At 40.7% G+C, this 134,790-nt stretch overlaps 5 protein-coding genes and 1 pseudogene across 9 annotated transcripts; 3 read left to right on the plus strand and 3 right to left on the minus strand.

Annotated features, from left to right (window-relative positions):
- Positions 1-3,835: 3,835 nt before the first annotated feature.
- Positions 3,836-6,204, minus strand: LOC148907237 (E3 ubiquitin-protein ligase TRIM45-like). Its single transcript, XM_089037079.1, has one exon. The coding sequence runs from the start codon at positions 6,164-6,166 to the stop codon at positions 4,025-4,027; it is 2,142 nt and encodes a 713-aa protein (XP_088893205.1). The 5' UTR covers positions 6,167-6,204; the 3' UTR covers positions 3,836-4,024.
- Positions 6,205-52,336: 46,132 nt separating this feature from the next.
- LOC116294527 (uncharacterized) lies at positions 52,337-56,605 on the plus strand. Its single transcript, XM_089037083.1, has 6 exons — positions 52,337-52,398; positions 52,854-52,940; positions 53,870-54,002; positions 54,855-54,991; positions 55,342-55,519; positions 56,138-56,605. Exons 3-6 carry the CDS (start codon positions 53,966-53,968, stop codon positions 56,395-56,397), a joined length of 612 nt encoding a protein of 203 aa, XP_088893209.1. The 5' UTR covers positions 52,337-52,398; positions 52,854-52,940; positions 53,870-53,965; the 3' UTR covers positions 56,398-56,605.
- LOC148907238 (uncharacterized) lies at positions 56,498-58,561 on the minus strand. Its single transcript, XM_089037084.1, has 3 exons — positions 58,224-58,561; positions 57,196-57,737; positions 56,498-56,863 (listed from the first exon to the last, which is right to left on the minus strand). Exons 1-3 carry the CDS (start codon positions 58,403-58,405, stop codon positions 56,838-56,840), a joined length of 750 nt encoding a protein of 249 aa, XP_088893210.1. The 5' UTR covers positions 58,406-58,561; the 3' UTR covers positions 56,498-56,837.
- Positions 58,562-58,700: 139 nt separating this feature from the next.
- LOC116297091 (uncharacterized) lies at positions 58,701-63,679 on the minus strand (annotated as a pseudogene).
- Positions 63,679-86,076, plus strand: LOC116299658 (uncharacterized). 2 transcript variants are annotated; one of them, XM_089037070.1, is made up of 30 exons: positions 63,679-64,948; positions 65,677-65,746; positions 66,040-66,054; positions 68,358-68,662; positions 69,069-69,216; positions 69,776-70,030; positions 70,417-70,599; positions 71,421-71,734; positions 72,026-72,176; positions 72,653-72,982; positions 73,701-74,009; positions 74,838-75,143; positions 75,874-75,997; positions 76,243-76,358; positions 76,575-76,744; positions 77,026-77,113; positions 77,348-77,424; positions 77,874-77,913; positions 78,036-78,133; positions 78,463-78,579; positions 79,237-79,388; positions 79,629-79,764; positions 80,318-80,467; positions 81,111-81,210; positions 81,621-81,697; positions 81,800-81,934; positions 82,184-82,306; positions 82,678-82,835; positions 83,474-83,609; positions 84,057-86,076. In XM_089037070.1, the coding sequence occupies exons 1-30, from the start codon at positions 64,934-64,936 to the stop codon at positions 84,132-84,134; spliced, it is 4,476 nt and encodes a 1,491-aa protein (XP_088893196.1). In that variant the 5' UTR covers positions 63,679-64,933; the 3' UTR covers positions 84,135-86,076. The 2 variants fall into 2 exon arrangements, with proteins under 2 accessions (XP_088893196.1, XP_088893197.1); XM_089037071.1 differs by lacking the exons at positions 81,800-81,934; positions 82,184-82,306; positions 82,678-82,835; positions 83,474-83,609; positions 84,057-86,076 and having other exon boundaries at positions 81,111-81,190.
- A 384-nt stretch (positions 86,077-86,460) lies between these two features.
- On the plus strand, positions 86,461-121,591 carry LOC116299655 (uncharacterized). Of its 4 annotated transcripts, XM_089037067.1 has the most exons (38): positions 86,461-86,598; positions 87,067-87,136; positions 89,729-90,033; positions 90,581-90,728; positions 91,013-91,264; positions 92,274-92,456; positions 93,182-93,486; positions 93,780-93,930; positions 94,139-94,468; positions 94,953-95,261; positions 95,928-96,233; positions 96,623-96,927; positions 99,018-99,165; positions 99,440-99,694; positions 100,492-100,674; positions 103,084-103,397; positions 103,691-103,841; positions 104,049-104,378; positions 104,854-105,162; positions 105,815-106,120; positions 110,539-110,662; positions 111,079-111,191; positions 111,292-111,461; positions 112,187-112,274; positions 112,502-112,578; positions 112,983-113,022; positions 113,128-113,225; positions 113,706-113,822; positions 114,272-114,423; positions 115,267-115,402; positions 115,870-116,019; positions 116,126-116,225; positions 116,815-116,891; positions 116,999-117,160; positions 117,698-117,820; positions 118,739-118,896; positions 119,514-119,649; positions 120,087-121,591. In XM_089037067.1, the coding sequence occupies exons 2-38, from the start codon at positions 87,067-87,069 to the stop codon at positions 120,162-120,164; spliced, it is 6,759 nt and encodes a 2,252-aa protein (XP_088893193.1). In that variant the 5' UTR covers positions 86,461-86,598; the 3' UTR covers positions 120,165-121,591. The 4 variants fall into 4 exon arrangements, 3 of the variants coding, with proteins under 3 accessions (XP_088893193.1, XP_088893195.1, XP_088893194.1); XM_089037069.1 differs by lacking the exon at positions 86,461-86,598 and having other exon boundaries at positions 86,666-87,136; positions 111,079-111,146; XM_089037068.1 differs by lacking the exon at positions 86,461-86,598 and having other exon boundaries at positions 86,667-87,136; positions 116,999-117,133.
- The last annotated feature ends 13,199 nt before the right edge of the window (positions 121,592-134,790 follow it).

Consider the following 134,790-nt stretch of genomic DNA (forward strand, 5'->3'; position numbering starts at 1 on the left):
ATATTGGATCGGAGGTATCTTCCAACATGGCTGCCACGTCTCATTTCCTACCGGAAGTGTTTTACAACCCAAGGACTTAACCAACTCAAACCATGCTTAGTGGATATTTTTACAATATATTTTAAGAAATTATAGATCTTTGTATACGGTCGCTAAGATGTAGATCTAGGAAGACGTTAAAGAGTGACTGGTGGTCAGTTTTTATGGCGTCGTATCTATCCTGACTCTCTTAGATCTATCTTGACCCTTATTGGCTGTGGTTTTGTCCTTTGTATGGTCGCCTCCACGGCTTGATGGATTCTGCGCATAGCGAGTCACTGTGGAGACGCCATCAACGAACTTGGTCTTGAAGAGAACGTTGGCATTGTTGAACATGCCGTCTTTGAGTGAGACTACGATGAACTGGGAATGTTTGAAGTGGGATTTCACCATTTGACCGATGTTCTGAGTGTGTGAGAGATCGAGGGCTGCGTCTACCTCGTCTAGGATGTACAGTGGTGCGGGTTTGAAAAGTAGAAGGGAGAGAATGAGAAAGAGCGACCAGTGATCTGAAAGAAAATGGAAATGAAAGAATGAAATGCGGGAAGGTTTCTTCTATTCAATAGACATTCGGCTTGCACATAATTATTTTTTTCAGACACGTGACTTTCCTTAAAGTATCACTTCTTTTTTGACGGTTGTGCACGAGAAGACACATGAATATGGTTACGACTGAAACAAAGAAACTTATTCTGAAGGGAATGGCATGTCGTCGGAAATTGGTAAACATTAAACCGAAGCTTTAAGAGTCTATTACCTACAGCTTTTCCCATGCTCTGTGCAGTAATACCGCACGCTAAAGGTGATGAAAGCCCGAAAGAAAAAACCATTTATAATGATACGGCGACCATCTTGAATTATGGGATGCCAGGGGGCAAGCACGTAGAACATTTATAAAATATAGAGTGGCGTGGTTATGTTTTCAAATAATTTGAAGTCTTGGTGTTTCGCATATTGTTCCAACTACCAGCAAATTCACTTGGTTCTTAGATGTACTTCTCATTGAAAAGCTTAAGGTTTTTCCAATATTTACCCCCTACAGCATCCCATGTCTTAACTAAAACGATGGGATTCAAGATGGTCGCCGTATCGGTATAAAGGTCTATTGCAAAGAGAAAAACGCCAGAACGCACGGCTAGGTGCAAGGGAATGATGACACCACCGGGCACCGCCCATAAAGGGCACTTGGATTTTTTTGAAAGTACAAACGATTGAAGTATTTGAGGATAATATGATACAATTATCATCATGAAAACCAGATTAAAGAACAAATTTAGCCTGGGAGCCACTTGCAGTTGAGAAATTGTGGTTTAAAAGCGAACAATAGGGTTGAGTAAATGTTGTCATTTTCTCACAATTTAGATGCTGAATAAAACTGATAATTTTTACCCGTAACGTTTTACTGTTAAGATAATAAACCAATCGTAGCAATGTGACCAAATGATACACAGAGGTTATCACATGTTAAGAGCTCGATATGGTTTTGAACTCGTATACTAACACTTACAAACTTCTTGTTCAATAAAGGGTTGAATCAGCTATTTATATCAGGGCATGGAATCCCACTGTTCGATCTGGGATAATGTCTAGCACCGAGCATTCTCACATTTGCATAAAGCTGTGCCTTCGGATTATTTATAGCGAATGAATCAAGGAAAGATCGATGCAAGTTGCTTCAGATAAAACAAAAAAATTGACTCCTAAACTAGAGAATAATAATACTATAAATAGATATAAAAAAAGGTTCGTTAAACTTTCTTTTGAACGAACTAACAGAAATTCAGTAAATATGGTATTAGGAAATGGATGGGCTACAAGCAGGCTGCACACATGTATTCTCTAACTTTTTCCAAGGACTTTTCAAGAAGCTTTACAATATTTTCAAGGACAGCAAAAACCCCTTTTGTCTAAGTTTTAACGGGAAGCGGACCACTGAGCAGAAACACTCAGGAAAATACTAAATATTCTATTCACGTCGAAATCTCGTACCCAGAGCCTTTATGCATGCGCAGTAAGAAATAAAGGGTCTGGGTACCAGATTGTCCACGTCGCTGGAGCACATGTATTGAGCATGCATTACTCCCGGTCTGCGGTTTTACGTAAAACTTATTCTCAGTCTCCCGTCCATTGATATACAATTAATAGTAATATTATCAAATTTATCATTTAGTAACATTATCAAATGTATTATAAATGAATGAAAAAATAGAGAACGCGCATGCGTGCTGTGTGCAGTTAGAAAGTACGCGGGTGTTGGCAAAACACGAGAGAAATTTTAGGATGGAGACACTTCTCGACACTTCTCGAGTGTTCTGCCAATCCCCAAGTGCTTTATATCTCCATACAACACAGCAAGTTTATAATTTCTTTTATAAAATTCGAATTACAATAACCGTTATTTGAGATAGGAGTGATGCAAATGAGAAGTGTTAGGAGAAGCACGACGCGTAGCGGAGTGCTTCTGGACACTTCTCGAGTGCTTTGCCAATCCCCAAGTGCTTTATGACTGCACACAGCACAGCAAGCAAGTTTTTTATTTCTTTTATAAAATACAAAAAACAATAATAAATAGAAATGACGCAACGGAAAGTGCGCGCGCGTGCAATGTGCTCTCATAAAGCACGAGCTCCCAACCAATCAGAACGCGAGATTTAGAGCAGTTATTTTATAATGTGTTATAACTATGTAAGTCTTTACTAAACTTATATAGCTATTCGTAAAAAGGCTGTCTATACACCTATCGATAAAAATTCGAAGCTCTAATCTTCTATACGATAAAGCTGCCATTTCTTGTTTTTAAAATCTTTCCAAAACAACATTAGCGGATAGAAATGGAAGATCTGAAATAAATACGAGCCGCTTTATCGTGAAAGGTTATATATAATCTTTTTTCTCCTATCCTCCAAGTTCTCAGTTAGAGCAGGGTATTAGAAGTTACTTTTACACTTATTTCAATAAAGTTAGTCACCAAAAACCTAGAAAGCTGAGATCACTGAGCATCATGGGAAACTTTTCATATCAAGGAAGCATATATATATACAAAGCTTTTTTTAATACAAACTGCAGCTCGATGATGCTCAGAAGAGGTGAGACTGTAACCGGTAAAAGTCCATGAACAGTTATTAAGCGGTTGAACGTGTAAAATGAATCTACCCATAATCCCTGTGGGCCTCAGCTTTATAGCTTTTCAAGTGACTAACTTTATTGAGATAAGTATATGAAGAGTAAAAACCCGCGCATAAGAACCTGGGTTTTAAGAACCTGTTAGGCTAAAATTTTCATTTTAAATCCCCTCCACATAAGAACCTATTACAGCTAAAATTTCAAGTTAGGTTCTTATCAGTGGAGTTACTGTAAAAGTGTATATGACATTGGTAGAGAAACTGAATCAAGATCATCATCTGATTATATTTAAACTAGCTGTAACTATAACTTTATATGACATTTTTTTTTTGCTTTCAAGCCAAAATACTGTGTTGATGTCTATTGTGTTAGCCATTCAAATAATGTACTACTAAGAGTACAGAGTACAAATATGAATATAAATTACTTATATTGTATTATGAGATTGTATTTATAAAATATTTCAATGAAATTCATATGGAAATACGAAAACCTATTTTAAGAACCTTGTTAGCCTAAATTTGATTTAAGTACCATTTCTATAACAACGTTTTTACTGTATTCGATTAAGAAACTAAACTGAAGAAAAGGCAAAACAAAAAACAAAAACAAAAACAAAAACAAAACAAAACAAAACAAAACAAAAAAAAAAAAGAAAACGAAAAGGACAAAACAGCAATAACAGAAAAGTGAAGCAGTGAAAGGAGACAAAAGAAACTAAACGGAAACAAAAGTAAAAAAGAATAAAAACAGATATTTAAAAATGTATAAACTGTGAATGGTAATATTTTAGCACATGTCAAACCCTGGGATATCATTCAATATGTCATATCGATCAAATATTGAAAATTATTAGCCAATTCTACTTTATATACCAGACACCAGAACCATACGTACTAACTAATAACTGACCATCCTTTAAAACAATTATATATGTAGGGTTCTTGATTACGTCACAAGTCCTTCCTATAAAACGACCATCTAATGTGAATTTTTGTACGCGGTTATTACCAAAATCACACACCAGTAAATGATGGTCATTATCAATAGCCAGGCCCCATGGTCCATTCAGCTGAGCATCAGCAATACCTTTAGCACCAATCGTCGATTTTCTAGTCGGTACGTTACCTTTCTTCACAAATACATGAATAACGCGATTATTAGTATCACTGACGTAAAACAGTCCATCATGCGTTATTACATCATATGAATCAAACTTGTCCTGTGTTGTCAAACCAAACTGATATTGATAGTCACCGTCTCTTGTGAAGACTTGAACACGACGATTATCACCATCACACACAATGATGTTACCATCGTCATCAACGTGTACCCCCCATGGATGACAAAACAGTCCATTACCGTTACCTTGGTTACCAAAGGTTTTTACCAATGTTCCTGTTGTAGTGTTCACTATACATATTCTATGATTACCCCAGTCTGCTATGACTAAATCTGTATCATTCAGAAATGCTAAACCTTCAGGACCATCCAAGTATCCCTGTGCTCTACCTCGAGTAACATACGTCAGTAAGAGATCTCCATCAGTGGTGAATACATGGACACAGTGAGAAGAAACATTTGAAACAGCGATCCTGCTATTGTCTCTGTTTACTGCCATACCTCCCACATAGCTAGAATATATATTTACACCTTTCACATTAAACTGTCCTGTTGTTCTCATCTGTTGTGCCTTGACATTCACCACTAGTGGACTGTTAGATACATGATTCTCATTCACTTGAACCTCTGCTGTCAACTGACCAGCTACTTTAGCCATGAATTCAACTTCTACTTTACCATCAGTTCTCACATATTTCTTTTCTATTTTCACATTTTCTTCAGGCTTGATTTGAACGTCTATAACATCCCTTGGATCATGATTGACTTCTCCTGCCAAGGTTTTAGTCGTCACTATCAGCTTTTCTTTCTTTAAAGCTTCCGTCCCAGATTTCACCTGAATAGTGCTCTTCGTGTGGTCTGTTTCTAAAGTGTGTATTTCTCCCAGCCCTGAATTCACTTGTCGCATCAGCTCTTTATTAGCAATGTATTTTATTCTAGAGTATGGTGGAATATGGTTGAAGATGAATTTCTGAGAGCATTGTGTCTCTTGAATGTTCATCATTTCACTTGCCAGTCCTCTTTCCATCACATTCTTGATGTATTCCTTGACGGCTGGAATATGATGAATTATATTCAAGTTTGTTGTGGCTGTGTCCAACTCCTCATCAATTTGTCTCAACAATTCTCGTTCATTGTCTTGTAGTATTTGGATGATCTTCTTGGTTTTGTCTTTGACTTCTTTTTTTGCTTTTTCTCCTTGTTGTTTGATTGTGTTAGCAATCTTTTCTTGTTGTTGCTTTTCCTTGTCATCTAATCTCAACTGCTCTAGCACTTGCAGATGCTTTGACAATTCATCTTTCTTGATCAAAGCAAACTTGTCTAATGACATTGTATTATGATCCCTGTGATCTATCAAGCATGTCCTGCAAATTATTGCTTCACAATCTTCACAGAAGAACTCTAGCCTGTAATGAGGGTGACTTGTACACGGATTTTCTCTTGTTATTAGGAACTGAATATCTTCTTTCTTCAAATCAGCCAAACGAATGACCTTGTGCGGATCTTTAATGAAGAACGAATGGCTCTTCTCGCATTCTTGACACAGTGAATGATCACAATCAAAACAATACCAAGAAGCTGACGAATGACTCTCAGAAGCAGAACAAGCCTTTTCTCCTTCTACCAACGTCAGACCCTTCAAGATTCTTGAATGTATTAGACTTGGCTGTAGATCATCGACGCTGCTTAGTTCTGGTAGAGAGGTATGTGATTTGCATCGAGGACACTTGAAGATGTTGATTTGGTGGACTTGCTCGGCGTGTCGTTTGACGCAAGGCTTACAAAATGTGTGGAAACAAGACAAGATCTTTGGTTCAGTGAAAGTATCATTACACAGGGAACATCGGAGTTCCTTTTTAAGATCTTCAACAAACGATTCCATGTATTCGGGAGTTGAGGCGAGGTGAGGGAGTTGTCTGAATAATGTTGTTTGTCAGTCTTTGGTCAGGCGATTCTTGGAAATGAGTGTGACCTAATTACTTCTTTGAAATGTTGTGACGCCATGAATGCACAATTTAGGGGGAGCATTTTTTATCGGTTTCTTTTGAGTTATTTTACGATTCTTGGAAATCGTGCGTGACCTGGTGATTTTTCGTGATACGACTCTTCGATTTTTAATGCAAGTTACACGAGTTATAACTTCTCGCGCAACGTTCGTTCGAAAATCAACATGTAACTGTGCAGAATTTTTAGCCCTCTTTTCTCTACCCTCTCCCGTCCTCCCATTTCCCCTCCCCTAGGGCCGAGCTAACGCAGTGTCGCCAAACAAAGCAATTTCAATTTTGGAATTTACTTATTATCATCTGAAATCGGAAGTTTCAACTCTTAAGTCTGAAGTTTAAGCTTCAACTCCGAAGTCTGACGATCAGGCATCAACTCTGAAGTCTGAAATTATAAATCAGTGAATGTCAGTGAAGTCATTAGAACCTGGATGTAACTATCAAGCCGGATGATTGATATTCGATCAGAATTTGAAACTCGAAAAGAAAAAAGCTTGAGTTTTGCAAAATGCAAACATAAGGCTGGGCAGCGCTGGCTGAAGTCCAAAGTCTGAAATATCCCAAGTCTGAAGTATGAAGTCTGAAATGTCCCTCCAGGTTTTCCGTAGTATTGTATGCTGAAAGTGACTGACGGTCGCAAAGAAGTAGATGTAGGAAAACGTTAAAGACTGAGTGGTGGTCAGTGGCTGTGGCGTCGTATCTATCCTTACTCTCTTTGATCTATCTTGACCCTTCTTGGCTGTGGTTTCGCCCGTTGTATGGTCACCTCCACGGCTTGATGGATTCTGCGCATAGCGAGTTACTGTGGAGACGCCATCAACGAACTTGGTCTTGAAGAGAACGTTGGCATTGTTGAACATGCCGTCTTTGAGGGAGACTACGATGAACTGGGAATGTTTGAAGTGGGATTTCACCATTTGACCAATGTTTTGGGTGTGTGAGAGATCGAGGGCTGCGTCTACCTCGTCTAGGATGTACAGTGGTGCGGGTTTGAAAAGTAGAAGGGAGAGAATCAGAGAAAGAGCGACCAGCAATCTGAAAGAAAATGGAAATGAAAGAATGGAAAGCGGGAAGGTTTTTCCTATTCAATAGACATTCGGCTTTTTTACGGTTGTGCACGAGAAGACACATAAATATGGTTACGAATGAAACAAAGAAACTTATTCTGAAGGGAATGGCATGTCGGCAGAAATTGGAAAACATTAAACCGAAGCTTTAAGAGTCTATTACCTACAGCTTTTGCCATGCTCTGTGCAGTAATACCGCACGCTAAAGGTGATGAAAGCCCGAAAGAAAAAACCATTTACAATGATACGGCGGCCATCTTGAATTATGGGATGCCGAGGGGGCAAGCACGTAGATTATTTATAAAGTATAGAGTGGGAGGGTTATGTTTTCAAATAATTTGATGTCTTGTTCAATTGGTTCTTAGATGTGCTTCTCATTAAAAAGCGTAAAGTCTTATAAAAAGACACCCTGACAGCTTAATTTAAACAATAAAATTCAAGATGGCCGCCCTATCAGAAAAAAGGTATACTACAGAGAGAAAAACTCCAGAACGCCCGGCTTCGTGCTAGGGAATGAAGTCAGCACCGCGCATTGCATTACTTGGATGCAACCGCCCCAATTTTAGAAATTCCAAATGAATGAAGTATTTGAGGATAATATGACACAATTATGATCATGAAAACTAGATTAAAGAGATATTTTAGCATGGGAGTCACTTGCAGATGAGAAATTTTGAACAATAGAGTTGAGTAAATGACGTCATTTTCTCACAATTTAGATGTTGAATAAAACTGATAATTTTTATCCGTAACGTTTTACTGTTAAGATAATAAACCAATCGTAGCAATGTGACCAAATGATACACAGAGGTTATCACATGTTAAGAGCTCGATATGGCTTTGAACTCGTATACTAACACTTACAAACTTCTTGTTCAATAAAGGGTTGAATCAGCTATTTATATCAGGGCATGAAATCTCACTGTTCGATGTGGGATGATGTGTAACACTGAGCATGCTCACTTTAGCACATAGCTTTACTTTCGGATTATGTATATCGAAAGAATAAAGGAAAGATCGATGCAGATGGCATCAGATAAAACGGAAAATAGACTCCTTAACTAGAGAAGAATACTTTTTACAATAACTGACAAATTCCTCGCGCGCTGATTGGTTAATTTTTATCATCATAATAAGAGGACAGACAGATAAAGCTGACGTCAACGAGCGCGCGCTCTTTCCGTTAGTTGTTTTGATCAGTAAAAATGAGAAGTTTTTATCGTTTTTGTTATTGTAAAAAACAAATTGACATCAGATTTTTATGTGTCCGTCCTCTTATTGACAATAAATGTCGCCATCACATTGTCAAAGTAGTATGCGGAGTATCCACACTACTTTGACAATGTGATGACACAATTTATTGTCAATAAGAGGACAGACACATAAAAATCTGATGTCAATATGTTAAATAAATAAACATAAGAAAAGGTATGTTTAAATTTCTTAAGAACGAACTAAGAGAAATTCAGTGAATATGGTATTAGGAAATGATAATGATGGGATACAAGCAGGCTGCACACAGGTATTTTCTAACTTTTAGGACATTTGAAGGAGCTTTACAATGTTTTCAAGGACAGCAAAAACCCCTTTTGTCCAAGTTTCATCGGGAAACGGACCACTGAGCAGAAACACTCAGGAAAATACTAAATATTCTATTCACGTCGCAATCTCGTACCCAGAGCCTTTATGCATGCGCAGTAAGAGATAAAGGCTCTGGGTACCAGATTGTCCACGTCGCTGGAGCACATGTATTGAGCATGCATTACTCCCGGTCTGCGGTTTCACGTAAAACTCATTCTCAGTCTCCATTGATATACTAATAATAGTAATATTACCAAATTTATTATTTAGTAACATTATCAAATGTATTATAAATGAATGAAGAAATAGAGAACGCGCATGCGTGCTGTGTGTAGTTATAAAGAACGCGGGGGTTGGCAGAACACGAGAGAAGTGTTAGGAGAAGCACGACGCGTAGCGGACTACTTAACGACACTTCTCGAGTGTTCTGCCAATACCCAAGTCCTTTATAACTCCACACAGCACAGCAAGTTTATTATTTCTTTCATAAAATACAAATAACAATAACCGTTATTATAGATAGGAGTGACGCAAATGAAAGTACGTGTACGTGCTGTGTGCTCTCATAAAGCATGAGCTCCCAACCAATCACAACACAAAATTTAGAGCAGTTATTTTCAAGTATGTTATAAGTCTTTACTAAACTTCATTAGCTATTCGTAAACTGGCTATCTATACACCTATCGATAAAAATTCGAAGCTCGACTCTTCTCTACGATAAAGCCGCTATTTCTTGTTTTTAACATCTTTCCAAAACAACATTAGGGAATAGAAATGGAAGATCTGATTATATATAATCTTTTGCATCCTTTCATTCTACACTTTTTTGTTATTTATTTATTTAGTTTCCTTTTCTTTTTTCTTTTCGTATTCGATATTGACGATTCTTAAAAGTCACGTGCATGCGGGCTTAGCCTCTCTCCTAAAATAGAAAACAAAAGTGGAAATTACCCTAACAAAAACAAATATTACCTGGATTCGAGGTTAAGCCCGCATCACGAGACTTTTAAGAATCGTCAATATGGATACAGTAAAAACCCGCGTATAAGAACCTGGGTTTTAAGAACCTGTTAGGCTAAAATGTTCATTTTAAGCCCCTTCCACATAAGAACCTATTACAGCTATTATAGTACACTCAACAAAATTACTCGACTCTGATTGGTCGAAAGGAGTACAATTATAGCGTTAATTGTACTACGTAGGAGAACCGAATTAAGTCGCTATGGCAACACGGCCAAAACAATTTCAAAACAATTATTTTCTATCATTTTGTACTTAAAAAACTTATAAACAAAATTTTAAAGCCGTAAGAACTAATCTTTTTTTATGCATTTCAGTTGCGCGATGGACTGAAAATCGGCCGCCAAATAGACAAAGATGAACGGCCTCGCTTCGCATTTTTTACTGAAATTTTGTTGAGTGAACTATTAACAAAAAATCGCACGATCTTCTCGTACAATTTGGAATCAATAGACACTCGTAATGTTTTGAAAGTTGCTTAATTGCACTCGCCTAAAGGCTCGTGCAATTACAAGAACTTTCAAAACATTACTCGTGTCTATTGATTTCCAAATTGTACTCAAGATTGTGCGATTTCCTATACAAATTTCAAGTTAGGTTCTTATCAGTGGAGTTACTGTAAAAGTGTATATGATAATGGTAGAGAAACTGAATTAAGATCATCATCTGATTATATTTAAACTAACTGTAACTATAACTTTACATGACAATTTGTTTTTTGATTTCAAGCCAAAATACTGTGTTGATGTCTATTGTGTTAGCCATTCAAATAATGTACTACTAAGAGTACAGAGTACAAATATGAATATAAATTATTTATATTGTATTATGAGATTATATTTATAAAATATTTCAATGAAATTCATATGGAAATACGAAAACCTATTTTAAGAACCTTGTTAGCCTAAATTTGATTTAAGTACCATTTCTATAAGAACGTTTTTACTGTATTCGATTAAGAAGCTAAACTGAAGAAAAGGCAAAAAAAAACAAAAAAAAAAAAAAAAAAAAAAAAACACACAAAAAAAAAACAACAACAAAAAAAACAAACAAAAAAAAACAAAGAAAACGAAAAGGACAAAACAGCAATAACAGAAAAGTGAAGCAGTGAAAGGAGACAAAAGAAACTAAACGGAAACAAAAGTAAAAAAAAATAAAAACAGATATTTAAAAATGTATAAACTGTGAATGGTAATATTTTAGCACATGTCAAACTCAGGGATATCACTCAATATGTCATATCGATCGAATATTGAAAATTATTAGCCAATTCTACTTTACACACCAGACACCAGAGCCATCCATACTAACTAATAATTGACCATCCTTTAAAACAGTTATATATGTAGGGTTCTTGATTACATCACAAGTCCTTCCTACAAAACGACCATCCAATGTGAATTTTTGTACGCAGTTATTACCATAATCACACACCAGTAGATGATGGTCATTATCAATAGCCAGACCACATGGTCCATTTAGCTGACCATCAGCATTGCCTTTAACACCAATCGTCGATATTCTAGTCGGTACGTTACCTTTCTTCACAAATACATGAATAACGTGATTATTATAATCACTGACGTAAAACAGTCCATCATGTGTTATCACATCATATGGATCAAACTTGTCCTGTGTTGTCAAACCAAACTGATATTGATAGTCACCGTCTCTTGTGAAGACTTGAACACGACGATTATCACCATCACACACAATGATGTTACCATCGTCATCAACGTGTACCCCCCATGGATGACAAAACAGTCCATTACCGTTACCTTGGTTACCAAAGGTTTTTACCAATGTTCCTGTTGTAGTGTTCACTATACATATTCTATGATTACCCCAGTCTGCTATGACTAAATCTGTATCATTCAGAAATGCTAAACCTTCAGGACCATCCAAGTATCCCTGTGCTCTACCTCGAGTAACATACGTCAGTAAGAGATCTCCATCAGTGGTGAATACATGGACACAGTGAGAAGAAACATTTGAAACAGCGATCCTGCTATTGTCTCTGTTTACTGCCATACCTCCCACATAGCTAGAATATATATTTACACCTTTCACATTAAACTGTCCTGTTGTTCTCATCTGTTGTGCCTTGACATTCACCACTAGTGGACTGTTAGATACATGATTCTCATTCACTTGAACCTCTGCTGTCAACTGACCAGCTACTTTAGCCATGAATTCAACTTCTACTTTACCATCAGTTCTCACATATTTCTTTTCTATTTTCACATTTTCTTCAGGCTTGATTCGAATGTCAATAACATCGCTTGGATCATGGTTGACTTTTCCTGCCAAGGTTTTAGTCGTCACTACCAGCTTTTCTTTTTTTAAAGCCTCCGTCCCAGATTTCACCTTAATAGTGCTCATCCTGTGGTCTGTTTCTAAAGTGCGTATTTTTCCTAGCCCTGAATTCACTTGTTTCGTCAGCCTTTGATTATGAATAAATTCAATTCTCCAGATTGAAATGTGGTTGAAGATGAAGTTCTGAGAGCTTTGTGTCTCTTGAATGTTCATCATTTCACTTGCCAGTCCTCTTTCCATCACATTCTTGATGTATTCCTTGACGGCTGGAATATGATGAATTATATTCAAGTTTGTTGTGGCTGTCTCCAATTTCTCATCGATTTGTCTCAGCAATTCTCGTTCGTTGTCTTGTAGTATTTGAATGATTTTCTTGGTTTTGTCTTTGACTTCTTTTTTTGCTTTTTCTCCTTGTTGTTTGATTGTGTTAGCAATCTTTTCTTGTTGTTGCTTTTCCTTGTCATCTAATCTCAACAGCTCTAATACCTGCAGATGCTTTGACAATACAGCTTTCTTGATAGAAGCAAACTTATCTAATGACATTGTCTTATGATCCTTGTGATCTATCAAGCATGTCCTGCAAATCATTGCATCACAATCTTCACAGAAGAACCCTAGCCTGTGATGAGGGTGACTTGAACAAGGATTTTCTCTTGTTATTACGAACTGAATATCTTCTTTCTTCAAATCAACCAGACGAACGACCTTGTGATCTTTAATGAAGAACGAATGGCTCTTCTCGCATTCTTGACACAGTGAATGATCACAATCAAAACAATACCAAGAAGCTGAGGAATGACTCTCAGAAGCAGAACAAGCCTTTTGTCCTTCTACCAACGCCAGACCCTTCAAGATTCTAGAATGTATTAGACTTGGCTGTAGATCTTCGACGCTGCTTAGTTCTGGTAGAGAAGTCTGTGATTTGCATCGAGGACACTTGAAGATGTTGATTTGGTGGACTTGCTCGGCGTGTCGTTTGACGCAAGGCTTACAAAATGTGTGGAAACAAGACAAGATCTTTGGTTCAGTGAAAGTATCATCACACAGGGAACATCGGAGTTCCTTTTTAAGATCTTCAACAAACGATTCCATGTCTTCGGGAGTTGAGACGAGATGAGGGAGTTGTCTGAATAATGTTGTTTGTCAGTCTTTGGTCAGGCGATTCTTGGAAATGAGTGTGACCTAATTACTTCCTTGAAATGTTGTGACGCCATGAATGCATAATTTAGGAGGAGCATTTTTTATCGGTTTCTTTTGAGTTATTGTGCGATTCTTAGAAATGAGCGTGACCTTGAGCTGACGTTACACGGGACTATTCGCAACGGTGATTATTCGCGAGACGACTCGTCGATTCTTAATACAAGTTACACGAGTTATAACTTCTCGCTCAACGTTCGTTCGAAAATCAACATGCAACTGTGCAGGATTTTTAGCGATTTTAAAAAGTAACAACATCATCCTCAGTCCTCGTGGGGGGGGGGGGGGGGGAGGAGGAAAAGGGAGAGCCCTCTTTTCTTTACCCTCTCCCCTCCTCCCATTTCCCCTCCCCTAGGGCAGAGTGTCGCCAAACAAAGCAATTTCAATTTTGGAATTTACTTATTATCATCTGAAATCTGAAGTTTCAACTCTGAAGTCTGAAGTTTAAGCTTCAACTCTGAAGTCTGACGATCAGGCATCAACTCTGAAGTCTGAAATTATAAATCAGTGAATGTCAGTGAAGTCATTAGAACCTGGATGTAACTATCAAGCCGGATGATTGATATTCGACCACAATTTGAAACTCGAAAAGAAAAAAGCTTGAGTTTTGCAAAATGCAAACATAAGGCTGGGCAGCGCTGGCTGAAGTATGAAGTCTGAAATGTCCCTCCAGGTTTTCCGTAGTATTGTATGCTGAAAGTGACTGACGGTCGCAAAGAAGTAGATCTAGAAAAACGTTAAAGACTGAGTGGTGGTCAGTGGCTGTGGCGTCTTATCTATCCTGACTCTCTTTGATCTATCTTGACCCTACTTGGCTGTGGTTTTGCCCGTTGTATGGTCACCTCCACGGCTTGATGGATTCTGCACGTAGCGAGTCATTCTGGAGACGCCATCGACGAACTTGGTCTTGAAGAGAACATTGGCATTGTTGAACATACCGTCTTTGAGTGAGACTACGATGAACTGGGAATGTTTGAAGTGGGATTTTACCATTTGACCGATGTTCTGGGTGTGTGAGAGATCGAGGGCTGCGTCTACCTCGTCTAGGATGTACAGTGGTGCGGGTTTGAAAAGTAGAAGGGAGAGAATGAGAGAAAGAGCGACCAGTGATCTGAAAGAAAATGGAAATGAATGAGTGAATACTGGGAAGGTTTTTCCGATCCAATAGAATCATTCATATTTGGCTTAATGTTTTCCCATTTCAGACCACATCTCATTCCCTAGATTATCATTTCTTCGTTGAAAGGTTGTATATGCGAAGACACATGAATATGGATACGACTCAAACAAAGAAACTTATTTTGAAGAGAATGGCACGTGGTCCGAAATGGGAAAGCACATTAAACCGAAGCTTTAAAGATCTATTACCACAGATTTTGCCATGCTCTGTTCAGTAATACCGCACGCAAAAGGTGATGAAAGAGTAGACCTTTTTACTGATACGGCGGCCATCTTGGATTATGGAATATCGAGGTGGCAAACACGTAGAACATTTATAAAGCATAGAGGCAGGGTTACGTTTTCAAATAATTTGAAGTCTTGGTGTTTCGCATATTTTTCCAACTACCAGTAAATTCAATTGCTTTTTAGATGTGCTTCTCATTGAAAAGCGTAAAGTCATGGAAAAGACATCCTGTCAGCTGTGCAGTCTATACATTTCCTAATAGTTGTCCCCTTTTGACATCCCATGTCTTAAATAAAACAGTAGAATTCATTATTGCCGCCGTATCGGTAAAAAGGTATAATGTAAATAGACAAACGCCAGGACGCCCGGCAATATGCGCGGGAATAATATCAGCACCGTACACTACCTTTAAGGGGTTGAGAATATACGCGAACCAATCGTAGCAATGTAACCATATGATACATAAATATTATCACATGTTAAGCCAGAGCACGACATCGTTTTGAACTCGTGGATACCCGCGAAGCATAGAAACGAGATATCGTAAGGCGTCTGAATATGTAAATGTGCCACTTACTCGCTCAATTACTCTCTAGCTCAAGGCGTTGGTTAATTTAACGTTTATTAATCGTCTTAAGGTGACTGCCTACTTTTGAACGTTCGATTTGAGCCCACGAGGTGCGCGCGCTCAAAAACCGCTGAAAAATCTACAAGATTTTATTGAAGAACCATACGCGTTTTGAACGTCAACAGTGCAAGACCATCAAATTTTGCACAGCACTCTATTTTTTAATAGGTCATACGAAAAAAGTCTTAAAAATCTAGGTTATATCAACATTTTAGAAAAAGTTTATATTTCTAACACATGAAAAGATAGATTTTTGTAGGGATTTTTGTTCGACTTTATGAGATTTTTTAAGAGCACCGCAACTACAAAATATGACAAATCAATGTATCTCTTCTTCTTTTTGTCGAAAATATCCATGTATTATTGTAGAATGATTGACTAGACTTCTTTCGCGCAATCATAAAGTTTGCAAATAACTATTATCTTGTGAATCTTAATTTTTTTCTAATCACCTCCGGTGGCGCACGTTTTGCTCCAAAAGCTCGCGCGTAGGCTTCCATTAAATGCTGATTATCTCGAAAACAAGCCCGGGACACCCAATTTTTCTTTCCAGATTTGGAATCAGCATTACATTTCAATTCGGAAAATCGAAGTTTTAAAAAAAGTTTCGATTGTTTTCCAAACAGAGTAGGCAGTCACCTTAAGTCATGGGCTTACGAATGTTACGCGAAACTTACTTTCGGACTTCATACAAACACTTACAAACTTCTTTTCCAATAAAGGGTGGAATTAGCTAATTATATCGGGACATGGAATCTCACTGTTCGATATGGGATGATGTCTATCACTGAGCATGCTCACATTTGCACCAGATAAAACCAAAAAAAAAACAACAAAAAAACCAAAAACAAAACAAAACAAAACAAAAAACAACAACAACAACAACAACAAAAAAAAAAAAAAAAGAATAGACTCGTAAACTAGAGAAGAATACTATAAATCTATAAATGAACATATGAAGCATAACTAAGAGTAATTCAGTAAATGCGGTATTAGGAAATGATGATGATGAGCTACAAGACGTTTAGTTTAGGGTTCCCGAAAATTGTAGGTTTCTTTTTGCTTCAACCAAATAATTCACTACTCTCAAACTGTAGCCTTTTTCATGAGTTTATTGAAAAATTGTTAATAATCGACAAGCAAGTTTCTTTCCATTACTAAAGGATCGGCCATTATTTATTGGCTGGAGGGTTGGAGGATATTAACGATAGCCTCCCTGACTCCCTTTCCCTCAGACGAAAAAGAATGACCGGTCCCCAAACCTCTAGATTTTAAAAATCCTTAAATTTGTCTATTGTATCCTAGTGATATAATCCAATGAATAATTCAACGACCTCACAATATTTTGGCTTTAGACTTGGAAGCCTACCTGATATAAAAAATAAAATAAAAATTTAACCTTATTTAACATGGAGGGTACACTTAGCTAACTGCTAGTTTACAGTGTAGTCCACAAATTAATAAACTGAAATGAAGAAATAATCAAAGGAACATAAAGTACGTTAAGAATCCCAACTGGCAAGGAGGCAAACCAGTTGGCTATTTACAAGCATGGTCGAGAAACTGAATTTGAACTAATCAGAAATCAGGACAAATACAGTCTCAGCTAGTCGCCACGGCCGCGGGATAACGCGCTTGCTTTATAGTATAACACAAACAAAGTATACATTTTCTGCTAAACATAGTTTATGAACAAATCTTCAAAATACGATTTTTTAAATTGTTGTTCACGTTATTGTCCTCGAAGCGAAATTTGACCATGCCTCAGTAAAAACGTTAACGGACACGTACATTTTAAGCTATGTTTGCGAAAAATGTCTTAACATACTCAGGAGATAATAAGCTCATAAAGGGTGTCCCAGATTTTTGATATCTGTTTTATATCTCTCGCTATTTTTTACCAAAGTTCGGCGATTGCTTTTGGAGTGTTGTTTAGAGTAAAAAGCGTCATAACTTTGGAAAGAAATTAGATTTCCAAAATCGGAGACAGTCTTTTTTAGATCATGAGTTTCTTTTTAAACTCTCCAAATTTTAGAAAAATCGAATGAAATCGAAGGGACTTTTAGCTTTTCGAAGATGAGGTTTTAGCGGCAAAAAAAGTTCGAGAAAAATACATATCTTTGTTTGGAGCCGGAAGCTGCAGGGAGCCACGATGGTGTTGGTTAAAACACCTTCAGCCTTCCATTTTGTCATCACTTGTCATATATTATCTGTTGTTCTGGACGATCAAAATGTAGAATCTTTTTACAAGGACAAAGGAGCATTTGGACTCCACGTTATTGCAAGCGACGGGACATTTCTGGTCTTGATAAAGTCACGATTTCGATTTGTCTCAAAATTTTGGTTTTTCAAATCAAAAATTGCAAGAAGTTTCACTAACATATGAAAGACAAAAGTTTAAAGTTACGAAATTTCAAAAAAAAAAATTTTTCGAGCAAATTGTCATTTTTCGTATCCTAATACCTTAAAGAGGATGCATTCCTTATATATACATCAAACTTATGCCAATCATCAGATACAAAATTATTTGTTGTTCAGAGACCCAAATTCAGTTCTATTTTTACCTTTCTTACAAATATTGTCATAGAACTATAAAAGTCTTTACTAAACATTAATACCTATCGATAAAAAAAGCACGACGCTTTATTCTTCTCTACGATAAAGCTGACATTCCCCATTTAATCTTTCCGAAACATCAGTAGCGTTAGAAATGGAAGGAGATCTGAAATAATACGTGCCGCTTTATTGTGAAAGAATATATATGATCTTTTGACTCCTTTCACTGCTTCACTTTTTTGTTCTTTTTTCTTTTCTTTCCCTTTTTTAGTTTCGTATTCGATATATGAATAATCGATTAAAAGACTAAAACAGAAAACAATAAAAAGGAACAAAAAAGTGAAGCTGTGAAATGAGTCAAAAGAAACCAAAAGGAAACAAAAGTAAAGAAGAATAAAAACAGATATCAAATGTATAAACCGCGAATGGTCATATTTTAGCACATGTCAAACCCTGGGATATCATTCAATATGTCATATCGAAACAAATGTTACTGTAAAATATTAGCCAATTCTACTTTACACACCAGACACCAGAACCATACGTACTAACTAATAACTGACCCTCCTTTAAAACAGTTATATATGTAGGGTTGTCCATTACATCAGGAGTCCCTCCTACGAAACGACCATCCAAAGTTAATTTTTGCACGCGGTTATTATTATACAAACACACCAGTAGATGATGGTCATTGCTAATAGCCAGGCCCCATGGTCCTTTTAGCTCACCATCAGCACTGCCTTTACCACCAATCGTCGATAGTCTAGTCGCTACATTACCTTTCTTCTCAAATACATGAATAACATGATTACTATAATCACTGACGTAAAACAGTCCATCATATGTTATCACATCACTTGGTTCGAACATGTCCTTGGCTGTCAGACCAAACTGATATTGATAGTCACCGTCTCTTGTGAAGACTTGAACGCGATGATTATCACTATCACAAACCATGATGTTACCATCGTTATCAACGTGTACTCCACATGGATGTACAAACTCCCCATCACCGTTATGGGCTTGATTACCAAAGGTTTTTACCAATGTCCCTGTTGTGGTGTTCACTATACACATTCTATGATTATCACAGTCTGCTATGACTAAATCTGTATCATTCAGAAATGCTAAACCTTGAGGATTAGACAACTGTCTCTGTGCAATACCTTGACTACCATACGTTAGCAAGAGATCTCCATCAGTGGTGAATACATAAACACAGTCAGAAGAACCATTTGAAACAGCGATCCTGCTATTGTCTTTGTTTACCACTATACCTCCCAAAAAACTAGATCCTATATTTATACCTTTCATGTTAAACTGTCCTGTTGTTCTCATCTCTTGTGGCTTGACATTCACCACTAGTGGACTGTTAGATACATGATTCCCATTCACTTGAACCTCTGCTGTCAACTGACCAGCTACTTTAGTCATGAATTCAACTTCTACTTTACCATCAGTTCTCACATATTTCTTTTCTATTTTCACATTTTCTTCAGTCTTGATTTGCACGTCTATAACATCCCTTGGATCATGATTGAGTTCTCCTGTAGAGCTTTTAATTGTTACTATCAGCTTTTCTTTCGTTAAAGCTTCTGTCTCAGATTTCACCTGAATAGTGCTCTTAGTATGGTCTGTTTTCAAACAAGTTTGTATTTCTCCCAGCCCTGAATTCACCTGTCGCATCAGCTCTTCATTAGCAACATATTTAATTCTAGAGTATGGTGGAATATGATTGAAGATATACTTCTGAGAGCATCGTGTCTCTTGAATGTTCATCATTTCACTTGGCAGTCCTCTTTCCATCACATTCTTGATGTATTCCTTGACGGCTGGAATATGATGAATTATATTCAAGTTTGTTGTGGCTGTCTCCAACTTCTCGTCGATTTGTCGCAGCAATTCTCGTTCGTTGTCTTGTACTATTTGGATGATCTTTTTGGTTTTGTCTTTGACTTCTTCTTTTGCCTTTTCTCCTTGTTGTTTGATTGTGTTAGCAATCTTTTCTTGTTGTTGCTTTTCCTTGTCATCTAATCTCAACTGCTCTAGTACCTGCAGATGCTTTGACAATACAGCTTTCTTGATAGAAGCAAACTTATCTAATGACATCGTCTTATGATCTATCAAGCATGTCCTGCAAATCATTGCATCACAATCTTCACAGAAGAACCCTAGCCTGTGATGAGGGTGACTTGAACAAGGATTTTCTCTTGTTATTACGAACTGAATATCTTCTTTCTTCAAATCAGCCAAACGAACGACTTTGTGATCTTTAATGAAGAACGAATGGCTCTTCTCGCATTCTTGACACAGTGAATGATCACAATCAAAACAATACCAAGAAGCTGACGAATGACTCTCAGAAGCAGAACAAACCTTTTCTCCTTCTACCAACGCCAGACCCTTCAATATTGTGGAATGTATTAGACTTGGCTGTAGATCTTCGACGCTGCTTAGTTCTGGTAGAGAAGTTTGTGATTTGCATCGAGGACACTTGAAGATGTTGATTTGGTTCACTCGCTCGGCGTGTCGTTTGATGCAAGGCTTACAAAATGTGTGGAAACAAGACAAGATCTTTGGTTCAGTGAAAGTATCATCACACAGGGAACATCGGAGTTCCTTCTTAAGATCTTCAACAAACGATTCCATGTCTTCGGGAGTTGCGACGCGTTGAGGGAGTTGTCTGAATAATGTTGTTTGTCAGTCTATTGTTACGCGATTCTTGGAAATGAGCGTGACTAAATTACTTCCTTGAAATGTTGTCACGCCATGAATGCATAATTTAGGAGGAGCATTTTTTATCGGTTTCTTTTGAGTTATTGTGCGATTCTTAGAAATGAGCGTGACCTTAAGCTGACGTTACACGGGACGATTCGCAGCGGTGATTTTTCACGATACGACTCGTCGATTTTTAATGTGTTACATGAGTCAACTTTTCGCGCAACGTACGTTCGAAAATCAACATGTTACTTTGTAGGATTTTTAGCGATTTTAAAAGTAACAACATCGTCCTCAGTCCTCGCGTAGTCTCCTTCAAAGCCGCCATCTTATTTGTTGACATCGCCTCGCTTGTATTAGAGTATTGAACTGCAATTTGGGTATGTGTTGTGCGAATAATCGTTGATGAAGCTGTTACATGAATCAACTTGCAAAAAAATCGCCATTCTGCGTCGTGAGTTTTTGAAGCTGAATTAAAATCTTGCAACGTGTTGCCGAATCCTTTGTGGGCATATAATATCCCGTGTACAGACTAATCTATTGCCTTGTGACAGTTGTCAATCAATGTCACTACTAAATTATCAAAGTGATTGGTTATATTAGGGGTGTGGCTGCGTATCACTTGTCGAAAATTAATGCTGTCTATGCATGCTCTTTCACCGTTAGTTGCTGACATTCAAGGCTCAACGCGGGATTAGGAATTAATCGGGTGGTATTAACAAGAAAGTTCAAGATGCCGTGAAAGATGTTTCTTTTATTAACGAGTTCGCCAAAAGCAGTTTGATTATTGACGAGTTTCCATATCACATCGCGAACGATCGCCCTAAAAATGTGTAATAAAATAATAGGGAGTTTTAGATAGGGGTTTTTTTACGAATGCCTCAAACTGCAAACCTCTAGAGACCACGTGACCAGACCTCAAGCTCGGGACACCCACATTTAATTTCTTTTCCCCCGGAAAAAATCCTGAAAATGGGTTAAATTCAACCACACAGAACGAAAGAAGTGCTAGTTCTCAATAATCAGGTAAAATTTCGAGGCTTTATTTCACTTTTCAATGATTTTATTGAATCTTTCGAAGAATCTTATACTTTTCCTTATAACATGACACCCCAGAAACCAAGCTTGAGTTACCTGTGATCTCAGTATCCCAAACGTCAATAAATCTAGGAAATATAGCAATCTTTGTAGAGACATAACGAGCTCAGAGTTTTATATTTATCGAATTTCGATACTGTTTATGTTTCGTGTGCAAATGGTGAATGACAATGCAATTCACCATCGTTGTCTTTATTCATTAAACGATCGTTTTTTGTGCCCTTTGATTTGGAATTTTTTTTAAATCGTGTCAGAAGATAAAGAAAGGAAAGCAAAGGGGCAAAAAGTAAGCAAGAAAGGAAAAGAGACGAAAGGAAGGGAGACGAAGGGAAAAGAGAAAGAGGAAAACTTTGATCTTATGAAAATGTTTATTCTAAAAGTACCACAAGACAAAAGAAAATACTGAAACACCAACATAAAATGATATATATACAAGATGTACTGTATCTTTAGATTTTGTAAGGTAAGGAATTGTTTATAAAGAAATCCTAGCTCGTTCGGATACAAGAGCAGCAGTAAGGGGGACTCGCGGCAGGGGTACCGGGAGAGACGGGAAAACCCCGCCCCACCCCACAAAGGGCCGCGTCGGGAATTACCCGGGCCTCGCGAAATGTCCCTTACTGCTGCTCTGTTGGGGTACTGCAAACGAAGGTTAAGATATTCCTTACATATAGATGGATACCATCAAAAGCATTAGAAATAAAACCGTGCGCAAGCTCAGGACTCAGGTGCTGGACCGCTTAGACGCCGACTTTGCCTTCACGACATTTATGGAGGGAGATACAGACGAGACTATGACAGGAGAAAGAGCAGGAAGAATAATCGACTTAATGCCCGAAGGCAACTACCGTTTGGAGTTGACGTTCATAAAATACTTAGACGACGAGTGGATAATAGAAAAGGGTCGGAATCCCATCAGAGCGTCTGGTAGGAGGGACCTGTTCGTTTTGAACAAGGACACGCGGCCGGGAGCATTGGAGGGAATAGACATGTTGTTCTACGAAGTCGCTTACCCGGTCACTGTGGTCATTTACGGGGCGTATGAGATCAAGAAGCCTGACGTTAAGAAGCTCAAACCGATGCGACATCCTGGGAACTGTGTAGGGAAGCTGGTCCGAGAGTTCTTTGAAGACTCCGCCCGTGGTGGTAAGCTCACGTTGAAAAGACGAGAAGCCATCCGCAAGTGGGAAGATGCGACCCGTAAGGCCGGTGCCACCATCGAAAACATCAAAAAGCTGGAAACCGCGTTAGAACGCCGTATACACGTGAAAGATATCACCAACGGTTTTATCTACCCCGGGACGCACAAGTATGGCGGCAGAGGTGCTCCCATCGTGATTTACCAACACAACGCACACGCGTGGCGAGAGCTGAGGTTCCCCAAAAAGAAGGAGACGCGCGTTTACAAGACGTCGCCGTTGGCAGAATTAGTCCACGAGAATTCTGTGTGGCTGATGGACGCTGAGGGGCGTCAAATTATGACGCAAGATGGGACTCTGTACCGGCCGGAAATGGAACAGCTGCGCATACAGAGTGCCTGCGAGAGCTTAGGTGAGGACTTCTCAGACGAGGTCCTTAGCTCCCGTAGTTTGGACTTCTTAGCGGCCAAGAAGAGAAATGGGTGGAAACCTACCCCCGCCGAGTTTGGGGACATAGCCAAAGCCTGCGTGGAGCATGGTCACGGTGGTCTTTGGAACATGGAGTACGACGAAGGCGAATACGTGTCGCTGGACATGAAACACTGTTACCCGGCGAGTTTCAAAGGGCTAGGAGACTGTAAAGAGTATTACGACCGTTACGGGCATCCTGACTCCCAGTTCTTCCGCGTGTCGTTGGATGGTCACTACGACGCCCCAGCAACGGGGTTTGTCAGACTGACCAGCTGGAACCTAGCGCCGGGCCTACACCCCATAATTTACGCGTGGTACGGGAAGCACCTGCAGGAGAAAGAATGGATTCCTGTGCCGCTGTTGAAGTTCTTCGAAGAGCGTCAGCTGCTCGAATACACAGCCCACGAAGCCATACTGTGTCACAGCGCCTTTACGCAATGGCTTCCCGAGCACAACCCCACCGCAAGGATTGTCATAGGCAAGTTCACGCAGGGCGCAAAAGAAGGCGAGAAGCACATGCAGCGGCGCCTAATTACGGACGCCGGCGAACTAAGCTTCCTTATCAAGCGCGCGCATGACGAAGGAACGATGGTGTCTGTCGAGAAATGGGACTACATGGCCGACGACAAACTGCACCAATGGAACGCTTTATGCTACTACCAAGACCACAGACCACAGTATTACCATTTGCGGGCCAGCATGTTAGCCTATGCGCATATTAACCTGCTTGCGATGCTGCTGCGGTTCGACAAAGAGGACATACCACGCGTGGCCACGGATTCCCTGTACGTGAAGCCCGCAGTGTTGGAAAAGATGCAGGAGTTTTACACCGAAGACGAACTCGCGGAGAGTGGTCAATGGCGCGTCAAAGACGAAGAGATAAGAGCCTGGCGCGAACGCGTGGAATACCACGGCAAACACACCAAAGGTGCCACCACGCCCACGAAGGAGCCATTGCCGTCTGTTGCGGATCCTATTTCCTACCAACGCTTCTCTTACCTTTACGGGACGGGCGGCAGCGGTAAGACCACCAGGGTTTTGGAACTGTTTCCCAAAATAAAGGTGTTAACTCCTACGCACCGTCTGGAAAGGGAATTAGCGGAGATGGGCCACGACGCGCAAACTTACCACAGCTTCTTCCGCTGGAATGGCATAAAGTGGGTACCGGAGGCAGTACGCGACATACCTCCCGTGATACTTTGGGACGAGATCTGCACGGTGCCTTTGGAGATCCTGCGGGAGTTCGTAGGCTTCCTCCGCGGGAAATGCCAAGTGATATTTGCGGGGGATCCGTGCCAACCGCCGCCCATTGCAGGCGAAATGCCCCACGAATGGTTAAAAGGCATGGTGGACCACTGCGAAGAAATCAACACCGACTACCGCAGCAAAGACCAAGTACGTAAGTTAAAGGCGGCATTACGGGGCCTTAGCGACGCGGAACAAAACAAAGTGCTGCGTAAGCATGTCCGCGCGAAGAAATACGAGAACTTCCTTTACGCGTGGCACCCCAAGGATTTGGTGCTCAGCAGTAAGCGCGCAGCACAGGCCCGCATTCAGAAAGATTTGTTCCGAATACACCAGGAGCGCTTTCCTAGCCATTTGGTGCCCGTTTGTTACAAGCCCCACGATACCCGCATGCAGCGCCGCGACGTCTGTGTGCCTGGCACCGATATCCAACTGCAAAACGCAGTGACGCATGATAAGGCCTGGGTGCCCATGGAAAAGGTGGAAAGGATCACCTCCCACCCCGATTGGCGCTTGGGGTATTGCATGACCGTCCATAGTGCGCAGGGGTTGACCATTAAGGAGACCTTATGGATCGTAGACCAGCGGCTGTGTTGGAGCAATTTGATATACACCGCTGTAAGTCGCGTGGAGTATGCTGGGCAGCTGAAAAGAGCATGGGGGCCACAGCTGCGCTACGATGCGACGCCGGAGGACGTTGCTAAGGAGAACATTGCCAAGAAACTCCTTCGCTACAAAAGACACGACGAAGAAAAAAATATGACGTTCGACCTATGCGTGGACGACGTCTATAAGAAAGGGGCACGCTGTGCCAAATGTAACATACCTCTACTATGGAGGTTTGACCCGAATGATGATCAGCAGTTCTCCGTGGATCGTATAAATAATAAGCGCGGGCATTGCAGAGGCAACGTAAGACTGACATGCCCAGAGTGTAATCGGGCGCGTGGAGCAGCACTACTCTGAGTCTTTGGGGACTATGAGCAGTTCTTCCTTGACAAATCCACGACTTGGGCCATTTAGGTAATACAACACGGGTTGCCCTTCCTTGGTGACGGACTTCGAAATCTCATACGTTTTCAGGGACCAGTTAGGATCCGTGGCTCTCTTACTGCCACCTTCGAGTTCCCCCGGCTGATAGAGGTATCTGACCACTATGTTGCGGGGGAGCTTTTTTTCCTTCAGTCCGACCGCCCTCGAACTTCTGACGTAGGACTTGTGTTCCACGTGTTTCTTTTTTATGACATCCTTGGGTTTCATTCCCGTAGCCCTGGCCGCCTCGTTGTTTAAAGCCGCGACGACCTGGGGGAGCCTCTGAGTCCATTCCCTGTTGCGTTTGGAGGGATCTTTCAGCTCTTTCCAATACTGGTATCCAAAGAGACGTTCGGCCAGGGTCTTATTGAATCTTTCGACAATGCTCTGACCCCTGTGATACTCTGCCTCGGCTCTCCTAATCTTAGTGTCGTGGTCTTTCAGGGTCTTAGTAACCACGCCCATGAACTCTGTCCCCGCATCCACTTGCAGCAGCTTAGGCCATTTCAAGACGCGCTTATAAATCCTACCTAGGGCTTCTGCGACTTCCCCAGAATCCTTGCTGGTTATGGGTTCGGCGTCCTTATATCTGCTTGCGATATCGACTACGGTCAAAGCGTACCTATAGGTCTTTTTTCTCACCTTGTCGTGCGGCAAGAAAAGCAAATCTGCCTGATGAACTTCATTGGGGACATTTACGGTAAAGCTGGGCCTGGGAATGTACTTAGGCACGGGAAGATAAACCTGCCAGAGGGTTTGTTTTTTCAACCAGTTCTTAGCCGTTTCTTCTGATACCCTGGCCGCGGTCGCGAGTTTCTTGATAGCTGACGCTCCTCTCCAATAGCCTTCCGGTCCATAGTAAATCCTTTTAAGTTTGTCCTCTACGCGGCCCATTATATGAATTCCAAAACGAGATTGATCTTACGTCCGTTAAAATCCACCGTCTTTCCGTCCACCTTAATGGTGATGTTTATGCTTTCTACCAAATTAGACAAATCATAGCTTAAAGAAATGGGAGTGTATTCTACTGGGTCAAATGGATTACCTTTGGGCAGAAACTTGAACATAAGAGAAGACTTTTCTCCATTGTTGTAACTATGAACCAAATCGCAATAGACTTCGTAAGAGGATGCGACTTTCCATTTTACATCATATGTATTACCGCTATTTATCGTGGTATTAGTAAGGCCCAGGAGTTCTACCAATGAACTGTCCTTTAAATTAGCGCTTCCACTATTTTTCTTGAATTTCATTTCATGGGGTAATCCTGTGGTAAGAGTATATCCATGCTTTGCTAGCTCCTTAGCCAGTGTTATGGGGGTGTAATGGGAATCTGGTAACTTTGGTTTGTTGGCATTCACAACGACAAAGCCGCCAATCAAATTATACCAAGAATTGTACAAAGAGCAACTAACCAGCCGAACCCTTTCCGCGCGGATGGGTGGATTCAAGTAAGTGGTAAAGTCATTCTTGTCGCTTTCCAAAAAGACGATCATATATTTCAGGAAACACAGTTTCCTTCGTTAGAGCAGATACGCCAAAGCCACGCCTCCCGCCAGCCCTGCGACTCCTACGAAGACCAATTCATTGTCTTTTTGTTTCTTAGAAGGCTGATAGTAATCCTTAAACTGGGGCTTTCTCAATCCCGTTAATGCCGCGGGGTGTGCTTGCGCATAGAGCTTAAAGGCGTAGTCTGTGTTTTCAAAGTTCTTATCCGCCTGCATTTTGTCTTGGTAATTCTTGTCCAACCAATCCCTGTAAGCTTGTCTTTTTTCATTGCAAGCTGCCACGTCTCGCTGATATTTCTCCAGCGCTAAGTCGTGTCTCTTCCTTTCGGCGGCCAAATCTCCGCTTTTGTCGCCTCTGACTAATCTATCCAAATATTGACCACCATAATTAGCTCCAGTGAATGCTAAAGCTGCAATAACTCCACCTGCGATTAAACTAGCCATTTATATTAGACGCAAGCAAAGCTTACGTCGTAGGCAGGTACTTTTCCTTTCGTAGGTAATCCTTTAGCATGATAGCCCCGCCCACGGCAGCGGTCATCTTAGCAAAATTAGCGAAGCTCTTGCTTGGGTCTTCAGTAAAGTCTTCTTTGAGCACTTTCTTACCTACCCAACCAATACCCGCAACGATGGAAGTAATGATAGCTGCTTCTTCAACAGTTTTCAACAACGCGGTCGACATTATATTACAAAGCGAGAAGGAAAATCTACTCCATTTCAGGGATCTTACTTTTTTTAACAGCCGGTTCCACAGGTGCGTGATATGTTGGCGGTTTTACTTTTGGCTTCGTAGCCCGCCATTGTAAGTAAAGGCTGCCTGCTGCTATAGCAACTCCTAACGCACCAATGACGTACCCAGGATTAATAAAGGATTCCTCTTCTTTTTCCTCCACCTTTTCTTCTTTCTTTGCTTTGTTCTTCCTGTTCATCTCCGCGAGCTTCTTTCCGGCAGCGACTCTGCCTGGAGATTTAGCCTTGGTAATCTTGGTATCTTCTACGGGTGGTTGTTCTTCGGTGCCACTCATCTTATATTAAGGGACTTGAAGGATTTGACAAGTAACTTGGTTGCGACTTGAGAACGACTTAATAATGACCTGACTAAGTACTTACGAATGACCTGACTAAGTACTTACGAATGACTTAACTAAGTACTTAGGGATGACTTAACTAAGTACTTGAGGCGACTTGATCAGGTACCTCAGCAAGTGCCGCCTGGAAGACCTTTTCAACGTCCCTGTCCTTCTTGAAGTCCTTCCAAGAGGCACCAAAGGTGCCCGCAAGTTCCTTCAAGTCGACGTGCTGAGCTACGTGAAGTGCCGCAGAGGCGACTGCCATTAACTTACCACACTTCAACGACAACCAGCCGCAGGTTATCTTAAGTTCTTGGGTGATGACATAGTCCTCGCTTATATCCTTCCGCAGTTGCTCCACGTCGTCTATGGGCAGCGCAAGTCCGAGGAGCTTGGTGGCAAGTCGGATAGCGGAGTCTGCTACGGCGTCCGTGGTCTTACTTGCGAGGGCAGCCTCGTACCTCTTATGGAATTTCTTGACTTCCTCTTCCGACAACTTATTGACCTGCTCATGGGTAAGTTCCTTGCCTATCATTTCTTTACACTTCCCAGAAGACACAAGGATGTTAAGTTGTTCCTTGAGGTTACTTTCGTTTAACTGTGTAGGGACTTCATCTAAGAGTTGCTCAATGTCCATATACATTAACGTCATAAGGAAACCTCAAAGAGAAGATCATCTTGGAATGTTGGTGCGTTTTTAAATGCCGCATGTATTCATGCAACTGTTCCTTGCTTATCTCACCACCGTAGTCGCTTAAGATGGTTTCCAGGTCTGACTTGCTCGGAGTATAAAATACGACAAGTGAACCTATGTTTTCCCTAAGCAGCAGTAAGGGGGACTCGCGATCACCATTCGGAATACGCCGGGGATTACCTGCCCCCACGTAACGGCGGCCCCCTCGGGAATTATTCGAGCCAACTCTACGGACTTTTAGGCAAATATCCGATTTGTCCACCTTACCCGTACCAAACCCGTAGGCAGTAAGGGGGACTCGCGATCACCATTCGGAATTGCCCGGGAATTACCCGTGTTTACGCACTAGCGTTCCCCGCGGGAATTACCCGTGTTCTGTTATATGTTGCGCGAAGATTTCCTTACTGCTGCTATGTTTGTGTCGCAAACGGAGGATAAAATATTCCTTAGATATAGATGGACACCATCAAAAGCATTAGTAACAAGACTGTGCGCCGACTGCGAACTCAGGTGCTGGACCGCTTAGACGCCGACTTTGCCTTCACAACGTTTATGGAGGGAGATACAGATGAGACGATGAGCGAGGAAAGAGCAGAAAGGATAATTGACTTAATGCCCGAAGGTAATTACCGCCTGGAGTTGACGTTTATAAAGTATTTAGACGGCGAGTGGATAATAGAAAAGGGCAGGAATCCAATACGGGCGTCTGGCAGGAAGGACCTGTTCGTTTTAAACAAGGACACGCGTCCTGGGGCGCTGGTGGGCATCGGCATGTTGTTCTACGAAGTTGCTTACCCGGTCACCGTGGTTATTTACGGTGCGTATGAAATTAAGGACCCGGACGTTAAGAAGCTCAAACCAATGCGGCATCCGGGTAACTGCGTGGGTAAGTTAGTTAGAGAGTTCTTCGAGGATTCCTCTAGGGGAGGTAAGCTTACGTTGAAGAGAAGAGAAGCCATCAGGAAATGGGAGCATGCTACTCGTAGGGCAGGAGCCACCATTGAAAACATCAAGAAGTTAGAGGTTGCTTTAGAAAGGCGCATACACGTGAAAGACATCACCGACGGCTTCATTTACTCCGGGACGCACAAGTATGGGGGCCGGGGTGCGCCTATCGTAATTTACCAGCATAACGCACATGCGTGGAGGGAGTTAAGGTTCCCAAAGAAGAAGGAGACGCGCGTTTACAAGGAGTCGCCGCTTGCAGAACTAATGCACGAGAATTCTATTTGGTTAATGGATGCGGAGGGAAGTCAATTTATGACCCAAGATGGTACTTTGTATCGTCCTGAAGTGGAACAGCTGCGCATTCAAAGCGCCTGTGAGACTTTAGGAGAAGACTTCTCCGACGAAGTGCTTAGCAGTCGCAGTTTGGACTTCTTAGCCGCAAAGAAAAGAAACGGTTGGAAATCCACGCCGGAGGAGTTCAAAGACATAGCTAAAGCTTGCGTAGAACACGGCCACGGCGGTCTGTGGAACATGGAATACGATGAAGACGAATACGTGTCGCTGGATATGAAACACTGTTACCCCGCAAGCTTCAAAGGCCTGGGGGATTGTAAGGAATATTATGATAGATACGGGCATCCAGACTCGCAATTCTTTCGTGTTGCGTTGGATGGTCACTACGACGCCCCAGCAACGGGGTTTGTACGGTTGACCACCTGGAAATTAGCAGCGGGTCTGCACCCCATAATCTATGCGTGGTATGGGAAGCACCTGCAGGAGAAAGAATGGATACCGGTGCCCCTATTGAAGTTCTTTGAAGAGCGTAAACTTTTAAAATACACAGCGCATGAAGCCATACTTTGTCACAGCGCCTTTACGCAGTGGTTACCGGAGCATAACCCCACAGCGCGCGTGGTCATAGGTAAATTCACGCAGGGCGCAAAAGAAGGTGAAAAACATATGCAGCGGCGCCTGATAACGGACGAAGGCGAGCTAAGCTTCCTCATCAAGCGCGCGCATGACAAAGGAACGATGGTGTCTGTAGAGAAATGGGACTACCTTGTCGACGATAAACTACATGAATGGAATGCGCTGTGTTATTACCAGGACCATCGGCCGCAGTATTACCATCTGCGTGCCAGCATGCTCGCATATGCGCACATTAACCTATTAGCGATGCTGTTAAGATTTGACAAAGAAGATATCCCCCGCGTAGCCACGGATTCCTTATACGTGAAACCGCACGTATTGGAAAAGATGAAGGAATTCTACACTGCCGATGAACTTGCAGAAAGTGGCCAATGGCGCGTCAAAGATGAAGAAATAAAAGCTTGGAGGGCACGTGTAGAATATCACGGCGAGCACACCCAGGGCACCGTAACGCCTACCAAAGAGCCTCTACCTTCAGTTGCCGACCCAATCTCTTACCAACGCTTCTCTTACCTTTACGGTACGGGAGGCAGCGGTAAGACGACGCGCGTACTGCAGTTATTCCCAAAAGTAAAGGTGCTAACGCCAACGCACCGTTTGGAAAGAGAACTCTGCGAAATGGGCCACGACGCTCAAACGTACCACAGCTTCTTTCGTTGGAATGGCCAAAAGTGGGTACCGGAAGCTATCCACGACATACCACCGGTAATACTTTGGGATGAGATTTGCACCGTACCTTTGGAAATCCTGCAGGAGTTCGTAGAATTCCTCCGTGGAAAGTGTCAAGTGATATTCGCCGGAGATCCCTGCCAGCCTCCTCCAATAGCCGGAGAGATGCCCCACGAATGGCTAAAGGATTTCGTAGACCATGCGGAGGAAATTAACACCGACTACCGCAGTAAGGATCAAGTAAGAAACCTGAAAGCGGAATTAAGGGGCCTTAGTGATGCCGAGCAATGCAAGACACTGCGCAAACGTGTACGAGCGAAGAAATACGAGGACTTCCTTTACACATGGCATCCAAAGGATCTGGTGCTGAGCAGCAAACGCGCAGCACAGTCTCGCATACAAAAGGATTTGCTAAATATACACCGAGAGCGCTTCCCTACGCATCCCGTACCTGTTTGTTATAAACCCCACGACACCCGCATGCAAAAAAGAGACGTCTGGGTACCTGGTACCGACATCCAACTGCAGAACGCAGTAACGCACGATAAAGCCTGGGTGCCCATAGAAAAGGTGGAAAAAATAACCTCCCATCCAGACTGGCGCTTGGGCTATTGCATGACAGTCCATAGTGCGCAGGGGCTTACCATAAAAGAAACGCTGTGGATCATAGACCAGCGGCTGTGTTGGAGCAACCTCATCTACACCGCCGTAAGCCGCGTAGAATATGCCAAGCAGTTGAAAAGAGCCTGGGGGCCGCAACTGCGTTACGACCGCACCCCAGAAGACATAGCAAAGGAGAACATTGCCAAGAAACTCCTTCGCTACAAAAGACACGACGAAGAAAAAAATATGACGTTCGACCTATGCGTGGACGACGTCTATAAGAAAGGGGCACGCTGTGCCAAATGTAACATACCTCTACTATGGAGGTTTGACCCGAATGATGATCAGCAGTTCTCCGTGGATCGTATAAATAATAAGCGCGGGCATTGCAGAGGCAACGTAAGACTGACATGCCCAGAGTGTAATCGGGCGCGTGGAGCAGCACTACTCTGAGTCTTTGGGGACTATGAGCAGTTCTTCCTTGACAAATCCACGACTTGGGCCATTTAGGTAATACAACACGGGTTGCCCTTCCTTGGTGACGGACTTCGAAATCTCATACGTTTCCAAAGACCAGTTAGGATCCGTTGCTCTCTTACTGCCACCTTCGAGTTCCCCCGGCTGATAGAGGTATCTGACCACTATGTCGCGGGGTAGCTTTTTTTCCTTCAGTCCGACCGCCCTCGAACTTCTGACGTAGGACTTGTGTTCCACGTGTTTCTTCTTCATAGCATCCTTGGGTTTTATTCCCGTAGCCCTGGCCGCCTCGTTGTTCAAAGCCGCGACGACCTGGGGGAGCCGCTGTGTCCATTCCCTGTTGCGTTTGGAGGGATCTTCCAGCTCTTTCCAATACTGATACCCAAAGAGGCGCTCGGCCAAGGTCTTATTGAATCTTTCGACGATGCTCTGACCCCTGTGATACTCTGTTTCGGCTCTCCTAATCTTAGTGTCGTGGTCTTTCAGGGTCTTAGTAACCACGCCCATGAACTCTGTCCCCGCATCCACTTGCAGCAGCTTGGGCCATTTCAAGACGCGCTTATAAATCCTACCTAGGGCTTCTGCGACTTCCCCAGAATCCTTGCTGGTTATGGGTTCGGCGTCCTTATATCTGCTTGCGATATCGACTACGGTCAAAGCGTACCTATAGGTCTTTCTTCTCACCTTGTCGTGCGGTAAGAAAAGCAAGTCCGCCTGATGAACTTCATTGGGGGTATTTACGGTAAAGCTGGGCCTGGGAATGTACTTGGGCACGGGAAGATAGACCTGCCAGAGGGTTTGTTTTCTTAGCCAGTTCTTAGCCGTTTCTTCTGATACCCTGGCCGCGGTCGCGAGTTTCTTGATAGCTGACGCCCCTTTCCAATAACCTTCGGGCCCATAGTAAATCCTTTTAAGTTTGTCCTCTACGCGGCCCATTATATAAATTTGATTCAAGCGAAGGATAGGACAAGATTGATCTTGCGTCCGTTGAAATCCACCGTCTCTCCGTCCACCTTAATGGTGATGTTTATGCTTTCTACCAAATTAGACAAGTCATAGCTCAAAGAAATGGGAGTGTATTCTACTGGGTCAAATGGATTACCTTTGGGCAGAAACTTGGACATAAGAGAAGACTTTTGTCCATTGTTGTAACTATGAACCAAGTCGCAATAGACTTCGTAAGAGGATGCGACTTTCCATTTCACAGGTATGGCTGTGTTGGTAATTTCCTTGCCTGAGACACCTAGTAAAGATCCTAATGCATCAGCTTTTCCTAGGGTTACCGAGAAATTGTTAGGAAGATTATGTTTGAAGGTCATTTCGTGCGGCAGCCCTGTGGTGAGAGTATAACCGCGCTTGGCGAGCTCCTTAGCAAGGGTGATTGGCGTGTAATGTCCATCGGGTAGCATTACGCTTTGATAATTGTTAGATCCCTTATGCACGGTGACCATACCATTGACTAAATTATACCAAGAATTGTACAAAGAGCAACTAACCAGCCTAACCTTATGGGCTTTGATGGGGGGGTTCAGATAAGTGGTAAAGTTATTCTTGTCGCTTTCCAAAAAGACGATCATTATATTCTAGGCGCCAAAGCGCCAAGCTTAGACTAAATACGTCAAAGCTACGCCTCCCGCCAGCCCTGCGACTCCTACAAAGACCAATTCATTGTCTTTTTGTTTCTTAGAAGGCTGATAGTAATTCTTGAACTGAGGCTTTCTTAACCCCGTTAATGCCGCGGGGTGCGCCTGCGCATAGAGCTTAAAGGCGTAGTCTGTGTTTTCGAAGTTCTTGTCAGCCTGCATTTTGTCTTGGTAATTCTTATCCAACCAATCCCTGTAAGCTTGTCTTTTTTCATTCCAAGCTGCAACGTCTCGCTGATATTTCTCCAGCGCTAAGTCGTGTCTCTTCCTTTCGGCGGCCAAATCTCCGCTGCGATCACCCCTAACTAATCTATCCAAATATTGACCACCATAATTAGCTCCAGTGAATGCTAAGGCTGCAATAACTCCACCTGCGACCACGCTAGCCATATATATTAGAAAATCACACCGTAGGTAGGTACTTTTCCTTCCGTAGGTAATCCTTTACCATGATAGCCCCGCCAACGGCAGCGGTCATCTTAGCAAAATTAGCGAAGCTCTTGCTTGGGTCTTCAGTAAAGTCTTCTTTGAGCACTTTCTTACCTACCCAACCAATACCCGCAACGATGGAAGTAATGATAGCTGCTTCTTCAACAGTTTTCAATAACGCGGTTGACATTATATTACAAAGCGAGAAGGAAAATCTAGGTCGCCACGGCACGTGGTGATAAATTTACTCCATTTCAGGGATCTTACTTTTTCTAACAGCCGGTTCCACAGGTGCGCGATACGTTGGTGGTTCTACCTTTTTCGTTGCCCGCCATTGTAAGTAGAGGCTGCCTGCTGCTATAGCGACTCCTAACGCGCCAATGACGTATCCCGGATTAATAAAGGATTCCTCTTCTTTTTCCTCCACCTTTTCTTCTTTTTTGGCTTTGTTCTTCCTGTTCATCTCCGCGAGCTTCTTTCCGGCAGCGACTCTGCCCGGAGATTTAGCCTTGGTAATCTTGGTATCTTCTACGGGAGCCTTTTCTGGTTGTTCTTCGGTGCCACTCATCTTATATTAAGGGACTTGAAGGACTTGACAAGTAACTTGATGACGACTTGACAATGACTTGGCAATGACTTGACAACGACTTGACTAAGTACTTGAGGTGACTTGACAACGACTTGACTAAGTACTTGAGGCGACTTGATCAGGTACCTCAGCAAGTGCTGCCTGGAAGACCTTTTCGACTTCTCTGTCCTTCTTGAAGTCCTTCCAAGATGTTCCGAAGGAACCTAGTACCTCCTTCAAGTCGACGTGCTGAGCTACGTGCAAAGCCGCAGAGGCGACTGCCATTAACTTACCGCACTTCAAAGACAACCACCCGCAGGTTATCTTAAGTTCTTGGGATATGACATAGTCATCTCTTATGTCCTTCTGGAGTTGCTCCACGTCGTCTATGGGCAGTGCAAGTCCGAGGAGCTTGGTGGCCAGCTTAATGGCTGAGTCTGCTACGGCGTCCGTGGTCTTACTTGCAAGGGCAGCCTCATACCTCTTATGGAACTTCTTAACCTCCTCTTCTGACAACTTATTAACTTGCTCATGGGTAAGCTCCTTACCTATCATTTCTTTGCACTTCCCCGAAGACACAAGGATGTTAAGTTGTTCCTTAAGGTTACTTTCATCTAGCTGTGTGGGGACTTCATCTAAGAGCTGCTCAATGTCCATATATGTTAATGGAATACGGAAACCTCAAAGAGAAGATCATTTTGGAATGTTGGTGCGTTTTTAAGTGGCGCATGTATTCGTGTAACTGTTCCTTGGATATCTCACCGCCGTAGTCGCTTAAGATGGTTTCCAGGTCAGACTTACTTGGAGTATAAAATACTACGAGAGAGCCTATGTTTTCCCTAAAAGGCTTAGAGACGCTGGTAAGCTGCTGGGAAAGCAACCAAACGCTGATATTGTCATGCCTACCGCTGAAGGCGAGTTTAACGAGCTCGGAAGTGCGTCTTTTTACGTCGTCCCCACAGGCAATGTCATCCAATATGAGGAGCGTCTGCGTATCTTTAGGGAATTGTTTGTGCCAGAACTTCAAATGGCTGGATAACTCGTTAGGGTCTAAGATATCTACGAAGAAGTCGTCATCGTTCACTCCTATACCCGTCCAGGTGCGGTTGTTCACGTAGGTGGGGCAAAGCAGCACGATGTAGTCGAAGCGGTATCTAAAGGGTCCTAATAGCTGCTCCACGACGAATTGGGTCTTTCCGCAGCCGGTGGGTCCTACTATCAGAGCATTGCAGGGAATATGGTTCGGATCCATTATATATACGATGGACCCAGTGGACGCAGTAAGAAGGATTGCCGGCGACGCAAAAGATAAAAGAGACACCATAGAAATGCAAAGGGAGGAAATCGATCGGCTGCGGGAGCGCGTGCAGGAATTGTATGATGAAATGTGCGGTCTGAAGCGCGCGGAGAGGTTTGGTGCGCTGATAACTATGACAACGTGGGCAAAAGAAAGCGTACAGGACTTTATTAAGTATCCCTTATAAGGGTTAATAAATTCTTATTATATAATGAAGTGTAAGGATTGCGACAGGGAGTTCAGTAGCAAACAGGCTTTGCAATATCACCAAAAAAAGAAGGTATGTTTTAAAGAGGTGGATAACGTCACCACCTGTGGCACTTGCAGCCGGCAGTTTAGCAGTAAACAGGCGCTGCGATATCACGTGGAAGGAAGGGTGTGTTTGAAGTCTAAGGAAAGACGCTGTGCTGATTGCAATCGGCTCTTTAGCACGCCCCAAATGTTGCAATACCACCAAGAAAATAGGGTGTGTTTAAAGGATGTATGTGCGCGCTGCGATGAAGATCTCACGGACGCATGGCATCAACATAGATGTCGTGGTAATTATGATTTGGACGTCGTATGCGAGGAGCATGGTGATATCGCAGCGAGATGTTGCCCAGCGGAAACCATAAGGAAGTTAACTCTTCGTAAGAAAGAAATAGACCAACGCTTTACGGAGTTCGACCGCGCCGAAGGTACGCGCTGGGAGAACGCAGAGTATTGGAGTGCGCCCTGTGACGCGTGTGGCGGCTTAAGGAAAGGAGATGATCATATCTGGCAGTGCTTGTGCCCGCAGCATCGTCCCCGCGGTTTTAAGGAGTACTTGGATCGTTTTGATGATTGGCATGCTCAAAACATGGAGGTAAGGAAAGCCCGTAAGTAAAGTAGGGTTTGCGCAAAGAGTCTCAAAACACGCTCTTATATTTATTAATATTCTTTGATTGTTTATTAAGAATAAAAGAAGAAACATTAATAAATATAAGGACCCCTTTTGGAGAAGGTATGCAGAACTCAATAAGAAAAGAAGAAACATTAATAAAAATAAGGGCCCCTTTTAAAGGTATATGCTAGCCTACGCAGCCGCCTTCTTAGGAGGATTCCTAATCACCCTTTCAATATATGGACTGTATTACTTGCGAACTACCTGCCGACTGCATTACGCCACCGATACCCAAACCGCGTAAAAAATACACCTGCCTTCATTGCGACAGGGTATTCTCCGAAGGATCCTTTGTGGGGCATTGGTGCTCCGCGGATCCTAAAGCGCAGCGGACTTTAGCAGACGCGCTTAACTACAAAGAGGAGATGGAGTGACTCTTCTTTCAATGTCAAACTTCCATCGGCCATTTACCTTACCATAGCTGCGTAAGTGGGTGAATTCCTCGCCCTGAATTACGTACCGCACGCAATCCGGCGCCCAAAGGGAATATTCCTTGCCTTCTAAGTCTTTGAGGACTAACCGTAAACGGTCGATGTCTTCGAAGACGACGTAATTTTTTATTTCGTATGCTTTACCGTGGACAAGATCACGCCAGTGAGTCAAGCTGAGCTTCATTATACCTATGGAATATCTTTAGGTGCGTTTTCAAAGTGGCGTAGGACTTAAACCGCTTTACACAGCCCTTACAGGGAATACGAATGCCATCCGCGTAATCCATCAGGGCACGGCAGATGATGTCGTAATCGTTGCTAACCATCGTTAGGTAACCATTTACGTCAAGCTGTGAGATTTTCTTAGATTGCTTCGCGGATAAGACGCCGTTTCCTTTTGGGGTTTTCAACTCAATACACAACCCGCGGTATTTCTTATGCGCATTTAGGATTAAAAGGTCGGGTTGACCGGCTTGGTAGCCTTTTCGCCAGCAGGTTATTCGCTTGCTGTCTGAATCTTGAAGTTCGCCAAGACCCGGCGCTATGATGAAATCGGGGTAAAACCTACGTGTGTAGTCGACGACCTTCGCGTGTAGGTCGGCTTCATTTTCAATCTTGAATACTAACTTGTTTGGGCCGCCAAACCGCCTTTCTATTGCATATTTACCCGTTTTCCTTAGCGCGGGTAGGACTTCCTCAAAGACCCAATCACGAAACTCCACAGCTTTGGGTAGTTTGGAGCTAAATATCAGTTCGTACAAACCAGGTTCGGATATAAACACGGCATTTGGTTGCGTAGTAAAGGAGCGGTGATTCGCAGCCCCTTGTAGATCAACCCATTTTTTCTGGTATTTCTCAGATACGTGTGCTCTAATTGCATCTCTAGGGCGCTCATAGCCCAACGCCAAAGCCACCTCCTTTGCTTTGAAGTACAAAGTTTCGCCTTGCACTATGCATTGCAGTTTGGTGTCGTTGTTTTCAAATACGCGAAGCATTGTATATTTAAGAAATATTTTAACATTAATATGCAACGCTCTTTAGCTGATTCATTTCCACGCTCAGTTGCGCGTCAGACACGACGAAGACGTAGCAGTTTATTTTGTCGCCGTCACTCGCACCGGCGTTCTTGGTGCGCTTGATCTCCAATGTTATGCCATCCTGCGTATTTACTAGACGTAAACCCTGACCATGTAGGTCTTCGTCGTTAATGGTGCGCATGTCAATCCACAGCGCATACTTATCCTTAAAGAATTCCTCGGGGCTAATTTGGTCGCCAAACTTGCGCATTGCCTCCCTGTACACGTCTGCGGGCTTTATTCCCTGGGAGTAAACCTTGTTTGGAACGCCGTTGATATTCACGCCGACGTTAGTAATGTTGGGGTTGTGAAAGGCTTCGGAGTTGCGCTTGCCGGCTTCGTAGGGTTTGGCAAACACCAGCATTAGCCCCGTAAGACTTCTTCGGGGGAGGTTAATGCTTTGGTTAATAACCTCATCCGTCTTATCCAGGAAGCTGAACGTCTTATACATCACTACGTGGTCGTAAAGGAATGCCTTTCCGGAGCTGTATTCCATGCCAGCGCTACGGGCCAGCTCTTCGCTGTACACCGTTTCGTACTGTAATTCTAGATTAGTAATAGAGTATGGGGTTGTTGTGGTAAGTGCAGTGCTTAGCCCACCAATGATGTTATTAGCATCTGCTAAAGTTACTTCAAACTGTAGCTCGGATAACTGTCTTGGGTAATAGACACCGTGATTCGTAATCACTTCAAAGTCTAATGGTATGACATACTTGCTACCATAGGCGGTCTTTATTCGCTTTGCGTCTGCCACTGCGGTTTCTCCGCTGCCGTCAGTAGGTTGCGTTTTCGTAGGTGTGCGAACCTTACGTAGAATGACACTACCAATTCCTTGTTCTATCCTTTGCGCGCGGTCAAAGGCTGTCAACCATAAGTCTTTGTACGTGGTATACAGATCGTACCTATTTAAGTCCAGCAAGGATTCCCCGGCGAACTTTACGCGCATCTTAGAAACAATGTTGCGACCCACGTTGTTAACGATAATCCTTTCATCTGTGGGGTCAGACTGCACCGCTAGGTCGAACCTTAAAGCCAAGGTGCCAGGAACTAAGACTAGGTTATCCGTTAGGCGGGGCACGCCTACGTACAGGGTTTCTCCAGGCTTTGCGCTGCTGGGGGTAAAGGTGACCCGGTGAAAGGTGCGTTCTGCTTTCAGTCCGCCAACCTGCTTAGGTAATACGTTGGGATTTAACTTTGAGCTTATCATATATAATGGAAGTAGAAGGAACAGACCCCGACTTCGATCCCACCACTGAGGAAGGTCAGGCTGACATTAACGACGGTGATGAAGAACCGCTGCTTCCCACCCAACAAGTCGACGATTCCCTAAGGGATAGGATTGCAAAGGCCCTAAGACATCCCAAAGCACGCGAGTACACGTTTCCGCGTGAGCACATAGAGCTTCAAAACATGGGCGAGCCGGAAGCAGCCGCGCGGGAAACCGTAGAGTGGGCAACGCAAGAGCTAACGCAGCGCTATTCCCACTTTGACGTTGACGACGTAAGGCTCACAGAACGCGAAAACAAAGTCCTCATAAGCGTTCAAGACCTGAGATTTCCTGACAAAGACCGCTGGACGAAACCACAACCCCTCTTTGATGAGAATGGTGACGTTAGGGGTGACGTCTCAAGATTAAAAGGCTTCCAGCGTGCCACTAGGAGCATGTTAGAAAGGTTGCAAACCCTGAATGAAAAGGTTGCGCTAGAAAAACGCGCTGAGGAGCTGCAAAAAACGTTAAAAGAAAGGGAGGTAGAATACGCAAAGCAAACTCAACTACTCGTCGATACCGAAAAAACGTTCGGTAACGAAAGAATGGTAGAAATGAGAAACCAGGTGGATCAGGCCCTGCGCGAAAGGGATAAAGCACAAAGGGACTTGGAGGAGGCTAAAGGCTCAGGCGCCTCAGCGGAAGCGCTGCGGGAAACGTTGGAAGAAAGGGAGGAGGAATACATGAAGCAAAACCAGCGGCTTGCCGACGCGCATAGGAGGGAGGTCGAATTTAAAAATCAAGAAATAAGGGAGCTGGTAGACCAAAGAACCCGAATTCGACGTGAAAGGAATCAAACTCAAAGGGCTCTTAACCTCGCCCTGCAGGAGTTGGATCTAATTAAAGACGATACCGATAACCTACAAACCACCATAGCTGGCTCTTTGGTGGAAAGGCGGCGGTTAATGGCTGAAATCAATACTAAGGAGGAACAAATCCGGCAAAGAGATCAGGCCATCGAAGACCTGGAGGGCCAAATAGAGCGGCAGCAAGAAGTAATTGCGGACCAAGCTCGCCCCGAGGAAGAAAGGGAAGCAGCTCAAAGGGAAGTAGATACGCTCGAAATACGCCTTGCGGAATTGCGGGCTCAAAAGGAAAACCTGGAAAAAGAGCTGGGGCTTACCACCAAGGAAAAGATAAAAAGAGCCCTTTTGAAGTATGGTATTCCGCTGGCATTCGCGGTCGCTATTTCGAGCGTAGTAGGAGTTATCCTTAGCACGCTTAAGGCTACGGGTGCAGGCGTAAAGAAATTAGGCAGTGGACTAACGGACTTAGGAAAAAAAATGGCAGCCGGTCTTCCTGGGCTGCTGGGTAGCGTCCTTAGCCTGGTACTTAGGACCGGCGGAGAACTGTTGAAGTTCGTGGGGAATAACATTTGGATCTTGGTCGTCGCTATTGGAGTGGTACTCCTGAAGAAGATGAGGGGTTGATCTTATCCTTGTGTATTACTGGTGGCTTATCGTCGTCAGGCGCACGAGGCGTCCTCGACTGGGGATAAGTAAAGATAGTATTCGCGCCGCCTTGATAATGCGGAACTAGCGGCAGCACACTCATGGTGCTAATGGGCTTATGATTCCAAGTAGCATCCGTTGGAGGATTTTTTGCCGGGGCGGCATTTATCCGAAGGTAGGCAACGTCGTTGGGAAGAACCTGAAGCTTCGCATATTGACAATTGGCTATCATGTGAAAAGTTACCGGCGTTAAGTCTTCTACAGTCGGCGGTGGGGGTTCCGACGAGAAATGAGCTGGGTTCCTATTATTATCTTTTTTTCTGTAGGGTAGTAATGGGCGGTCATTCTCATCAACGATCCTAAACCCGACATTACACGAATACCCCGTCGAAATGCTAATGGTACACATGATCAATCCCAGGCCCCCAACCTTCACCCACAGCCCGGTGTCATGCCAATGCTGTTCTAAGTAGTCCTTCTCCTCCAAAAAATGTAGAAACCAATCTTCCTTCGCGTGTGGGTTCATATATCTAAAGGCTCACCACCGTAAGAGTGCTAATGGTCTTGTGATTATAAACCGTATCTCTCTGATTTTCTATGCTATTTATGCAAACGCTCCCGGTGTCATCTACGCGCATTTGCAGCTTTACCTTCCCATGGCAATCGGCGACCATGTGGAAAGTCCAAACCGATAGATTTTCGGCGCTGCCGGGGTTGGGCTCTACGGAGAAATGCGCAGGCTCCCTGTTGTTCGTCTTCGCGCGCATAGGCTGCAGTACGCCATTCTCATCCAGGAACCTAAAGCCGACGTTGGCATGGCTGCTCGTGCCAATGCAAATACTACAAAGGATTAACTTCTTTCCTGAGTAGTTCAAATTCACGGACATGCCCGTGACATCAACCCAAGATGCCTGGGTGTATTTTTTCTCGCCTGTGTAAGTCGTATAGACACAATCTACTCCAGCTACGTAGGGGTTGTTCATCGCCATATATAATAGCTCAGACCAACACCCGCGGCGGCTAAGCCGGCTTTTAGTAAGTTATGGTCATATTCCTCAGGTATCGCAGGCAGGACCTTCTTTTTGGGCTTCTTCTTTACGTTCTTTGGTGCGGGCTTTTCTACGTGCTCCTTCTTAGGCTTCTCCACGAAATGGGGGATGCTTCTAAGAGTGTCAGAGTTCACGTCATTCACCCCAAACTTCATATCCTTGGTTGCTCGCTGAAGTTTGTTGTTATAACCCACGACGGAATTGGCGTTAATAACCAAATTACTTGGCATTAACCAACAACCAGGTGACAAAGCGTAATCCAGTCGCACTTTAGACTGCTGCACTGCAAGTTGATATCTCTGCACCGACTTAGAAATCTCATTCTCGATAACAGCGCTTTCGAAGAGGACAAGGAATACTTGTTGCGTTTCCTGTGACGCACCGGAAGCATCTACGATGGGGCTGAGAGTGCTAACCTGGGCCCCTAGAATGCAGTAAACAAAGGCTTCGATGCTTCGATTAATCCTTGCTAGGTTTTTCAGTCCAATGCCCTTTGCGGTAAAGAAAGGCGCCCAAGGATACTTTTCTTTGCTTTCTATGTAGTAAATTAAATTACCCTTCGTTCCGCTGCCTCCTAAGTCCGAGAATTCGTAAGAGCTAGGATACCCCATGCCCGGCGTTTCTATGCTGGCACCAACATACGAAGCATAGGTGTAAGTCTCTCCTAAACCATGGGCGGTACCCTCTTTGTTACGAAAATCGGGGTTGGTAAGCTTAAACTCATTCCTTAATCGCTCCCATGCGACTTTGTCATATTTGTTATCCTTCGGGTTAAAGATAGTGTCACTAGGAAGCGGCGCTCCTAACTCAAACAATATCCTACGAATAGTAAAAGCAACATGAAATCGCAGGAAAGGAATATGGAACATATCCGAGGCTATACCACATCCTTTAGTAGCAGCCCAGACAGCAAAGTTTAACTGCTGTGGCCAATACCGCATGTTGGGACCTGATAACCATTCTCTGGATTCTTTCCCTGAGGTATGTTTCATGGCAGTTTCTCTAAAGATGTCTCTGACCTTTGTCTTGAAAGTCGTAGGACCCACGGGGATTTCTAAGGAGGTAACCATCTTAGCAAAGTCATTCGCTCCACCTTTGTTGTCGTAAAATGGGTAATTCTGGGTTGCCGGCAATAGATTCTCTGGAAAATTAGGTTGCCTTTCTTTATGCTCGGGTTTTGGTTGTAAAATCTTAGGATGCTTTGGCTCCAAGTCCGCATTGCTGTACATCCTAGAGCCGTTATAGTAAATACAATCGGGCCTTCTTTCGAACTTACTAGGGTCTGCATGCGGAAACGTCTTCCTAAATGCTCTCCAATTCCAGTAATCCCGGTTGTCGTGATGTGGCTGCTCCTGTATATCATTCCCAAAAGCGTCGTACATTAGTATATATAATGGATGTTATACCATCAGCACCTAAGTTGTACCCAGATGTTCCCTATACTACACCTAACGAACTAAACGCCGAAAACTTTCGTCTGAATAAAGCGAACTTAATCTTGGCTTACTTGGAAGGGCAGACAAAACACTACGAAAAAGTCCGAAAAAAGTACGTCAGAGCACGGAGTACGCTACATAAGATTGCGATAACTTCAGGATCCATATCTGTTGTGTTAACGGGCTCTGGCGTTGCTACTTCGCTTACTGGGCCGGGAATAATTGTTGGAGTTCCTTTGGCCGGCGTTGGGGCAGCTTGTGGTATTATTTCGGCTGTTGCTACGGGTATTATGAAACAGTTGTCAAGCAAAATATCCAAGCATGACACGACAATAGCTCTGTCAAGGGTTAAAGTAAATACAATTACCGATCTTGTCTCAAAGGCTTTGCGTGACAGAAAGATAGACGACGTAGAATTCTCGCTTATCTTAGCTGAAGAGGAAAAGTACGAGAAATTAAAGTCGGACATAAGGAATAAAAAAACAGTCGTGAAAGATCTTTCCGAGGAATCTCGCAAAAAGATCTACCAAGAAGCAAAAGAAGAGCTTCAAAGAAAACTCGCTCAGTAAACATCTGCTTTGAAATCAGCGAGACAGGATTTTGTTTACATATTGAACGACAGTCTGGAAATTACGCGTAATATTTATGCTAATTTCTCATCTTATGCCATAAGATTCACTATCTTCTCGGAATCCATCCTAACAGTGGGTGGTTGGGGTCTATTTTGTAAAATATTTCGTAAATTACGTCAGGGTAATAAGGAATATCCTTATCCAGCCGACAAAACATCCACTCGGCTTTTGTCATATCAGAAACCTCAGGAATAGAGTCGCCGGTAATTTCAGACAAAAGATAGGGAATAGCTTTGTAATATTTCCCTAGTCTTAATTTTTTCAATGTCTTCCGCAGACTTTGTGGGGTTGGCTCTTCTAAATGGTCTATGATTTTCTTCCTTACTTCGTTGTCTAAATATACCGGCCGTAAACCCTGGATATGACTCATCCAGTCCCTAAAGTATTTTATTCTCTTATAAGGTGTTTTCTTACGACCTCCATTGGCGTAATATTGCTCTCTGGTAGCATTTGGTACGGCATTACGAATATTCTTACCACACTCGTAACACTGTGCTGACGTGTCGTCTTCTATTTGCATTTTCTTACCACAACACCAGAAACCCCGAGGCTTGGGTATGTTAACTTTGGATCTTAGGCAAATTATACAGAAGTCATTGGTGAACTTTTTACATTCATGCATATATAAGACAAATATCTTAACATTCGCGCAACATATAACGGGACACGGGTAATTCCCGCGGGGGAGCTAGTGCATAAACACGGGTAATTCCCGGGCAATTCCGAATGGTGATCGCGAGTCCCCCTTACTGCCTACGGGTTTGGTACGGGTAAGGTGGACAAATCGGATATTTGCCTAAAAGTCCGTAGAGTTGGCTCGAATAATTCCCGAGGGGGCCGCCGTTACGTGGGGGCAGGTAATCCCCGGCGTATTCCGAATGGTGATCGCGAGTCCCCCTTACTGCTGCTCCCTAAAAGGCTTAGAGACGCTGGTAAGCTGCTGCGAGAGCAACCAAACGCTGATATTGTCATGCCTACCGCTGAAGGCGAGCTTAACGAGCTCGGAGGTGCGTCTTTTTGCGTCGTCCCCACAGGCAATGTCATCCAGTATGAGGAGTGTCTGTGTATCTTTAGGGAATTGCTTGTGCCAGAACTTCAAATGACCGGATAACTCATTAGGGTCTAAGATGTCCACAAAGAAGTCGTCATCGTTCACTCCTATACCCGTCCAGGTGCGGTTATTCACGTAGGTGGGGCAAAGCAGCACGATATAGTCGAAGCGGTATCTAAAGGGTCCTAATAGCTGCTCCACGACGAACTGGGTCTTTCCGCAGCCGGTGGGTCCTACTATCAAAGCGTTACAAGGCATGTGATCTGGGTTCATATATAGATGGAACCAGTGGAAGCAATGCAAAGAATTGTCGCCGACGCAAAGGATAAAAGAGACACCATAGAAATGCAAAGGGAGGAGATAGGCCGGTTGAAAGAGCGCGTGCAGGAGTTGTACGATGAAATGTGCGGTCTGAAGCGTGCAGAACGGTTTGGTGCGCTGATAACGATAGCGACGTGGGCTAAGGAGTCCGTTAAGGACTTCATGCGATATCCCCTGTAGGATGTTAGGACATATGCTAGCCTACGCAGCTGCCTTTCTGGGAGGATTTCTAATTACCCTTTCAATATATGGACTGTATTACATGCGAGCCACCTGCCGACTGCATTACCCCTTGCAAGCCACGTAAAAAATACACCTGCCCTCATTGCGACAGGGTATTCTCCGAAGGATCCTTTGTCGGGCATTGGTGCTTAGCAGATACTAAAGCACAGCGAACCTTAGCTGACGCCCGCAAAGATGATCTATCTTAATTTCGTAAGTTGGTTTCAAAGATGTTCTTAATTTTCTTTAGGTATTATTGTTGATGACTAACATAAACAAGGAAACATAATTAAAATTAAGATCTGGTTTAAAACTCTTTTGCAAGGTCATTAATTACTTAGGACCACTTATTAGGTATTTATATCCCTTGTTATAATGAACTGTAGCGAATGCAATCGATCCTTTAGTAGCCGACAGAGGCTTCAATACCATGCCGAAAGGAACGTCTGCCAGCGTCCTAAAGCTACCACTATTTGCGACATTTGTAGCCGGGTCTTTAGCAGCCCACAGGCGTTGAAGTACCACGTCGATAATGCCGTTTGCAAGCGCATTCGAGACGACAACACTCTTTGTGGCAACTGTGGTAAGCACTTGAGCAGTACCCAGTCTTTGGACTACCATGTCCGCCACCGTGTTTGTCTTAAGGGAATCTGCCCGCGCTGTGACAACGACGACGATTGGCACTTACATCGTTGCCGCCCTTATTACTTGGTTGGGATTGCCTGTGAGGAACACGGCGACGTAGCATCGCGCTGTTGTCCTGAGGAAACTGCAAGGCGCCTAACGAAACAAAAAAAGAGGGTGGATGAGCTCTTCATGAATTTCGACCAATACGAAGGTGTTAATTGGGAGCGCCAGGAACACTGGGAGACCGTCTGCGACGACTGCGGCTGCCAACGAAGCGGTCAACACATTTGGGAGTGTCTATACCCCAAAGCGGAGCCCGTAGGCACATTCGAAGACTATATGATGTCGTTTCGTCGCTATGTCAAACAAAACAAAAGGGATAAGCAGAAATCACGTTAATATATGTATGCAGTAGCAGCTTTCGTAGGTGGCGCCTTAATTGCCGTGTCAGTCTTTGATATCACCGAAAAAATGAGGTCCGCCGAAGCAGACCAATACTTATCTAATCACACAGAGGATTAGCATCCACCCTACGTTCAACGTCGAACTTCCATCGACCGTTAACCTTACCAAAGCTGCGTATGTGTGTAAATTCCTCGCCTTGGATTACGTACCGCACGCAGTCGGGCGCCCATAAGGAGCACTCCCTACCTTCGTATTCGAGGACCAACCTTAAACGGCTGATGTCTTCGAAGACGACATAATTTTTTATTTTGTATGTGATGCCTTGGGCCAATTCACGCCAGTGTGTCTGTTCAATGATCATTATATCTATGAAATATTCTTTGGTGGGTCTGCAGCGTCTCCTGCGTCTTAAAAGCCTTAACACACCAAGGACAAGGCACACGAATGCCTTCCGCGTAATAGTCGATTTCCCTGCATATAAGGTCGTAATCGTTGCACACCATAGTTAGGTAACCATTTGCCTCGTATTGAGCAATTAACGCCTCTTGTTTGGGGGATAACACACCGTTACCCTTAGGCGTCTTCAACTCCAGACATAACCCATTGTATTTTTTATGTGCATTAAGAACTAAGATGTCAGGCTGACCTGCCTGGTAACCTTTCTGCCAACATACTATCCTTTTGGAGGTCGAGTCCTGTAATTCTCCAAGACCTGGTGCGAGCAGTAGGATAGGGTGGAACCGACGTATGTAGTCTACGACCTTCTTATGCAGGTCAAACTCATTCTCGATCTTAAAGACTAACTTGTTAGGACCATCGAACCGCCTTTCTATTTCATACTTGCCTGTCTTTCTCAATGTGGGAAGGACGTCTTCAAAGACCCAATCTTGGAACTTTGCGGCCTTTGGCATCTTCGAACTGCATATCAGCTGATACAACCCAGGTTCGGAAACGAACACGGAATGTGGATGCATAGTAGAAGGGTAACGAATCGTTCCCCTTAACTCGCTTAGCCTTTTCTGGTGCTTCTCAGACACGTGGTCACTAATAGCCTTTTTAGTGTTTTCATATTCCAACGCCAGCGCCACTTCCTTTGCTTTGAAGTACAGTTTATCGCCTTGCACTATGCATTGCAGTTTGGTTTCGTTGTTTTCAAATACGCGAAGCATATTATACGTAAGGGATATTTTTTTATCAATAGGCAACGCTCTTTAGCTGATTCATTTCTACGCTCAGTTGCGCGTCAGACACGACGAAGACGTAGCAGTTTATTTTATCGCCGTCGTCCGCGGAGGTATTCTTGGTGCGTTTAATCTCCAATGTTATGCCATCCTGCGTATTTACTAGACGTAAACCCTGACCATGTAGGTCTTCGTCGTTAATGGTGCGCATGTCAATCCACAGCGCATACTTATCCTTAAAGAATTCCTCGGGGCTAATTTGGTCGCCAAACTTGCGCATTGCCTCCCTGTATACGTCTGCGGGCTTTATTCCCTGGGAGTAAACCTTGTTTGGGACTCCGTTGATATTCACGCCGACGTTAGTAATGTTGGGGTTGTGAAAGGCTTCGGAGTTGCGCTTGCCGGCTTCGTAGGGTTTGGCAAACACCAGCATTAGCCCCGTAAGACTTCTTCGGGGGAGGTTAATGCTTTGATTGATAACCTCGTCCGTCTTATCCAAGAAGCTGAACGTCTTATACATCACTACGTGGTCGTAAAGGAATGCCTTTCCGGAGCTGTATTCCATGCCAGCGCTACGTGCCAGATCTTCGCTGTACACGGTCTCATACTGCAGCTCTAAGTTGGTAATAGAATAAGGATCGACAGCCCCGCTAATTGCGCTGTCCATTCCTCCAATAACGTTTGTAGTGTCTGCCAAGGTTACTTCAAACTGTAACTCGGATAACTGTCTGGGGTAGTACACACCATGACTCGTAATTACTTCGAAGTCCAAAGGGATAACGTACTTGCTACCATAGGCGGTCTTTACCCTTGTTGCATCTGCTACTGCGGTTGCTCCACTGGAGTCCGTAGGCGCCGGGTTGGTATCGCTGCGAAGCTTACGAAGGATAACGCTTCCAATTCCCTGCTCTATCTTTTGTGCACGGTCAAAGGCTGTTAGCCACAGATCCTTATACGTGGTGTACAAATCGTACCTATTCAAATCCAAGAGGGATTCCCCTGCGAACTTGATTCTCATCTTAGAAACAAGGTTCCTGCCCACGTTATTGACGGTATAGCGCTTGTCCTTGGTGCTTGGTTGTATTGCTAGGTCAAACCTCAAAGCCAGGGTGCCGGGTACTAAGACTAGGTTATCCGTTAGGCGGGGCACGCCTACGTACAACGTCTCCCCTGGTTTTGCGCTGCTGGGAGTAAAGGTGACCCGGTGAAAGGTGCGTTCTGCTTTCAGTCCGCCAACCTGCTTAGGTAATACGTTGGGGTTTAACTTTGAGCTTATCATATATAATGGAAGTAGAAGGAACGGATTTCGACCCCACCACCGAAGAAGGCCAAGTCGACATCAACGATGAAGAATACGAGTCTTTGCTTCCCGATGACAACGTAGACTCCCGAGGTCTCTTTGATAAGCTAAGACGCAAATATGGCAGTAGGGCCCGCGATGCTCTGCGCTCTCTAAGAGATAAATTCAAGTCTAAGAATCCCCACAAACCCGTCCCGGAGTATCTGCAAATGGAAGACTTGGACGCAAGAACTGGAATGTTAAGAGAAGTCATCAACAACGTAAAGCAGCGATATCCTAACGCAAATCTGGCTCTCTTAGAGTTCGGAGTAGGAGATAAAGGCCAAATCCAAGTTCGATACGCAGGTAGAGAAAAATGGTACAACTTTTATCAAAGAAAGGAGTCTACCTTACTTAACAATGGCCTTTCGAAAGAAATAACGGCAGCGTTGGGAAATCCTAACATAACGCTGTTGTCTACCTTGAGTAAAAAGGAAACTGCGAGGCTCCATGAAGAATACCTTAAAAGCATGAAAATGCCAAGCGTTAAATCAAGCCTTGAATCTATAAACGTATTACTTAATAAGCAACAAGAAAAACTCCAACGATTAGAAACCACTGAAGAGGAAAAGAGCGAAGAACTCAAAAAACTTCCGCCAAATAGTGACGCGACTGGAGGCTTGGTGAGTTACTTGCAAAAGGTAAGAGCCGAAAAGGAAACACTTCAAAAGGAAATACAGGAAAATAAGGTAACCATCAACGACCTTAGGCGACAACTCGACGAAGCAACCAAGAAGGGGGGTGGTGTCGATAGTCAATTCGAAGCCGTCCAGGAGGAAAACCAAGCATTGCAGGGGCGCATAGAAGAATTGGAAGACGAATTCATGAAACAAGGCAGGCTAACTACTGAAAGTCATGCCGTCGAAATTGCAGACTTTAAAGCTAGGCTCTCTAAGCTGCTAGAAGAAAAAAGCGCCGCAAGAAATCAGCTAAAGATTGCTTTGAATGAATCGGCGGGGAAAGACGCAGAACTACAGCGCTTGGGAAAAGAATTAATGGAGTCCGTTGACAGAGAAAGGCAAGTAATGGCGGACAAGGCAGTGGCGGAGGAACGAATACGACAACTTCAACAGGCCGTCGAAGACTTGGAGGGGCAAATAGAGCGGCAACAAGAAGTAGTTGAGGGCCAAACTCGTCCCGAAGAAGAAAGGGAAGCAGCTCAAAGGGAATTAGAGGCTCTTCAGGAAAGACTGGCAGAGTTGCAGGCGCAAAAAGAAAACCTGGAAAGGGAGTTGGGGCTTACCACCAAGGAAAAGATAAAAAGAGCCCTTTTGAAGTATGGTATTCCCCTTGCATTCGCGGCCGCTATTTCAAGCGTAGTAGGCGTGATCTTGTCCGCGCTTAAGGCCACAGGCGCGGGTGTAAAGAAATTAGGTAATGGGCTGACGGACTTGGGAAAAAAGATGGCAGCCGGTCTTCCTGGGCAGCTGGGTTCGGTTGTTTCCTTGGCACTTAGGGCCGGCGGAGAACTGCTAAAGTTCGTGGGGAATAACATTTGGATCTTGGTTGTCGCTATTGGAGTGGTACTCCTGAAGAAGATGAAGGCTTAATCTTATCCTCGTGTATTACTGGTGGCTTATCGTCGTCAGGCATCCGAGGCGTCCTCGACTGGGGATAAGCAAAGATAGTATTCGCACCGCCTTGATAATGCGGGACTAGCGGCAGCACACTCATGGTGCTAATGGGCTTATGATTCCAAGTAGCATCCGCCGGCTTTCCAACGTTTGAAAAGACAGCATTTATCCCAACCATACCCGGTTGGTTGGCGAGCATGGCATCGCTTGGGCGAACTTGAAGTTTCGCATGTTGGCAATTAGCTATCATATGAAAAGTTACAGGCGTTAGGTTCTCCGCTATGGCGCGTTTTTCGTGCCAAAATTCAAAGATTCAGTTCAATCATTCAATCCTTCAGTTCAATCATTCAATCCTTTAGTTCAATCGTTCAATCCTTCAGTTCAAACATGCAATCCTTCGGTTCAATCATTCAATCCTTCAGTTCAATCATTCAATCCTTCAGTTCAAACATTCAATCCTTCAGTTCAAACAATACGCTTTCAGTATTCCATGTTTTATCATTTACTTTCGAGATTGTTCGGCACAAATATCGTTGTCTTTTACTACGTCATGCTCCACTTCCGTCGTTTTTCAATTACATCGATATTCACTTCCGTCGTTCTTCACTTTATCGTAATTCGCTTTCGTTATTCGGCACTTTGGACGTTCTTTGGAGACTGGGCCGAGCACTAACAAATCATGCCGGGAGAGACGCTGGGAAACTGCCCCCTAATCCAAACTTGGGTTGCCTGTTGGTTGCCTGTAATTAGAGGTGACAACTCTCGTCGAGACGCACGTGCTTTGCTTCCAGGTTTGGACTACTCGTAGAATTCTTTACAAAGTAAGTTCTGTTAATCTTTTTTTAGCATAATGGCAAGAGAAATTATCCTATGAAATACCTTGTTTTCGTTTTATTGTAGTTTAACTTTAATTTCAATAATTATTCAACTTGATATCAAGTAACCTCCCATACATGCCAGACTTGGTTTGAAATCAGGCATTGTCTATCGGTTTTGTTAGGAACACACATTGTTTTTGTTGTATTGGCAACTTAATAAAACATATAATTAGAAGGACTTGTGCACAATCGATCCCTGAAAAGAGTTTGATGAGATAATAAGAAAATTAGACCAGATTTTTTAATAAATGTAGCCCATAAAGAGCAACGCGCGACGCGACTCGTTGACTCCATCGCGGAAATCACCTTTACGGAAATGATTTTGTAAATTTTTGTAACCTCCAAACCTTTTATTATTTTAAATATTTATGAAACACTTTCTACCTATTCTTGTGTAGTAAATATGGTGGAAAACGCATCTGAACGATGCAAGGAACTCTTGCAGGAAGTTACAAGGTTGTGTTCTGTGATCGAGTCCAGATCTCGTAAGTATATGATTAGAGTTTTTTGTCACATGAAATATGTATTACCTAGAGGTTGCGTGCATGCTTTCTACGCATGAAATTTACACGCGCGCGCTCATCTTGATGACGTCATTTGAATGTTTTGACGGGCAAAACATTAAGAAGGCACGCTTTTCGCTTCTTCAAACTCTTATAGCTCTTAAACAAAGGCCGTGACACCCCTTTTTTATTTGGGATTTTTAAAGTGCTCTATGATATTCAACTTTACAGAAAAAAAAATCAAAAATCTGACGAGGGATTCTTATTGAAATCACTTATTTTGTTAATATTTGGACATTGTATGACATTCTATTTGAAATGCCCCATAATATTAAACTTTTAACTTAAAAAGGATAACAATGGGATGATATGACCTTTTCAGGATTACACAATATTTCAATGCTGGCTGCAACATTATGATTGTTATCACCATAACATTTTATATTCCTAATAATTGTTTACTAGAATGTTTTCAAACCAGAGACAATTATAATAGCTGTATTTTATGCATCTGCTATTCTAATTTATATACATCAGGTATCAAAATGCATTGTCATTACATTGACACTAGATGAAACTATTCTGGTTATCAATTGTGCTAAATTTTTTTGTTAAATAACTTGACCCGCAATGATGAATTCTTTATCACATTCATGGTCCTGACTTGTCACCAGTCGTCCATCATGCTCTCTGATATGACTGGTGAAAAGTCAGCTTATAATCATTAAACCCTTGCTTATCACCAGTGCCATTTTAACTAATTTTTATGCAAGACAGGGATATCATCTAAGGTCCTGGTTAGATTGATCATTGCTAAATTGATTACTAAGCATGCCTGCTTACAGTTTGACAATAAATATTATTTTTAACGGTATTTATTAAAAAAATGTATTTTTATACCCCATGCATAGGAGGCACAAGACTTTGGGGGCCCAAGGAAAGAATTTTTTCGCTTATGCTTGGCAAAAATAAAAGAAACTTATTTTGATAATGGACTAAGAGAGCTAATGAGAGACAAGTATACCACAGTTGGAGTTATACTTGGTAGGTACCAACCATATTTATCCGTTCCAAAGAAATTGGGACTTGCTAAATGCAACAAAAAAAAGGCTGCATACTGATCCAACCCCCCCCCCCCCCCCCCCTCAACACACACACACACATTGTTTTGCCCAATGAAGTTCATCCACCCTTATTTTCTACTAAAGTTCGCTTAAGCATTAAATAAATACACTGTTTCGTGACAATCCCATTAAAAGAATTGATAACTGGAAGACAAAGATATATTAAGAAATTCACAAATACAAATCATTGTATCAAATTGTAGCTCTGAATAAAATCTTTGTTAAAGACTCTATACCAAGGCGACTGAAATAAATAAAACATTGTGAATGACTACAAACCTTAGACGCGAACAAGTTATTTAGTTTGTGACATCAAAAGTGCAAATTACTCACCCGTCATGTTAAGCCAGCAAGCAACTGGTAAGATTTTTGAAACAAATCTTTGTTCTCAATATTTTTTATTTTTACACATAATTTTTGTTTGTTCATGTAATATTAACTGACACAGTATTAAATCAAGGCAGGCGAACTTCATTGTGCCACACAATGCCTGGGCAAAATAATCTTAACCATGAATTCATAGGATTACAAATACTGTATAACCACTGTTGATATTATTGTCAGTTGAGAATTTTCACTTTTAGATCTATAAAATCTTATGCCATGAAAGACGCATAGGAAGAGAAGTAAACAAAATTAAAATGTCCACAAAGTATTGCTAAAGTTTGGGCAGAGAAAAATTCTCAATTTTCATAGTAACGTCATGTTATCATTATTCCTTATGATTATTCTTTAGAGTGTTGGCTATGATACTTTCTTTAATTTTTTGAAGGTCTTAGCATAATTCAAAATGGGCCTTTGCCAAGGTTCCTAAGCCTCGAGATCCTTGAAGAAGTTTTTGGGAATGAAAACCTGGGTCCTTGCCTACAAGAACTGCAAGATGGCCTAAAGAAGACTGGTATCCACCAGGTAACTTTAGGGATATTTGCACTTTTCAATTTCATTCAACATTTCTAGTCTATTGATGTCATGTATATGTCACCAAGTCATGTAATCATTTAAACAAAAATATTAAGAAGTCATTATTCTACCCCTGGTTTTTATAAATTTGATGTGATATTACATGAAGAATTTTTTGCATCTCTTACTGAAGGAAAAAAAGAAGTACTAAAAATACTTTCTTGGATCCCCTTGTTACACATATAGTTGTAATAAATCAAGTTATTGAAAAATTAGCCATTTGTCCATGTGCTTAAAGAAATTCTGGCCAGGAAAGCCTTTCTATTCATTCTATGACATTCTTTGTTGTTGTTTTTTAGGTTGGGAGTCAATTACCACTTTTCTTACATATTCTTAAACCAGGGCCCCCAAGCATTTTAACTGTAAGGAAATTGATTAGCCTACTGGAACCCCTATTCAGTGAGTCAGGGTCAAATAGAAGGGCACAGGAAAATGCTGTTTATGGTCAGTTTGTCAAGTATTTGAGAGAAGCTGCAAGTAAGTGACTGCTATGAAATAAAAATTCTGTTCATATGTAGTCGTAGAGCTATGTAACCTTCCTGTTATGCTATTTGGTATCTAAATAGATTAATAAGCTTGGTATTTCAAACTGGTTCACATTTAAAAACCAAAAATAATGATATTTGTTCTTAATTTTCTCTTTAATGTATACAAACGTTTCCTTTAGTACTGAATAACTCGGACATTGTATTTTAAGTATGAAGTCAGTCAGCCTCAACCCTGATGACATTTTTGTCCTTCACTTCCAAAATCCTTTTTGGTAGCTTCATTTATATATAGATATTTTCAAGGCATTTCAAGATGTGAATGTGAAAAAACGTTGAAGAGGATTGAGGTAGTTGAAGTATGGAATGTCATTAGGGTAAGGGGGTCTATGAATAAGATAGAATTTTTTTTCAGAGCTTACATTAATTTTTACAATTATGCTGAATTTATAAGGCTTTAAAGAATGATTGGTTAAAAGCCAGTTTAATTTCATGTCTATTGTTAAACAGTATGCATTACATTATTAGATAGATAGATAGATGCTTTATTTAGACATGGTAGATTCTTTTATAATTTTTTTAGATGTTTTCCCTTTTTTCATTTTTTTAGGTGTAAGAAGAAATGGTGTGACCCTGGCACATATCCTTAGGTTTACAACTGGAGCTGACGAGGAGCCAGTCTTGGGTTTCATAATTAAACCAAGCATATCATTTTTTGAGGCTGTGACATCGTTCCTTCCAACAGCAAATACATGCATATCATGTCTAAAGCTCCCCCGACCATCTCTTGCCCTGCCTTTGCCACCGACAACAAAGTTATTTGATTTGTATGATCTCGCTTTTTCTAATGCTTATTTCGGGAATGTTTAAATGCTTGTTTTGGAAATGATTGGAAAACTGCAATGATTTTTAATTGCCATTATGATCAAATTTTATAGTCATGGCAGTCTTTAAATTATGACATGGGCAATTCAAAATATAATGATTTACAAAAGCTGAAGATGATTAGTTAATTTGCTTTGGTGGCCCTGATTGATGTAGTTACACTTTCAGAGAACAATAAAATTAATATTCAGAAGTTGAATTAATAATTAATTAATAATTGTAATTGTTAGCTCACTTGACTCAAGTGGGCAATGGTCTTTAGGAAAATGTCAATCCCATAGTTGCTACTGTGACATAAAGGGTTAATTGTAGCTTCCAATGCATGAACATTTTCAGTACTTAACTGAAATGTTGATTCAGGCACTGTCACGGTTTCCTGGTTGTCAATATTGTCCTCTTCTTCTACTGACAAAGGACCATCATATTCAATGCCATAATCTTGAAAGTTTTCCTGAAATATTAATCATGAAATGTTAATGTTAAATTTGTGACCTACATGCACCTTCTTAATTACTAATGTTGTAAGGGCGAATCCAGCCAACAAATATAGGGGGGCTTGACAAAATTTTGCTAGACACCAGTTAGGGGAGGAGGGGCTAGGATTCGAAATCATATAAGATTATTTTAGGCGCCCATGAAATGTGGGTGCAAAGGGAGTAAACGAGGCTGGAAAAGGGGGGGCTACAGCCCCACTTTGCCCCTCCCTCGATCCGCCCTTGTGTTGGACACTGCAGCATCCAAAATAAAATACTACTAGGGAAAATTATGAAAGTTGTTTCTTACCCCATACATTTCCTTGGAAACCTCTAAATCTGACTGAGCATTGTTCTGCATCCCCATGACCCATAACTGCATTGGTGTTTTGTTCTGGGCAGAGGATAAACTGGGTGCACCATCCATCAACAAATTCAGATAGTTCTTTATTAATTCGTGGCACAAACACATAATGTAATGCAAACATGTCTAATTCATTTGTGATATCCAATACACCACAATCTTCAAGATGGTAGAAGAGTTGATAGAAGACGGAGGTTTTCTGAAAGAAGAGATCTCTCCAAAGTCTTTCTATTCTTTGATTGTGTACACTTTTACCCACAATCGTACTTCCCCGTCCAGGGCCACGGTTTGGGTGTGACAACATGTACATTGGCACATCATAATTTTCTCCACCCTTATCTGAATGTACACGTGATGGCAAACCATATTTTGCGACAGCTTGAAGAAAACAGGCTAATACAGTTGATGCTCTGTTATTTGTGGCACAGCTAAGGAAGACTGGGATGCGTGAAAATCCATCAATGCCACCATGAATCACTATCCTCCATCTGTTGGAAACAAACAATTGAAGACTGATACTCAACTTACAAATCATAACACTACTGAAATGTTAAGCCTTCCAATATTCACTTATAGACTGACAGTTTTAATTGTTTTGTCATATAACAACTGGTTGGACTATGTGGGGTCTGGCAATTAAACCAATAGACCCTTTCAGTTGCATTACAATGTTTTATCGTTTCAGATCACATGTCATTCCCAAGAGTATCATTTCTTTGTTTAGCAGTTGCAATCCCTTTTTACATGTGAAGATACATGAATATCCATGGACACAACTTAAACAAAGAACCATATTCTCTAGGGAATGACATGAGGTCTGAAACGATAAAACATTGTAATGCAACTGAAAGGGTCTATTCTTAGGTATTTTTGATATAAAAATGACTCTTGTGGACTCTAAGCAGTCTTTCTATTTCCCTCGGTTACTGTCTATCTTGTGTTTTCTAATGAGTTGAATGTTCCCACTTTCTTACCTGATAAGCTTGTGGTTACCATCAATGTGCCATAATGCATTTGGGCCACTGACAGTATAGACTCTTCTTTTGATAATCTTTCTCCACCTTTCCACAGTTCCTTCTGGATCAAGGAAACGCATTATACTTCGTAGTCGTTGCTGCTGTATCATGATTCCTTTCGCCCTTAAGCAACCTTGCATTATCCTGTATCCACTTCTTGGCCATGTAACTCTTATATCTCTGATAATGGTACAAAGGTCATCATCAGATATATCACTAAACGGCCTAGAAGACGCATTCGGCGTCTGATTGTTCGCACAGACACAGAAAACATAGTTGCAATGTCTGTGCAATTGAACCTCTTCTCAAGTAGGTATTCCGTTTTCCCTATTCCCTACTGTATCCCTGGACCATCAAACACTCAAACAACTTTATTTTGATACATTGGAAGCTGACTGCTGGCATGCAATTAGAAAGCTGGACAGTCGGCACACATTGTTCCGATATATTGCCCCGCCAACAAAGGCATACTGCAGGCTCCGTTTATTAAATCATTTTGTTGTTGTGTACAAGACCCGTTTGAGGGATTATCTTTGGTAGAAGCTCGCCTACTGCCCGCCAGGCAAAACCCCCTTTTTAGGAGGAAACCTGGTCCCTCCCGAATGCAGTGTTAGGCGAAAAAAGACCTTGAGGGAGAAAGGTCCTAAGATGTTTACAACGATTCTTAAAAGTAATAAAAGCAAGACAAAATTAGTGTGCCGTGCTTAACCTTGCAGTCAGGCTAGAATGAAACCCTTCGCCTGCGAAAGCCCGCCTTTTGCCGTTCGTTGCGTCATTATCTCCATGGCAACCACTCTCCATATTAGGCGAACCGTGAAAACAATATTTTGCTTCTATTCTTCGAACCGAAGCAAACAGCAAGTTTTCCCTATTCCCTACTGTATCCCTGAACCATCAAACACTCAAACAACTTTATTCTGATACATTGGAAGCTGACTGCTGGCATGCAATTAGAAACTGACCAAAGAACGGGACAAAATGAAAATGAATAGGGGTAGTTATAAGCCTAAAGACTTTGAAACAAGTAAACGATTCTCAATAGAATCCTCCACATACCCATCCTTAGCGGACTCTGACTTCCATCGACCGTGTCGCTTCCAACAACGGTCTGAAACTCGGGCGTTAGCGGCTGACGTAGCTCCACCTGCCCTGAACGAATGTAACGAAAGATTTGCATCATTTCCAGCAAACTGTTTAACCAAACCGATAATGGATTCCTTAGCTCTAGTGTAACTTAACGGCTTGCTTTTATGAACAAGCATAAAACCCCTGCTAGTCTTAACTATAGGTTTAAACACATAATCTGGGTTTGAACCGAGCCCCGTGATGCCTGCCAATTGAATATATTTTTCCAAATTGTAAACTGGACAAGTGGGATTGCCTGTCCTACTAATGACTACTTCCTGACCCTTTCTATACTGATCTGTTTTACTCTGTGTGACCTGGATGGTCACGTGTGAATCACAAATTGTGACATCTCTAACTCTGAGGGAGGCTAGTTCACTAAACCTAAAGAAACCGGCGTATAGCAGTAGAGCCATAGCGATATCTCTACGAACAGTTAAGGTGTTATCTAGCTGATACTTAGAACAGCACAAACGAAGTGCGTCACAAAAAATCGGCGTTTTCTTAACTGTGGGTTTGGCGTGCTGCCTTTTAGACCCCTCGATCACATTCTTAACAAAGGGATTAACTACAGGGTTAGGTACCCCAGCCAAATCGTGTACCCACTTCAAAGCACAGTAACTGGTTTCAATAACTGATGCGGAGGCGAAATTATCTGACAAAAATCCGAAAAACAGGGCAACATCTACGGCCGAAGCTGGGAAAACTGTAAAACTTTTCCTTTTTGCAAATACTACCCAGCGATTTAACGAATAAACGTAATTACGAACAGTCCCGTCTGCTTTAGCGCAAATAGCAGACTTCTTAAGAATGTCATGCAATCGGACCAAACTTGGGTCGTCTCTTACTCGATCTTGTAGTTCCTTCCACTCCCCAAAATTAAAGATGTTCATACCTGTGGAATAAAATAAAGAAATAAAAACTTCTTTAAACCTAAACTGAACCTTAGTCAGATTCGCTTGCGCCTTTTTGAGGATGATAACGATCCTGACTTACAACAACCTGTGGGTTATAAACGCGCCTAGCCTAGTGTAGCCCATCATGTTATTTCATATTATTGTAAGTGTATGTAAAAAAGCCACCTGTGAGTTGACAGCATGCACTTTATAATGTACAAAACTGTTGTACAAACTTCTGAGTTAAACAGGATGCATTTTAGACAAGGAAACCACCTGTGGGCTAAAAATACTACTGTAGTAAGCCACCTGCGGGCTAAAAATACTCCTGAAATAAGCCACCTGTGGGCTAGAACTACTCCTGTAGTAAGCCATGACGGCGTCATTAGCCTGCGCAAATAAGTGCTAACCAGTCAGAACGCAGTTGTCGCATATACCATTAAAAGACATGCAAAAGCCTCTGTCATTCGTTCTCGTTATCGGGCGACTGTAATCTATAAATACAGCTATGAGCCTGCAGCTCAGTTTCGTACCCTTAAACAATGTGTTGAAACAACGCCCGGGAACAGTTGCTGGAACATGATAGTCCGGGATTCCCACCCAGTCTGTGATATGCTTTGACAAATGAGTGCCATCTGGGCATAGGCATGGCCAAAAAACCGCTCCCTTCCAAAGGGGGACAATCATAGCTCCCTTAGCTTTGCAGATGTAAAAATGTCTCCAGGCTCTGATGATCTGGCTTGGAGGTGATACAACCCAGTTGTTCTCTGAGCCCCAATTTTGCGCGAATGCGTCTACGTTCTCGCACCCAGGATTCCAAAACCTGGAATTAAATCTGGTACATTTGGTATTATACCAAGATGCAAATCGATCAATGGTGAACGGGCCCCACATGTTATTGAGCCACTTATATATAGGCATGCTTATGCCCCAGTCATCCACGTCATTAAGCTTACTTACATAATCAGCCAATTGATTCTGTTGCCTTGGAACCCAAACTGGATTTACTGATATACTATTGACCGAACAAGCATCTGCGATTTGCTCAGCAACTGCCTGTAACTCTGGGTTCATGCTTCCCCTATGGATAAGGCTTACGACATTTTTATTGTCGGTGTACCATTGAATATTGTGCCCCTGTAACGTGTTTGCAAGGGACTGTATCATGTTGTCAATTGCTTTGGCTTCACGCCAAGTTGAGCTTTTGTTTCTCTCAGCTCCATCCCAAAGCCCGTGGCAAACTAATTTATTTCCTGCTGATATAGCGAACCCCCCATAACCACGCCCAGAAGCGTCGGAATAAATCACGGAATCGAATTTCCGAGGTTCTTCAAACAATTCTGTACCATTAAGTTGGCTTACGTTATTGGTCCAAAAGGACAATTCCTCCAAAACGCGCGAAGTTAGGTGGACGACGGAATTCCAGGACCACCTGGTCTCTAAAGCATAATACATATGTCGAGTGTGCAGGTAAACCTTTGGCCCAATGGCTTTTGACATGGAAATAATCTGACCCACAACCCCCGCTAGCTGCTTGGCTTGTATTGTGTTGGGACCTGTAAGGATGCGCGCTACTGAATCTTTGAGCTTATTTACCCTTTTTTCTGTGACATACAGGCGATTTTCTGACATGTTAAAAACGTGTCCCAACCAGGTTTGCACTAACTTAGGTTCCCAGTCGCACTTAGTGTCACTGAGGATAAACCTAGTCGAGATAGATGCTCGCGAACGGATGCAGCATCAGATGTTGCAGACTCCAAAGAGCGATGGCCTCCTATTCCATCGTCTAAAAACATACAGACGGCCTTACCCGAACCCCTCCATGAACTCACGACTGGTTTGAGCATTTTTGTAAACAAATACGGAGCCGTCGATAAACCGAATGGTAATACATTGAAAATAAAATACTGTAACTTACCCTTATAGAACCATCGAAAACCTAAATAGGATCGATGAGGTTCAAAAATTTCAACGTGATGGTAAGCGCTCTTGATATCGAAAGTATAGAGAAAGAACCCCCTTTGAAAAAGCTGTTTAGCTGTTTCTACGTCTTCGCACCGAAACTTATATTTATAGAGGTGTGGGTTAACATGCCTTAAATCTAGAACTAATCGCTTCTTTCCATCATCGCGAATGGAAACGGACAAGGCATTTACAACTTTTGGTTGGTAGTCCACCCTATCGATGCTACCACAAGTTAGTAAATCTGTTATAGCTTCTGTGACAAAAACCTGATTGTCTAAAGCCGACTTATTATTCCTTAGCACTGTAGGCTCAGGGAGAGTTATTAAAGGTAGTTTGTAACCCGATTTAACAATCTCTAACACCGGTTGAGTGACTTCTAACGCCTCCCATTCAGCGACATGTCGTTTGAGATTTCCTCTCACCTGCTCATGAGTTTGATCAAACTCTAGGAAATCTGCCATTGCTTGCTCATCGTTCTCTATAACAATATCGTCACTAAATTCGCTCTCCCAGCCTGTGCGAAAACACTCTTGCCCATCTTTTATTCCCTCCGAATCAACTAACAAGGAAAATCAGGCATACTTAACTTTTTGTTTCCTGCTTGAGGAGTAGACCCTTCGGTTACTATCAGTGGGCATTCACCTCGCCAATGCCCCGGTTTACCACAACTGAAACACAACCCGCTTCTCTTTGCATTATAAGCTCCAGGGTAGTATGAATATCCTCGACCTGGACCCAGGATGGGTAAAGCTGCCTGAGAAACAAAACTGTTGGCTGTTGGGTTGGTAACTGTAGCTGTAGGGGCGGTTCTAGGAGACTCTTCTGAACCAAGCATTGCGGTTCCTGCCTGCTTTGGTTGCGCGGGGCTTCGACTACTTTTCTTTGAGCTTCTTTTTCAGCTTTTTTGATCTTTTTTGCATCATCGTCATCCTCGGCGAGTTCATTCTCTACGTATTCGCCTACGGTCTTCCACCCGTATTCTGACTTGTCAGCTAAAAGGATTAGCTTCTGTCGTTGGTCGATTAAAGCAATACCTTCTTCCAGCTTTGTAAGGCAAGCCTCGTGTTTTCTTGCTTGAACAGCCTCTCGGGCCTCGACGACAGTCTGCTTTACTTGTTCGTTATGCTTGAATTGGTGCTCGTGACCTTTCTTCTTGAATAAACGAGGCTCAGTGAACTTTATTCGTTTGATTTCATTCATCTGGGCTTCGTGTGTGGTGCCCGAAATAGTCTCTAACTCTCTCTTCAAATGGTTCATCTTAGTGTCCATCACTTCGACAAGCTTAGTCATCAATGTGTTCTGTTGTCTCTCTATCTCTTCTTGTAGTTTTGTATCCATACTTGCAGTCAAATAATGCTTGGAAAAATAAAGACCTCGATGATAGAATGAAAGCTTGTGTCAAGAAAAAGAGAAAAGCGAAAAACAACGTCAAATAAAGGCAAGACAAAATTAGTGTGCCGTGCTTAACCTTGCAGTCAGGCTAGAATGAAACCCTTCGCCTGCGAAAGCCCGCCTTTTGCCGTTCGTTGCGTCATTATCTCCATGGCAACCACTCTCCATATTAGGCGAACCGTGAAAACAATATTTTGCTTCTATTCTTCGAACCGAAGCAAACAGCAAAAGTTATTTGTTAGGAAGAATGTCAGTTTAGAGTCAATCAGTATCAGGTCAACTATGGCGCTTACAGAACATTACAAACTAGAAGCTATATCATGGAGCTCGGCATGGAGGGGAGGTAAGTATTGTGTGTCGTGTAATGGATTGTTTTCTATGGCCAATGTGCATCATGGAATAGTCATAGACTATATATTGTGTCATATAATGTATTATATTATAAACTAATTACGACGACAATACCCTGAAATATTGACGGCTACTTTTATTCTTAAGTCTGTTTGGGGATAATCATTACTGTACTCACGATCAGTTGTGTCCATGTCATTATTATTATCCGCATTAGTATCGTCATTATGCATGTTTCGACCTTTGAATAATATATGCATAATGACGTTGGTCTACGACGAAAATGGTGCAAGGCGTACTGCGCATGCTCCAACACAAGTCCAAAAGCTATTTTTTATTTCTTTTACTTTTATTCTGAAGTTTACAATAGATATGAACCCTCGAGCTGGAACCCTCGAGAATTCCGGTTTGTAACGCGTACGAGAATATTGAAGAAAAATAGCGTCAGCCTTTTGTCGACATGTCTTTCCGTCTCAGAGATATGCAATATGCAAATTAGTTAAAAAGATCTTTAAAATTATCGTGTAGCAGTGGAGATTGTATTAGTATTTAGAACCATCTCTGTAACTTCTAATCGAACAAAACAAGCTTCTCTTTCGCGACAGAAAATAAGAATTCATCCAAGAGGCATGCTATTCGAAGGAGAACAGAAATTTCGGTTGACACGGATTCATTGAGTTTGAAGAAGCTAAAAGAGAATAATAGTGTCATTTCCTTTCGATTTTCGATTTAAATGGCGTTGGAAGTTGAATGCTTCAGTGCACCTGAATATCGTTACACTTAATCGACGGAGGGTCTTAGGACGTCGACGTGTCGAAGCGTTGTTGAACTAAGTTTAAGTCAAGAAGAATAAGAATAAGAAGAAGAAGAAGAAGAAGAAGAAGAAGAAGAAGAAGAAGAAGAATAAGAACGGATAATTTGAAGGAGAAGGAGGAGAAAATGTGGAATAAAAAGGTAACCTTATTAAAATGCAATTACAAATTGAGCAACTAATTCAATTCAATTGAATTTCAGTTTATTTACACTGTTTTTTTCAATTTTATATCATAGAATTACAAAAATATATATATTTTGAATAATATTTAGAATTTTTACTATAATTAACATGTAATAGGTGTAAGTGTACGACAGCCAAAGGAGATAAGCTTTCTAGTTGGCTGTCGTAATATTGCATCTAGGGTCAAAAAAAAAAAAAAAAAAAAAAAAAAAAAAGGAAGAAAAAGAAGAAGTAAAAAGAATAAAAAATTACAAGGCTATAATATTATAATAATATCAACTAAGCTATATAATATCGTCAACATGCTAAGGAAGCTGCTTCCTTCTTGACTTCATGGCCGGTAGGCCCATTAATTTCTTACTGAGTGAAAGGAGGAGGGCCCAAACCATTGAAAACAAATTTCTTTTTTGCGAATCCCCCAGCACACCCCTTTCCCCCCTCCCTCCCCCTCCCCCCTCCCCCTCCCCTCCCCCTCCCCCCTCCCCCCCTCCCCCCTCCACCAATAACAACGTATGGGAGCTGTAACTTCATTTTTGCGCCTGATACGTAACCAAGACCAAGACTACCTTGCGAGTGTCAAGTTCGAAATTGCATACAGGAAATCAGTTTACAAAAGCACGAATCCACTTTACTTAAAGCATTGACAAAATCCACTTGACTTAAATACTTTAATCTCGTCTTTCAGATGGCAGTAGTTCAAGGTTTACCCACATTATTCTACTTTATTTTTGTTACTACAAGTGTCTGGGCTGCAGGTAAGATTACGTTTATTCTAATTTCACATGTTGTTACATCCTACCCAGATACTAAGATCTGGATACGGACTTATCATGAATAAATGTAAATATAATGGAGAATGAGTGAATATCGTATAATTAGGTTTAAAATCAATTTAAGGACAAGTGGTAAAAATATATGGTCCCTACTCGAACAAAGTTTATATTCAGCATACTTTCAAAAATATTGAACGAGTCTAGTAGCTGGCTTTGATTTCCAACTAAAAGAGTTCAAGGTTTACCCACATTACACATTATTTCTGTTACTACAGGTGTCTGGGCTGCAGGTAAGATTAAGTTTATTCTAATTTGCCATGACCTTACATCCTATGGTTTTGACAACTTTATTCATTGATAGGCAAAAATTAATTATATCAATAACAATATAATAACGATACGACAACATCAAAAGTACTTAATTATTTGAGCGAAACTTTGACTGATTATTTTCCATAGTAGAAGCAACAACAGATTCTAATAAACAAACAAAACATACTTTTAATATATTCCTTGAAGTTACGATAGCAAAAAGACACAATCATTTTTGTTCCTGAAGGGCATATCGATCCATCTTCGACATGAATAAAACCTTGACTTACCCAAACTCAATCTCCTTTAACCCTCTGCGCTTATATTTAGATTTAAAAACTGTTCATTTTAATTTTCTTAATCTACATTTTTACACAAGAAAGTGTTCACAAACGTTAAGCTGAAGCTCTTAAGACCTGCGTAAAACTTGAAAACAATCTTAAAAATTAGGTCGAGCAAGCATCAGGCTTGGTTTAATTGTGACTACTTTTTCCAGCAAAATAAAAAAAGATTTTATTGCGATTTTTAAGAATCTAAAGCTAAAAATTTAAATGAGATGGTTTACTTTACTACTTTCAAGATCTAGGACATCTTTTTGTTCACCGAGGTTTCGATATGCGAAAATAAAATAAAGAAACTCTATTGAAGAAGAAGCTGATGACAAGCATTTGAATTGAAGAACAATGGTATCTTTCGATTTTACCTATTCGTCACGAAATTCATTCATCTCAGATTTCGAAATAAGGACACATCTTATAGTTTAAAAAGTTATAGATTTTGCTACCTTAAAAAAAGTACAGTTTTGTCTTGAGCAAAGAAGTTTATGTATTGAGACTTGCTCCTTTTCTGGCACTATCTTCGAAGGAGGTAGCATTTTTGGACTAAAAAGCAGAATGTTCTAGCATTTAGAAGGACGTGTTTCTGCGTTCTCAGCTCGCAAAGAAAAACAAAGGTCCTCAAGTTCTATTTGTGTGACTTCATTTCGTTTTGAACACCACTCTCAAATCCCCCGTTGAGCTTATTTTCAACCCTACTTATACTTGCATAAAGATAAGGCAACCCTTGCGATAAACACAAAATTAGTATAGGTAATAGCACGATCTCGAGAAAGGCTCGTCCAATTTTGAAAACTTTCAAAAAATCACTGTACAATTTTGATGTTCGTTTGATATATCTTTTTAATGACAACCTTTCACATTTACAATCTTCATGCATACTCTCTCGCTCTCGCACGTGTTTTTACCCATGATGCCTTGCGGCCTTACATAAGAATACTAAAATCACTTATACCTAAATTCCGAATTGTACGAGAAGATTGTGCGCTGTTTTTGTTTATGTCACGGGACAACAATCAAACAAATATCATTCCTCTTTAAAATATTTTAATTATCAATCAATTCATCATTAACCTGGCAACACGCATGTCCTAAAGATGATATACAAGCCCGTGTGGTCAAAAAAAGAAAGTTACAACACGTGAGTCATGTGCCTTTCACGAGTGGCACGTACAACCAAGTTTTGACCTTGAACTTCCTTAAGTCTAATGTATCCTTTCTGACTTGCCCTGAACTTGTTGTGACCCGGTTACGACTCTTTGCCCTCTGAAGTTTATCAAATCAATCAGGCATTTAATCCGTGCCCTAATTCCGTTTAAACCGCTGTAGCAATTGACCTTACTATGACCAAACGCTTCCTTGTAGGTCGTAGTTTATTCCTATATCAAACTAATTATTGATTCATTCATTCATCATTAAGATATTCTAGTTTTTTCAAAATCTAGATTAAGAGGGAACGCCTCCTGAAATGTTTTAGTCAATAAACGAACAATTATAACAACCTGTCAATCAATTTGATTTTTGAACAAATTCATATAAAAAGGGATGCATAAGAAATATTGAGAGATTTAGATTATGAGATTGGTGAACGAAGCCAAAATAAAAGATAGAACTTCGTGGTCGTACTCTATTGAGCCAGAGCCCCCGTAATATTTATAATACGCTCAACGATATGGAGCACCTTAATTAGGACTCTGCAGAGTACAATTTGGGATTTAATTGTACTCCTATTGTCCAATCAAAATGGAGTGATTTTGTTGAGTGTATTCATAAGTATTAAGATACAGTGAACAGAATCAAGGGGGGTGACTGTTACCTAAAAAGGCATCACACAGCGTCACAACTCCAAAGAGGGGTGTCTACCCACCTAATATATACCCCCTGGATCTACTCTTGAAATAGTGGACTCCAAAAACGCATAAAAATCGATATGGGATACTTTTCAGATGATTGTCGAGACCTTGCTCTTGGCATGCAGAACAGTGTCATAGCAGCTGACAAGATAACAGCATCTTCAGGGACAGCAGGTGACCAGGCCAGACTAAACTACACTAATGGACCATTGTGGTGTGCTATGGGAAATGATGATAACCCTTATCTACAGATTGACTTAGGGACCCCCCACATCATTTGTGCTGTGTCAACACAGGGTGACCATTTGGCGAAACAATGGGTCAAGACTTTTCAGCTTAATTGTTCTGATGATGGGAAGACTTATCATCCATACAAGGAGAATGGCAACACACAACAGGTCAGAGGGCGCAATAAAATCTTTTGAATTTTTGTCAAATTCCTTGATAGCTTTTGAGGAACCTTTCTTACGCGGCAGCCATGATGACTGGAACAACAGCTTTACCGCGCGTGACCTCGAATTCAAGCGTTTCGGGGCGAGGTAATTCCGTGGGGTTAAACAAATTGTATTCTCCGTCATGGCAATATATATGGCGCCGTTTGTTGAAGCCTGCGACTCAGGCTTGCTTCTCGCTTTTTCTTGTCATTTGACTTCTGCCCATCCAAATCCCAACGGTCTGAATTAGTTTTGAATTCTTGATCGTCGGAAGGCAAAACTCTTGACGTCTGAAAGGTAAAGAGGTTCCAAAGACTGAAATTTGAAAATCGTCTCAAAGTATTTCAATTTATTGTTGACACATTTCTAGACATTATATGGTAACGTGGATGGAGTTGGAATCGTCAAGCAGATTCTTTATCGAGGAATCATTGCCAGAAATCTACGTATCCTACCCATAATGCACCACGGAGCTGTTTGTATGAGAGCTGAGATATATGGAATACGAATACAGTCAGGTAAGATAAAAACACCTTATAGTTATCTTGAGAGATGGAACCGCCCTCTTTTCCTTGAGTGAATGCTTACTTATTTCAAACCATGTGTTATTTTCTTGAGAATAAACTAATTGTTTGTTTGAGTTGTACGTATTCATATTCATGTTTCTTCTCATACGCAACCCCGCCTTTAACATAAACCGTTATAGAAATAAGGCCTTTTTCAACAACAGGTGACGTGACCCTACCGAAGCTTTTCCATCCAACACATTTTTTTATACAAATTTTTATTAATTAATATTCGATTTTGTATTTAATACTATTTCTCCTTTGTTACATGTTATAAGCTGAAATTTCGCGTTCTTTTTAATATCAAAGTGCTCTTTTCATTTTGACACGACGTCACTTCTTAAGGGTAGGGTCAAGTGACCTGCTGTTGCAAAAGGCCTATTATATTCTAGGGAATGGGTGGTGGTCGGAAATGGGAAAACTTTACGTCCTGAAGCTAAGGAGGTATGTTGTGACTGCAATATTGGGATTCATAATGATTAATATATTATCTACTATCTGTATTTCTCAGCCTCTAAAGTAAACTACGCCTACAATAAAGCAGCAACGCAGTCCAGTTTAGGACATGTGTATGGAAATGCGAGACATGCAGTTGATGGGAATCGTAATCCAGTATATGTTTCTGGTAAAAGCTGCACCCACACCTATTATGAGAACGGAGCCTGGTGGATGGTTGATCTTGGTCATAGTGTACCTGTATATGAGGTGTTCATTGTTAATAGGAAAGCTTGCCACGAGAGACTGCACGACTTTCTAATTCTTATTGGTAAATAATTCCATTAAATATTAAATTTGAAAAATAAGGATTCACAAGAGAGCTACTAACTGATGTAAGCATTTTCTTTTTGAAACACAACCTGCATTTTTGTTGAATAGCGTCGTGATGTTGTCAGCCAAGGTGGCATTCACGCATAGAGCTGATCGATGAGGGTAGCTATTCACAAATTCATAGTTTTTTTCGTAAAAATTGGTACTCTATTCAAATAAGACGTCGAGTTCGGGAAGCGAACGCGGTTCGCCTTGGTTAAAGGCGAGCGCTATCACCGCTACGCCACTCGTGCTTCTCTAGGACAATAGAGAAGGACGAGGACAGTAGCTGTGTTAATGTCATTATATAAAATAATTAATAACACGAATATCTTTTATTTCTAGGTGGGAGTTCAAACAATGGTGGTAAATCAAATCCTGTTTGTAACAATGTGAAGGGCCCACTGCCGTCTGGGATTGGAACGTCTATCTACTGCCATCAAAGCATGATGGGACGGTTCTTGACTATCACGTTTGACAATCATGCGGGATACCTCACATTATGTGAAGTTGAAGTTTACACTGAAGGTAATGAACTACACAATAGATTTGTCACAGGGAAGTTCCAGAGGAGTCTCAAGAAACGATTTCTGAGATGCGCGAGCGCTTTTATAAATATATTGCAGGCGCATACAAACGAGGCATTTCCGAGCAGTGTTCATAGGAAATCATAGAGTTATAGGCAATTTCTACGATTCATTGGTTTTGCCTGAAGTGAGCTATTTCGTTTTAAACAATTATAATCCTGCTTCTGAAGTTAAATAAGCCTTAAGGTGCTGACACACTGTGCAACATTGCACGCAACATTGCAAGCAACAAATTTGAATCGGAGTAACACACATTGCAACAAAATATCGCAACATCGCTTGTGTCAGCCTGCTATGTTAAGATATTTGGTCAGCAGTTATAGATTTGGTGCTAGCTGATTGGCTGGAAATTTCGAAATATTGCAGGTAATGTTGTAGCCATGTTCACATGATGAAATTTGTTGCGCGCAATGTTGCAAGAGAAGAGAGCGACTCAACTTCAGATTCGTTGCATGCAACGTTGCGTGGAACAAGTTTGGGGTTGACACACGCTGCAACAGTCTTTTTGCGTGCAATTTTGCATGCAATGTTGCACCGTGTGTCAGCACCTTTAAAGTATTCCTTCATTAACATAATCTCAAAGTTTTTTGTATGTGTTTTCTATAGTGCGCGTAAGATGTTGCCCGAAAATGCCTCGTTTTCGAATCAGAGGACGAGATACTTTTTTTGACATCATAATAATCACTATTTTTCTTCAATTAATAGAAACTATAAAATATTTATAGTAAACGCAGTTTTAAAAGTACATACAATTCTTTTTAGTTTATATGGAATTAGCCATTGGTATATCCAATAGCAGCGCCGTGCCAGACAACAGAATGTCAGCGAGTTCTATTTATAGTAACGCGAGAACTGCGGCCAAAGCCAGGCTCCTTGGTAACAGCTCATGGAGACCAAGTGACGATGATACCAACCCATGGTTACAAATAGACCTTGCAGAGATTTACTACGTGTGTGCTGTGGCTACACAAGGTGATCCAAGCGGTGACGACATTACAGTAAAATACAGAGTTAAAGGATCTATAGATAATCTACGATGGGTGCCTGTAGAAAGCAAAACTTTGGAAAAGGAAATGGTAAATCATTTGAGCCAAAAAAATATCAATAATATACAATTACTGATGGATCAACTTAAAACACTATTAACAAAACAGTCTACAATTGTATTGCCCGTCTTTGCGATCGGAAACCATTACATGTCCAGATATATTGCTAAACATGGAGTTTGTGAGGTTTGAATCATCAGCGGATATACAGCACTTTATCTTAAAAATTATGGCATTTTAAAACATTGGACTGGGAAGGAGGGGGAGGATAGAAATACAACCCTTTGGTTCTCCTGTAACTTTATTTCTCGATGTGTTCAGGTTTTTACTGGTAACGAAAATAATTCAACAAGCATCGTCAAGCATTCCTTGCCAAGTCCTCTAGCAGCTAGATTTGTACGGTTCTATCCTTTAGAAAAGATTGAAGCATACGCCCTTAGAGTGGAAATATATGGTGTTACCAAAGAACCAGGTACGCATGTTGAGTTTTTTTTTGAAAGTGCAGATACAAGATTCTGAGTTGAGATTTGGGGGTAGGAAGTGGGGTGGGCCGGGGTAGGAATCACTTCAGTAACAAATTTCTATCACTTGAAATATTCCCAGAATGTTATACTTCCTACGTGTACATTATATAGGAATGTGAATAAACCCAGTAAATGACCCCTCATCACGAGTCTTTCCTATAGCTCCTCAGTGGTAGAACATGCGACCGGTATCCGGAAGGTCATGGGCTCGATTCCTATCAGGGACTCTGATTTTTTCCCAAGTTTCTTTTAGCTAGAGACAAATGATGAATAATTTCTATTTCCTGATTTTTAAATAAAATTTTAGGCAAAATTCTAGGTTGTGGTGGTGGGAATTCACGGACTCCCATGAAACGTTCCCCTGTTCCCTGCTTTTCAAACATAAGCAAACATTCTAATAAAGCCTTTTTGTACTTTTTGTTAGCTCCACCAATACCACCACCGATAGGGAACAAAGAACTGCATCCCAGTCACGGTTCGCATGCAGACTTGGTTTGCAGAGCAGAAAGAGGACTGAGCATCAAATGGTACCATAACGATACAGACATTACAAGTTACTCTATCGGTTCAGTAAGAACAGGATCAATACTCATATCAACAATACGTGTAAACTACACATCAGCTGATGATGTTTATGACAAATATTCTTGTGACAAAGCGCTAAGACACTGTACCAGTTTGGACTACATTTGTCAAGTGGATTATGGTTCATACAGAAAATTGCAGAGCAGAGGAAGCATCTCCACAATATTAGGTATGTATTTTGCTTTTTTAATTTCTAGCTTTCAAAAAAAACCTTTCCAAAGCATCATAGTAATGTAGGTGAAGCAAAGCCGATTTCCTCCCTCCGTACAACACAACATGTACATGTGAGTTGAATGTGGTATGTGTGTGAGTGTGAACGTGGGGACACTATAATTGGGACCTGGTTCCCCTTGTCTCCTCCTGGGTTTCCCCCGAAAAAGGATTAAAATTTGTTTCAGTCAAGACTTAGGGTAGGTCTGTTGGATTTCAAAGTTGTAAATTATTTACGTCAAAGTTGGTTTGTTATATACTTGATGCTGAAATGATCCTAACATTAAGTAAATAACCTATTATAGAGTCTTTGCACCAATTATGACAAGAAGCTGCGAGTATTGAGTCTGTTCAAATCTGATTTACATGAGAACTAATAGACCTCTGTACCTTCGTTGTTTGTTGTCCCATTTTCGAGACCATGTGATGCCACTCTTGGGAGTTGATTCTTTTATATGTACATATTTTAAATGCTCATCATAAAAGAACTCTTTTCAGGAGAAAATCACGTGGTCTGAAATGCGCAATTTGCAGGTAAAGAGGTCTATTCAGTTTCCCTAGGGAAAACACCTTATTGTTGTTCCTTTTGTCATTGCTGCCATCACGTGATGTTGCAAAGCCTCTATAATGGGATCAGCAGACGAAAGTTGATTTCTCTGTTTTTCTACAAAACGTAGTGCCCACGAGACCAAGACATCTTAACGCCACAATCAACCCTCAACGTGGGACCCAAAGACCAACTGTAACGTTGAAGTGGGAGAAACCAATGAGAGCAATTGGCAAAATAACAAGCTATACCCTATTCTATAACTACGTCATTGATAATAAAAGCAATATGCCGTCAATGGCCATTACCGATTTTACAACCATGAGCTACACGATTAAAGTCATTGGTGGAGCACGTTTTGGATTCTATTTGAAAGCGAAGGCCAATGGTCTTATTGGAGATCCCTCTCAAACGTGGACTGCACACATTCAGGAATGTAGTAAGTATTGTAAATTCTTAAAGCAGCTTTCATATGACTGTGGAAAAAAAGTTGGTGCTGTATACACGTACCTTGCCGTGACCGTGATGTTTTCTAGAATTTTGATTGAGTGTCCACGCCGTGTTTATGTCGTGATTTGATGGAGAATTCTAGTGTAATGTGATTGGGCTGTCGTACGCCTTGCGGTGTCACAACCGTGTTCGTGCTGTGAGGTTTTCATGGTCATACGAAAACAGCTCTAGTCTATTCTTCTATAACATGGCTCATTTACAGATTGAATTGGAATTTAGCGTGTTAGGTTTTGCAGAGGTAGGAAAATCGGAAAATCTGGAGAAAAACCCACGAATCTAGGGAAACACCTAACATGCAAACTCCACTCGCATGTTGGCGAGTCCAGGAATCTAATCCGACAACCTAGAGGTGGGAGGTGAGATAAGAGTGCACTATCGTAAGCCACCCTTGATTCCCTCGAAGGGTTCTAGCCCTAGCGCAGACCCGGATCATGTGAGTTGAGTTTGTTTGATGTGTTGTTCTCTAATGTGCTACGAGGGTTTTTTCTCCAGGTTCTATGGCTTCCTCCCTCCGAAAAATTCAACATATGAGTTGAGTGTTGTATATCGTTAATGCAGAATGTAGTAGTAGTGCGTGTGCAGCGAAGCTCACGGAAGAGCCCCGTACAGAGAGTGATAGTTGTTAAAAATAGTTTTTAGATAACATTAGGTACGAAAGATATCTTGAACTCAGTGCAGTATCTGCATATGGTAAGAGTTATTTAAAGGTAAGACTACAAAGAAATACTCACTCTTATTTTCACTACGCTCAAAACAGAACCGTCATCTGCTCCAGCAAACATCAAAGTGACTATGTCCGACAAGGGAAAATACAACGTGTCATGGGAAGAAATACCTAGAGAGCTAAGCAATGGTAAGATTATTGCCTTCGAGGTAAATTGGTCTTCCTTGGCTAGACGAATACGTCGATCACCTGTCGTATCTCGTGCAGCTAATGCTAGCGAGTCACCATACATACTGGTGAACATAAGCCTTACAGACAACATGAAGTACAACATCACTGTACGAGGATACACCATTGCAGGTCCTGGCCCATTTAGCGATCCTATAGTCCTTAAAAAAGGTAAAGTATATATTCATAAGAGGCCAATGAACTACTTCGACGATACGGCGGCCATCTTGCCAGTGGGCGAAACAAAACAGATATGACAAAAATTATATAGAGTTTGGTGTGTTTGTCTTTCTTTTATGGGTAAATGTGTTGTATTTTCTTGTGGTGAGCTGTTAATATCAATCGACGTCATTACTGTAACAAAACTTTGTTTCCCCTCTGGGCTACCAATAATGCCTTGGGATCCAAGGTGTCCGCCATATAGTGGAAGTAGTCCATTAACAGTATAACCTTTATTAATGATGGTAGCACAACTTACACAGCTAGGCATTGAAATGGGCGACCGTATACATCAACGATTTGGCACGAACGTTCACGCCAAAATTATAGGGACTCCATCGGTATATGCTATCGCCGAAAGCGATTTAGTAAACCAATTCTTTTGACTTTCTTCTCTTAAGGTGGCTTCCGTATTCATATTTCCTGACCGCATTTCTGGTTAAATAAAGAAGTGCAACATGCAACATGCAACATGCAACATGCAACATGCAACATGCAACATGCAACATGCAACATGCAACATGCAACATGCAACATGCAACATGCAACATGCGGCATGCGACATGCAACACGCAACACGCAACATGAGACATGCGACAAAACCTTCACCAACCTTTTTTGAAGCAGCTGTAATATTCTACTTAATTAACTGACTGTGAAGGTCTCTCATCTTTTTTTGTAGAGAAAGCGGAAGAAAGTAAGCAGGATGATCAAGTATCTGATTTAGTCGTAGTGGTTGCTGTTGTTTTCTCTTTACTCTTCGTCCTAGCCGTTGGGTTGATCGTCGTTATTTTCTGGTATAAAAAGTAAGCGTTCACAATTATTTTCTTTTACCCGCTGCCAACCCATACTTCATACTTTTCTTCGAGCTAGAAATATACGTATTTCACAAATACTATACTCAAATGAAGAAGAAGGGTAGAATCTCATGGAATGAAAAAGAATCACTTCATTCCAGCTGTAAAAGGATTTATAGTCAGCCTTCATGCCATAGGGTAATCTATGCCTTCATATCGTTCGAGTCATTTATCTATTGTTTTATTTTTTGAAGACATAAAGGCGAAGATATAGTAATATATGGACGAACTATTTTTGGAGGGTCTAACAAAGATACCCCTCATGAGGACAACCTCGGAGCACAAGAAACAATCTACCTTGTTCCCGTCGGTAATCAATGATTTGCAGCCTTGATTAAGTAAGGCTATTTATGAATTTGTTTTGATGTATACGCTAATCACGTTGACAAATGGCTCTTATTGATTATAGATGACGTCTTAACATGTTCAAAACTCAAGTGTAATCACGAGCACATACAACGAATGGTTTTAATCTATACTGAAACCATGCCTTTTTAATGCGTCTTTCTTTTCTCTTCGAATTTAGATGGGCATAAGCAAAATGAAAAGCAGAATGAGGGAAACATAGAAATGGTAGAAGTAGAGGGCGATGCTATTTATGAGAATAAGACAGAAAAAATCGGTATCCATCAGTTTCCAGACTTTATGAACCGAGCTAGAAAGAAGAAACATGAACTACTGGTGCACCAATTCAAGGTTGGCATCAATATTTAGTAAAATGTGAAGCGTTATGTGTCCATGCTCCGGTCTATTTAACTCTTGCCGTAAAGTATATGCAGCGTGCAACATGCAGCATGCAACATTGCAACATGCAGCATGCAACATCGCAACATGCAACATTGCAACATGCAACATTGCAACATTGCAACATGCAACATGCAACATGCAACATGCAACATGCAACAAAACCTTCACAAACCTGTTTTAAAATAGCTGTATATGTGATAATAATATTCTACATGGTTTATCTATTTTAGCTATTACCACAAGGTCGCCTGTACCCTTGCACTGTTGCAATGAAACCGATCAACAAATCTAAAAATCGCTATGGCAATATCATCCCATGTACGTATCGCAATAGACATCTTACAATACGTAATGCAGCTCCGTTTGGAGGACATAACAATATGTTTCCAATTAACAGGATATCAGGAAATCGAAATTATTTTGTTTTGTTCTTCAAATTGAGCTGATTTGACGTAGCATGCAAGGGGTCTATAATATATCCCACGTTTATAAGCTTTAACAGAGATCAGCTGATGTAGTGCTGTATCTGAGAACATGCGGCTTTGTTTTCAGACGACAATTCGAGAGTCGTTCTCGAAAAGCTGGAGGGAGACGAAGATTCAGATTACATCAATGCAAGCTACATACGGGTATGATCACAGAAAGATATCTCCTTAGTTGGAATACATGCTTAATATTCGGGAATTGTGTTGTTGAATAAATTCTCTAGACAGGCCTGGCTAGGGTATTCGGGTATATGGATAATGCAGGGCATTTCTAACCCCGGGGTTCGGCATCCTCGACAACATATATCTGATTTATGAGCATAAAGAATCTCGTTTTTGGAATTTACGGGATCCCAATTGTTCCTCAAATTCTTAGTATAAAGGTTTCATAGAGGGAAAATATCTTGTATATTGGTACGTATCTCGGCAACCCCTGGCCGGGTCTGTTTAGCGTAGATTTCATAAAAGAGTGCAAATTAGTTTGATCATGGTATCTGATATTTTATAGGGTTGAATTTTTTACCATTTACATATAAACAATAAAGTATATTACTAAGTATCAATATAGTTCTTCACTACACTTTGCTATTCAGGGATACGACTGTAAGCAGATATCCTACATTGCAACTCAAGGTAGGCAATGTAAAACTTTGAAATATTTTTGTTTCTCAATGCATCCCCCAATGATAGGAACTCCAATAATGCGTATCAATTTCTTTTTTCTTTTTTTTTTTTGTGTGTGTGTGTCCTAATAGGCCCTGTCTCTCAAACTGTTGATGATTTTTGGCGAATGATTTGGCAGGAAAAATCCTCAGTAATTATCATGTTAACAGGCATCAGAGAACACAATAAGGTAAAAAAATCCGATAGTCTACTGTTTTGGTATATACGATGCATTTGGCTTATTTCTTGGGAACTAACCACCCTTCGTCTCCTACCCCTTTTCCATTGAAAATGAAAAAGGAAGAAAATAATAACCCACATATATTTGGTAAGAATATTTTAGAAGGGTCGAAAGCATTATTTTTGAAGATATACGGTAAGGAGTGACTACTCCCCCTCCTCACCCCACACCTGTTGGGAATTTATGCTATTCTTATTAGCATTCATTCGTCTGAGTCAGTTTTCTTTGCAGCAATAGCAAAAACATGAGGAAAATAAGCTGACCTTCTTTTCTTACAGACAAAATGCGAAAAGTATTGGCCAGAGAATAGCAAAACGTACCAGGACCTATCTGTACATCTACAAAAGACTGAAGTATTTGCTGACTACTCCATCCGCACTTTTGTAGTATCCAAGGTAGCCGAAGCCGGTATCCCCCTTTCTTATTAAATAATTATAATAGAGAATTCTTTTCGTATTCAAGCAGTGAACGCCAAAGCTATTTTCTTAAAGAAAGGCTGTTGTACAAGGCTAAAATCTTGTTATGCAGAAGGTTGAACTTGTTTGGAAGTGGAGATGACCGATGAAAGTGGAAGCAAAGTGTTAACCCAAAGCAAAAATTATATTCGAAAATGAGGTTTAGACCTTCATTTACTTATTTCCCATACATTTTCTATAAAAAAGCCTGACAAAGCAACATTCTAACACAAATACAACAAAACATCTTTGTATTGAAAATACCGCTTCAAACAGGCATTTTATCATAGTACATCAGTTTCTAACTCTTTAAAAAAGGTTTTGAGTGTTGGAAATTGGGATCAAAACTCATAGAAAAGTCTAGTTTTTGGCGCTTTTTGCCATTATTGCTCATTTATTGAAAAAATTTCCTCTTAATGAATTAAAATTTTTTACTTAATGACTACAATTGGTGCGTGTCCTTATATTCCCCCATGAAAATAAGAGGACAAAAGACTTGCCGCCTTGATGACTGTCATGGCCAACGACACCAAGAGCAAATCTTTTGTCAAAATATTCCTTTTTTTTTTGTTTAATAATGAAATTGATTTTTCATAGATGAAGACAAGAGAACAGCGCTATGTCTTCCAATATCATTTCACTGCCTGGCCTGATAAAGGTGTTCCTCAATATGCAACACAGTTATTGGCCTTCAGAAGGCGTCTTGCATCAGACACAGCCATGGGGTCTCCTTGGGTTGTTCACTGCAGGTATTTAAACCTTTTTTGTTGATTTCTCTTTCTGATTTGAAGATACAGCATTTCTTTTGGCCTTGTTTGTACGTCAAGCTATTTATATAACAATAAAAGTCCTTGAGGGATCGTAACATCGTTCATTGTTGAGCGTTATCATTATAACGTCACGGCACTCGAACACGCGTTTTTTCCAGGTATAAGAAATTTACTTACTACTATTCTTTCTATTTATTTGTGGTTGAATGTTCATTGCAGTGCTGGTATTGGAAGAACAGGAGCTTTTCTTGCCATCGACGCCATGATAAGACAAGCACAAGAGAACAAAACGATTGATGTTGACAACTTTGTTAAAACAATGAGACAAAACAGACAAAACATGGTGCAGACAAAGGTATAGTTTGCTTCGTAACTATTTTAATTCAAAACAAACTTTGATCATTTGTAATCCTACATGGTTTTCTGTACCTTCTAGTTGACCTGATATAGTTTACTATTTTCTCATGACCTTACAGTAAAGAAAAGCTCGTCCATCCATTCCGTATCCATCCATCCATGCGTTCGTCCTTCCTGCTTCCTTTATTTCTTCTTTGCTTGCTTCTTTGCCTTGCCTTGCCTCGCCTCGCCTCGCCTCGCCTAGCCTCGCCTCGCCTAGCCTCGCCTCGCCTCGCCTCGCCTCGCCTCGCCTCGCCTCGCCTCGCCTCGCCTCGCCTCGCCTCGCCTCGCCTCGCCTCGCCTCGCCTCGCCTCGCCTTGCCTTGCCTTGCCTTGCCTTGCCTTGCCTCGCCTCGCCTTGCCTTCCTCTTTTTTTCAAAAAGCAAACAAATAAACAAACAAACGAACTAACTAAACCACATACATGCTGTAGCGCTAGAGATACCTATCTGATACAAAAATAACTAATATTTCTCTTTACTAAAACTCAAATTTGTCCACCCTATTTATCAGGAGCAGTACTTGTTTATACACATGGCGATTCTCGAGCATCTCACGTGTGGGATAACAGAGATACAAGCACAGCAACTGAGGAAGAAGATCAACGAACTGACTATAAACGACCGTAAAGAGAAAATCACGGGATTTGAAAAGGAATTCAAGGTTTTTATTATTTAAAGCACGATTAGCTACTTCTTTACCTTGGCACAATGTTCTCCCATTTCAGACCACCTGTCATTCCCTATAGTGTAATTTCTTTGTTCAACGGCTGCACACGAAAAGACACACGAAAATAAGTACAACGCAAACAGAATTTTTCCCAAGAAAAAGTCCCTTAGCCGAAATAAACGAAAGCATTACGCCTAGGGAAAAGAGGGGTGGATTGACAGGGATGGAACCCTACGGCTTTAAGAAATTTGATATTAAAATTATGAGGAAAATCTCATTAATGTCTTGAGCCATTTGCACTCTAATAACCATGCAACCCGCCGCATAGAGGCTTTGGACCATGACGTGATGGCGTGCAGCCATAGGAAGAGACATGACAATCAAGTCTTTTTCCCCATGGAAACGGAATTACTTTTTGCGTAAATTGGACCAGATTAGATTAGATTGGAATGCTTCTGACATGGCGCATGCCATCAAGTGATGGTGCAAGTTAACTTCTATTGATACAACACAGCACAAAACCAAAACAACAACAACACACACAAATTTTTGATATCAGTGTAAAAGTTGCTCTGTGACTCAGGGGGTGATGTTTTATTATTCTTATTTTTAAATTGTTGTGTTTATTGTTGTCAAGCATCTTTCAGCCCTGTGTCCTGATATATCCAAAGACGAGATGAAACATGGAAGCAAGATGTGTAACAGCAAGAAAAACAGGTTTCAACACATCCTGCCTTGTACGTTTGACATTTCCTATTTCTCTATATTAAGATTTAAAAAAAAAGTTACACAAATTACATCACTTTATCTTTCCACAAATGGGAAGCAATCTTCTCACCACGTGTATTCATATTTATTATTATTGCTTTCTTTACTGGTCTTTCTTGAGAAAACCTGAATGATTAGGGAAGTGACTGAAATAAGTTTGAAAATATTAAGCATTGATGTTATTTATCGAAAACCATTTTTCTAGTAGATAGACCTAGTTACAGACACAGATTATCCACACCACATACTTTTTCCTTGAGTATTATTTCTTTCTTTACTAAAAGACAAGAAAAGACAATACGAATATTCTTGGATTTGAATCAAATAATTAAAAAACTTTCGGCTCAAAGGCAATTAATCTACAATCTTTCTCTTATAGTGGATAAAGCTAGAGTTATTCTTAAAGTTGACACGGATAAAGAGGGAAATGACTACATCAACGCCTCATATGCCAACGTACGTTATTTTTTAATACTTTAATAATCTCTAATAAATTATTAATATTTATTAATAAATTCATTAACTATTTTTTATTTAAAACATTTTTTGATTTCTTAGGGCTACAGACAAAAGGACGCGTACATTTTGACCCAGGCTCCTCTCGACACCACCATCGCTGATTTCTGGAAGATGATCTATGACAACAAACTGGGAACCATTGTTATGCTGAATAAGAATGAAGAGGGAAAAATGGTTAGGGGATTTTTTTATTTTTTTATTTTTTTGCATTGCTTGGTATAATCGTTTGAATGAATCCCATTTCAAGCCTATCCCGACCCATGCTCTTTTGTCAGTCAACGTCAACCATAATTTCTCTGACGTCACATGCACCCCAAGAATTCAACATTCCCAATCTGAGGCTCAAAACAGTGAACTGAAAATTTCATGAAAAATGTTTTCAGATGTCATAATATTTATACATTTATAAATATCGTTTATCAGAGTTACCCCCCCTACTGGCCTGAAAAGGGATCATTGGAGTTTGGGAACATCACAGTTGAAATCATCCAAGAAGAAACTGAGAAATCCATAGTATCACGAGTGTTTACACTAACTCACAAATCAGTAAGTTATTCCACTTTCGTTACACATTCGATTCTATGCCATAAACAACATGCGAGTTGAGTTGTTTGATGTGTTAACCTCTTCCTTGGCACGAGGGTTTTTCTCAAGGTTCTTGGGTTTTCCCCCCTCCGTTCCGTCCGTCCATCCATCCATCCATCCATCCATCCATCCATCCATCCATCCATCCATCCATCCATCCATCCATCCATCCATCCATCCATCCATCCATCCATCCATCCGTCCGTCGATCCATCCATCCGTCCGTCCGTCCGTCCGTCCGTCCGTCCATCCGTCCGTCCGTCCATCCATCCATCGTCATTTTCTATCATTCGATAATGTTAGCCCTCATGATCTATAATTCATTAATCCAGGATGGTCCAAACAAACCACACAAAGTGAGACATCTACAGCACACAGGATGGAGTGATGGATCCGTCCCGGGAACTACAACATCAGTGTTGGATCTCGTTGAAAAGATACAAAGATCACAGCAAAAGTCAAACAATAAGCCTGTCGTTGTGTTGTGCAGGTAGATATTCTCATATCACATTTTTGAATAGACCTCTATACCTTGGTAGAAATGTTTCAGACCACGTGCCATTCTCTTGAGAATAAGATCCTTCGTTTGAGTTGTATTCATATTCATGTGTCTTCTGATGTGCAGCCGTTGAACGCTCTAGGGCACGTGGTCTGAAATGGAAAATCATTACTCCAAAGCCAAAAAAGTGTATTGCAATCCATTTTTACGTTATCCCCACCACCTCAAAGTGCCTTGGTTTCAATCAGCTGATAAAAATAGTCTTTTTGAATCTCAATATGTGCTCGAAATGCTGGTCAACACACACCAAGTCCTGTCAAACAGAAATAATTCTATTTTAAAAATTCCGGCCACAAAAGACGGGAAACGACGTGAAGTGAAACCCAGCGATTGTTCTTTGACGATGTAGTTAGGAGGATGGACCGGCTTTCTTACTCGGTGACAATGTCTATTTTTATGAGAATAAAAAAAATTGCTTTCACCCGTATAAATTTATTCTCAAGCGCTTGAATGCAAGGACACCCGTGGTGGAATCTATTGTTGAAACCAACATGGCTGCCGCTTGAAAAAGGCCCATATCATAAGATCTTGAACTATTCTCAATTATCTTCCTCTTGTCCTTGTTTTAGTAACGGTGTTGGTCGTAGTGGTACGTTGTGTACAATCTTGTCTCTACTCGATCGTGTCAAAACCGAACAAATGGTGGATGTCTTCCAGACTGTGAAAGCACTGAGAATATCGAGACCTGGAGCCGTGGACACTGCGGTGGGTTTATCGTTGTTTGTCCTTATTCTTGATCACTTTCAACCAATAATATACCTTCTAACCCCACTCTCCCCTTCCCTGATTAATCTCTCGTAGCTCGCTCGCCTCTCACCAATGAATGGGACCTTAATTCGAGACCCACAGGGCTCGGTGTCGCATGAGAGACGAGTTGCTTGTTGGTTCTCTCCTGTGCTTTGAAGGTTTTTCTCCGGGTTTGCCGCTTTCCTTCCACTTCGAAAATCAACTTCTAAGAAATTCCAATCGGGATTTCAGTGGGTAAAGAGCCATTATGTGGAAAATCCACTGTGAAATCCTACAATTTTATTTTATTTATTTATTTATTTCGTTTACCAGAACAAATTTCGTTTTCGCCGTCGCAATATTTATAGTCTTGTTTCTAATAAAATTAATTCATTATTGGTTTATTTCCCCTTTTCTTTTCTTCAGATCCAATACCAGTTCTGTTTCCAAGTAGTCATGGATTACCTGGAGTCCTTCAGCGAATATTCAAACTTCAATGGTTAAAATAAGGGCATACTAGACCTCTTTACCGTGGACGTGTTATGTACATTTCCTATTTCAGACCACGTGTCATTCCCTAGAGTATCTTCGCTCATCTTCTCACTTCTTCAAAATCTTATAATCTCAAGTCATATGGTCTAGGTTCTTTCTCAGTTGCTGCTCCGCTCCTCTGGAACTCTCTACCTTCTTCAATTAGAGATATTTCCAGTTTATCTTTATTCAAATTTAAACTCAAGACTCATCTATTTAAGTTAGCTTTTTCTTTATAATCATATTATCTATCTTATTAATTTATTCCTTTAACGTTATGTTACTAAGCGCTTAGAACAGACTTGTATAAGCGCTTTAAAACACTCATTAATGATTCATAAGCTTATGGTCCAATTGGAGCCACCATACACGTCACGTGCATGAACCTTTATACCCGATAGAGTCCTCTTCATTAGTATTCAAGTGATTTTATATAAAGACACATGTGTTTTTATATAAACACCACTCGAATACTATGAGGATGACTTCATCAGGGATGAAGTATGCATCCAAGTTTAGATGAAGACTTAGAGCCTCATCAAGGCCATAGTCAACCCTAAAAATCTTTGACTAACGTGCCTGTCTTTGCCTTGACACGCAATATCCAACGTGTGGGAGCTTCTATTGAATCTGGTTGCGCATGCCCGTGACGTCAAATCTCTATCGAAGTATAAAAATCCATGTTCGTGACGTGTATGGTGGCTCTAGTTGAACCAAAATCTTATAAATTGTTCATGGGTGTTTTAAGCAGTTCAAAAAACTCGTAGATCGTGTTTTATCAGGTATAAAAGTACTTGGTTACGCCTCGTGCTTTTATACCTGATAAAACACTCCTACTCGTTTTTTAAACACTACATATAAGCCATGTATATTATTATATTATATTATCATTCCATTGTTTAACGGTTGTGCACAAGAAGACACATAAATATGGATACAACTGAATCGAATTGAATCTTATTCTCAAGAGAATAACACGTGGTCTGTAATAGGAAAACATTACGGCACTTGCAAGTTGAAAATAACTATTTGACTTGAAAAAGCCGGCTTTATATAATCATGATTTTTTTTTCAAAAGGGTATCGGCTACTTAAACATATAATTGTGGAACGGATGTCATTTTAAGTGGTTTCTTATATGTTACAATACCATGAGAGAGAGTTTCCCTTTAACTGGAGGGACACTCTGCAACCACTCTGTCGTTGCACTGTTGCAGCTGCAGGCAACGTTTCCTCACCGTTTACGTATAGACCGTTTTCTCAAGGCTGCGTGCACATCAAAATTTAAGGAACTTGACGGGCCACGATACCAGAACACGAGTATTATTGTGCATTTCTATAAATTGTTTTTAGATAAGAATTCATAAAATCGATTATTCTCCTCTTTAAATATAAAACTGTCTTCAAAATTTTACTGTAAATATCGGTTTTCAGATTTGTGGCCCGTCAAGTTGGATGCACACGCAACCTTGAGAAAACGGTCTACTGCCATTTAAAATAAGAGAGAAAAACAGACGTCTTTGCAACAGGAAGAAATAGATTTGACTTTTAGCTTAATTGTAAATAAGACTACTTTGAATCGACTAGAAGTCTAGCGACAGAGTTGTTTTGAAATTGTGGATTTAGTCGGTGGGTAGTGTGGGGTGGGGGCTAACATTAACTTTTGATTTTCAGCTAAAATCAATACGTAAAACAATAATATGGATGTTGTCATCATACAAATTTTTACTTAGGGGCACCCCTAATAGACCCCTCGCTTATAAATAAAAATAACTAATAATAAGAATTCGAAAGAGCAGTCATGTGTATATTCGATAAGGAAATAGCTTACCTTGATCCATGAAATATATATTCTCATTTATTTGCAATAAGACCTCGTAAACTGGTTGTCCAATAAATTATTCGTACTCAAGTAACTTTCATTTTAGGTCATTTATCTTTTTTATTCATTCAAGATTCTGTCGTTCAGATCTCCGTGTCGCAATATTATGCTTGATCAGATATGCAAATTACAGATAAGGAAATTGTTGGAACAAAAGTATGGAGGTTTCACTAAAGCCAATTTTTGGGGCATCAACAATGAAATATTTTTCCATTTAAAAAATCCCAATTATGAAATTATTTATATGTTAATTGTGTTGATCGACAAGTTTGCTTCATGAATCCCTTCTTTAAGGCTGTATACTCACGTAGCATCGATTGGAAAATTTTAATACGATATAATACTATAATTTGTTTAAACACGTATGGTTGAGGAGCTGTTGCTCGTTAAAAGAATATGAAAATATGTATATGTGAAAAAATGCTAATGACTTCCTTTATTTAAGTCTAATGTTTCGTAGCAGTATATTATGTCTAGTAGTCGTTTGTATGACTGTGAAAAGCTCACGGCACGAACACGGTCGTGACATGATGGCGAGCATCTTTTTGTGCAGAAAGTAAGAATTCTTCCAAGAGATATTCTATTTGATCGAAAACAGAAATTTCGGTTGAGACGGATTCATTGAGTTTGAAGAAGCTAAATAATAATAATTTTATCATTTTCCTTCAAACTTCGATTTAAAATGCGTTTGAAGGTGAATGATTGCTGTTGAATACAGCACAATTAACCGACGGAGGGTCATAGGACGGCGTCGTGTCGAAGCGATGTTGAATTAAGTTTAAGTCAAGCAGAAGAAGAAAACGAAGAGGAAGAAGGAGGAGGACAACGTACACTTCCTTGAATAAACCACCGAATGTGGGAGCTGTAACTTCATTTTACGCTTGATACTTTACGACCCAGACTACCTTGCGAGTGTCAAGTTCGAAACTGTATACAGGAAATCAGTTTACAAAAGCACGAATCCACTTGACTTAAAGCACTAACAGAACTCACTTGACTTAAATACTTTAGTCTCGTCTTTCAGATGGCAGTAGTTCAAGGTTTGGCCACATTATTCTACATCATTTCTGTTACTACGTTTGTCTGGGCTGCAGGTAAGAATAAATTTATTTTGATTTGCAATGATGTTAAATGTTATCTCAATCCTAGATCCAAATACTCTACTTATCAATATTGGATAAATGAAATAAATGTGAGTAAATATGCTATAATTAGTTTTAGAGAGCAATTTAAGGACGAGGGGTAAAAGTTATGGTCCCTACTCGAACAAAGTTTATATTGAGCATTGCAAATTAATTCGCAGAATGTTTAGTGAGGTCTTAAGCTGGTTTTTATTTCCGACTGAAAGAGTCGCGTTATCTTCTCAACTATATTCATCAATAAGGAAAACAAGACCTGGTACAAGGTACACTGTGCTACCTTGGATTAACCATGTATCTTAGTGTCTATGAATGTAAAGGTTTTGAATATACTGATAGAGGTAGAGATAAGGAAATAACAGCATAAGTACATACGTCATCGCTTTGTGCTGCTTTGGTAAAGGGAATCAAATGGACTACTTCGACGATACGGCCGATATCTTGCCTGGGGAAGAACAAAACAAAGATGAAGGAAATAATAGGGAGTTTCGTCTGTTTTTTTTTTATAATGGGTAAAGGTGATTAATTCATCTTTTGTTGTATTCTCTTGTGGTGAGCAGTTAATATCAATCAACGTCATTACTCTATAATGAAACCTAATTTGCCCCTGGACGCCCCATTATGCCTTGTGATCCACCGTGTAATCCAAGAAGTCCATTCCTTTTAATCATCTTGGAAGCAGAGTTTCTATCGTGAAAGTCATTTTTTTATTCGAAGAATATAAGTCCAAATTTAACGAAGTCGAAACTGAACTCCAGTCTGTCGTCACGCGGCTATGGCTTCGACACTCCAGGCACATTCGCTTTCTAGGGGAGGAAAGGAATTTAGTTCTGTAAACTGGCAAGCATTTCGAAAAGCATAATGTCACAAAACTTAAGGCAAGGAAAAGTTTTATTGAAAAGTGACGTTTCGGGGTCGTCATGACACCATTACCAAGCTTACAGGAAAGGACGTAAAGATAACTAAGTTATACATTTTTATAATTGATCACTTGAATAGTTTGGCCCTAAGGGTATCTGATTGAACATTGAGAGAAGGATTTTTTACCATATGAGCATTTTTAAAATCTAACAATCAAATTTTGTTTTTAAATCTTTAGAGAATAGATTTTCGAGAATAGATTTTTAGGCACAAATCCATGTTCATATCTGCCGGTTTACCAATCGTAGGAGGTGGACAGATTCCTATGTTCTTCATAACGTAAATCCCTCATTTAAGATGGTAAGGCAAGCTAATCTTTGCTCAAGACTTCCAGAATTGCTTTACAGTTGATATTTTTGTATTTTTATCGACAGTCGTAAATAAGTGGCCCTTTTTGTTAAAGAAAATGTTTTTTTCTAATGAGTGAAGTTGAATATTAGACCCGTTTCAATATGAGATCAATATACATAAGAGCTTCGACCAAATAGAGTCTTTAATATATTTTTATGTACCAAGCCAAAACAATAAAAATATAACTTCAGAATCGACCGGCCATTAAAATTAAATGTAAACACTAGTGAGTGACTTCAGAACGAAAGCGCTTATCGTGATTCTTTCACATGAATTGGCTTGTTTTCGAGACCGTTTTCCATTACATCGATCTTTGCTTGTTCGAGCAGAAAATTTCACTTCTATTATTCATCAAAGTATCCAAAAAAATTTCCGTATAGATCTATTGATTCCCTTTATACTGACATTCGTTTGTTCGTGCAGAAATTTCCGATTCGAGTGCTCAAAGCAAAATTCCGTTTAGGCAACGACAATTGAAAACTGTCTTTACTGAACGTGGTAATTAAAAAGTCCGATTTATTCGTGTAACTCGGCTCAGTCTTGAATTGCAGTAATCAAGCGAAAATACAGAATATTCTAGCATTTAGGAAAGTATTTCTCGGTTCACCCTGCGCTCTCAGCATGCAAATAAAAACAAAGGTCCTCAAGTTCTATTCTTGTGACTTCACGACGCTTGTTTTGAATACCGCTCTCAAACCCCCCGTTAAGCTTTAGTTTCAACCCTACTTACATAAAAATAAGGTAGCCCTTGTTATAACCCCAAATTGGTATTAAAATACAGTGGCCACAGAATCAAGAGGGTCTGTTACCTAGAAAGGCATCAGATAGCGTACATTTTATAATTAGTCATTTCAGATTGAAAGTGAAGTGCTGCGAATTGATTTGTCCTTTTCCTTAATATTGTTTTATGGGAGAGTCAATATAGTATGTTATCTATAGTAGAACGACTCCATTTGTGAATAGGACAGAATTGCGCACATAAAAGTGCCGAAAAACTCATAAATGAACATTGCCTCCCCCGAGAAATGTAACTGAACTGTTCATGACCTTGATGAATACGTTGGTCGAACGAAGGAAAACCATGAGGGTGCGCAGTGGTCATCTGTGCATAATGTAATAAAACAGCGCTGGCAGCAATAAGGTTATTACGTTTTTATTATTTTCAACTTCAAAAAGGGGTGGTTGCCCGCCAAATATATAGCCCCCTGGATCCGCCCTTGAAATAGTGGAGACCAAAAACGCATACAAATCCATATGCGATACTTTATATTTCAGATGATTGTCGAGACCTTGCTCTTGGCATGCAGAATATTGTCATACCAGCTGACAAGATTACAACATCTTCAGGGACAGCAGGTGACCAGGCCAGACTAAACTACATTAATGGACCATCGTGGTGTGCTATGGGAAATGATGATAATCCTTATTTACAGATTGACTTAGGGACCCCCCACATCATCTGTGCTGTGTCAACACAGGGTGACCAACAGACAAAACGATGGGTCAAGACTTTTCAGCTTAATTGTTCTAATGATGGGAAGACTTATCATCCATACAAGGAGAATGGCAACGCACAACAGGTCAGAGGGCACGTGCACACTAAATCATTTCCATTTTTGTAAAATTACAAAATTATTATTATTTCTAATATTTCTATTATTATTATTATTATTATTATTATTATTATTATTATCATTATCATTATTATTATTATAAAAAAAATTAATATTTCCATTAAGACATGCATAGACTATTAAGGTTTATTTAAATAAAATCATCATTATTATTTTTAAAAAAATATTATTATTATTGATATCATTATTATTGAGGGTCTTTCCTCACGCAGCACCCATGTTGCAGAAACCATAGGTTTTCCATGCGTAGCCTCACACTCAAGCATTTCAGAGCAAGGTTTTTCATCATGGGAATATACATGCACCATTTGATTAGCGTCTATGTTTCTGCGACACAGATTTGTCACGTTTTCTCGAGTTTTTGCTTCCGTACATGAAATTTCCAGCCAAAAGTCTGAATGTCTGATAAAAGGTACACGACCAGAGGTCGCAAAGACTGAAATTTTTAAAAAGCGTACCAAAGTATTCATATCATTTTTTGGTGCATTTTCAGACATTTTATGGTAATGTGGATAATTCTGGGATCGTGAAGCAGATTCTGTACCAAGGAATCATTGCCAGATATCTACGTATCCTACCCACAATGCACCATGGAGCTGTTTGTATGAGAGCTGAGATATATGGAGTAAAACTCCAGTCAGGTAAGATAAAAACACCTTATAGTTATCTTTAGAGATGGAACAGCCCTTGAGTGAATGCTTTCTCATTTCGGACCAAGTGCATGTCTTTCAAGTCAACTCAAGTTTTTTGAGTCGTATTCAAATTCATATGTCTTCTCATGCGCAACCGTTAAACAAAGAAATAATACTCTAGGGAATGGCTGATGGGCTGAAACGGGAAATCATCACGCCCTGAATCTAAGAGGGTGTGTTGTGACTGCATTATTGTAATATATTATCTACTATGTTTATTTATTTCTCCTCAGCCTCTAAAGTAAACTATGCCTACCGTAAAACAGCAACACAGTCCAGTACTGGTTGGGATGCACCGCCTGATCGTGCAGTTGATGGGAATCGTAATCCAAACTTTGATTCTGTTAAAAGCTGCACCCACACCTATTATGAGAACGGAGCCTGGTGGATGGTTGATCTTGGTCAGAGTATACCTGTGTATGAGGTGTTCATTGTTAATAGGGTCTCTCACCACCAGAGACTGCGCGACTTTCTAATTCTTATTGGTAAATAATTCCATTTAATACTAAATTTAAACAATAAGGCATCACAGCAGAATGACTAGGTGAATCATTAACGTTGCGAGGAAGCATTTTACTTTTGAAATACGACCTGCATTTTTTGGAATGGCGTCGTGATTTTGTCAACCAAATAGGACGTTTGCATGATGGCGTCATTTAACTCCTACTACCACAATGCTTCGCGAATTTTCTTTCTTATTTAAATTTGTATTCCCTCATGAGAATAGTAAGACAATTGGTGGTAATTAACTGAACAAAAGAAAGTGTGCAAGGGATTCTGGTAGTAGAGGTCAATGGCGCCATCGTGCAAATGTTCTATTAAAGTGACATTCATACATAGATCTGGTCGATGCGGCTAGCTTTAAAAATTCATAGTTTTTATAGTAAAAATTGGTACTCTATTCACATACGATGCCGAGTTCGGAAAGCGAACGCGAGTCACATTAATGAAAGGCGAGCACTATCGCCGCTACGCCCCCCGTGCGCGCTTCTCTAGGACAATTGGGCACTTGGAAACGAGTTGAAGACTGGGAACTAGTTTTAAAAATTAACCTAGTTAAGAAATAAACACCATAACAAGAAAGAGTACATCGAAATTAGTAAAGTTCTGATGTTTCAAGATTTTGGTTTTAAAAAAATTGTGTAGCAACCTCCCAAACATCTCAAAAATAACAAAGAAATGTATGGTTACTGTGGACACTTGTCCCTAGTGAACAAACATTTCTTTCTAATTTTTGGTGTTTTTGATTGCTTATAATTTAGCTGTTACTTAGCCGATCGAAGCCATACTGCAGAAACCTGTTAATTTTGATGTGATATGTTCTTTCTCGTCGTGGGAAGGTATTTTAATAAGATTAATCATCAATACCTTCCATGTACTCGTTACCAGTCCTTCACTCGTTTCTAAAGTGGCCAATAGAGAAGAGCGAGGACAATAGCTATGTCAATGTCCCGGTGTAAAATAATTAATAACACGAATATCTTTCATTACTAGGTGGGAGTTCAAGGAATGGGGGTGAATCAAATCCCGTTTGTAACAGTGTACAGGGCGCACTGCCCTCTGGGATTGGAACGTCTATCTACTGCCATCAAAGCATGATGGGACGGTTCTTGACTATTACGTTTGACAATCATGTGGGAATCCTCACGTTATGTGAAGTTGAAGTTTACACCGAAGGTAAGAAACTGCAAAAGGATTTTGACACAGAGCAGGGTCTGGATGAATCTTAATCAGACGATTCATTCCTACCTTTTGCACCAAAACGCTAATCACTAGTATATGATATTACAACATTATGGAGTGTGACTGTGCTGGGTGCCTGGTGGACAGCGCTAGACCATCTAAAGTAGATGTAACGTAAATTTGGATAAGTTTGGATACAAATGTTGGCTGTCCAACAAGCGAGAGAAATACATTTAGTATCACACTAGCTCATATACTTAGCGTATATTTGCATAAGTAAATGTCATTACGACTAAAATATTCACAAGGGAATATGGAAGATGAACATATTCACTTAACGTGATCAATGTGCTACGAACTGCAATGAACACGCTTACGAAATCATGTGACGATATTCATTGAACCAATCAAAGCGTGTAATGTCACTGCTCATTCGAAGTACAAGGATACGGCGTCGTCATGTTGAAGACACGGCAATTAAACGCATGCTTTTTACAGTTATAAGAAATTTGCTTTAACAATTTCAAAATAAATTTAAAAAGGTGTTTCTGCTACTTTGCTTCGATCATTGATTTCACTATGCTTTATTTTCGACTCTGTTTAGCTGCACAAACCGTTCTTGTAATTAATAGATAGCCTGCGTAGCGGCGCTTAAAGTGCATATAATGTTTTTCTTAGTTTATGTGAGATTGTTTCGTAATGTTCTTATCTGTCTTTAGGTCTGGCCATTGGTATATCCAATAGCAGTGCCGTGCCAGACGACAGGTTTTCAGCAAGTTCTATCCATAGCAACGAGAGGTCTGCAGAAAAAGCCAGGCTCCTTGGTAACAGCTCCTGGAGACCACGTGACGATGATACCAACCCATGGTTACAAATAGACCTTGGAGAGATTTACTACGTGTGTGCTGTGGCTACACAAGGTGACCCGAACAGTGACGAGAGGACAGTAAAGTACAAAGTTAAAGGATCTATAGATAATCGTTTATGGGTGCCTGTAGAAAACATAACTTTGGAGAAGGAAATGGTAAATCGATTGAGGGAAATATTACATAATATACAATTGCTGATTGATCAACTTAAAACGCTATGAAAAAAACAGTCTACAACTTTATTGTCCGTCGTCTTTGCGATCGGAAATCATTACATGTCCAGATATATTGTTAAACATAGAGTTTGTGAGGTTTTGAGCATCAGCGGATTTGTGGCACTCTATGTTTAGGATTTGTGGCATTTTCAAAGATCGGACTGGGAAGGAGGGGTTAGGATAGAAACTATACTCTTTGGTTCTCTTGTAACTTTATTTCTCGATGTGTTCAGGTTTTTACTGGTAACGAAAATCAGGCGACAAGCATCATTAAGCATTCCTTGCCAAGTCCTCTAGCAGCTAGATTTGTACGGTTCTATCCTGTAGAAAAGATTGAAGCACACGCCCTTAGAGTGGAAATATATGGTGTTCTCAAAGAACCAGGTACGCATCTTGATTGTCTTGTTGAGAAGGCAGATATAAATTCTGAGTTGATGTGGGGGGCGGGGTGGGGATATAGGAATAACTTCAGAAACAGAATTAAGAACTTTAGGAGACTGCACACTCAACGAAGAATTCTCAAGTTATAAAATAGAAGCTTCTCAAACGTAAGCATACATTCTGAAAAAGCCTTTTTTTCATTTTTTGTTAGCGCTTCCGATACCGACACAGATAGGGGAAAAATCATTACAACCCAGTCACAGTGCGTATGTAGACTTGGTTTGCAGAGCAGAAAGAGGACTGAGCATCAAATGGTACCATAACGATACAGACATTACAAGTTACTCTATCGGTTCAGTAAGAACAGGATCAATACTCATATCAACAATACGTGTAAACTACACATCAGCTGATGATGTTTATGACAAATATTCTTGTGACAAAGCGCTAAGAAACTGTACCAGTTTGGACTACATTTGTCAAGTGGATTATGGTTCATACAGAAAACTACAAAGCAGGGTGAAAATCTCCACATTATTAGGTATGTATTTTTGTTTTCGGTGTTTATTGTTGATTTCTATTTTTCAAAAAAGACCCTTTTCAAAGCATCATAGGAATTTAACTCAACTTGAGCAAAGGTCTGCAATAATCGGTGATGTGTTTCAGTCAAGACTCAGTGAAAGTCCTCGTAGAATTCAAGGTTGCGAATTTATTACCTTCCCATTGATTTGTGTGATATATTTTATGTTGAATCGATCCTAACCCTAAGTTAATAACTTATTACAGACGCTTTGCACAGACCATCACGTTATAGCAGCCATGACCGACAGGAAACAAGAACAATTTGAGAGCAATTTTTACATGAGAAAAAATGCACTTTCCCAGGGGAAAACACTTTATTGTTGTTCCTCTTGTCACTTTATTGTTGTTCCTATGGTCGTGGCTGCCACCACGTGAGGTTGCAATGCCTCTATAATGGGATCAGCAGAGGAAAGTTGATTTCTTTGTTTTTCTACAAAACGTAGTGCCCACTAGACCAAGACATCTTAACGCCACAATCAACCCTCAACTTGGGACCCAAAGACCAACTGTAACGTTGAAGTGGGAGAAACCAATGAGAGCAATTGGAAATATAACAAGCTATACCCTATTTTATAACTACGTCATTGATAATAATAGCAATATGACGTCATTGATCATTACGGATTTTACGAGCATGAGTTACACGATTAATGTGATTGGTGGAGCTCGTTTTGAATTCTATTTGAAAGCCAAGGCCAATGGTCTTATTGGAGATCCCTCTCAAACGTGGACTGCAAACATTCAAGAATGTAGTAAGTATTGTTCAAATTCGGCTGATCATATGCTTGTATAATGTTCTAATAAGTTGCAGATACGTGCTAATCATATCCTAAAGCCGGATGACCGTATGACTTTTGAAATTTTATCGATTCCCCTTGAACGACCAAAGTCAAGGCATGGCTAATTATCAAATCAAATTGGAATTTAGCGGGTTAGGTTTTACGAAGGGAAGAAAACTGTAGAACCCGGAGAAAAACCCTTGAAACTGGGGAGAGACCTAACAAACTCTAATTAAATGTGATGTCGAGTCAATGAATCGAATCTGACAACTTAGAGGTGGGAGGTAAGAGAGGAGTGCACCACCGTACGTCAGCTTGATTTCCTCGACTTCTTTAGTTGCATTAAATACGAAGGATGCGTTAATAAACCTAATTACCTTCTTTTGTAAATTGCCCATTTCAAGTCATATGATATGAAGCTCTCTGGAGAAATGTTATATTATATCCACATGAATAAACTTCAAAAAGATAAAGAAACAATTGTCTAGAGAACATCATGTAAGCATGACATGGTTTGAAATGGACAATTTACATACGAAGGTAATTAGGTCTATTGATTTCAGTGCAGTGTAAAGGTGCAGTGCAAAGGTAAGACTACAAAGAAATACTCACTCTTAACACTCTTAACGCTCAAAACAGAACCGTCATCTGCTCCAGCAAACGTAAAAGTGATCAAGATTGAAAATGGAAAATACAACGTGTCATGGGAAGAAATACCCAGAGAGCTAAGCAATGGTAAGATTATTGCCTACGAGATAAATTGGTCTTCCTTGACTAGACGAATGCGTCGATCACCTGTGGTATCCCGTGCAGCTAATGCTAGCGAGTCACCATACATGCTGGTGAGCATAAGCCTTACAGACAACATGAAGTACAACCTCACTGTACGAGGATACACCATTGGAGGTCCTGGTCCATTTAGCGAAACTATCGTTCTTAAAATAGGTAAGTTATATATTAACAAGAGCTCAATGAACTACTTCGACGATACAAAGGTCCTCAAGTCCGATTTGTTTGACTTCACGACGCTTGTTTTGAATGCCACTCTCAAACCCCCTGTTAAGCTTTAGTTTCAAACCTAATTACATAAAGATAAGGCAACCCTTGTTATATCCACAAATTAGTATCAAAATACAGTGGCAACAGAATCAAGGGGGTTTGTTACCTAGAAAGGTATTAAATAGCGTACAATTTATAGTTAGGTTATTACATTATTATTTTCGACTTCAAAGAGAGGTGGCTACCCGCCAAATATATAGCCCCCCTGGATCTACCCTTGAAATAGTGGACACCAAAAACGCATAAAAATCCATATGCGATACCTTATATTTTAGTTGATTGTCGAGACCTTGCTCTTGGCATGCAGAACAGTGTTTTACCAGCTGACAAGATTACAGCATCTTCAGGGACAGCAGGTGACCAGGCCAGACTAAACTACATTAATGGACCATCGTGGTGTGCTATGGGAAATGATGATAATCCTTATTTACAGATTGACTTAGGGACCCCCCACATCATCTGTGCTGTGTCAACACAGGGTGACCACCAGACAAAACGATGGGTCAAGGCATTCCAGCTTAATTGTTCTAATGATGGGAAGACTTATCATCCATACAGGGACCATAGCAACACACAACAGGTCAGATGGCGCAATAAATCATTTTAATTTTTGTAACATCACAAAATCTGCCTGAGAGGATCACGATCTATTAGAATAACACTTGACACTCAAAACGTGGGCTTCTCCCTCGATAACGCTACCGCCCGCATAATCAATTTTTTTATAAAATAGGCTTTATAGATTTATTTTTTTATATGTGTATGTAAATATAAGACCGATTTTTATTTGCGCTCATTTTAAACTTGACATTTATTTAGCAATTATCCTTTTAGTATTTGAAATAAAGTTTTTTTAATAATAATAATAATAATAATAATAATTATAATTATAATTATAATTATAATTATAATTATAATTATAATTATAATTATAATAATAATAATAATAATTATAATTATAATTATAATTATAATTATAATTATAATTATAATTATAATTATAATAACAATAATAATAATAATAATAGACCGTTATACCACTGTTTGCTGGAAAAGTACAACTTTCAGGAAAGCGACAATGGAAAGCCATGGTACATACAAAGTCTACCATCAGCAGTACTTCAAAATGAAAAGGCAAAAATATACTGGAATGTATCCTTTCAACTTGAGAAAGCTCCAGAAAACAGTGCCAATAAACCCGACATAGTTGTAAAAGATAAAGAAACTTATGCTTGGACACTATTTGAAGGCACAGTTTGTCAAGTTGGTAAGATTGCGGAGAGAACTGTTGAAAAACAAGAAAAATACACGGAACTACGTGCAGGCATCAAAAAAGAGTGCAAAATCTCAAGTGTAAATCAGATTAACATAGTGTTTGACTTTCTCGCAGGACATCACGAACAGCTAAGAAAAGACCTAAGAACAATTACAAATACAGACAGGGAAGTGAGCTTTCTTATAGAACGATGTCAGAAATGGATTTTAAGCCAGAACGTTAATATAGTCAAGAAGTTCTATGAATATGCATAAGCTGAAGAAAGGATTGAAAAAAAATGATGAACTTAACCAGCCTAGACTTAGTCCGCTGGTCAATGTAAACATGATATAAACTTGACAATTATTTAGCAATTATCTTTTTATCATTTGAAATAAAGTTTTTTTAATAATAATAATAATAATAGAATAGATTTGTTCATTCTTGTTAGACTATGAAAAATTTTTTAAATTATTTTTTGACTTCTCTAACACCATCACGGTCAAGCAAAAAGCTTCTTGTTTAGCTAAATAAGGTCATTGTATAGTCGCAGCACAAACGAAAGAAAGCTTTACTCGTCGAAATGTAGTACCAATCAAATGTGCTTCAAAACGACATAGTTTCCTTTTTTAGAGGAAAGAGATAATTCTTGATAAAAATAAATGAAAATTTGAAATTTGAAATGTAAAAATGCTTTAAAGGGCCACTTGGACGAAAATCGTTCCAAAATTTTGGCCCTTTCCTTTCGAATATCAGAAAGATATTCCAGTGGGTGGTTCTTAATGTATTCAAGATTATTTCAGCAAAGTTCCAGCTCGAATGAAAGAGTTTTAATTTTGGAGCGATTTTCGTCCAAGTGGCCCTTTAAATTGAAAAGCCGAATTCCTGTGACGTAATTTCTATGTTTAATTTTGCATAGAAAACATGTTTTGACGTCATATCTATGTTTCTATACTCTGATAAAACATAGCTTTTCGGCCAATCAGTGCGCGCGTTCGTGAAAATTTATTATATAAATTGTATTATTAAGGTTTAAATCTTATTCTAAATTATAGATCTGGTTACTGAAATTAGTATTTTGAAGAATAGGATTTGATACATATTGTTCAATAAAGTTATATCATTATAATATATATATATATATATAATATAATAAAATAATAATAATAATAATAATAATAATAATAAGAGCGAGGTTGCGCGCGTTTAAACAAAGGTTTTTCGTCATGGGAATATACATGCACCATTTGATTAACGTCTATGTTTCTGCGACTCAGATTTGTCACATTTTCTCGAGTTTTCGCTTCGGTACATCAAATTTCCAGCCAAAAATCTAAATGTCTAATAAAAGGTACAGAGGTCGCAAAGACTGAAATTTGAAAAGCGTAACAAAGTATATTTTGGTGCATTTTCAGACATTTTATGGTAATGTGGATAATTCTGGAATCTTCAAGCAGATTCTTTATCAAGGAATCATTGCAAGATATTTACGTATCCTACCCATAATGCAACACGGAGCTGTTTGTATGAGAGCTGAGATATATGGAATACGAATACAATCAAGTAAGATAAAAACACGTTATAGTTATCTTGAGAGATGGAACAGCCCTTGAGTGAATCTCAATTAGGACCAAGTGCATGTCTTGGGGAAAACAATTGTATGAGTTGTATTCATATTTATTGTCTTCTCATGCGCAACCGTTAAACAAAGAAATAATACTCTAGGGAATAGGTGGTGGGCTGAAACGGGAAATCGTCACGCCCTGAATCTAAGAAGGTAAATTGTGACTGCATTATGGTATTATATTATCTACTATGTTTATTTATTTCTCCTCAGCCTCTAAAGTAAACTACGCCTACGATAAAACAGCAACACAGTCCAGTACTGGTTGGGATGCACCGCCTGATCGTGCAGTTGATGGGAATCGTAATCCAAACTTTGATTCTGTTAAAAGCTGCACCCACACGGAAATGCAAGACAATGAGCCCTGGTGGATGGTTGATCTTGGTCAGAGTATACCTGTGTATGAGGTGTTCATTGTTAATAGGAAAAATCACCACGAGAGGCTGCACGACTTTCTAATTCTTATTGGTAAATAATTCCATTTAATACTAAATTTAAACAATAAGGCATCACAGCAGAATGACTAGGTGAATCATTAACGTTGCGAGGAAGCATTTATTTTTGAAACACGACCTGCAATTTTGTTGAATGGCGTCGTGATTTTGTCAGCCAAATTAAGGTGACATTCACACATAGCGCTGGTCGATGCGGTTGGCTTTACAAATTAATGATTTTTATAGTAAAAATTGGTACTCTATTCACATCCGATGCCGAGTTCGGAAAGCGAACGCGGGTCGCCTTGGTGAAAGGCGAGCGCTCTCATCGCTACGACACAGTGCTTCTCTAGGTCAGATGGCCACGAGTTTTTAAGATTAACCTAGTTAAAAAACAAACACCATAACGAGAAAGAATACATCAAAATTAGTAAATTTCTGAGGTCGAGAGATTTTGGTTTTTAAAAATTTAATTGCGTAGCAACCTCCCAAACATCTCAAAAATAACAAAGAAATATATGGTTACTGGGGACGCCTGTCCCTAGTAAACATACCGAGTTTCTTTCTAATTTTTGGTGTTTTTGATTGCTTAAATTTAGCTGTTACTTAGCCGGTCAAAGCCATACAACAGAAACCTGTTAATTGTGATGTGATATGTTCTTTCTCGTCGTGGGAATGTATTTTAATAAGATTAATCATCAATACCTTCCATGTACTCGTTACCAGTCCTTCACTCGTTTCTAAAGTGGCCAATAGAGAAGAGCGAGGACAATAGCTATGTCAATGTCATTGTATAAAATAATCAATAACACGAATATCTTTCATTACTAGGTGGAAGTTCAAGCAATGGTGGCAAATCCAATCCCGTTTGTAACAGTGTGAAGGGCCCACTGCCCTCTGGGATTGGAACGTCTATCTACTGCCATCAAAGCATGATGGGACGGTTCTTGACTATCACGTTTGACAATCATGTGGGAATCCTCACATTATGTGAAGTTGAAGTTTACACTGAAGGTAACTGATTGCAAAATGGTTTTGTCTGGATGAGTGTTAATAGACGAATCCCGCGAGATGCGAGCGCTTTTATGAGTGCTTTTGCGCAGACATGAAAACGAGGCATTTTCGGAAGGAACCTTTGGAAACCATAGAGTTATAGGCGATCTCTACAACCCTTTAAGGAAATATTAAGTTAGCTATGAAGTTTTTATGTTTTTTCTGTAGAGCGCGTAACATATTGCCCGAAAATGACTCGTTTTCGAATCTGAGCACGCACAGATATTTTTGAAGGCGATCGCGCATCTCGGGAAATATCTATTCTCATGGAAGGGCAAGAGAATACGAACTAAGAAAAGGAATCCCCGTGTCCCATCATGTGCACACTTTGATGCTATTTTTAGAATCTATTCTAAAAATATTACCCAGTGATATCATTTATTTGATCGTTTGATTTTCTGCACGCGCATAGTAGGCGGCGCTCTACGCTGTTTGCTAACGTTTTCTTGTGCTTTTCTTATGTTCAAATGTTCAAATCTGTTCAAAGGTTCAAATCCCTCAAGATGACGATGTAGGTCGAAAGCTTTGGAAAATAAATGTAAAAATACTCCAGAAAGTTGAACAAATTACTATTTCAATTTTCTGTCGTATTTGCCAAGCTTTCGACGTGCACATTCATGTTCAGTGTAGAGTCGCGCGAAATAACGGAAAACCACCAAAAACGAGGAAACAGCGTAGAGCGCGCGCAGTAAATGCGCGTGCAGAAAAACTAATTGTTTAAAAATAGCATCAAACTGTGCACATGATGGTAACAATGCTATATAGGGGGATTCCTTCTCTTAGTTCATTTTCTCTTGGGCAGGGTCATTATCCATTAAAGCAATCAAAGCGCGTTATATCACTGCTCATTCGAAGTACGAGACACCGGCGTCATCATGATAACGGCACGACACTTAAATGCGTGCTTTTTCCAGTTAAAAGAAATTTACTATAAAAATTCAAATAAAGCCGGAAAATATCTATTCTTACGGCAGGGTTACGGTACGAAATCATGGGACGATATTCATTGAACCAATCAAAGCACTTAAAAAACACACTTTTGCTCGTTCATTAAACACTACATAATATCACTGCTCATTCGAAGTACGAGAATGCGGGTTCATCATGATAACGGCACGACACTTAAATGCCTGCTATAAAAATTCCAATAAAGTTAAAGTGCTTATAAGCCTTTACACAATATTTTCAGAATTGATTCTTTAAATAGTGAATAGTTGGTTGTGAAAATAATTCGTCATTTGAATGTCGGATCTTTGAGATATGAAGGTTTATATTTCCAATATGTTAATGACTATGACGTAACATAAGGGATTTGAGTTATTTTGTGGCAATTTTTAATATTGAGCGCTGGACATTTTTTGAAAACAAATTTGTAAGAACCTTTACGTGAGTCACGAGTAAAAGGGTGATGCTTTTAAATGTTGTATTCCAGAACGAGTGCAGTGTTGTTTATTAAATGATCCCTTATGTTACGTCATAATCATTAACATATTGGGAATAAAAACATTCGTATCTTAAAGACCCGACATTCAAATGACGAAATATTTTCACAATCAACTATCCACTATCTAAAGGCTTTTAATTTCAGTGCCTTCAGTTCGACTCCGTTGAGCTGACGTACTTGCGGTTGTGATTAGAATTGAACCTTGGTCTTCAGAGCTAGACATCCAGGAATCAGTCCTCAGGATCTCCACGTCTCTTTCGACTTCTCTATTTTCTTTGTAGCTTTATCTTTAAACACCAGTCATGAGAGAACATTTATTGTCTGAGGAGGTGAAGGGCGCAACTTCTAGCGCTTTACAGACGACTTTCATAACTCAGTTTTTTCAGACAGAGAAAATGAAGCCTTTTTAACAGAAACTATTAATGCTATCTGAGGAAATACTTCACGAAAACTATTTCCAGAAAATTTTATAGAATTTGACCGCATACCAAAGAAGTTATGAAAGACAAAAATAGAGAGTTTTGTATGTATTTATCACTGGAAGCCTTGGTGGCCTCGTTTTGGTGCATGTTCAAAACTTCAAATGCTCACATCTTGTAAAGGACTTATCAATTTAAGTAGAAACTCACACGCCTTATCTAAATCAACAAGATCAATGATTTAAAAGGGTTTTCACTCCAAAAACATTGATTTTCAATGTTTACGCAAATTAGTAGCAGCCAGTCGTGTATGAAAGTCGTGTATGTATGATCCCCTGGCTCGAGAGAATTTGACTACCACTCCCCCGCGTTATGGAAGTAAAAATTTAGCTTTACCTTTTATTAACCTTTTTAACAAAGACTTTTTTTTCTTCAATTAACAGAAACTATAGAATATTTATAGTAGAAACAGTTTTTAAAGTACATACCATTTTTCTTTATTTTTAGTTTATATGGAATTAGCCATTGGTATATCCAATAGCAGCGCCGTACCAGACAACAGAATGTCGGCAAGCTCTAATTATAGTAACACGAGGACTGCAGCCAAAGCCAGGCTCCTTGGCAATTATTCATGGAGACCACGTGACGATGATACCAACCCATGGTTACAAATAGACCTTGGAGAGATTTACTACGTGTGTGCTGTGGCTACACAAGGTGACCCGGACGGTGACGAGAGGACAATAAAGTACAAAGTTGAAGGATCTATAGATAATCTACTATGGATGCCTGTAGAAAGCAAAACATTGAAAAAGGAAATGGTAAATCGATTGAGGGAAATATTACATAATATACAATTGCTGATTGATCAACTTAAAACGCTATGAAAAAAACAGTCTACAACTTTATTGTCCGTCGTCTTTGCGATCGGAAATCATTACATGTCCAGATATATTGTTAAACATAGAGTTTGTGAGGTTTTGAGCATCAGCGGATTTGTGGCACTCTATGTTTAGGATTTGTGGCATTTTCAAAGATCGGACTGGGAAGGAGGGGTTAGGATAGAAACTATACTCTTTGGTTCTCTTGTAACTTTATTTCTCGATGTGTTCAGGTTTTTAGTGGTAACCAAAATAAGTCAACAAGCATCATCAAGCATTCCTTGCCAAGTCCTCTAGCAGCTAGATTTGTACGGTTCTATCCTGTAGAAAATATTGAAGCATACGCCCTTAGAGTGGAAATATATGGTGTTACCAAAGTATCAGGTACGCATCTCGATTGTCTTGTTGGAAAGCCTAGGCAGATGTAAATTGTGAGTTAATGTTTGGAGGGTGGGGTGGGGATAAAGAAATAACTTCAGAAACAGAATAACTTTAGAAGACTGCACACTCAATACAGAATCTGAAGTTATAAAATAAAAGCTTTTCAAACGTATAAGCAAACATAAAAAAAGCGTTTTTGTATTTTGTTAGTTCCACCGATACCACCACCGATAGGGAACAAAGAGCTGCATCCCAGTCTGGGTTCGCATATAGACTTGGTGTGCAGAGCAGAAGGAGGACTGAGCATCAAATGGTACCATAACGACACAGACATTACAAGTTATTCTATCGGTTCAGTAGGAACAGGATCAATACTCATATCAACACTACGTGTAAACTACACATCAGTTGATGATGTTTATGACAAATATTCTTGTGACGCAACGAAAATGTACTGTACCAGTTTGGACTACATTTGCCAAGTCGATTATGGTTCATACAGAAAACTGCAGAGCAGGGGGAAAATCTCCACATTATTAGGTATGTATTTTTGTTTTCGGTTATTATTTGTATTTTTCAAGAAAGAACTTTTTCAATGCAACATATGAATTTAACTGAGAAGCAAAGGTCTGCAATAATCGGTGATGTGTTTCAGTCAAGACTCAGTGAAAGTCCATGTGGAATTTCAAGGTTGCGCATTCTCTACCTTCCCATTCATCTGTGTGATATATTTTATGCTGAAACGATCCTAACCCTAAGTTAATAACTTATTACAGACGCTTTGCACAGACCATCACGTTATAGCAGCCATGACCGACAGGAAACAAGAACAATTTGAGAGCAATTTTTACATGAGAAAAAATGCACTTTCCCAGGGGAAAACACTTTATTGTTGTTCCTCTTGTCACTTTATTGTTGTTCCTATGGTCGTGGCTGCCACCACGTGAGGTTGCAATGCCTCTATAATGGGATCAGCAGAGGAAAGTTGATTTCTTTGTTTTTCTACAAAACGTAGTGCCCACTAGACCAAGACATCTTAACGCCACAATCAACCCTCAACGTGGGACCCAAAGACCAACTGTAACGTTGAAGTGGGAGAAACCAATGAGAGCGATAGGCAAAACAACAAGCTATACCCTATGTTATAACTACGTCATTGATAATAATAGCAGTATGAAGTCATTGACCATTACGGATTTAACGGGCATGAGCTACACGATCGATGTCATTGGTGGAGCTCGTTTCGAATTCTATTTAAAAGCCAAGGCCAATGGTCTTATTGGAGATCCCTCTCAAACGTGGACTGCAAACATTCAGGAATGTAGTAAGTATTATTCAAATTCCTATGACATGCTTGTATAATGTTTTAACAATTTTCAGATAAGTGCAATCCTAAAGCAGTAAAAAGTAACTTTTTGAAATTTTAATGATTCCCTTTGAACGACTAGTCAAGGCATGGTTAATTATCAAAACAGCGTGTTAGGTTTTGTAGAGGGAGGAAAACTGTAGAACCCGGAGAAAAACCCTTGAATCTGGGGAGAGACCTAACAAATTCTGATCAAATGGGATTTCGAGTCAAGGAATCGAATCCGAAACTTAGAGGTGGGAGGTAAGAGACTAGGAGTGCACAACCTTACGTCAGCCTTGATTCAATCGTTTTTTTTTTTTTTAATTGCATTTAATGTCGAAGGAAGCGTTAATAGAACTAATTATCTTCTTACGTAATTGCCCATTTCAAGCCATGTGATGGGACGTTCTCTGGAGAAATGTTTCATTATATCCACATGAATAAATTTCAAAAAGATAAAGAAACAATTGTCTAGAGAACATCATGTAAGCATGATATGGTTTGAAATGGACAATTTCCATACGAATGTAATTAGGTCTATATTGATTTCAGTGCAGTGCAAACTTGCAGTGCAAAGGTAAGACTACAAAGAAATACTCACTCTTAACACTCTTAACGCTCAAAACAGAACCGTCATCTGCTCCAGCAAATATCAAAGTGATCAAGATTGAAAATGGAAAATACAACGTGTCATGGGAAGAAACACCCAGAGAGCTAAACAATAGTAAGATTATTACCTACGAGATAAATTGGTCTTCCTTGGCTAGACGAATGCGTCGATCAACTGTTGCATCACGTGCAGCTAATGCTAGCGAGTCAACATACACACTGGTGAACATAAGCCTTACAGACAACATGAAGTACAATATCACTGTACGAGGATACACCATTGCAGGTCCTGGTCCATTTAGCGACCCTATAGTTCTTGAAAAAGGTAAATTATGTATTCACAAGAGCTCAATGATTTACTTCGACGATACGGGAATCATTTTGTCAGGGGGCAAAACGAAACAGAAATGACGGAAAATATATGGAGTTTGATGTGTTTGTCTTTTCTTTATGTTGATCAATGTGCAGTGTCTTAATTAATCTTTTGTTGTATGCTTTTGTGGTGACATGTTAATATCAACCGACGTCGGCAACAAAGCTTTATTTTCCCCTGGACGCCCCATAATGCATTGCGATCCAAGATGGCCGCCCTATTGTCGAAGTAATCCATTAAAGCATAACCTTTATGGATGATGGTAGCAAAATTTAGACCGCTATGGTGTGAAAGGGGCGAGCGTATGCATTAATGATTTGGCGCGAAAGTTCCCGATAAGACTACAAAGACTTCATCGATATATGCTAATATATATTTAGGCACTGCCTAAAAGCGGAGCTCCCGATACGGAAGTCACAGGGAGAACAATTTGAATGAAACTGAAAGGTAAAAATAAGATCGGGGGAAAAATCTTCAATTATTTTTTATTCGAGATGAAGATAATTTCTCCCATAATAAAAACCATGCAGTGAAACCGAATCGAAATGCACTACATTGTTTTGTTGTTGTTGTTGTTTTTTTGTTTTCTTTGCGAGAGTATACTCTCCCACTTAGGAATTTTATACACAACTCACCACCACCTCCAGGGGCTAGTTTTGTTCTTGGAAGATTCTTCGACAAAGTTTTTCAAGGCCGACAGTTTTAGTCTTTGAATCTCTTTTACTAAAAAATAAACGAAAGATAACTACAGATAATCCAATACAATATCAAGGTTAGTGAAATTTACCTCGGATGTCTTTCATTGAATTCGAAAATCTGGAGATTTAGGACAAATCAAGACTAAAAAACAGACTTGAAAACTGGTTAACGTGAGCAAAAAATAAGGTACTTTAGGCCTAGGGTAAACGTCGAACTTTTCATGCACCGAACTTAATTACATCAAAGAATGCCGCCTCAATATCACCTGATATCCATTGATTTTAATGAGTTCGGTGCATGGAAAGTTCGACGTTTGCTTTAGGCCTAAGGTGGAACCAAACTAATTCAGAGTGAATTTTGGACAATTTTATTCTCGCTCCCTTCGCAAAACTAGAGCGTCAATTTAACTGTATTTTTCATATAAAGTGCTTGGATTATCCTAGATTCTAACAGTGTATTTTATTTTAAGAGTTTTTAAATTTTTAGCCTATTAGGGCCGAAAATCAAACAGTGCTTTTTTTAGTTTTTGGGTTTTTTCTCCTCATCCTCAGGTACGATTTTTCTGAAATTTTCAAAATCTTATCATCTAGTACTATGGCAGCCTGTGTATAAATCTTGGAAAGTCTTGGGCAGAAAAAAAGTTATGACGCCGCTTGAAAATTCAATACAAAATTTCAAGCATATAACATATCGCGTTGTAGAAACATTAACATTGAATGGATTGTCTTGAAGTTTTTACATATCTATTTCCAAATTGCAATTGCGGATGACCCTAACGAAAAATCAGATTCAAATCTTAAAAACTCATCGAATAAATGTATTTTTTTTTATAATTGTCGATGTAAACCTCAAAAATGAGAGTTTTCCTAAAAATCACATTTTCGTCGTTTTCTTCAAAATGTCTCCAAGTTTTTTCTTCACACTTCCTACATCAATAGACCAGAGCTTGATCTAGATGGTAGTGAAATTTCTATAGCTCGTCATATCCAAGTTTTGGAGAAAACCTTTTTTAAAGTGAGGTGTACCTAAAGAGCTCACCTCGTCGGTCGACAACAACGCTCTCAGTCGTTCCACACGGTTAAGTTCGGGAGAATATTTGCCTAATATTTGACATCTTCAATGTCATTGTGCTTATGTAGATGTTCTGCCGAACCTGTCCCGAAGTTAACATTGAGGAATGTCCGAGAGCGTTGTTGTCGACCGATCTGATTGAATTAATTATTTCTAGCGGGGTGAGCTCTTTAGGTACACCTCACTTTAATTAGGTCTTTTACAGTTTTCCAAAAGCTTACATTCATTTAAACTTGACAAGAACAACTGAGACAAAATAGAAAATAATGCAAAAGGCAATGCAAAATACAAAATGACTAATTTCTTTGTCAGTAAATTGGCGCTTGTAAATGTTTTGAATATTTTTTAGCTTTTTAAAGTGAAAGTCTTGGTCTTTATGCAATAACATCTCTCAACAACACAAATTGAAGCTCATTTTTATAATCATACTTGCTCGAGCAGCTTAATAAACAGTTGGATATTTGATAAAAATCACGTACGATAGTTGGATAAAACAACCGAATTGTTAAAGATTTACAAAGCTAAATAAAGGGCTCTCCGTGTTATATTTCCTCCAGCATTAAAATAAATTAAGCTTATCTATAGAAATATAAAAAGTTTTGAGAGAAAGTCTTTGATTTCTCGATTCGTCGAGAAAAATGCTTGTCAAAAAAACAAATGATATACGATTGGTTGCTAAGAAACACACACCTGAATTCTTAAAGAACACTTCTTGGTCCATCTTTGACTACATGAAAGTATTTTTAAAATTACTTTTGGTCTATAACTTGTCCTAAAGCGATTTTTTCTGTGCATTTGAGAGCCGCATTTGTGAGTAGTTTTGCTTTGACATCAAGCGGGATTCCTGTGTTGTGTACACGGGCGGACGGACGTACGGACGGACGTACGGACGGACGTACGAACGGAAGTGACGTCCGCCAAGCCATGAAAAATCAACTCCATGGTTTACCATTTTTTCTTAAGTATGGTGCTACGCACCATATGGGATCGGAGCTCCGCTATTACCGAAAACTATCTAGCAGTCCAATCCTTTTGACTTTCTTTATTTAAGGAGGCTTCTATTAATCTTTTAAGTAACGATGCCGTTTAGAACGATAGCACCCAACGGCAAGGCATGCGCAGTGAAGATTTTTATAATTGGCTTAGATAATTATATCCAAGCTCTCTGATTGGCCGAAAACAATAGTCATTGTATTTTTTACGGAAAAACGCCGAAATAGTACCGAATGGTCATTCCATTTACCAAAGATACATCGGAACTATTGTGCGAATTTTTTTTAGTCCAATCATGTGGGGAACACTCGGAAATCGTTCCCCACATACAATTTGTTCTCAGCATCATTAAGGCATGGCTCTCAGATAAAAAACTGATTAGCTATATCATAGCCAGTTTTCTACGAATCTTCCCCAAACTTGGCAAGTTAATGTCTTTTGTGAAAAGAAGGAACCTTAGAGCCTTGGTTACCATGGAAACTAAGTCACGTGACCACAAGGTCGCCATCTTGGATTTTTAAACAAGCCGTTTGTAAACGTACCGAAACATCTTTAAAAGTCATGAAAATGCAGATTACTATTCATATTTACAATGCCTATATGGATCTAATGGGATATCTTGGAAATTATTTTAAGTTTTATTTTTAGAATATTTTCTATTTTTTCCAAAAAATTAAAAATATTCTAAAAATCAAACTTAATATAATTTCCAAGATATCCAATTAGATCCATATAGGTATTGCAAATAACAAAAGGAATATGGATTTTCAGGACTTTTGAAGTAGTTTCAATACGATTACAAACGATTTTTTTAAAAATCCAAGATGGCGGCCTTGTGGTCACGTGACCTGGTTTCCATGGTAACGGATATGCGGTAATTGCTTGCCTTGAAGAATTACTACTAAAATATGAATAAATAACTGATTTGAATAAAAGATATGAATAAATAACTGATTTTCCATCACTTACTTCCTCAATAGAGCCATGCCTTAATAATGCTGAGTTCCAAACTCGCCTATGTTATCAATCCTTGTTCAACAAGTCTGCTCGCCAATTTACGGCAACTATACTGGACTTGTATAAGAACAAAAACGAAAATAAGTTTGAATTTGGCGCTTTTCGAATTTAAGCCAATAAGCTTGAAAAATATAATTTAATTAACACTGCCGTAATCCAAATCGTAAACGGCTGCCCATGCCGCGGGCCTAGCCTGTTGTTCTCGCTATCGTTCTAAACGGCATCGTTACTTAACAAATAAGTCCTCCTGACCTAGATCGATCAGATTTCATGTTGGACTCGGATCGAAATTTGCAATGATGACCGTTTAGTTGAATAACCGTTATTATAGTGACGACATGAACGAACGTGACTTAGCATTGGAGTTTGCAGACCACATTATTGGAAAATTCTATATTGCTATGACCTTTTCACTGATTAGATTCACATCGATCATAATGAATCTCGCGCTTAGTATGCAATATGAAAAAGCAAAAAGACCATCACCAACTGTTTTGAAATAGCTGTATACGTATACTTTACTGACGTTCTTAAACGTTAAGAGACGTTAGTCTTTCTTCAGATTAAAGTACCTCATCTTTTCTTTGTAGAGATCGAGAAAGCGGATGGACGTAAAGAGGATGATCAAGTACCTGATTCAGTCATTGTGGTTGCTGTTGTTTTCTCTTTACTTTTTGTCGTTGGGATGATCGTCTTTATTTTCTGGTATAAAAAGTAAGAGTTCACAATAATTTCTCTTACCCGCTGCCGTTCCATACTTGATGCTTTTCTTCTACTTAGAAATACTTTTAGAGTGAAGGCATTCAACCCGTAATAGTCAAATAGACACAAACGAAAACAATGGAATTAGGGATTACTAAAGTGTATTTATACTATTTATATAGTATTTATAATCTTTTTCAAAAATACTGTACTCAAATAAAGCACAAGGGTAGGATCTCATGAAATGCAAAAGTATCACTTTATTCGAGCTGTAAAAGGTGTTATAGTCAGCCTTCATATAGTATGGTTAATCATTTATGCTTACATTTCATTCGAGGCATTTAACTTAACGGCTGAAGAAGTAAAGTTTAGTGATACAAAAAATAAAATTATATCAAAATTAAATAAAAATTTGATTGTTTTTGCAGACGTAAAGGACAAGAAGATACCACTCAACAGGAAAACCCCGGTGGACATTTAAGAATGCGTAGCACAGGTGGCGTAGCGGTGAGACCGCTCGCCTCTCACCAATGCGACCCGGGTTCGAGTCCCGCTGAGCTCGTTGTCGTACAGCGCACAGCACTGTAAACTGAAATGCGTAATTCTTCATTAATGCATCTTTCTTTTTTCTTCGAATTTAGATGAGTATAATCAAAATGAAAATCAGAATGAGGGAAACATAGAAATGGTAGAAGTAGAGGGCGATGCCATTTATGAGAATAAGACAGAAAAAATCAGTATCCGCCAGTTTCCAGACTTTATGAACAAAGCTAGAAGGAAAGAACATGAACTACTGATGCACCAATTCAAGGTTGGTATCTATATCCAGTAAAGTGTGAAACATTATGGGTCCAAGTTCCGGTAGATATTACTCTTCTTGTCGTAACGTATATACAGCTATTTCAAAAAATGTTTTGTTGCGTATTATATGCATACCAAGCCAAGTGAATACGATCATCTCAAGTTCACAACAATATAGAATTTTTCCAGACTTTGTCAACACGTTTATATGGCATATTTTTTCTTCCGTAATACAATATTTTCATATGATCCACAATACAGTTCAAGGTTGGCATGCAACATGCAACATGCAACATGCAACATGCAACATGCAACATGCAACATGCAACATGCAACATGCAACATGCAACATGCAACATGCAACATGCAACATGCAACATGCAACATGCAACATGCAACATGCAACATTGCAACATGCATGTAAAATGCAACATGCAACATGCATGTAAAATGCAACATGCAACATGCATGTAAAATGCAACATGCAACATTCAACATGCGACATGCAAAGTGCAACATGCGACATGCAACAATACTTGCACAATACTTTTTTTATATTCTTAGGTGGAATGTTACGTCATAACTGGCATGTTGGTTGACGGTAACAAAGCATTCCTCACTAGCTTCCGACCAGCATGGCAATTGTTTCATTGTCATTAACATCTCAAGGGATTTTGGGTCATATCGTTGCACCCCCCAAGAATATGTGATATTAATATGGTTTATCTATTTTAGATATTACCACAAGGTCGCCTGTACCCTTGCACTGTTGCCATGAAACCGATCAACAAATCGAAAAATCGCTATGGCAATATCATCCCATGTAAGTATCGCAATAGACATCTTACAGCACGTAATGCAGCTCCATTTGGAGGAAATAGCAATAGGTTTCCAATTATCATGATATCAGGGAATCGAAATTCTTTTGTTTTGGCCTCCAAATTGAGCTGCTTTGACGTCACATGTAATGTGTCTATATTCTATGTTTATGAGCTTTAACAGCGATGCTTATGTAGTGCTGTATTTGAGAACATGATGCTTTGTTTTCAGACAATAACTCGAGAGTTGTTCTTGAAAAGCTGGAGGGAGACGAAGATTCAGATTACATCAATGCAAGCTACATATGGGTATGACCACAGCAGCATATCTACTTATTTAGAATATTATACTTAATATTCGGGAATTGGGTTGGTGTAAGAATTCCCTAGACAGACCCGGCCAGGGTATTAGGATAAATGGGTATCAGGACTTTTCTAACGCCGGGCTTAGCAATTTCAGACAACATATCTGATTTATGAGCATAAAGCATCATGTTTTGAAATTTACGGGATCTCAATGTTCCTGAAATTCTGGGTATAATAGTTTCGTAGAGGGAAAAAATCTGCTGGTATATTGTTATCTCGGCAGCCCCTTCCCCGTCCCACTAACCGGGTCTGTCTAGAGTAGACCGATGTAACGTTCTGTATGTAACTACTTTCACACAAAAATTTGTAATGCTATGAATATAATTCTTCACTACTTTGCCATTCAGGGATATGACTGTAAGCAGATATCCTACATTGCAACTCAAGGTAGGCAATCTCATATAACCGGATATAATTTGTCGGTTTATTCCCCAACGATAGGAAGTCTCAAAGATGTTTATCAATTTCTTTGTGTGTTTTGTGTCCTACTAGGCCCTCTCTCTCAAACTGTTGATGACTTTTGGCGAATGATTTGGCAAGAAAAAATGTCGGTGATTGTCATGTTAACAGGCATCAGAGAACACAATAAGGTGAAAAGAATGTTTTGTTTATGAGATTTATGTTCCTATAGTCTATTGTTGGACGGGGACGGGGACGGGGACGGGGACGGGGACGGGGACGGGGACGGGGACGGGGACGGGGACGGGGACGGGGACGGGGACGGGGACGGGGACGGGGACGGGGACGGGGACGGGGACGGGGACGGGGACGGGGACGGGGACGGGGACGGGGACGGGGACGGGGACGGGGACGGGGACGGGGACGGGGACGGGGACGGGGACGGGGACGGGGACGGGGACGGGGACGGGGACGGGGACGGGGAAGGGGACGGGGACGGGGACGGGGACGGGGACGGGGACGGGGACGGGGACGGGTGCCAACTCTTCCTACTCACCCCACACCTGATGGGAATTTATGCTATTTATTAGACTTCATTCCTCTGAGTCATAGTTTTCTTTGCAGCAATAGCAAGAGCATGAGGAAAATAAACTGACCATGTTTTTTTACAGATAAAATGCGAAAAGTATTGGCCAGAAAATAGTAAGACGTACCAGGATCTATCTGTACATCTACACAAGACTGAAGTATTTGCTGACTACTCCATTCGTACTTTTGTTGTATCCAAGGTAGGCACAACCGGTATCTTGCAATTGACTTTCTTATTAATGACTACAAACAAAATTCAAACCAAAAAAAAGTCGACCCATAATTCCTTTCGGGGAACGCGGTCTGCTCAGCTGGAAACCAAGAACAAACTTTTGCCAAATGAAAATCAACCAAGATAGCGGTTATGATGTCACATGCACTCCAAGAATGGACTATTTGTAACTGTATTAAACATTTATGTGTTGATATACAACCTCAATAACCAATCAATCAAGGTCCCTCAGGGGAAGCTCTCAGTGCAGGTTGGCAAACGTAACTAACTTAATATGCTTTGCATCAAACAGCCACTGCACGGCTATGTCAGTTTGTTAATTAACAAATCATTTCAAAAGTCAGTTCAGTGATTATGTCGTACAAAGCGACAATTGTTTTCCTATTTCTGTTTTGTAACGAAATTGATTTTTCATAGATGAAGACAAGAGAACAGCGCTATGTCTTTCAATATCATTTCACTGCCTGGACTGATAAAGGTGTTCCTCAACATGCAACACAATTATTGGCCTTCAGAAGACGTCTTGAGTCAGACACAGCCATGGGGTCTCCTTGGGTTGTTCACTCCAGGTACGTAAATCTTTTTAGTTGTGAAACACTTGAATTCAATGCCAAAATATCTGGCTTATTTTTCTTTCTCTCATTTTCATTTGTACATTAAAACTCGATGTTTCACAACAGCATTATATTTTTTAAGGTGGCTCCCTAGAGTTTTCGGTAGCCAATCAATAGGATAGTAATCTATGGCTAATGCATGCTAACACATTAATACCCAAAACTCTAACCGCATTAAAGTTCATGAGGTAAATTATACACCGTGAAAAGATGAAAAAACTTACTGACGTTTCGGACGCTAGTCCTTCGTCGGAGTACTCCGACGAAGGACTAGCGTCCGAAACGTCAGTAAGTTTTTTCATCTTTTCACGGTGTATAATTTACCTTTTCATCATTACTGTTTCATTAGAAACACCGACGCAGCTCACACTAGTTTTTAGCTAGTTATATCTTTTTAAAGTTCATGAGTTTAGGTTCAATATTAATGGAGCTAATCACATATAAGGTTACCATGGTAACACCACGTCAGCTATAATGAAGGCCATTTAAAAAACTAAAACTCAAATTTTCCACGGTCAATTTTTAATAAAATATACTGTCTAGTGTTATTTCAGTTATTCAGAAAAAATATAACACGTGCGAACGTTATTTTCGTGACGCAATCAAAATAAAGATCCTTCAAGTTCTGGTTCTGCGCTTGCTCGTGCACAACCTCACGCGCGCGCGTACAAAAACTATATAGAGTAACCTTAACTCACAAAGCTGAGCAAAAAACTACACCGAATGACAAGAGGACTATTGAAATGTCATGTCTTGTATGTTCTTACGATTCATTTAATTTGTGGTTGCTCTTTCCAGTACTGGTGTTGGAAGAACAGGAGCTTTTCTTGCCATCGACGCCATGATAAGACAAGCGAGAGATTACAAAACGATTGATGTTTTCAACTTTGTTAAAACAATGAGACAAAACAGACAAAACATGGTGCAGACCAAGGTATAGTTTGCTTCGTAACTGTTTTAATTCAAAACAAACTTTGATCATTTGTAATCCTACATGGTTTCCTGTACCTTCTAGTTGACCTGATATAGTTTTCTGCTTTCCTTTCCTTTCCTGTCTTCCTGTCTTCCTTGCTCCCTTGATTCCTTTTTTCATTGCTTGCTCGCTTCCTTGCTTGCTTGTTTGCTTGCTCGCTTGCTTGCTTGCTTGCTTGCTTGCTTGCTTGCTTGCTTGCTTGCTTGCTTGCTTCCTTGCTTCCTTGCTTGCTTGCTTGCTTGCTTCCTTGCTTCCTTGCTTGCTTGCTTCCTTGCTTCCTTGCTTCCTTACGTTGTCTTACGTTGTCTTACGTTGCCTTACGTTGTCTTACGTTGCCTTACGTTGCCTTACGTTGCCTTACGTTGTCTTACGTTGCCTTACGTTGCCTTACGCTGCCTAAAAATAAATTTGTCCACCCAATTTATCAGGAGCAGTACTTGTTTATACACATGGCGATTCTCGAGCATCTCACATGTAGGATCACAGAGGTACAAGCACAGCAACTGGGGAAGACGATCAAGAAACTGACTATATACGATCGTAAAGAGAAAATCACGGGATTTGAAAAGGAATTCAAGGTTTGTATTATTCAGTACCAATAATCACCTTTATACTTTTAATGCTTTTTACTGATGTTGTGTTTTATATATTTATTTTTAAATTTTTGTGTTTATTGTGGTCAAGCATCTTTCAGCCCTTTGTCCTGATGTCCCCAAAGACGAGATGAAAATTGGAAGCAAAGCTTGTAACAGCAAGAAAAACAGGTTTCAGCACATCCTGCCTTGTACGTTTGACAACTCCTATTTTTTTATATGAACGCTTTTTAGTATCACGTGATGGCAGCCATGGCAGGAGACACAACATTAGAGTCTTTCTTCTCAGGAAAACTGAATTATTTCTTGTTTAAATCAGATTAGACCAGAATCAATTGTTCCTGCCTCCTGTCATGGCTACCATGACTTGATCGTGCAAAGTTTCTATAATAATTTCATAATTGCTTAAATTACATCAATATATCTTCCCACAAAAGGGGAGCAATATTCTACCATTGACACTACATGTAATCTCTTTTATTATTATTGCTTTCTTTACTGGTCACTTTTGACAAAATATTAATGATTAGGGATGTGACTTAAATAAGCTTGAAAACATTACGCATATATGATATTTATCGAAAACCATTTTTCTTTATAGTAGATAGACTCAGATATATATTCACCGATTATGGACAACACATATATTTTTCTTGAGTATTATTATTTTCATTGCTGACCAGTGATTCTTGAACCAATAAAAATGAATATGGATGTGAATCAAATAATTTGGAAAACTTTTGTCTTAAAGGCAATTAATCTACAACCTTTCTCTTATAGTGGATAAAGCTAGAGTTATTCTACAAGCTGACCCGGATAAAGGGGGAAATGACTACATCAACGCCTCATATGCCAACGTACGTTATTTTTTAATAATGTAATGATCTCTTATAAATTATTAATATTTGTAAATAAATTCATTAACAATTTTTGATTGGAAAATTTTTGGACTTTGATTTCTTAGGGCTACAGACAAAAGGACGCGTACATTTTGACCCAGGCTCCTCTCGACACCACCATCGCTGATTTCTGGAAAATGATCTATGACAACAAACTGGGAACCATCGTTATGCTGAATGAGAATAAAGAGGAAAAAATGGTTAAGGGATTTTCTTTGCATTGCTTGGTATAATTATTTGAATGAATCCCGTTTCAAGCCTATCCCGACCCATGCTTACCTTGATCATATAGTACGTTGTATTGGAAGAGTGCATCCATGAGAATAAAGGGCCAAAAGATGTGGTCGCCATTTTGGTTGACATGACAAAAGACACCAAGAACAAACTCTCTTGTCAACGTCAACCATAATGTCTCTATATATATATATATATATTTTTTAGGAATTATTTAGGGATATTATTGCAATTTTATTAATATTTTATTAAGTAATTTTAAGGTACTTTAGCTCTTGATTTAATTTTTCTTTTTTAGGTCTAGTATTTTTTTAGGATAATCTAGTTTTGAATTTATTGTAAAGCGCCACTGGACATTTATGGAAGAGGCGCTACATAAGAAATATTTATTATTATTATTATTTATTTATTACATACACCGAAAGAATTCAACATTCCCAATCTGAGACTCAAAACAGTGAACTGCAAATTTCATGAAAAATGTTTTCAGATGTCATAATATTTATACATTTATAAATATCTTTTATCAGAGTTACCCTTCATACTGGCCTGAAAAGGGATCATTGGAGTTTGGGAACATCCCAGTTGAAATCATCCAAAAAGAAACTGAGAAATCCATAGTATCACGAGTGTTTACACTGACTCACAAATCAGTAAGTTATTCCACTTTCGTTACACATTCGATGCTATGCCATAAACAACAAGCGAGTTGAGCTTGTTTGATGTGTTAACCTCTTCCTTGGCAGGAGGGTCATCGCCAACTATTCCGGTCATGCGCCGCTCGGCAAGTCAGCGGATATCATGTATAAAATAAAAACCACAGGGAGCCCAAGCTCTCTCAGGTCCGGATTTAGAGAAACAAAACTTTTTGCTACGATATTCCTGTGCTTTAATAGGTATCCTATTACAAACGATGGCAAACGAGAGCTGAGGATTCAAGCTTTATTTTGGTATTTTGCGAATAATTCTAAAGGTTTTTACTTCACAAAGTGCCTATTCTTGAAGAAAGGATCTCACAAATATTCGTCTCAAATCGGAGCTTTTTGGAAGTAAAAAAGGAAAGGTATAAATTCGTTCAATCGACCCCGGCAAATGAGGTAACTAATTCTGATTTTGAGAAATCCTGTTTATAATATTTGACCTTTTGTGTTTTTCTTGCAATTTAACAAACCACATATGGCAAGAAGGCTGTTAAAATCTAACTATCGAGGCGAAAAGGTTTTTCCAAACAAATTAAAGTATGTTTGGTAAAAATCAAATGCTTTAATGTTATAATTTTTTTTTTACCCCGGCAGGTGGAAAACTGTTTACACAGAAAATTTTAAATCGAAAACTATCTTGACTCTCTATACATTTCTTTGTAAAATCTGACTTAACTCGCTTAACACTTTTATGTGACACCGCTGCATTTGTACGCGGGTGAATGTTCGGAATAGTTGGCGATGTTTTCTCAGGGTTCTTGGGTTTTTCCCCCCTCCGTTTTGTCTATACATCCATCCATCCATCCATCCATCATCATTTTCTATAATTCCATAATGTTAACCCTCATGATCTATAATTCATTAATCCAGGATGGTCCAAACAAACCACACAAAGTGAGACATCTACAGCACACAGGATGGAGTGATGGATCCGTACCGGGAACTACAACATCTGTGTTGGATCTTGTTGAAAAAATACAAAGATCACAGCAACAGTCAGAAAATAAGCCGGTCGTTGTGTTGTGCAGGTAGATATTACCATATCACATTTTTAAATAGACCTCTATACCTTGGATATAATGTTTCAGACCACGTGTCATTCTGGAGAATAAGATCCTTCGTTTGAGTTGTATACATATATACATAAGCGTCTTCTGATGTGCAACCGTTGAACAAAGAAACGACACTCTAGGGCACGTGGTCTGAAATGGAAAATCATTTCTCCAAAGCCAAAAAAGGGTATTGCAGTACATTTTAAGGTTATCCCCCCCGCCTCAAAATACCTGGGTTTCAATCAGCTGATAAAAATAGTCTTTTGAATCTCAATATGTGCTCGAAATAGAGGTTAAGCACACACCAAGTACTGTCAGACAGAAAGAATTCTATTTAAAAAAATTCCACAAAGGACAGGAAATGACGTAGCTAGGAGGATGGACCGGCTTTCTTAATCGGTAACAATGTAACAATTTTTATGAGAAAAAAAATTGCTTTCACCCGTATGAATTTATTCTCAAGCGCTTGAATGCGAGGCCGCCCGTGGAGGAATCTATCGTTGAAACCAGCATGGCCGCCGCGTGAAAAAGTCCCATATTATAGATAAGATCTGGATTTATTCTCAATTATTTTCCTCTTGTCCTTGTTACAGCGATGGTGTAGGTCGTAGTGGTACGATGTGTACAATCCTGTCACTACTCGACCGTGTCAAAACCGAACAAATGGTGGATGTCTTCCAGACTGTGAAAGCACTGAGAATATCGAGGCCTGGAGCCGTGGACACTGCGGTGAGTTTATCATTGTTTGTCTCTTTTCCCTATTCTTGACCACTTTCAACCAATAATATAGTTTCTAACCCCACTTTCCCCTTCCCTGATTAATCTCTCGTACCTCGTTCGCCTCTCATCCAATGGATGCGTCCTGGGTTCGAGTGCCACGGGGCTCGGAGTCGCATGAGAGTAGAGTTGCTTATTGGTTCTCTCCTGTACTGTAAAGGTTTTTCTCCGGGTTCTCCGTTCTAGATCTTCTTCCACTTCAAAAATCAGCTTCCAGGAAATTCCAATTGGGATTTCAGTGCGTAAAGAGCCATTATGTGGAAATTCCACTGTTAAATCCTACACGTTTTATTGTATTCGTTTATTCTTTGTGTACCAAAACGAATTTGGTTTTATCTGATTAAATTTAAAATTCATTATTGGTTTATTTCCCCTTTTCTTTTCTTCAGATCCAATACCAGTTTTGTTTCCAAGTAGTTATGGATTACCTGGAGTCCTTCAGCGAATATGCAAACTTCAATGGTTAAATTAAGGGCATACTAGACATCTTTACCTTGGACGTGTTATGTGCATTTCCTATTTCAGACCACGTGCCATTCCCTAGAGTATCTTCGCTCGTCTTCTCACTTGTTGCCATCTTCAAAATCTTATAATCTCAAGTCATATGGTTTACGTTCTTTCTCAGTTGCTGCTCCGTTCCTCTGGAACTCTCTACCTTCTTCAATTAGAGATATTTCCAGTTTATCTTTATTTAATTCTAAACTCAAGACTCATTTATTTTTAAATAAAAGTTAGCTTTTTCTTTATAATCATACTATCTATCTTATTTATTTATTCCTTTACGTTATGTTACTAAGCGCTTAGAACAGACTTGTATAAGCGCTATATGAGCCATATATATTATTATATTATATTATCATTCCATTGTTTAACGGTTGTGCACAAGAAGACACATAAATATGGATACAACTGAATCGAATTGAATCTTATTCTCAAGAGAATGACACGTGGTCTGTAATAGGAAAACATTACGCCACTTGCAAGTTGAAAATATCTATTTGACTTGAAAAAGCCGGCTTTATATAATCATGATTTATTTTTTTTTTTCAAAAGGGTATCGTCTACTTAAACATATAATTGTGGAGCGGATGTCATTTTAAGTGGTTTCTTATCTGTTACAATACCATGAGAGAGAGTTTCCCTTTAATTGGAGGGACACTCTGCAACCACTCTGTCGTTGCACTGTTGCAGCTGAAGGCAATGTTTCCTCAACGTTTACGTATAGACCGTTTTCTCAAGGTTGCGTGCACATCAAAATTTAAGGAACTTGACGGACCACGATACAAGAACACGAGTATTATTATGCATTTCTATAAATTGTTTTCAGATAAGAATTCATAAAATCGATTATTCTCGTTAAAAATAAAACTGTCTTCAAAATTTTACTGTAAATATCGGTTTTCAGATTTGTGGCCCGTCAAGTTGGATGCACACGCAACCTTGAGAAAACGGTCTACTGCCATTTAAAATAAGAGAGAAAAACAGACGTCTTTGCAACAGGAAGAAATAGATTTGACTTTTAGCTTAATTGTAAATAAGACTACTTTGAATCGACTAGAAGCTAGTCTAGCGACAGAGTTGTTTTGAAAATGTGGATTTAGTCGGGTAACATTAACTTTTGATTTTCAGCTAAAATCACTTCGTAAAATATATGAATGTTGTCATCATACAAATTCTTACTTAGGGGGTAGAGGTTAGGGCGAATTTAAGCCCCTTCCCCACCCCTAATACTCCCTCGTCTATAAATAAAAATAACTAATAATAAGAATTCGAAAGAGCAGTCATGTGTATATTCGATAAGGAAATTGTTTACCTTGATCCATGAAATATATATTCTGATTTGTTTGCAATAAGACCTCGTAAACTGGTTGTCCAATAAATTATTCGTACTCAAGTAACCCTCATTTTGGGTCATTTATATCTTTTTTATTTATTCAAGATTCTGTCATTCAGATCTCCGTGTCCCAATATCATGCTTGATCAGATATGCAAATTACAGTGAAGGAAGTTGTTGGAACAAAGGTATGGAGGCTTCACAAGTAGTATAGGGAATGGGGGTTCCAGCGCAATCTCAACACGGGCAAGATCCGTGTCAAAAATCCACCTACGGACGACCCCCACTCCAAGTGTGGTTGAGGGCAACAGCGCACTTAAATATGTTAGTCTATATATGGAGTGCGAAGAATGTAAGAGAACTTTTAAGAAAGAAGCGGATTTGAAAAAGCATTTGAAAATGAAGACGAAGTGTATGAGCAGTTATGATTGTGGATGTGGTAAGAAGTTTGAGACTAAGGTTAAATTGTTTTGGCATTGTCAGGACTGTGAGTACGACTACGACGACCTAAAAAGTGCTTGGTATTAGGTATAAAATATTTCCTATTATATAGATGGAATCCCAAAGCAACTTCAGCACGGTGTCAATACCCGGTAACGGTGAGATTGACGTTAGACAGTTTTGGCGTCAGTCAGAAAGGAAGGTTAAAAGGACTCTCCGAAAAGGTATAGAAGAATTAGGAGCCCTGAAAGCGAGCATAATGGTAGAAGTAAGTTTGTCAAAAGACGAGGTAATGACGACAGCAATGTTGCGATCAAAGTCGTTAGTGATATTAGAATCCACGAATCTGGATAGGTCACTCAGTGAAGCCTTAGAAGCAATAATGGAGTCGCTGTCTAACTACACGAAAGAAGGATCGGGTTGGACAGTAGAGGAGGTTGAAGGAATAGAGATAAGTATGGCCAGGTACGTACCCATACGAGGGGGGAGTTACGTACCGCTACCAACGTGGGTAGAAAGGAAGAAGGCTATTGTAAACGTGAAGAATGAAGACAATCGATGCTTTATGTGGGCAATCAGGTCTGCACTGTATCCAGCAGAGAAGGATCCCTGTAGGACAAGTAAGTATCCCACAGATGATTTAGAGTGGGATGGTGTGGAATTTCCCATGCAGTTGATAGACATCCCCATATTTGAGGAAATAAACGATCTAGCAATTAACGTTTACGGAGTCAGAGAGCAGACGATAGTACCGTTAGTTCTGTCAAAAAGTAAAGGAGAGCGCGTACATTTATTCTACCACGGCGGACACTACTCATGGGTTAAACACATTAGCAGACTATTCTACAGACATACTAAGCACAAAGGCAAAAAGTACTTCTGCGACTGCTGCTTGCTGTCATTTACATCCTTAAATACCCTAAAGAAACACGATGAGATCTGCCGCGGAGTCGAAGAAGTGGCGCAACGGATCCAGATACCCACCAACAAAGAGCTTTCATACGCAGACCATCAAAAGCAGATGCAAGTGCCTTACGTGATATATGCAGACTTCGAAGCGTTGATAACTAAGGAAGAGCAGAAACGTGGTGCCACGAATAAGGTAGGATTACACGAGATCTGCTCCTTTGGTTACATAGTAGTCAGATCAGACGGTAAAGCAAACCCTCCTGTGATTTACCGAGGTAAGAACGCAGCTAATGAGTTTCTAGAAGCATTGCGAGAAGAGGAGGGGAGATCAGAGAACAATTAAGACGTCCAAAGAAGATGGAATTTACCAAAGAGAACCAGGAGGCTTTTAACAAAGCAAAAAAATGCCACATTTGCCAACATACGCTTCTTCAGTTTGGAAGACGAGCCAAGAAAGCGTGGGATGAAGATGGAAAGTATCTAGGAGAAGCTCATTTTAAATGCGGGAAGTATGCTAAGAAAGGTGAGAAGCCGGGAAAGCCCTCCACGCACTGCATTCACTGCCACAAAGCATTTGTTGAGGATTTCTATGTGGATAAGGTTAGGGATCACTGCCACATCACGGGTAAATACAGAGGAGCGGCTCATTGGAAATGCAATATAAACTTCAAAGTAAATCCAGACATGGAGATTCCGGTGTTCTTTCACAACCTCCGCGGTTACGACTCCCATTTGCTACTACAAGGAACAGACGGCTCCGACGTCAAATGCATACCCAACAACAAAGAGCGCTACATGTCCGTAACTGTGGGTAAGCTAAAGTTCTTAGATTCGCAGCAGTTTATGGCGGACTCCTTAGCAAACCTCGTAAAGTATAACACCAACTTTCCCATTTCCAGTCAATATGGTGCGGAAAGGAAAGGAGTCTACCCATACGAATACATGGATTCCTGGGATCGATTCAAAGAGTCCCTACCACCCAAAGATCGCTTCTACAGCACCCTAAACGAGTCCGGTATAAAGGATGAGGAGTACCAGCATGCGTTAGACGTGTGGGAAAAGTACTCCTGTGAGAACATGGGGGACTACCACGACATCTACCTAAGGTCTGACGTAGTGCTGCTTGCAGATGTTTTCCAAAGCTTCAGAAAGATGGCTATGGAATATTACGGATTGGATCCCGCTAATTTCTACACGGCTCCTGGGCTCAGCTGGAGTGCTTTGTTAAAGAAGACAAATGCGCAGTTGGATCTCCTAACGGAGTACGACATGTATCGGTTTATGGAAGACGGTATTCGTGGCGGCGTATGCGGGCCCAGCCGACGTTACGCCCGCGCAAACAACCCCTTAGTAGAGCACGACCCAGAGAAACCAACCACATACATTTACTACCTGGATGCGAATAACCTTTATGATTGGGCAATGTCACAGTACCTACCTGTGAGAGACTTCGAATGGGATCCAGTGAAGCCGATAGACTTCTACATGCAGGTAGGAAAGGAGGAAGACAAGAGTTACGTCTTAGAAGTGGATCTGGAGTACCCAGAGCGCCTGCACGACGAACACAATGAGTTCCCCTTAGCACCAGAAGCGATAGAGATACCATTTAAGCAGCTAAGTCCGCTGCAAAAGCAAATGTGCCCTGGTTACAAACCGTACAGGAAACTAACTATGAACCTGATGGATAAGAAGAAGTATGTGGTACATTACCGCAACCTGCAGTTCTACGTGCGACACGGAATGCGCGTAGAGAAGATCCACAGAGTCCTAAAATTCACGCAGGAACCCTGGATGCGTCCCTACATTGACTTTAACACGCAAAAGCGTACCGCAGCGAAAAATGACTTCGAGAAAAACCTCTTCAAACTGATGAACAACAGCGTGTTCGGAAAGACAATGGAGAACATCCGCAAGCGCGTAAGCGTAAAAATAGTCAGCACCAAAGAAGAAGCAGAAGCATACGTGTCACAGCCAGGCTTCGTTAGATACGTAGAAATGCTGAACTTCTACGTGATTCACATGAAAAGGGCAAACCTCTTACTAAACAAGCCCGTTTACACAGGCTTTACGGTGCTGGATCTATCGAAGCTGCTTATGTACGAGTTCTACTACGATAAGCTTAAGCCAAAGTACGGAGACCGCTGTCGCCTCCTGTACACAGACACCGACTCCCTAATTCTAGAAGTGCAAACGGAAGACGTTTACAAAGACTGCCTCCCCGACATAGACGAGTACGACACCAGCGGTTACCCGAAGGAGCACTTCCTTTACTCTGCGAAGAATAAGAAGGTAATTGGGAAGATGAAAGACGAAATGTTAGGAAAACCCATAGTAGAGTACGTGGGTCTGAAACCAAAGATGTACAGCGTGCTAAAGTTAGACGGCGTAAAAAAGAAAGCTAAAGGCGTAAAAAAGTACGTGGTTAAGAAGGACATTACGCACGAGTCCTACCTCAACGTATTACGAACACGCAAGGAACAGCGGCATAAGATGAACAGCCTGCGCAGCTATGGTCATCAGATACATAACGTCACGCAGGAGAAGGTGTCACTGTCTGCATTTGACGGTAAGCGATGGATGTGTGATGACGGAGTGCATACGATAGCATTCGGACATCACACGATAAGCAGTTCTTCCATGACGAACCCACGTGTGGGGCCATCGTGAAGATAATACAAGATGGGCTGACCCTTCTTAGCTATTACGCTTCGGATCTGGTAAGTTTCCAAAGACCAATTAGGATCCGTAGCTCTTTTGGATCCTCCTTCTAATTCACCCGGTCCGTAGAGATATCGGACCGTGACATTACCTAATTTTTTTTCATGGGGGACGACCGCCCTTGAACTTCTGACGTAGGACTTATGTTCCACGTGTTTCTCTTTTATGGCATCCTTGGGTTTTATTCCCGTAGCCCTGGCCGCCTCGTTGTTCAAAGCCGCGACGACCTGGGGGAGCCTCTGGGTCCATTCCCTGTTGCGTTTGGAGGGATCTTCCAGCTCTTTCCAATACTGGTATCCAAAGAGACGCTCTGCCAGGGTCTTATTAAATCTTTCGACGATGCTCTGACCCCTGTGGTACTCAGCTTCGGCTCTCCTAATTTTGGTGTCGTGGTCTTTCAGGGTCTTAGTAACCACGCCCATGAACTCTGTCCCCGCATCCACTTGCAGCAGCTTAGGCCATTTCAAGACGCGCTTATAAATCCTACCTAGGGCTTCTGCGACTTCCCCAGAATCCTTGCTGGTTATGGGTTCGGCGTCCTTGTATCTGCTTGCGATATCAACTACGGTCAAAGCGTACCTATAGGTCTTTTTTCTCACCTTATCGTGCGGTAAGAAAAGCAAATCCGCCTGATGAACTTCATTGGGGACATTTACGGTAAAGCTGGGCCTGGGAATGTACTTAGGCACGGGAAGATAAACCTGCCAGAGGGTTTGTTTTCTTAGCCAGTTCTTAGCCGTTTCATCTGATACCCTGGCCGCGGTCGCGAGTTTCTTGATGGCCGACGCTCCTTTCCAATAGCCTTCAGGCCCATAGTAAATCCTCTTGAGTTTGTCCTCTACGCGGCCCATTATATGAATAGAATCGCGCTTTGCTTGATTCAAGCGAAGGATAAAACAAGATTGATCTTGCGTCCGTTGAAATCCACCGTCTTTCCGTCCACTTTAATGGTGATGTTTATGCTTTCTACCAAATTAGACAAGTCATAGCTCAAAGAAATGGGCGCGTATTCTACCAGGTCAAATGGATTACCCTGAGGTAGAAACTTGGACATGAGAGAAGACTTTTCCCCATTGCTGTAACTATTAACCAAGTCGCAATAGACTTCGTAAGAGGATGCAACTTTCCATTTCACATCATACGTACTACCGCTATTTATCGTGGTACTAGTAAGACCCAGGAGTTCTACCAATGAACTGTCCTTTAGATTGGCACTCCCACTATTTTTCTTGAATTTCATTTCATGGGGTAATCCTGTGGTAAGAGTATATCCATGCTTTGCTAGCTCCTTAGCCAGTGTTATGGGGGTGTAATGGGAATCTGGTAACTTTGGCTTTTGGGAATTCACAACGACAAAGCCGCCAATCAAATTATACCAAGAATTGTACAAAGAGCAACTAACCAACCGAACCTTATGGGCTTTGATGGGAGGATTCAGATAAGTGGTAAAGTCATTCTTGTCGCTTTCCAAAAAGACGATCATATATTACAGGGGACAAGTCCCCTTCTAGTGATCTGAGCTGCGCTCAGAGCAGATACGCCAAGGCCACGCCTCCCGCCAGCCCTGCGACTCCTACGAAGACCAATTCGCTATCTTTTTGTTTCTTAGAAGGCTGGTAGTAATTCTTGAACTGAGGCTTTCTCATTCTAAAGTCGGGATGCGCCTGCGCATAGAGCTTAAAGGCGTAGTCTGTATTTTCGAAGTTCTTGTCTGCCTGCATCTTGTCTTGGTAGTTCTTGTCCAACCAATCCCTGTAAGCTTGTCTTTTTTCATTCCAAGCTGCCACGTCTCGCTGATATTTCTCCAGCGCTAAGTCGTGCCTCTTCCTTTCGGCGGCCAAATCTCCGCTGCGATCACCTCTGACTAATCTATCCAAATACTGACCACCATAATTAGCTCCAGTGAATGCTAAGGCTGCAATAACTCCACCTGCGACCACGCTAGCCATTATATATTAGAAAATCACAGGGATTTTCACGAGTTACGTCGTTGGCAGGTACTTTTCCTTCCGTAGGTAATCCTTTACCATGATAGCCCCGCCTACGGCAGCGGTCATCTTAGCAAAATTAGCGAAGCTCTTGCTTGGGTCTTCAGTAAAGTCTTCTTTGAGCACTTTCTTACCTACCCAACCAATACCCGCAACGATGGAAGTAATGATAGCTGCTTCTTCAACAGTTTTCAACAACGCGGTCGACATTATATTACAAAGCGAGAAGGAAAATCTAGGTCGCCGCGGGTGATAAATCTACTCCATTTCAGGGATCTTACTTTTTCTAACAGCCGGTTCCACAGGGTGATATGTTGGTGGTTCTACTTTTGGCTTCGTAGCCCGCCATTGTAAGTAAAGGCTGCCTGCTGCTATAGCGACTCCTAACGCGCCAATGACGTACCCAGGATTAATGAAGGATTCCTCTTCCTCCACCTTTTCTTCTTTTTTGGCTTTGTTCTTCCTGTTCATCTCCGCGAGCTTCTTTCCGGCAGCGACTCTGCCTGGAGATTTAGCCTTGGTGATTCGTTGCTCCTCTACTTGAGGGGTTTCCTCCGCCTTCGATTCAGCTTCACTCATTTATATCTAAGGACTTGAAGGAATTGATAAGTACTTAACTAGGTACTTGAGGCGACCTGGGTAATTCCCGCGAATGGCTTGACTAAGTACTTGATAAGTCACTTGCAGGTACTTGACTAGGTACCTCAGCAAGTGCCGCCTGGAAGACCTTTTCGACTTCTCTGTCCTTCTTGAAGTCCTTCCAAGATGTTCCGAAGGAACCTAGTACCTCCTTCAAGTCGACATGCTGAGCTACGTGCAAAGCCGCAGAGGCGACTGCCATTAACTTACCGCACTTCAAAGACAACCACCCGCAGGTTATCTTAAGTTCTTGGGATATGAAATAGTCATCTCTTATGTCCTTCTGTAGTTGCTCCACGTCGTCTATGGGCAGTGCAAGTCCAAGCAATTTAGTGGCAAGTCGGATAGCGGAGTCTGCTACGGCGTCCGTGGTCTTACTTGCAAGGGCAGCCTCGTACCTCTTATGGAACTTCTTAACCTCCTCTTCTGACAGCTTATTAACCTGCTCATGGGTAAGTTCCTTGCCTATCATTTCTTTACACTTCCCAGAAGACACAAGAATGTTAAGTTGTTCCTTGAGGTTACTTTCATCTAACTGTGTGGGGACTTCATCTATGAGCTGCTCAATGTCCATATATGTTAACGTCATACGGAAACCTCAAAGAGAAGATCATCTTGGAATGTTGGTGCGTTTTTAAATGCCGCATGTATTCGTGTAACTGTTCCTTGGATATCTCACCGCCGTAGTCGCTTAAGATGGTTTCCAGGTCAGACTTACTTGGAGTGTAGAAGACAACTAGGGAGCCTATGTTTTCCCTAAAGGGCTTAGAGACGCTGGTAAGCTGCTGGGAAAGCAACCAAACGCTAATGTTGTCATGTCTGCCGCTAAAGGCGAGCTTCACTAATTCGGAGGTGCGCCTTTTTACGTCGTCCCCACAGGCAATGTCATCCAATATGAGGAGCGTCTGTGTATCTTTAGGGAATTGCTTGTGCCAGAACTTAAGATGGCTGGATAACTCGTTAGGGTCTAAGATATCTACGAAGAAGTCGTCATCTTTCACTCCTATACCCGTCCAGGTGCGGTTATTCACGTAGGTGGGACAAAGCAGCACGATATAGTCGAAGCGGTATCTAAAGGGTCCTAATAGCTGCTCTACCACGAACTGGGTCTTTCCGCAGCCGGTGGGTCCTACTATCAGAGCATTACAAGGTATGTGATCTGGGTCCATATATAGATGGATTCAGTGGAAGCAGTGCAAAAGATCATCGCCGACGCAAAGGATAAAAGAGACACCATAGAAATGCAAAGGGAAGAGATAGACCGGTTAAAAGAGCGCGTGCAGGAATTGTATGATGAGATGTGCAGTCTGAAGCGCACAGAGAGGCTTGCTGCGCTCTGGACTATGATAGGCTGGACTAGAGAGTCCGTTAAGGACTTTATGCGATATCCCCCATAGATATATGGATTACATTTGCATGGAGTGTGGACAAGCATTCGAAACCCAAAGTGAGTTAAACCATCACTTAGATTGGCTGTAAGACCTTCAATATATGGACTGCATTACGTGTGAAATACCTACCGACTGCATTTTCCCTCCTAAGGAGCCTACTGAACCATCCGATGACTGTATAGTCGCTACGCCGCGTAAAGAATACGCCTGTCGTCATTGTAACAAGGTATTCGTCGAAGGAGATTTCGTTGGGCATCGGTGCTTGGTGGATACTAAAGCACGAAGGACTTTAGAAGATGCTCGATGAAAAGGTCGTAAAGAAGGTCTTACTGATTTCCACCAAAGGAATTAGCATAGACCTTATTTCTTATTGTTATTTTGTTAAGGCCTGCAGGATGCTCTAGGGTTAGGTCTTCATAATTATTGTTATCTTGTTAAATGCTGCAAAAATGACATTAAGGATAGTCTATTTTTCATTATCGTTAAATGCTGCAAAGAATGGTTTATGTCTTTCATCATACTAATAAAACCTACGTATCTTAACAATTTAACAATAAAAAATAAGACCTATATAATGAAGTGCATGCAATGTGATAGAACTTTCAGCTCCAAGCAGCGACTGCAATACCACCTTTCCAAGAAAGTCTGTCAAAAGACCATCAGCACTGTTTGCGGTGACTGCGGTAAGGAATTGTCCACCGTACAGACCCTACGATATCACCGCGAGCATAGAGTCTGCCTTAAAGGCCATTGCCACCGATGCGATGAACCCCTCTTTGAAGAGAACTGGCATAAATACCGCTGCCGGCGTTACCACCTCGAAGAAGTTGTCTGTGAAACCCACGGCGATTTAGCAGAGCGATGTTGCCCCCTTGAAACCAGCCGGGCGCTCACGCGACGTAAGAAGGAAATAGACCAAGATTTCGTATGCTTTGACGACTACGAAGGAGTAAAATGGGAGAACCGAGAACACTGGGACGGCATCTGCGATAAATGTGGCTGTCAACGCAGCGGTCAACATATTTGGTGTTGCCTGTACGACGGACCACGTCCTTTAGACCATTACCTGGCGGTACGAAAGGCTTGGAAAAATGAGAAAGATATATGATTCCTCAAATCGCAGCATTCATAGGGGGAGCCTTGATTACGATATCGATTGATTTCATGTCAGAAAAAAAGAGGTCCGTCGAAGCAGACCAATACTTGATTAATCACACAATGGATTAGCTTCGGCTCTACGTTCGATGTCAAACTTCCATCGACCGTTAACCTTACCATAGGTACGCAGGTGTGTATATTCTTCACCTTGCAGTACGTACCGTACGCAGTCGGGAGCCCATAAACTGTACTCTTGGCTGCCGTCTAAGAGGACCAACCTTAAACGGTTAATGTCCTCGAAGACGACGTAATTTTTTATTTCGTATGAAATGCCATGTAGCAAGTCGCGCCAGTGAGTTTGTTCAAGAATCATTATATCTATGAAATATCTTTTGGTGCGTTCGTAAGTTCTCATGCGATTTGAAAGCCTTAACACACCAAGGGCAAGGTATGCGAATGCCGTCGACGTAACGGTCGATTTCCCTACAGATCAGATCGTAATCGTTGCTTACCATCGTTAAGTATCCATTCATTTCATATTGCGCCAATACCGCTTTTTGTTTGTCGGACAATACGCCGTTACCCTTTGGCGTCTTCAGTTCCAGACAGAACCCATTGTATTTCTTATGGGAGTTAAGGATTAGGATGTCGGGTTGACCTGCCTGGTAGCCCTTTTGCCAGCACTTTATCCTTTTACTGCTGGTATCTTGCAATTCCCCGAGTCCAGGTGCTAATATCAGCGTGGGGTAAAACCGGCGTATGCGATCGATGACCTTCCTATGTAAGTCGAACTCGTCCTCGATCTTGAAGGCCAACTTATTTGAGCCGTCCAACGAGTACTTTCCCGTCTTCCTTAACGTAGGTAGGACGTCTTCGAAGACCCAATCTTGGAACGACTCTGCCGTTGGCAGTTTGGAGCTGAATATCAATTGATACAAACCAGCCTCCGTCACATACAGGGATTGGGGGTGCGAACCAGAAGGGAGGCGATTCACCTCCAATTCGTTAAGTCTCTTCTTATGCTTGTTCCGCACGTGAGCTTTAATAGCATCTTTGGTGTCTGCATAACCTAATGCCTTTGCTACCTCCTTTGCTTTAAAGTACAGCTTATCGCCTTGCACTATGCATTGCAGTTTAGTTTCGTTGTTTTCGAATACGCGGAGCATATTATACGTAAGGAATATTTTTATCCTTTCGCTTGGCTCAAGGAACGCGAGCCTAGTAGGCAACGCTTTTTAGCTGATTCATTTCTACACTCAGTTGCGCGTCTGAGACTACGAAGATATATGCGTTGATCTTAGTAGCGTCGCTGGCGTCTTTGGTGCGCTTGATCTCCAACGTAATGCCGTCCTGGGTATTTACCAGCCGCAATCCCTGTCCATGTAGGTCTTCGTCGTTCGTCGTGCGCATGTCGATCCACAGCGCGTACTTATCCTTAAGAATTTCTTTGGGTCAATTTGGTCGCCAAACTTACGTGCGACTTCCCGGTACATATCCGCGGGCTTTATCCCTTGTGAGTAAACCTTATTAGGCACTCCGTTGATGCTAACACCTACGTTGGTAATGTTAGGATTAAAGAACGCCTCGGAGGTCACGCAATCCTGCCGTGTATGTCTTTGCGAACAGCAACATTATCCCTGTAAGGCTGCGCCTGGGAAGGTTAATGCTTTGGTTGATGACCTCTTCGACGTTATTTGTAAAGCTGAACGTCTTGTACATCACGACGTGATCGTAAGGAAAGCCTTCCCGGAGCTGTATTCCATACCGGCGCTACGTGCTAAGTCTTCGCTGTATACCGTTTCATACTGCAGCTCTAAGTTAGTAACGGAGTATGGGTGGACGGCTGAGGAACTTACGTCCTTTCCCTGTAGGATGTTCGTAGTGTCTGCTAGGGTTACTTCGAACTGTAGTTCGCTTAGCTGCCTTGGGGTAGTATGCACCGTGGTTCGTGATAACTTCGAAATCTAATGGAACGACATATTTAGTGCCATAAGCTGTCTTTATTTCGTCTTCTCCTGAGGCGCCAGAGGTTTGCGCTTCTTACCTTGCGTATAGCATCACTGGCGATTCCCTGCTCTATCCTTTGCGCGCGGTCAAATGCAGTCAACCATAGTCTTTGTACGTGGTATACAGATCGTACCTATTTAAGTCCAAGAGGGATTCCCCTGCGAACTTCACCCGCATCTTTGAGGAACATGTTGCGGCCAAGGTCGTTGACAACGTGACGCGCGGTCCGCAGTGCTTGGTTGTATTGCTAGGTCAAACCTTAGCGCCAGGGTGCCAGGAACTAAGACTAGGTTATCCGTTAGGCGGGGTACGCCTACGTACAGGGTTTCCCCTGGCTTAGCGCTAGAAGGCGTGAATGTAACCCGGTGAAAGGTGCGTTCTGCTTTCAGTCCGCCAACCTGCTTAGGTAATATGTTGGGGTTTAACTTTGAGCTTATCTATATAATGGAAGTAGAAGGAACGGATTTTGACCCCACCACCGAAGAAGGTCAAGTAGACATTAACGACGAAGGAATACGACGCATGGACTAAAGGCGCGGAAACCGACCCCCTAATCTACGACATGGCTCTAGAAAACACGTACGGTAGTAGGTGGAAAAGCTTCAAGGCAGCCTTGAATCGCATGTGGCACGAAAAGAACCCCGGTGAGTCCCCTCCTGAGTACATAGAACTTCGAAACATGGGTGAGCAGGGAGCAACCGCGCGGGAACCGTAGAGTGGGCAACGCAAGAGCTACGAATGCGCTATTCCCACTTCGAGGCCGACGACGTAAGGCTCACAGAACGCGGAAACAAAGTCCTCATAAGCGTCCCAAGACATGAGATATCCCGACAAAAACCGCTGGACCAAACCACAAATCCTCTTCGACGAAAAATGGCTCGGTCATGGTTAACGTGGCAAGATAAGAGGCTTTTCAACTAGCTACCAGAAGTGCGTTAGAAAGGTTGGGAGCCCTGAATGAAAGGGTCGCACTAGAAAACACGCCGAGGAAACTACAAGAAACGTTGAAAGAAAAGGAAGCAAAGTACGAAAGGACAAATACGGCAGCTAACCGATGCTCAAAAGAAAGAAAATCAAGGGCAAGAACGAAGTCATACTGCAATTCAAGCGAGAAGCTGAAACGGCTTTAGACGAAGAGACCGAGCCAGACACGCCTTCAATCTTGCTCTAAAAGACCTGGATATGAGCAAGGAAGAAGCTAAAAACTTGCATATCACCATAACCGGCTCTTTGGAGGAACGGCGGGCAGTTGGTTGCCGAAATCAACACCATGGAAGAGCAACTTCGGCAAAGAGATCAGGCCATCGAAGACCTGGAGGGGGAAATAGAGCGGCAGCAGGAAATAATCAACGACCAGACTCGTCCCGAAGAGGAAAGGGAGGCAGCACAAAGGGAATTAGAAGCCCTTCAGGAAAGAGTCGCGGAATTACAGGCGCAAAAGGAAAACCTGGAAAAAGAGTTGGGGCTTACCACCAAGGAAAAGTAAAAAGAGCCCTTTTGAAGTATGGTCTTCCGCTGGCATTCGCGATCGCTATTTCAAGCGTAGTAGGAGTTATCCTATCCGCTCTTAAGACTACAGGCGCGGGCGTAAAGAAATTAGGCAATGGGCTGACGGACTTGGGGAAAAAGATGGCAGCCGGTCTTCCTGGGCTGCTTGGTAGCGTTCTTGGCCTGGCACTTAGGGCCGGCGGAGAACTGTTTAAGTTCGTGGGCAACAACATTTGGATCTTGGTCGTCGCTATTGGAGTGGTACTCCTGAAGAAGATGAAGGCTTGATCTTCTCATCGGGCGGTGCCCTGCTTTGAGGATAATGAAAGACAGTATTAGCACCACCCTGGTAATTTGGAACCAACGGCAACACACTCATGGTAGAAATGGGTCTATGATTCCAGGCTGCACTATTAATAGGCCAGATTACCCATGCGATTTGGTTGTAGACTAGTTAGTCAGTCCATACTCGTTTTACTAACTGTGTACCTGCCGTTCCGTGCACGAAGGTGATGATCGTTGAGTGGTCGTTAGATTTCTTTTGGCACATTCTGGTCTTATGGGACCTGCATGTAGTTGT

Source organism: Actinia tenebrosa, unplaced genomic scaffold (assembly GCF_029948245.1).
Source record: "Actinia tenebrosa isolate PJP-AT-01 unplaced genomic scaffold, QUT_ActTen_1.0 PGA_scaffold4__44_contigs__length_22323623, whole genome shotgun sequence".
NCBI lineage: Eukaryota > Metazoa > Cnidaria > Anthozoa > Actiniaria > Actiniidae > Actinia > Actinia tenebrosa.

Coding starts and splice junctions, on each gene's coding strand:
- LOC116299658 (XM_089037070.1), top strand. Junction 69,217..69,775: donor TGGAATACGAATACAGTCAG/GTAAGATAAAAA, acceptor TGTATTTCTCAG/CCTCTAAAGTAAACTACGCC. Junction 78,580..79,236: donor GCACTTTTGTAGTATCCAAG/GTAGCCGAAGCC, acceptor GATTTTTCATAG/ATGAAGACAAGAGAACAGCG.
- LOC148907237 (XM_089037079.1), bottom strand. CDS start 6,166: ATGGAATCGTTTGTTGAAGATCTTAAAAAGGAACTCCGATGTTCCCTG.
- LOC116294527 (XM_089037083.1), top strand. CDS start 53,966: ATGAGAGACAAGTATACCACAGTTGGAGTTATACTTG. Junction 54,003..54,854: donor CACAGTTGGAGTTATACTTG/GTAGGTACCAAC, acceptor AATTTTTTGAAG/GTCTTAGCATAATTCAAAAT. Junction 55,520..56,137: donor GTATTTGAGAGAAGCTGCAA/GTAAGTGACTGC, acceptor TCATTTTTTTAG/GTGTAAGAAGAAATGGTGTG.
- LOC116299655 (XM_089037067.1), top strand. CDS start 87,067: ATGGCAGTAGTTCAAGGTTTGGCCACATTATTCTACATCATTTCTGTT. Junction 117,821..118,738: donor TTACACTGACTCACAAATCA/GTAAGTTATTCC, acceptor TCATTAATCCAG/GATGGTCCAAACAAACCACA. Junction 118,897..119,513: donor CCGGTCGTTGTGTTGTGCAG/GTAGATATTACC, acceptor TCCTTGTTACAG/CGATGGTGTAGGTCGTAGTG.
- LOC148907238 (XM_089037084.1), bottom strand. CDS start 58,405: ATGCAAGGTTGCTTAAGGGCGAAAGGAATCATGATACAGCAGCAACGA. Junction 57,738..58,223: donor GGTAACCACAAGCTTATCAG/GTAAGAAAGTGG, acceptor TGTTTCCAACAG/ATGGAGGATAGTGATTCATG. Junction 56,864..57,195: donor TTTCCAAGGAAATGTATGGG/GTAAGAAACAAC, acceptor TTAATATTTCAG/GAAAACTTTCAAGATTATGG.